Source organism: Balearica regulorum, chromosome 3 (assembly GCF_011004875.1).
Source record: "Balearica regulorum gibbericeps isolate bBalReg1 chromosome 3, bBalReg1.pri, whole genome shotgun sequence".
Classification (NCBI taxonomy): Eukaryota; Metazoa; Chordata; class Aves; order Gruiformes; family Gruidae; genus Balearica; species Balearica regulorum.
Genome location: NC_046186.1, coordinates 123,538,332 through 123,682,510, shown reverse-complemented (window position 1 = coordinate 123,682,510; position 144,179 = coordinate 123,538,332). Strand labels below are relative to the sequence as shown.

Genomic DNA, 144,179 nt, shown 5'->3' with positions numbered 1-144,179 from the left:
ACATGCCATTGATTTATATGGGAGCATTAAAATATTTTCTTCTTTATGATTTATCCTCTTTGACCACCCTCACATTCTATTGTATTTCTTTCTGACCAACAACTAGCACTGTTCTACAGAGCAGCCATCTTAATCAAACTGACTTCATTGACTCTTACGTTAGCACTAATTCAAAACGTAAAAACATGCCCGAGAACCTGAATTTTATTGTATAACCTTTTGTTATATTTGCCAAGTAGACAGTCTGATTAGCCCTGGAATTCCTCAAAATGTTATGCAACACTGATTAACCAAAATCATTTAGTATGGTCAGCATATCACTTCAGCTCCCGCAGAAAGTAGAAGGTGGTGTGGGGTGTAGGGGAGGAGAGAAAGGAGAAGGATGCAAGGAAGGCCAATTGGTTTCCTCTTTTTTAGCAGGTGTTAAACTCAAACCTGAAGTTATTAAGATTCCTTATGAGGTCCTTACACAGCACTGTAAAAAACCTTGAAAGGCTAAATATACTGAATCCACTAATACTCTTTTCTGCCCTACTTTGCTAGCCCTTTAAAATAAATCTCACTGTCACACTGGCTGTTAGCAGAGTTCCTTCTGATCCTGGAAATACCATTATGCTCCACATCACCGAAACTGTGCTTATTTACGCCTGTGACACACATACATGTGCCAGGTGTCCCAATTCTTTTCTGACTGCAGTTAGGCTGAACTCATCTAAGCATTTAAACTCCATGCTTAGCTTTAAGTCAATGTAACACGCAAATTTACTTAAGAATTTCTCCTAGGCTTAAGGCTACGATTCAGGGAAACACTTAAGTGTGCACATTTACTTAATTAAGCACATGTGGTAAGCATGACTTCATGTGCTTAACCACCTCACAGGGCTAAGTGAAGAATGTCTCCAATGAAGACAATGGATTTACAGTGGGATGCAAAAGGGGAGGTTTAAAATTCTATTTTTAATGAAAATTTTCGAATCAGTCCTTAAGCATTAGCATCTAGATCAGCAATTCTTCACACTCAGAAGATCAAAAATATCACAACATCACTGTCTTGCTTTTTGTTCCTTGTTGTTCCTCACAAGTAGCAACTAGGATAGAGGTTAACTTTTCTGTAGCTTTTTTTTCCTCTTTTAAAAATCTGTTGATAAATGCATCACTGAAAGACACTGAATCAGAGCCCAGAAACTGTGAAATTTAAGGATATGTGAAGCATGCACAGAAAGAACATATGCTTCCCCAATGTCCTCAAATCTGCTTCAGTCCTAATCTTGGAAGGACCACCTCTAAGGGCGAGAGAGTAAATGAAACCTCAATCTCTGTCAAACCCAGGAGCACAAGTGCGTATAGCAGCAGGAGTTTTAGTGCTACAAAAATTGGGAACTGAACCAAAAACACCAACACATTTCACAAAGGCCACTGGAAAGCCATTAGTCTTTTGCTCACTGAAGTACAACTAAGGATAGGCAAATTCACCTGAATAAAAGAAATACCAAACCAAACATTTATCCAAAACCTTATCAGATATAAACTAGACCTTTTTGAAGCTTTGAAAGTGGTCATGTATTTTTGTTATTTTTTTTTCCTGCTTTGTATATTCTTGAGCTTTCTGGTTTTGGATAAAAGTACCTGATATGTCCAGGTACCAAATGCTTTTGCAGTATTTTCAATCTGTTTTATAGATTCAAGAGGTTTCGATATTTAAAGTGCAGTTAAGTTTGCTTGATGTGTAAAACCAGTAACTGACTTTAAAAAAAGAAGAGTTAAAAAAGTTATTCCACCCTGACACTACACCAGAGTCAGGGGGACAGCCACATGGAAAGCTGAATTAATAGAGAATGAACAGAGAGAGTAGAAAATTTAGGATCTTCAACAGTAGCTAGTAAACTAAACTTTAGCATAAGATGGAAATAAGCATTTAACTTAGGGGCACTACGGTAGTTCCAGTGACAATAGATATTTTTCATTTTTTCTTTTGAATTTAGTGTTAACCAGTATACTGAAAATGTAAGTATTGCATTATTTCCTTGACCTGTCAAGAAGAATGAAGAGGAAGAGATGTGGATTCTTAATTGTAGGACAGAAAGAAGGAAAAAACCAACCAGTGCCCCAAAAAGTGAAAGGATCTGAATGTGAATGAAATAGGTATCCACTTCAGGCTTTACTAGAGTACAGAGATCCTGACCAAGAGTGGCTGTTTCAATCCAGGTGTCTTTATTAAGCAAAGATTGACATGTATGCCCAACATGAAGGAGCTTTGTGTTTGGTAACAAATGTCTGCCAAGGCTATGATGACAACAAAGCAGTAGACATATGTAGCTTTCAGCAAATGTGATTTGAACATAGGTCTTTAGAGATGAATGGCTAGCAAGCTGACTTGCTTGCCAGCTTCACCTCACTGTCACCTAACTTAGAACAATTCCTTAGAGGAAAACACATTATGTAGCACAACGTCTATTGTCAAAAGAATTATATTTACTGAAACTTCCATGCACTGTATGGTCCCTGTCTCATTCACTTACACCAAACTAGTCTGAAGCGCTATGGACTGAACTGCTTCTGTTGATTTTATTTAGGCAAAATCTTTTCAAAAAGCCAGCACAAAATGATTACTACAGAGTTATCAGGGTGTATAGTAATAACATGCAAAAGATGAGGCTCTTATTTTCAATTCTGGTGGCTAAGGCCTTAGCTGAAAAGTCATATAATACAGATACATTAATCTTTGGGAATTCCAATATCAAGGAAGATAATGTCTAGAACAAACTATTTACACCACTTTTTTTTCAATTCTCTTGCACAGCCTTAGTTTATACTAAGAGGAGACAGATGAACAAAATTGTCCTGACACAAGTCCCAGTGAAGTGTGCAACTAGTACCAGATCCAAGGAAGCTAAACAACAGAAGACTGAGTCTATACTATCTACCCATGTGTTGTGTCATCCCAACAAGTCACCCATGCTGCGCTTCTCTGCGCTGCTGCCAAGTAGTAAACGAGGTATAAATGCCAGCAGTGAAAGAGAGCTCTAACAGGTCCCCTAGCCTGAATAGCCAAGGGAGCTGGCCTCCATACCTTGGGGAGGTGGGCATTGACCCAACAGCTGAGACACACACAACAGATCTTTTCACTGTATTTCATGTTTGGTACATACTTAAATGCCTGTTGAATGGGAGGCTGCCTGTGAGGTGGCTCAAAAATGATTTAACACAATTGTTTCAAAATTAGTATTAGGAAAAAAAAGCCCAGCAGCAATTATCACAACCTAAACCAATTAGCCATGTTGTTTCTTTGTGTAGCTGGTGATGGCTCCTCATCCGAAGAATGATGCATTCCCATCACTCTTCTTCAAACATTACCTTACAAAGTGTCCAGCCCCCAAGCTCATCAGAACCACTGTGACCTGACATCCTGCAGGTAAAGCCTTGACTTTCTGCTGATTTATTAAAAAAAAAAAATCTTACATTCTACTGCTCACATGTACTCTCTAGAGCGTGGTCACATGACCAGTATAATGACAATCTGTCTCTCTGCTAACATTTCTCCACTTTCGTTATTTGTTTGATAAAGTGAGGAGCTTCCCTTTTGTTGCCCTTCATCAGAGCTTAATGTCTTTACTTTGGGATCAATATACTTTATGAATAATTTTATTTCCTTCTATTTTTATGGTCTTTTCTCCTCATTATCATACTGAGTTTATTAGCTGGTGCTGTCAGTATCTTTACCCTGTCATATGTTCCTGAGGTACAGTAAATATCACTTGTGTTGTAATTAATATGCACACCCTCTGCAGTAATTAAAGCACAGACCCCTTCAACCAGCTGAGCTTCCTACACTAATTCCACCTTATCTTCATAATGAACTTATTGTAATCTGAAACTACCACTGAATATTGTTCAGTAAGGATAGAAGAATGAAATCTAACGAGATGCAATAATATTTGTGAACATGTTAATATGAAAAAATGAATTTAATTAGCCTTAAATCTAATTAAATTTCCTGTACAATCAAAATCCCCCCCATTTATCCCACAAAAACAATGATGGTGCAACACTAGTGCCCCTTCAGAGATTTACACAAAGATGGAGACCATATACCTCATCCTCTCCCCACAAAATTCTTACAGTTAGCTATCTAGAGGCATCCCTGCCCACGGATGATTACAGAAAGGACTTAGAATCTCTGTTCAGGGATGGGATTTGGAAGTAAGATGGGAAGGTGAAGAGGTAATTCAAGCCCCCTGAAAAGGGACCCAGCAATGAAACAGTTTGGCAAATGTTTCTGACAAGGGAGGGGAAAGGGATATTGAATATATAAGCACGATAGTACAACACAGAATGATTAGAGGGAGACTAGATACAAGAAATTCAGTTCTTATTTTCTGAAAACATTTCCATATGGGAGACTAGCGCCTAAGGTGCAGACTCACACAATAGGAAGAAAACTGGCAGGCTACATAGACTGAAAATTGGCTGAAGGGCAAGAAACAAACAGTGGAAGTAAATGGGATTATTTCAAGGTGGAAAGAGGTTACCAGTAGGGTACAGCCCAGCTTTCTAATTATTCACAGTAATGACTTGGATGATAGTATGGAAAGGATCATTTCCAAGATTCTAGTAACTGGGAAGCACAGCGGTAATAAATACCAATGTTATCCAATAGCCACTTCATTAATAGTTAATTTGAGAACCAGAGAAGTTGCATAGGAAAGCGTTTGCGTGTATCATGAGGCAGGATCGAGACGTAAAATGGCACAAAAACTGAACGACCTTCCCTTGTAAATGGTCATTCTAGAAGAGGCTCAAGCAACAGCCGTTGAGCAGCTCCTTGTGCTTTATTGATTGATGTCAATCTGTCCAGTTCCAGAGCGTTAACTTCACTTTAAAATGTGCCCTTTTCTGTCATTCTTTTCCTGTAACCCCCTAAACATGCCTCATTTCCTACATCAAAAAATTACGTGGTCAGATATTGATTTGTGACTCTCTGGCTGACATCTGAATAGTGAGAAAATGAATTGACTTAAAGATATATGTGGATAAATAAGTAAAGGAAGCCAAAAAACCCCACCCCTAAATTTCTGCTAAACTGGACTGACAATCTAGTGACTAGGAGAGCAGTATGATTATTCTCTTCCCTCAAACTACAGAGAACTGTCCTAAAATGAGAAGATTGGTCCCAAATTCTTCAGAAAAGGAGGAAGAGTCATATTTCATAAGCCATTGCAGAGAAACCCTTGGTCCCCCCAAAAAATGACATAATCATTTTTTTCCTGACTCATGAAAAAATTCATATATAGATGATTTCACTCACCCTCCAGACCCTCAAAGTAACACACAGCCAAAGGCAGCAAAAAAACCCACAGAATTTCATCTGTTCAAAATTCACTAGGTAACCCTCACGACTTAAATGCACCACTGCACCGCACAAAAACTACCTTGTTTGCCAACACTGAGATCACAAAAAGGCAATTTATGCCCAATATAGAAATTTCACACAAGTCTCACTGCCTTGTAAATTGAGGGTTACACGCAGGCACTTAAAACCCCCCTCACAAGACTGACTCTGCATGTTTGCTGAAGTTGACGGACTAAGTAAGCAAATTGGAGCGTTTTTAATTTTCTCTCAAACTGTACTTGGGAACTGGTGACCTAGATTTAACCTTTCACTAATATGAAATATTTCAGCTATTACCACTCAAAGCCTTCAGAATTTTAAGCTCGGCTGTTCAGAAGAGTGCCAAGATTTTAAGCTACAGTGTATCACATCATGCCAGGGAAGGAGCAAGAGAAGGATATAGAAGGGGCAAGAAAAAAGAATGTGCAAAACGAGAGCAGAAATAAAGATAGAAGGGCAGAAAATACAATAGTTTTTTCTCCTGTATCCCTTTCATGAACCCTGCAGTCCTTATCTTACTTCTGCTTTCTACATTTTTACATGCTTTCTTTTTTTCTCTGGCTGCTGCTTTATTTCTAGGTATGATCACAGTATTCTTCACTTTAGAAGAGCAGACTCTTATCCTCAAACTGTATACCTGAGGACGCCTTCTAGGAGTCTGTGTCCCATAGACTTGAATGGAAGCTGGTTCATGCTTTTCAGTTTGTAGCTGAAGTACTGGTACCTCCTGCTCTCACTGCTGCAGATGCAGGGTATAGATGGGCCACCGTTTTGACTCAGTAAGGCATTTCTTAGGAAATTATTAGTAATTACATAGCTCTGTCCCTGCAGCAGGTCACAGTAAGAGTGCTGTTACCACAGCTAAGGATTCCTAGCACCAAAGGATCCGAGTCAGGGAGCAGCAAGAGTCGTTTGCTCCTCAAAGGAGATGAGACAGGAGCTGAAGGTGACAGCAAAGCGGGCAGGGCACTGTCCTTACCATGAAAGGGCACAGTCTCACAGGACCCAAAAAAGGTACCATGACAGTTACTGGCATCAGCCAAGAGCCCACTGATTGTCAGACAAGCTTATGGCAAAAGAGGCAGGTGAAGCCACAAGTCACGTCAGCAGGTCAGGGGTCCAGATCAGGACCAGCGAGGTACCCAGCCAAGCACAGGCTCACCTCCAGATGAGCTCAAGTAAAGAGCCAGAGAAGTGCTCGAGTTTAAAAGCAGCTCCTGAGCAAACTGGAGGAAGCCCCCCACACCACTTTTCACATAGCTCTTTTCACAGCAGTCTTGTCCAAGGTTACGCAGTTGTGTCATAGCAGAGCCAGTGCTGAGCACAGGCAGCTAAGTTTTGACAAGGTTCCTGACACTAGGAGGGAAAATGTTAGCTTAATCAAAAGGATAGCTACAAATCTCACTTTAATGTCATCCTTAAATAGTCTAATAGAATTTTTTGTCTTCCATTCAAGTATCTCCTATAATCCAGAGTCACAGACCAGTCCTGGCAGTAGCAAACGGCAAAATGCCCGGCCCTGTGGTCCTTCCGCCCTCCAATTCCTTCACCTTCTTTTTCTTTGTAATTCAGTAAGTGCTATTTTTTTTTCCCTGAGTTATCTTTCAAATTGCTATCAACTGTTTTGAGCTAAGAATACTATGCTCACATATATATATATTTGATTATGTAAGTACCTAGCTCCTCCCAGCTTTCAAGAAATTCTTTATCATAAACTTATGTTCTGCAAGCAAATTTGCAGACCATACCCCAAAGCATCAGAGTGGATAAAAAAGCAAATTACGAGAAGAGATCTCTCTCAAATGTCTTGTGATATTTTAAATAGCAAGGAGAAGAGGGACAAAAGATGGCCTCTTTTGTCAGATCTCGCTTTTAGAGAGTTTGAGAGCTATCTAGGCCAATGTTACCTCCCTGGACCAGCAGAGAAGCTGGGCAGACATCAGCTAACGAGTATCTCCTGCCACAGCAGACAACCCACTGGGAAAACCATCATCATGAGCCACCCGAGAGCCGCTCCAGACATCTCCTTTTCTTGGGAATCTGGGTTGTGTAATGCAGGCCTCAACTTCCAGCCACACAGAGCTTTCTGTGTTCAGCTTGCAGAGTGGCATTGGTTGGCCACTCCCAGAATGAAGTTACCAGTTCGCTTCCAGGATACAATAAAACCCCTGCAGACCTGCTAGGGAACCTAGATATTTAAGACTCTCTGTGTGTTTTCTTTGCAAATACAGCTTTTCCCCCATAATTAACTGCAGACACAATTACCTGTTTCTGCACAGCCTAGTCACACAAAGACCAGAATTGAATGTCTTGACCTCACAGCTTAGAAAGGCCGAGTCCAAAACCTTAGCAGAACCAACTGCTTGCCTCTGGGCCAGATTCGCCAGTGTTTCAATTCAGAGCAACTCTGTAAAAGTTTAGTGAAGTTCTGTCAGTTGATCCTAATTTATCACTAATCAGTTATAGTCCTTTGAGTTGAAGCAGTCAGATTCTACTCCCACTAGCAGAAAAAAAAATCCAAAATGAAGACAGTTGGCATTTAGTACTCATGTCTGCTACACTAGCTTTTCTGCAGCCAAACACGGGAAAATTGTCTGTATGCTCTACCTCTCTGGGTCCAGGTCTCCCTCCCACTCCACTGCCAAACTCCTACCAACTGCTGCCTTCCTCCCTCTCTAACCAAAGATCACTTCCATCTTGTCCTCATGTGCCTCATCTCCCTCTTGCCAACATTACAAACCACTTTTGTTCCTCTACTTATAGACTGGCACTTGACCTACCTCACCCATACCAGCCCCTCTCTAAACGAAGTCTGCATCATACAGAGCCCAAGTTATTAAACCTGGAGACCAACACCATTCAGAGCCATAAATACATTCATTTTTATACCACCCATGGCACTCCCAATGCCAGCAATGTGGCTGCCAGCCCAGCTGGCCATTCCCAGGGCCAGAAGCCCCGCAGTGCTCAGCGGCACATGCTGTGCCCCATCTCACACACGCTGTGTACTTACAGTTCCCCACATGGGAGGAAGAGACCTGGGACACTAGTTCATCTGAGGCCGGGCTAAAGGCAGAACATATTTTACTAATGGCTAGAACAAATTCTGAACGAAGACCAGAGGTGGATCAGGTAACAAGATCAGGTCTTTGTGTGAAACTGTCTGGTTTAGCTAATGAGCAGTAGAAAAGTCCAGCAGATTTGCTCAAAATCTGTCCTAGTGTTATTCTAGGTCTGACAAGTTGGTCTTTTCTGACACTGAGATTTTTCATTGTTTTGCAGCTCATTTAGTCATCAGTAACAGTAGAAAAGGTGTGGAAAACAACTGTCAGTTTTCCTTCACATTTTACATCCACGTTGTGTAAGTGTGAATGATTATTTAAGGTGGACAGGAATGGATAAGCAAAATGCCAAAGGCCATAATGCAGACATTGGCAAAACAGAAGCTAGCCTCCTTAGCATCCTATGTGTGGTCTTACTCTATATTCAGGGGAAATTTGGCAGGGATCTCCATTGCACCAAGGATACGGAAGTTGTTGTTACAGCTCCAGGGCCCAAACATTGCATTCTGTCACTGAACAAACCCCTTTTGAAGTCGGTGGGAGTTTTGCTTCTTTAAAGACCTGCCAAAAGTTTTCCTAGGCAGATATTATTTAGAAGAAAATCCATTAAATATATAGAACTAAATAGTGTAAGTATTCTTAGCCAGAAAAGAGGCAGTCAGTCCTATGCACTACAGGGAAATGCTCTTTCTCTTCAGTCTGCATGTCCTCTGGGTTTGGAGGTTGGTTTGTCTGGTTTTCACCGACAAAGTGAACCCACTGAGAAATGGAAATAAATGGAGGTAGATGAAATCAAACTGAACTTAAAAAAATAAATTAAAAAATGTTTACTGTCACCTCACCACCTTACATCTCAGATTACACAATAGGACAGTTATGCCAATATAGTCAGGAAAACACAATACTGTAAAAAAAAAAAAGAGAATATGCTGAACTGCAGATAACTGAGTGCTCCATGATCAAAAGGGAAGGAAGTGCCCCACTTGCTTCTGTCTCTGTGACTTTGTGTAACTGCTACCACATTAGCTATTTCATTAGCTGAGAGATTTTTTTTTCTACTAGTCAACAGAAAGTAGCTTTAGATAATTAAGGTAGTTATCATTTACATTCGTATTTTATAAAATCCCTAAAGGACCTGTTTCCACAGTTACAGGTTACTAGGCTCTCATCGTAGCTTAAGTCTGAGAGGGGTCACAGCCCAGAAGACTACACGTAGTAAAGGCGCCCTGGTTACAATCTTTCCTCTTGCCACTAGTCTATGCTGTTGTATAAAGTTCAGAACAGGCCTGGGGAAGCTCAGTGCAAACGTTGGGATGATCACTTTTGTCTCAGAATCTTCTGAATTCAATTGCAGAACAGTATGCTCTATTGTTCTGTTCTGTAAAGTATATTTAGCTTGCTTAATTAACCTATATTTCAGACAAGTTATGCAGGCGTTCACCTAACTCTGTATATGCCTTTGTGATTAAACTTTAATGAAAGGGAATCTAAAGTAAATTCCTCCATGCTATGGTTCTGAAACAGACAAAAAAATCAAAACATTATTTCTGTCAGACAATTACTATTATTCTGAATTTTCTCTGCAAAAGGGAAAAGAATATGGATTGGGATGAACACAGGGTTGAGAGAAAAGGGTGTTTCTGATTGTGCTTAATAAAGGCTACTTCAACTGGAGACAGGTACAGAGATGTAAAACAGTTCAATGTGAAATCTGGTTGAGGCGCAGAGCACAAGAGGTAGTACATAGTTCTCAGAAGAAAGTTATATTTCTTTGTAATATATGTGAAAAACCATATAATTCTTTAGGTTTATATTTTCTCCTAAACAAATACGCAGTAGTGCTATTCCTAAATAAGAAAGGAAAAAAAAAAAAGAAAGAAAGAAAATCAATGCCAGGCAGGCTAGCACTCATAAGCAGCCTTACAATAGCAAACCAGTATGTGTCCATGAAGGAAGAAAAAGGGATTAGATAAGAAAACAGATTTCACTTTCAAGCCTCTAGTGGATTTTTAAAAACAACGAAGGGAAAAAATGATTTTATCCACTGCTGGGAGAAAAACACTTTGCCCAGTGTCCTTTAAACTTTTAATTAGAGCAACTTGAGAGTCACAAATACACACATTTGTTTGGTCCTGTGTTTTATGTTAAAAGACATTTTTAAAAGATATTTATTACTAGAATGAGATGAAGGCTAATCTGATGAAACTGGCATTATTATGATCTTAGTACATATTAATGAACTTCTAAAATGCAAATCATTGACCCACTAGGTGGTCTCATGGTCTCATAAATAGCAATCTTTTGCATTCCAGCATCCAAATACCTAGTTAGCAGCTTTTCAGAATGCACATTATAGGTGATACAGACCATAACAAGTACTTTGGCAAGGGAAAAAAAGCCATTCCAGCCTATTGTGTCAATTAAAATGAAGGGATTTTTATGTTATGAACCATATGTTCAAAGAACATTACATGTAAAATTACATACAATCATCCTGACTATGGCGAACACAACAATCCTGCTACATTAGTGTATGGCTTCTGGTAAAATTTGATACTGGTGTTTTTTCCACTTAGCTTGTGTGAAATAATTCCTTACTCTCTGCTGTGATCCCACCAAAAGTCAAGATTAAGAAGATTAGGGTGATTAGATGGGAAAGCAAAGCACCAGTGAGATCTTTCAGGACTGATGGTGGTGACAGTGTCACTATTCCCTTCTAGTGCCTGAAAAAACTACTACATTGGTGGTTCGGAGGGGATGTGGTTTAATGACAGGAAAGGGACACAGATACGCTGCTTGCACACACATCCCGAGCCTCTCCCCCCACCCCCAAATTTTACAATCTCAACAGACATACAACCAAAGTCTTTGGGTCCTAGAGTAATGGGATTCACACCTTAGCACAGAACACCTTTAAGTGGTACTGCATTAACAGCACATACCATCCCTTTATATGCCTTGAAGCCAGAAAAACCAGACAGACAAATCCTGAGCAACAGTTCGTAAGAAATGCAGTGGCATGCAAACTGAAATATGTAATGTCCCAGTTGCTGGTGACACACATACACCGTGGTGTTGCTGCCTCTCTGATCGCAAGGCTCAGGGGCCTTTGGGGATGCCACCCCATCACTAAGGGCTGAAGCAGGTGCCCGACTTTGCAACTAAGTGGGGGTGCTCAGGCAACTCACTGGTGTAGCTGCTACTGCAGGAGCAGCCCACAGTTTTAAGGAAACATTTAAACACAACTAATATTAAACTACAGAAAATGTTTACTAGTTTGTAAAATTATTAATTCTTTTTTACTGATCTATTTACCAAATTAAGCCAATATATCAAAACTAATGTTTTCCCTCTCTAATTATTATTAATAAAGACTGCTTATTTCCCCTTAACAAGAATTCATTTTCTCTCTTCAAATTAATAACAGTCTGAAGTAACTCAGGCACCACAGGGCCTGATTCCAGGCTCAGTTAGTCTGGAGTAGCTCCAGAGCCTTCATGTAGTGAGATTTACAACTGTGTATCTGGGAGCAGGATCTATCCCTCCACCTGTACACACTCTTGAAAGTTCTTCTGGTCAAAACTCCAAATCAAACTCTCCCACAGTACTAAGCAAATGAAAACCACAAGCAGCACTATCTTATACTTCTGAAGCCAGTGGAGCTACCTACGCCGATTTTCACGACATGAGCATCTGGTTTGGCCATAATAATTAGAAAAATAATTCCACGTGTTTAAGCAGATGAAGAAATATGCAGAAAGTGCAGAAGAAATGTTGCTGAAACTAAGCAAGTCCACCTTGGGAACCCTGGCTACATTTCTGTGTTTCCCAGGATGCTCATCCAGAAGGTCTGTGCTTGTGCATGTGTCCTAGACCATCCTTCCCTTGCCATAGGGCTGGCCAGGAAATACTGCAGCCCCGGCTGTTTTATAGATGCCCTTCTGACATGTATTTGTGCTTGAGGAGGTTAAAGAACTTTTGCCTATCAAAAATGATGTCCTCAGTTTATCCACCACCTCTGTACAGTTAAAGCAACTACAATCAAATATCCTCATGTTATCCAGTATTTAGCACAGCCCTGACCTGACAGTGCCATCCTCTCTAGGGAGGAGACGTAATTTAAACTCCCTGATAGCTTTCTTCTGTCCAACTCTATAGTACCGGATGTTGCTTAATTATATGTGGGCTGTGCTTCGCTTTGCGCCTTTTTCCAAATTAAACCTCTCTTCGTCATTGCAGCACAGCTTTTGTGCTCCTGCTTTAGCTTCCTAAAGCTGCATCTGTACAGCATCTTCACCCAAGCATCATAAAAAATGCTAAATGACTTATGTAGGTCTTCTCACTTAAGGTCATTTCAATTATGGCAACATCAACAGATGTATATGTTCATTAATAAAAGTGTGATATGTGTTTGTGTCCCTCTGAAAGTTCAGTCAGAAAATTATAGATTATACTGAGACACTGCAGGAATTGCTACTCTGTAAGTCAAATGCTCTATTATTAAAAATGTCATCCCATATGAATTTCATAAATAGCAAAGCCAAGAACAGAGTAACCATTTTAAAAAGTCTAGAGGGGATTCCATAACAACATTTAAATGCATTACTACTCAAACAATTTGATTGGATTATAAAATATTTAAAACTGCAGCTGTACTTGTGGTGTTTAATGTTGACTATTTTGATTTCTGGAACATCTTACCTAAGAAGTACAAGTTTACAAAACTAGTTACATAATTAGTATACAAATATATAAGAAAATCTACAACTCATGGAAATATATAGTTTCTAAGGTACTGTATATAGCTGGCTTATTCTACATACACAAATAAAATAAAACTGGAAAAAAAAGAACATTAGGCATTAGAGTTCGTTTAAAACTTGCCCCCAGAGTAAAGCAGAACCTTATTTTGCCAAAGGTAACCTAATAAGTAAAAATAAGTATCACAAGAGATGCAGGACAGCATGTGCTAAATAGATATTATTGGTCAGATTCTCAGGTGGTGTAAACTGGCATTGATCCATTGCAGTTAATGGTTACAATGACAAGTTTTGGCTTTATTTTCATCCTGTGCCCTCTAAAATTTTTTCCAGGATCTCTCTTACATATGTATTAGGTATGTTTGGGTTTATAATTAAATCTTCATTGACTTTTTAAGCAGAAAGGACAATTTCAAAACCTATTTTTCAGAATAGCTATGTATTAATCCACAAATATATACTGATGCCCATATGTTATAGATATCCTTTCATATGCTAACTGTACCTCTTCTGCCAAACTATCTGTCATCTCGGCTGCTTTACCTGGATGAGTGTCAAGACATAATTCATCCAAACTCATGTTATTGGTCACTGCATTTCCATGAAAAGCAACCTTGTTTCAGAAGCACGTTGACTATCACAAGTACCTTTTGTAATGGCTGACATTTTGGCTGAGACTTCATGGATTAGACTAGGGCTGAAAGCATAAAGCTTTGCAGAGCTTTAGCTCTGGGATCCGTTCTATAGGCAGGTGGTATAGCATATCCACATCCTTCATGCATACACAGAAAACAGCGTGGGTTACCTTATTTTTGTCACAACAGTCCCAGGAACGCTCTAAATTCAGAGTTGCCGCTGGGACCTTGGCGCTGGTGTCTGCTTGTCCCCTGCAGGCAGTCTGACCAGCTAATGAACTCAGGCAGCATAAAACTCCCGCCTGTCCTTGAGGTAGGGGACAGTGGATAAGGTCTTCTCAGCTTGACATTGCTCCTGCAAAGGCAGAGAGGATAGCTGGAGGTGCAAGCATGCCCACGATGCATTTAAGCATGTGCTACAGGGGATTTCAAAGCTGGGGGTGCGTGTGAAGGATTACCCAGCAGGGTCATCCCAAAACACACTTCCACCAGCATATAGTTTAAATAGTAGCCTATTTTTGGCCAGAAAAGGACAGCTATGATATTTCACTTCAACTTGAAGACACACAAGGACATCGTTCCGCACTTTCCATTCCTTCATATGACTCATTTCTCAAGACATTTTGTTTTAGGCTGATCTGCATATATGCAAATTCAAAATGCCCTTCTGAAACTTCCCTGATCCTGCCCACAATTTAGGCTTGGCATAAAAGCATCTTCCATGTGTCTCAGCAAGCCAAATGACCTTGCAGACCCTGTTTTCCTGAGGGAGAGTCACCTGTATTTATTTCTATTAAACAGAAATTAACTTGGAACCTCCATATACAACCTCATTTGGCATAGTTAATTCCATATTCCAGAGTTATCATTAAAACAAAAAGTGCATCTTACACATTGAAATCAGTGGGACTTAAGATTTCAGTAACACACACAAAGCTATAACAAAGATAATCAAACAGCATAAGGATAATCCACTAATTGTTGAAATGAGGCGGAACATCTCCATGGCTTGTCTCAACAGCTAGCCCTGGGCTGAGTTGTGTTTGGAGTTCAGGAAGTTTTTATCATTTTAATTATTTCAAGCCTGTGTACTTCAGGGCACAGCAGGAAGCAGAGGAAGGATTTTGCCTGCCCTGAGGTAGGCAGTTCTAGTCAAGGAAATGAAGATCACCCAGTTCCAGTTGAGCAAGTGAAAGCTCCTGGTTCCAGTTGAGGGCATGCATATCTACCAGGCCTTCAAAACCAGGCCAGTGCCTAACTGGTACACATTCTGCCTCCTCAGATGGTCTTTGAAAAATCACCCAGTCTTTAAAAGGAACACAAACCTGAAGTTTCTGTAATTTCTTGGGTTTCTATATGACAAAGAGGCCAAAGGCTGCTGAAGCAAATTAGGATCATGCTCTCAGTATATCTTTAGAATTATTTTGTTCTCAGCCTGAAAGCAGAATTTGACATTCAGTAACCTTTGTAAGTCCAAAGAAAAGCTATTGACTTCACTGCAACTACTATAAATTTACACTCAATATAAGTGAGAGTGGAGCTGTGCCACAGTTTGGTCATTACTCTATGAATTCATAGGATATAGAACAAGCCCTGCAATTATTTGTGGTGTTTTTATTTTAAATGTCTAGCTTCTTGGTGCATGGTAATTTTCATGAGTGGTCTCTGCCCTTGATCATTTCAAATGATGTTTGAAGCGTTTGGATCTTAATCTCACTAGCTTCTAGGAATAGCACCTTTCCTATGACTGATTCTGAAGTTAGAGCTATGCCATTCAAGAGAGAAGTTCAGAAAAAAGGTGCACTGGAAATTTGTGCATGAACCTATGTACATAGTGTAGAGGTGAAAACATCACAAAATTAAAGAAAATGTAATGCCAACAGAGCTCTTAAGTTTTGGCTGCCTTTACTCCTCTCATTCTACCTATGTGCGGTCTCCTTGAAAAAATAACTAGGCATACAGAAAATAGAATCATAGAATGCTTTGGGTTGGAAGGGACCTCAAAAGCTCATCTAGTTCCAACCCCCCTGCCACAGGCAGGGACACCCCCCACTAGACCACGTTGCCCAAAGCCCCATCCAACCCGGCCTTGAACACTTTCAGGGATGGGGCCTCCACAACCTCTCTGGGCAACCTGTTCCAGTGCCTCACCACTCTAACAGTAAAGAATTTCTTTCTGACATCTAATCTAAATCGACCCTCCTTCAGCTTAAACCCATTACCCCTTGTCCTGTCACTACACTCCCTGATAAACAGTCCCTCACCATCTTTCCTGTAGGCCCCTTCAGGTACTGGTAAGCTGCAATTAGATCTCCCTGGAGCTGCCATTTCTCCAGGCTGTGGCCTGACTTTTCTGCAGGCTTCAGTGTTTGAAATATATGATCAAATGTTTATATTCAGGTGTAGTATGAAGGAGCCTGCAATACCTTTCCCCTTTACTACAACTTGTTAGAATGATCATGCTGGCAAGAAATTTGCCAGCTTGTGGTTATAGGGCAAGCAGTTCACACCTTGAACAAGGTCAGTGCCCTACTGCATTCATACATCATCATGGATATAATGGACATACATGTCATATTTATGTACTTAAAAGTGTACTATACTTTTGCAGATGATCTTATAGGTCCAAAGACTATTTGAGAGGCAAAGTACCTCTGAAAGGCACCAAATGGGAACAGGCACCCAGCTTCATTCTTCACCATTAAAGCAGTGTTTAAGATTTGAGTTTTATAGTGGAGGGGCTCTATTTTACCTTGTGGAGTTAGGCTGGATTTACACCAGATTAGAATATAGTCCTCACAACAAGAGAGATCTATTCTACCAGGATGGTGATGGAGGCATTGATCCTAAACAAATAAAATGACCTTCTCCTTCAATTACTTTGGGCTTCACTAATTAAAATAATTTTGCTAATGAAAGCTGCAAAAATATTCACACAATTCTCATGCAGTCAGTCTGACCTTCTGCTGATGTTTCTGATGATGGCAAATACTTTACTCACCAGAAAAATGTACAAGCTGTAGAGCCTTTTCTACAATGTAAGAAACTAGAAAACCTGAAAATAATAGTTCATTAGATACTTCAGTATCAGTGGCAGGCACTGGGTTCTGTGCATACATGCATGGTGACTTAAAGGTGCTAACACATCTTTTGATCTCATGGCTTCATTATTTCTTACTGACCTATTGACCAAATCCATTGGTATGATTTACAAACCACACCTGCAGAGCCTCCGCAAATAGAGGTTATTTTTGTTGAAATAGTGTTCCTAGGGACAAAGCCACTGACTCAAACAGGCGGTCAAAACTTAGGCAGAATTTCTTTTGAAATCAGAGTATTGAATGAAGACTCCGAGAGCTGGGCCAAATAATTTTTGAGATACACAGTAATATAAGCATCTGTAAAGTATGGCTAAATGCCAGGAAAAGATGCCAGTCACATGCTTATTAGCTTGTACAAAGTGTTGGCGTTTTCACACATTGTTAAGAATTATAATTGTTAAGATTTTTTTATCAACACTAACACAGATTGCAATGATATTCTAAACAAAAAAAAATGTTTTGTTTGGGTGGACTTGATATATAGGTACCCTTCTAGTGAGCAAGAGAAGCATATTGATCATTACTAAATTCTCATATTGTTAATTTAAGCATCCTTTTCTACAGGTATTTCATTCCAAGTCCTAAAAAAATACTGTCATACTAAAGCAATTGTGTTAATTAATTAGCTGCTTCTGATACACAGTTCCCATCTTGACTTTTTCAGTGTTTTGACATGCTGACATATCAGTTTTAATTGTGGTATAGTCTGAAGTCCACAGCTTATCCTTAGAGGTCTCCCAAGACAAATCCAACCAAACGCTAGTTTAGCCACGCACATGGTAGTTGTTCCCAGAAGTAATAATAAGGAAGCAGACGATGGAGAGGAGTAAGGATGAGGAAGTTTTTGCTAACACAGAAAAAATGCTAATCCCCAAAATATTTTATATGTTGGAAGCAACATTTTATGCACTGGAAAAATACAGATCGAGTTAAGGAAAGGGTCATAGCATGGATCAGAAACTGACTCCAAAATAGGCTATCATCTCCCTACAGTTTTGGTTACATTTCACATTAATCTATACTTTCCAAATCTTTATGGAGACTTAGCTATATGTTTATCAAGAATAAAGACTGTGTGCTAAATACCCTCTTCCATTTTGCAAATTTCAACCTCTTATTTTGTGCAAATTCAGCAATCACAACATCGTATTTCAAGAAACTTCTTCCCAGAAAAGTCCAGACTCCCTTCAAAACACAGCACCACTTACCTTGCAGTCATGAGTAAGGATCATGGCCCTAAAAAGTCCTGAGATTTATTAAAGAATGCATATAATTTTTCCTTTTCATTTCATAAAAGTTAAAAAACAATTAAAAATATTTATGGATGACTGGACAGACCACAGGACTGGTATCTGGCATATGCTTTGAAGCAGGATGTTTTATTTTCCTACAAAAATTCTTTCTCCTGTCTTTAAATATTTGCCATTAGAAATCTGGATAGTCTTGTATTTATATAAATGTCACTCCTTAGGCTTCACTGATGTCTTCTGGCAATTAATTATTTATTCTAAGAGTGCACTGTATAGTCATTTTTAATGTACAACCTTTCAATTTCATTCTAAGTTCCTTTTGCTCGTATTATAAACACCACATGGTTGAAAATCAGAAGGGAGTAATCCCAGAAACCCAAGTGCTAATAGATGCAGTATTAAGACATCCCTGAACAAGTGTGCAGTTCTACACAATGGTGTGTGTATTTTATCCTTATTTACTATTTATATGGCTGCAGTTTGCAAAGAACAACGCAATTGTCAATCAAGGCTACATCATTCTAGGTACTCTGCAAAGACTGTCACACCCCTAAAGGCCTTATGCAAAGGACAACATAAAATACAGAAGGTTTGCAGAGTGCCTGCATCTACTATCACTTACAGTTCCCAATTTCCAATGGCCTTAATGCTCCCATTGCTGCGCAGATTTATATTTTGAGTCTCACATCTCTCGCTGCAGATGCAGAACTGGCTTGACCCAGCGGAACAAGAGGGCAGCGGTCATTTCACTAATTTCCCTGTAAAGTGGTGTACAGGGAAGCCTGATACAGAGCAATGCAGGATGAGCTACCACCAAGGCTCCCTCCAGTCCTTTGCCATTTCACAGGAACACACTGAAAGCACAAAGGTTGCTCCACCCGCCAGGCTGAAATCGCCATGGCAAAATAGCTCTATTGCTTTTTGCAGTGCAGAGGGCTGCATCCCCCATTTTCCACAGGCAGGACTTTTGCCCACTCCGTTAGGTGTGGGTGCTGAGGAAAAGAAAGGGGGTTGCGTTTGTGATACCTTTTCATGTTTCATATAGCAAAGCACAGAAATTGCTACCTACCTCAAACCAGCTCTGCATAACTTTGCAGTTTTGTGGCTTTCTGGCATTTACAAAGAATTGTGCAAGGCTACATCCTCCCTAAGCAAAGCCTTAATCTGTTTTCAGTCAGTTACTTTTTTTCTGGCAGCAGATATAAGGCCACACAGTCAAATAATGAACTTGTCTTTCATTTGGATATAGTTTATTAATGACAAAAACACTAATCCATTAATCAATTTAAAACAAGTTGGTAAATGAAAAAAATTCTCAGTCTCCTTTAGTAACAGGATCACATGCATCTTAAAAGGGGGCCATTATCTCCATGGGTTTCTCAGCTGAAGTTAAAAATCTAAAAATGATTTTCATTCATTTCTCATTAATATGCAAAATTATTCAAATTAGATAGTAATTAACCATCTACTCAGTAGAAAACCTTTTCATGATAATTTATGATAAACTCAGTAGCAGCTTTGATTGAGATTGATTTTTGGTGTTGAGAAGCTATCATGAATACAAAAAAGCACCTGAAAAAATATTTTTAAACACCTAACTTACTGCTCAGCTAATTATATGGTAACCATGTTCACAGATTATTTCAAAGGGAGGCCTATAGGCAAGATACTGATGCTGAATGAAACAGGCAAAACATCCTTTTGAGTTTGTCCTACATTTCATCTTAAAGCTCAGCTTTCTTCACATCTCCCAGCCTAATTCATTTAGAATGTTAAATGTTTAGCGCTGTTTAATTCAGCAAACGGATACATTGGAACTAGGGCTTTGCTTGATAAGGCTTACAGGATTGCTTTCAAGATAAAACTGTTTTGAAAAATCAAAATACATTCAAGACAAACTGTTGTTTTACAATGCAATGTTCCTGGGAATATCCCTATGATTTGTAAACAGACTCCAGATCTATTTTTGCAGATGGCGACAGGAGCTCAGCAGGTTACAGGGTTAATATCATGGGCACATTGCACTATGGAGAATACAGTTTTGTTTTTAGTAGCAAAGATGAGCTTCAGGATTGGGGGACATCCTAGCTCTAAACACCAGGGATTACTGTTCAAAAGTGTTACTCTCTTGAGGTGGGAAAACCAGAGGGAAAGAAGCATTGACCTTGTGCTCCTGAAGTAGCATTAAGGGGAGAAAAAACCCTATTCAATACCTATTGTTACTAGTGGGAATTGCTGTGAGCACCCATGCCAAAGAGGCAGGACTATGGAGGAAAGAAAAAACCTGATATTCTTAAAGGCTTTTCCTCTGAACTTGATCACAGAACTAATGCAACCAACAACTGACGATCTCGTAATAAGGTATATACTGCACATTCTAGGGACTGCGTTATATTTAAATAATTACCAACAGTAACAGGAGAAATACGAACCTTGAAGCCAAACCTCTTGAACTATGTCATCTGGGATGAAGGGAGATTTAATTTATAAGCTCTGTGACTATCCCTACTGTTTAGCTCTAGTTCAGATCCAGAGCTGCAAGGCCTGTCCTCCAGGGTGAAATCCAGGCTATGCATGAGCCGCACCTCACCACAGCTAAATCTTTTTCAGTCTTTAAACCAAGACTCAGAATTGAGTAAACACGTATATGTCTAATAAACACGTAACTAGCAGCAAAAGGATAGAGTATGATAACTTTGAACAAATCTCCGTTCCTATAAGTACAATAGCATCAGCATTCACATACATTAGGTCTTGGCTGAATTTTATTTACTGCCCCATTGCAACCCACAAAATCCTTTTCCTCAGCGTGCTATATAAATGTCCTGGTTAGTAAATAATGCCCAACTGTACTTCTTAGCCCTGTGTTATTTTTTTTTTTACATTGAAGTGTATTTACCCTCTATTGACCTAGTACCTACACAAGCCAGAGACTATTGAATCTGACTGCATTGTTCCTCATTATTTGCCCTGCCTCCAATTGCTTCCAGATGGTACCAGTTACAATGACTCTATTCATTCCTCCCTAGAAGGCCCAAAGGGTGGCAATGGACAACCTTCCCCAAAAGCCCTTCTGCAGGCACAGAAGTGATCACATTCATCCTGACTGCATTCATCCACAGTCATGATATGAGAACATTTTCAGAGAGTAATAAAACTGTCAGGAAGCTACTGATGATACCCAAGTCAGTATTTCTTCTTCCAGGGATACAGCAAGAATCATCTCAGATGTGCTACAATACTTGCAGGATATCAAAACTGAAATTCCTGCTCAGGTGACGTCATGCATGAGCCTTAAAAAAAAAGGCTATTTTGGGGAGGAAAGCATCATCTCTCAGCTGACACATTTAACTACTGGATCAGAGAGTGGGGAGTCACACAGGGAAAGATAATGGAAATGAATTTCAGAGGGACTGATGCAATTAACAGTGTTTTCTAAGACAGCAGAGACTAAAAGGAATGGGAAATTTGTTCTGAACTTCCACATCCATTGCTTTTCAATTATCTATTTTTCCTACTTTTTGAGATTCAAATAAATTGAAGGTAGCCATGTCTTTTACAAAAGCAGAAATAATAACAATCCTCTAAGTACTTATCAACCTTTTATTTTATTCCTTCCATTGGAATATCTCAGGGGAGTTCACACGAACTTCTTAAGCAGTGAAGTACAATTCTACTTATTTTACTGATGGGGAAATTGCACTAAAGGACAGGTTTGGTTATGTGTCCAATAGGTCACTTAGGAAGTTTTTGTCAGAAGTAGAAGTAGTTATTTAACATTAACCTGCAGCCCTAAGCATTAGTCACTAGATTTTCTTTGTGGTTTGGAGAGAATAGATACCAGTGAGAAGTTTGGGTGAGCAAGTCCAGAATTAAACAAGCTCTGATAAGCATGTGCTGTTCAGGCAGCTGGTAGGTTATGGTGAACTGCAAGAGCAAATAACATCACACTTTAATGTAGTGCACTTTTTAATCTGACAGACAAAAGCTTAACAATATCCAATGGCTGGCAGTCGACTCCTGAAGAAGTCCAACTGGAAATCAAGTGGCATCTCTACCACTTCGCACCACTTGAATGAGAACAAAGCAGCTGGAAAGCTACCTAAGCCAGCAAGTTAAAGCCATCACAGCTCTTTTGTTGCAAAAAGAATCCAGCTTAGAAAGGTTTTGCCTCCTCAGGAGTGCTGGAGCAACCCTTTTCAACAAAATGCTGCACAGGTTCTGGTGCTAAGTTTGCAACTTCAAAGAGGATTCAAAACGAGGTGGGATAACACATGGCCCAGCTGTAAAATTGGACAGCAGGGAGATGACTATAGCTACACTGGGCAAGATTCCCCTGGTGTCAACTTATTTACTCATCTTCAGTGGGGGGAAACTGTAGCTTTGCCCTTGTGTTTTTTTTAGTTTAATTTCTTTTTGCTGCTTGTGGAAATGTGAAACAGTTAACAACCTTGTTTCAATAATATGTAATTCTGAGGGAGGAAAAATTGGGGACCTAAGGAACTTGGCTTCTTTTCCCTCCCTTATTATAAAGTCATTTTTCAAATCACCTTTCTGACACATTTGTCCATATTGATTAGCTGCTTTTAGAATGACATTGTCTGACCTGTCTAAATCCATCAATTGCTCTCCTGCTGATGCCTAATTCCCAGGCTACTTTAGCTTCTAATGGTATGGTATGAATATTATTCATAAAGCCTTTTTGCTGAAAAGATCAATAATCATGTACATCTTAAGTCTGCATTCTGGGTGTTGTTCAAGTAGCCCTTTAACTGGCCACAGACTCTTCTATTTTCCTTTTATCACTGTAGACTGTAAATGTTTCATTAGTAGCATTTAGAGAGTACATACTTGATACTATATCCCCAGGAGTTTCAAGTGAGTTATTAGGAACTTGTTCAGCATTAGGATTAATGCATATTCCCAGTAGTTTTCATTGCATTTCCATTCTGTGTGCCACAAACTCTACTGTTAAATATGTTTTGTCCACTTAGAAACTGTTTGGTAGGGAAGGCATGCCTTAATTGTTCCCAAGACATCGGGTAATGCTCTGCTGATGGGCTTAAGGTTGAACTAATAGGCAAGTAAGATGCAGTTTAGCTTCAGCAGGTTTTAAAGTACTAATGAGGCACAATATACTGAAGTTAAGAACTTGTCAAGATGGGCAGTTCATATAAAAAGTTGAAACAACCTTTACTTTTTTCTTTAAATACAAGCAATGCTGAGAGGATCTGTTGAAGCTAAATATTTTCTAGACTAATTGATAGAGATTTGCCTTACAAAACCTGAAGAATTCAAACATCACCTGCATTTTTACTAAAAGTATGTCGTTAAAAGAATTTTTAGGAAAGACTTTTCAAAACTAGACCCCCAAGTTGAGCAAGGCACAAAATGTTTCTGCCTGAAAATTAGTAGGCAAGTATGCTTGTAAAATACAGAGTTTTCAGTTTGCAAAATGGGTAAGTCAGCCTGTATTCCAAGCTGCTGTTTACACAACTGTTTGTCTATATTTAGCAACCTTTGCAAGCTGGGAAAATTTGAGAACCCTAAAAGTACAAATACTGACTAGTCACCATTTTAACTTTATGACATTTTCCTGGAAATCCTCTCAGAACAAAAATGCAAGATTCTAGGTTTTTTAGTAACTACAGGATTGATTGGAACTTCATTGGATTTTAACTACTGCATGCCAGGCTGTTGTGATCAGTAACATATTTCATTTTATGACATAAAAGTCTAAGTGTCCTGCTGCTGAGATGTATCAATGAAATCAGAGGTTCAAATAAGATATTATATCTTGATGCTGGTTTGAGAATGAAAAATCATGCTTTAGTTCACAGTCAATCAGTACCGAACGTCTTCGCAGTCAATAACAGACTTCTGCATATGCTTTATGAACCCTGAAGTAATGGCTCCACAAAAGTGGAACATGGCACTTCCGACAATGCTGTAGGATTTCTTTTTAATAACGAAAGTGTTGCTTACATTGAAAAGAAAACGATCATTCTAAAATGAGTTTGATTTTTCAAGACAGGCACTTCAAACAATTAAAACCCAAGTGTTTTGTGGACAGTGATATTTCACAGATGTTTGAAGATTTTTTTATAATCTGCCCAAATCCATTTTTTATGAAAAGCACTGGAGAGCTGCAACAGTGAGTAGGGACACTGTAGGATTTTTTTATTTACTTTTTTAAAAAATGTGACTGCCTCTCTGGCCATGGATCACATGATTATTGCGGATAAGTGGAATAAAATCTCTGCAGTTGAAAAGCTCAAACTGTTTTAATGCTGAGGAATGTTTAATTAGTAAGCATCTTGGCTTATCTTACACTTAACACCTTAAGCAGGCTTTTTCTTACACAGCTAACTTAGCTCACCACACATGCTTAGCATTTGGACTTTTAGTTGCATGCTTTATAAATTTAATGCAAGCCTGTACAGAGTGGACAGTATGTGTCCCAAGTTCCACTCAGTGGAATTGTGAAGCACAGGTATTTTTCTTCCATGAGAGCTGTTCAGCACCATGTTAAATTTCCTCAGACACTCTGAAATATTCAAATGAAAATTGCTGCTGTAATTATAGAAAAACAGAAGTTCAGATTTCTGTGTCTTTCTTGCAGTAAAAGATTAAAAAGATGACTGAACTACTTAAATGTTAGAAAAAGAAAGTATGACCTGCAGGTAGAAACCCAGTCTGGAAAAAAAAACCATCCAAAAGATGGAGTGCTAAGCCTCCAGACTAGACTGCATGGTGATTTCCAATGACTTGGCATGGGAATGGGCTCGTACCAAAAGGCCTGGATCAGTCAACCAACCAAAATTTGACTTTTTCACCTCAGTACCAGAATCCCTCAATTCCATGCTATAGCCCAAGTAAATGCTTGATTTCGTAGGAATGCAGGATCTGGTTGAGTCCACAACTCTCCCAATACAGGAGGAAAGAACTCAGCCTCAGCAGTCTCAATTCCTGCATAAAACCAGCATGCTTTACTCACTGTACCAGAGAACAATGGGGGACAGGTAGCCTTTTGTGCTTGGAAGCCACAGAAAGCATTTCTGCACATGCTTTTGATGCTTCTCCTGGCACGCTGCCACTCTTCTCTCTCCCTCCATCCAGCTAGGTCATGTAAGAGTGGCTAAGTCTTTGTGAACCAGGCATCTGAGACCGCTCTGCAGAAAGTTATCAGAGGATAAAACCTAGTAAGTGCAAATTTGCAAAATTTTGGTGGTATGAATTGCTGCTTCTTTTACCCTTAAGAAGTTGCCATCCTCTAAGAGGAACGTGAATCAGAAACGTAAAGAGACACAAAAGAACTTTGAGGATTGGACGCTGTATGTTACTCTTAAAGATTTCACTTGGTCTCTTCCATGCACCACCAACACATCAAACATTTCCCTCTTACACACAGATATACCTTGTTACTTTGCTTTTGCTGACCCTTCAGAAGATGATCTCCTTTGCAGCTTCTCATACTCATACAGTAGTTTCAAAGCACTGCTGTACTGTGCTTAACCCTGACCCAAAGGACAAAAATCACTATGCTGCAAGGAGTACTGCAGCATTTGTGGGGGTTAACACTTATTCCTCACTGCTAACCCTGTGTTTTCTGCCCACCACATCATGGAGTTTTTCTGGACTTAGTATGAAGTAGCAGGGAAGAAAGGGAGAAATCCAAACAAGGGATTTGTTCTGAAGGCTTGCTGCAATATAATTTATGATGCTTCCTTAGCAAATGACTAAGTAAGGCTTCATTTAATATTATTGTAGAGATTTTCACAGTAATATCCTTTTTCTTCTAAACAAGGTAGATCATATTGACAATGCTGCCAAGTAATTACACCAGCAAAGCAAATGTACAGCAATGTGCCCCTACAAATACTCTTCTGGCTGCCCAGCATGCAGCTCAGCAAGCAAGGATACAGGCCACTGACAGTAGAAGAAATGGTGTTATTTATTCATTGCAAAGCTCCAGGTTACAGAAATGCCACTCAGACTTACTATGCTTCCCATATAAATAATTGATCGTTTTATAGCTCAGCACCAGTTACTACAAGAGCATGTAATGCACAAAGGATCAGGCATTTGTTGATACTTAGCGCAGTATATAGGTAATCCAGTGGAAATCAGACAAAATTTGTTCACATGGTTCCTTCCTTAAGCCAACATTTGACAAGACCATAGGCTGAATGTAGTTGTGGGAACTGCTAGCTCAAACAAAAAACCACCTATAGAGCATACCACCTTACCCATCGCAGGATCACCTTGCTCTGTCATTGCCAGTAGATTTCTTTGAAATCTCTGAAAGTTGGTGAGTGTCCCTTCAAACGGTAAGCACCTTGTCTCACCGTCCTGAAGGTTAATCTGGCACATTTATAAATCTCAGTCTTCCAGACTCTATGCAATGTCACTTGGTCAATCCAACCCACGAATTTCCAACACAGTCCATGCTTTTCATCCGCACTAAGGCACCTAGGAGTCAGAGAACCTGGCAGAAGCACAACTAGGAGACACTGCAATAATCCTTCCCACTATGAATGGCTCTGCTACCACAAATATGCCTGACAGAGCCTTAGCCTAATTAAGTTTAATGTAAGAATGATGTTCCTCAGCATGAGACATTCCTGGATCTCTTTTTCAAGATGTTCCATCTCAACCAGGAAGAGGGCTGTCAAATGCAACACTTCTCCTTGCATACCTATGAAGTACGGATGCATGCGCCCACACGCAATGAAAAAGACTGACTCGCACATGCTAAAGAGACCTTCAGAAGCTACAAGCATCATCAGTGAAATAACTGTCTTGCCCGGTAACAGCAAATTTTACTGTAGCAGCTCCTGCAGTGGATTTCTCTCCTAACATCTCTTTCATGTCCTATTGTATCATAACACATCCAGTCCAAGAGGTAAGACAAGTTCCCAAAGCTGATGAAAAGGAGTTGACAAAAGCATTTTAGCCAAACTTACATTTTCTCCTAAATTGATGCCTGTGATTTAGTGACACTTAGAGTAACAATAAAAGCGAACTCTGAAAGTGAGTAAACAAAAGCTATTTCCTGCATATGCTCATGCTTTAGGGAAAAGCCTGGAAATCAACTTTTACAAAGTCCTTACCAGTACATGAGCATGAAAGCCTTTTTTCTTATGTATGAGGATTGACTCAGGATTTTTTTTTTCACATGTGAATCTAAAGTCCTTGCAATTTTCTAACAAATTACATCGTAATTTACTTTAGTTAAGAAATGGTAAGATTTTTTTAACATTTAGTCTGGTAAAAAAGTTACAGTTATCTTCCCAGTGGATCAACTTGTATTTTTTCTTTCTACATGCGAGAATTGCCAACTAGGTAGCATGGAAGTCTGTATCCCCTACAAGGCACACCTGTATACTAAATGAAACAGCAAGTTATGTCTCCCTGCTGCTACACTGCAGTGTTTCAAACCTCCTTTGGAAGGACAACCGCAAAGAATTAGAATATAAATCCTTTCTAATGTCCGTTCAATCCTTGGTCTATCTGCTATCACTGCTAAGCAGAGTGCCAATTAGTGTCAGTTGTAATGGTGGTTTCTGTACTACGAACATTCTTCAACTGGGAATTGGACTAAAAGACCGTCATCTCATTTCACACTGGAAACCAAAACAGTCATCATGCAGTAATAACTTTTGGTCACTGCTAACCCAGACCTCATCAAACCAGTGACCTTGAAATGAAAAGGTCTATGTCCCACTCCCCTTCCTTCCATTTCTCAAGCAGCACAGCAACACCAAGAGTTCTCAGGATTGGAAAGAATCCAAATGTAATGGATATGTCATTGAACCCTGAGCCCTAAACTGGAAGCCAATGAGATCTATTCTCTACCACTCTACTAAGGGAAGATTAAAAAACCCAAACACACACCTTCACCTCCCACCCCTCCAAAATAAAAAAAACCCAAGGATTCCATTTTCAGCAACAGGCTATGAGCTGTGCAATACCTATAAAATTCTATAAAATTCAATCGCTGATCCCAGGACATCTCTCACCACCAGCTGATAGACATCCAACATTTTCTTATCGCAACCACCTTTGCCATAGTCTGATTTATATGCAGAACACTGCGTATTTTGGATTCAGTCCACTGTAACTGACCACTTAAATTATTGGGTTCTTATTTATTTGAATTATTAGTTCAGATTAATTGAAGAGGTTTGTTACCAAGCCAATGCTGCTCCGTTACCCCTGTACAACTTGAGCCAAATAGCAAGGTTGGAATAAGAGATTAAATTTTGGTTCACTGTCTTCTATTTCTACTTTAAAAAGTTATAAATACTGCATTAACTGGGTTATAATATACATGGTGATCTCTTCAATTTCCACTCTTTTTATGGTTTTTTTTTGTACAACAGTTGCTGTCTTTTCACTTTCAGAAAATCAAGACCCAGAATTTAAAGTGAAATCTGTGTATAACTATATATACACATATATGTATATATGTGCTATAAAAATTACAGCACAAATATCTACATATGCTGTCAGTTTTAAACACATTAATCTAAGGCTCTGAAAATATTCAATATGTAAGCATTCTACTTTTAGGTCCATGATATTTAAAATTACTAAGGCTGGCTTTTGCATCACACATGAAGCTTTTTTCTGTTAAAAAAATAACTAAGTCTGTTTTCTTACGCCCAAGTAGTCCTTTATGAGACACGGATGGAAATGCAGTGTGGATTGTCATGAACAGAGTAATAATCATAAAATTAGAAACAAAAGAATCAGACAGAACAAAGCTTTTTTTTTTTCTTTTTAAAGATTCTAAATCACACACAAAACATTTGTTCTGCTCCAGCTCTTTGTGAACTAATTGGCTCTCCTGGAGGGACAGGTAATTGTACTTGACTACACAAGCTGTCCTGAAGCTCCCTTGGAAAGCTCCAGTAAGCTTCTAGTGTTAGCAGCCATCAAGGATTTCACAGGTCAGGCATCGGATCGATACAGCTAAAAGCAGCAGGGACTGTAATGTCGACAGCAGGTTTCAGAAAACGCTGCAAGTGCCAGTTTGTTCCCCTTCATGCAGAAGCTCAAGACAGCTTAATTAACCCTTGGAAAATACAATTTATCCAGAGGCTCTGCAGGTCTATACTAGGCCTTATTGGTGAACTGATAGCAGAGATACTGTAGCTGGCAGCTCTGAATTCCCATTTCCCCCTTTAATGCTGTTTCAGTTAGAATGCAAACAAAACATGATTTTAGGTGGATGCATTCGCCTTGTCCTGAAGAGCATGCTACGGGAGGCCACGAAGGCAGCTGTTTTGTTAGAACTCGCTTGTGATTTCAGCAGGAGCCTGGCCCAGCAGATGCATTGATCACTCAGGTCTTGGGTTATATATGTGTGTGTGTGTATGTGGGTGAGAGAGAGAAAAAGAGAGAGAGGGAAAGAGTCATCTCCCACAGGTCTAAATGCTTCTTTGCCCTCTTGTAAAGATGTTCCCTTGTTAGTTGTCTATTTTTACTGTCTTTTAATATCACATGGCCACGAAAAGTACAGACAAGGTAATTTTCCACATCCCAAAACACCTACATTTTAGAAGACAAAGAACTTGCCAGGGGTGACAGACCAGTAAGAAGTTAGCTTGTCTGATGTGATATTCAAATTTGTGTCTCCAATGTCAGGCCAACAGGCCAAAGCATTTTTCCTTCCACAGCTCTTTTCAAGCTAAGGAAATCTTCTAAGACAACATGCATAGAGCAACTAAGAAAGAAAAAATATCCAAGTTACTGAGGCTTAACAATTTTAACATATAAATCTGCCTGTGAATTTGGTTAAAAGTTCTTTAAAATATTAACTACTTACACTTCCATTAGTTATGTTTTTAATTTGTATAACTTCAATTAAGTCATGTAAATATAGCTTGTTCAGTTTATATTTACTTGCTTTAGTGAATGAAAATATGCCGCTTTTGTTGTGGAACAGCAGACTCTCACTGGATTAAGCAAGGTAGATACCTCTTTCTTTTCACTGGTTTATTACTGTTTCTTATGGAAAAATACTATGTGAATGAGTAGGATGAAGTAGATAAAAACAAATTAGAATGTTTTTTTTGTGTGTGTCATATCATCATATACACTCAAACATATAAGTGAAAACTTGTGACATTAACTATACAAATTTGAATCCACACTTTTATCTTCAATAGCCATTGAAAGCATAGGAATTTATGACAAAATTCAAAAATGCTAAACAATAAGCAACCAGGATTCTAAAAAAAGGAAAAGCAGACCAGACTATATCTGTGATTCTTGTATTAACACACTCACAAAAACAACACACAAAAAGCACTTGATAGAATTATTTAATACATCTATGTCATAGTCCCCCTATCCAAGCAACTAGATATTAATTTTTCAGGACAGCTTGTAGGAAAGTCTGCCAGAGGTAGTGAAAGATGCTGCTTGAAGGTCTGCAAGCAAAGGGTAATGATAGATACTTGACACATTTCAACCTGGTATATTGCTACCTACTGGGGAGCCAGAAGGTTCTGTGATAGGCCCATGCTCGTTTGACATTTGTATTAATGACAGGCAAGAAAAAAATAAAACAGCACTTGAATGACAAATGCAGAAGTGAGAAAGGGATGGACTGTGCTCATAGGTGTGCAAATACAGAAGATGCATTGCGGATCAAGACCTTGGACTTACTCATGTAAAGGCTAATTTTGCATGACCAAACCATCTTAAGTACACTGCACTGTCCATGAGGAAAGGGTTTTGCAGATGAATTGGCAACAAAAAACCAGACATAAGTAGGTGATAGAAAAAAATTTTATGGCTGCTTACACCAACTGTAAGTGTCTCCAGAATTTGAGAAAAACATCCTACTGTTTTAAAGTCTTTACTTACAGTTTGGACTACAACCAGAACATGCTTGAAAAAAGCACAGAATCCAGTTGGTTATTTAAGATTTCTGAGATCAAGAAGGATAAAATAAGTATTGCTAAACATGTCCCAGTTAGAAAGTTTGCAGCTAGACTGAAGAAGATATTAGATTGTGCTAAAGGCAAGATTTATGATTATTGCCAGAATATCAAATGAGTGAACATTTTTGACTCCACAGTACACATGCATGTCCATGGAAAGACAATGAGGCATGCAGGTATGAAGAGTGAATTCTCTTTCTACCTCTGTCACCAATCCCCTTGCTGTTTCTGTTTTTCCTGTCACTATATCTTTTTATCTTCATCCACACCTTTTAGTTTTGCTAAGTTACTGTTTGGGGGTGTATGTGGTTTGCAATATTTACCTCTGCAAGGACCTGGCCTCTACTGGGACCGCTTGGTGCTGCCATAACACACAGCACCCTCTGACCACAGCTAGTGTGTGTGCAAGGACAATCACAAAGTTTGTAGTTAGTACCACAATATGCTCTTGTGCTTAGCAAATTAAGTGTTGCAACATGTCACGTTCCAGATCTGTTGAGAGGCATGCTGGTTAGACTGCTTGCTTTCATCTGCCACTGCTTGCAATAGACTTTAGTAAAAAAAACAACCACCCAAACACGTTGCAAGCATTTTCTTGAGAAAATACAAATGGTTTCTGAGGACACACATTGAAGTGCATTTTAGCATTTTATGACAGTTCCAGATTATAGCAGGTAAAGATCCTTAAGGAGAGCTCTGTTCTGACATGTTCTAAGCAGTGTTATTCATTAGAATCTGTAAGAGCAAAATCTAAACCTGTCGTAGTTCAAAAATTTCATTTTAATAATATCAAAGATCTTTTACATTCCCACAATACAGTTTAAAAACTAAATCCTCTTGTTAATTATCAGGGAGCGCAGGCTCTCCAAGGTTGAGTACCTATTTCTGTTTAAAGGTTGACACTAAGTGCTTTAAAATCCACATACTTGCTCAAATTGCCTTGAAATTTGGTGTGCCTCATGGGGATTCAAGGTAAGGTTAGAATCATAAGCTTAGGGTCACATTTGCCTGTGCTTTTGACAATATGGCCTGTAAAAAACAGCTTTTCCTAAGTGATACAGTTCTGATAAACTGTTTTTTCTATTCTTGCATATCCTTAGTGGATCAAACCACAGTGTCCTGGTTGACCTCAGCCAGGGTCAACCCACCACACACAGCTTTCCACAGTGCTCCAAATGTTCTTAACATTCAACATTTGGCACCCTGAATAGGTAAATGTCTAAATTCCTGATCCTAAGAGACTATAAGGACATATTAGGATGCTGAAATCAAGAATGGCTTCCACCTTACTGACCAACTTTAAAATGAGCTGGGTGGTAGAAGAGGATGCATAATATTAACTTACTTTATTTTATACCTATTGGCAGTTCACATTTGAACCTCAAAAGGAATTCTGAAAACCAACTGAGTATATATTATTAGTAATGCAGATATCTTTGACAAAGATATTTTATAATATACAGTAAATCAAAAATATTTTTGAAAAAGAAAGAAAGTTACACATATGAATTCTTGCTTGGAGGAGAGAGGAACTAATGAACAGTGAGGAGATCAAGGGACGAAGACCATTTTAAGGAAGTCAGACAGGTAGATCACAAGACTGTGAGAAGAACTTGAGGACACCAAGGAAGAAGGGAGCGAGCAATACTCATGCTCTTTCTCCCCCTTTATGTGTGTTTGAGGAGTTTCAGAGGCTGAGACATTGTGTCAGGTCCTGGGGAAACCCTGTTCCTCTGGTAAGAGAGGATAGGTGTCCAAAAGCACATCCTGTCCACGTGCAAGGAATACAATTTCAAATCTGTAAAAACCAGGACATTCAAAATAAGATACCTGCCACCTATTTGTAAGGGTGGGATGATGGAATGGGCCAGCCCTCACAACCAACTTGGACAAAGGCAGAGGGAACAAGGCCATAGAAGTGGGCTAATAAAAGGTCATTAGGATACAAAAAAGGAATCTTATGACCTTACTTCTAAAGGGATATTGGCTTAATGAGACAGGAAAAAGGGACTGGAAATGGTGACTAGGGAGGCTCTATGTTTGTAGGAAAATTACAGAAGACAGACTCACTAGTTTTATACTACATATTTAAAATTCCTGTAGCCATCCCATAATAAAAAAAAGCCCAAATGTTGGGCAATGTGTCATATTTGTGATTTCTCTGTTAGCAAGCAGGAATTTCTGATTACATAAAGCATCTGCTTGCTGATGGTGTTGTGATGAAAATATGGCATGAGTTGATGACCATACGCTTAGTTATTTCCCTGCAAGAATTTGTTGAGGGGTCTGTCTCAGCTCAGGGCATGTGGTGTCAGCTTTATCAGGAGAAAGCAAAGCTAAGCTTTAATGCTGTTTAAGCTCAAAAAGTTTTAAACTCATACATGTCCCTACACATATAAAGATACATGCTTCATTCATACTCCATGTAACCTGATCCATTTGGTTTTACTAAGCACTTTGATATTGAGAATTATGAAAGAGTCATACACAGTCCAGTACCACTGGCATCTTTTCCACTTTAACATGCCTGTAAATTTTTTGGGGGGTAATGCTACCACAAAAAAAACCCAAACGCAGAGTTTATACAATCTTATATATGTGGAACGGGACATCTACGTATGTGCTACTGTTGTGTATTAATGAGTAAAATGTTCTGAATAGCAATTATCTCAATTATAAATGTGGTTTAAAACATCCCCAAACTGTTATTGTAGTCAGGCTGAATTACCTTAGCAGTTCCAGCTGAAGACAGTACTTAAAGAGAAAACACCCCAATAGGAAACTTCCAAGAGGAAATTTGGCTAGCACCAAAAATGGGTCATTTGAGATTCTGTTTGTACAAAATTTAGTCTAAGAAACTCTTGACAGTGGTATCACTTATCATAAGTAGGACTTTTTCTGTCATTGTTTTAGAGACCAGATAGATTTTGAAAATCAGTATATAACCTTTTGCATTTGATCTAATTAGATTTTTAATATTTCATTCATATATTTCCCCTGATGTATCACATAAAAAAATCATGCAAAATACAAGCTTATCAAGCCATAATTTCATTCCTTTTAAGTTTTGTCTTTAAGTTTAGTGACAACTCTAAGCTTTCATCACTGTCATTGATATAAGGCCAAATGCTTTTGGAAAGCCAAAAGGCATCAGGTAAATCTTATAAAAACTGCTTCATGAAGGATGAAGCTGCATCAACAAGAGACAGGAAGAGCCTTTTGTAAGGCTGCAATTCAAAAAACCTCTTTGTTAAATCTCCTGTAAGAATGCCACAGCAGAGCTGCTTCCCCATCTGTTGCTGAAACACATATACCTCCTGGCACCATATCTACATGTCAGACTCACAAAGGTGCTGGACTGAGGTTCCCTAGGGCTGCCCAGACAGGACATAGAACCTTTTCAGCCCAGATCTAAGCCTTGAGAAGCGAAAGAGGAAATGCAGTTATAGCATATTACAGTCACCTAAAAAAACCCCCAGGCTCTTGCCTCCCTTCAGAATGTGCTCAATCTACGCTGAAACATGTATTGTCCTCTTCTGATCACATTACAAGTTGGTCGCTGCTTTTTTTTTTTTTAAAGAGTTCTCATTGTAGTTTGACACACATATGCCTGCTACAGCATCCAGGCATTTGAGTCTGCAGGTACGTACAATTCATTATACATGAAAAGAATGTTTATAGAAGCCAGGGAAACAGTATTGCAGAAGGCTGTCTTGCAAACATGAGCACAAATCCCACCCCTTTAACAGCAGACTGCTGAAACTGCAGATGCCCAGAGCATATTGCTGAGAACATGCTGGAGGTCAGAACTGTTGCTCCAGGTTGGTGCAAAGGGAGTGAGAAGGGAAAGCATCAAGACAGCCAATTCAAACCCAAGTGACAGACATAAGTGTACCTGACAGTCCTGGGTGAGCAGCATGCTGCCCTTCACAAAGAAAGTCTTAGCTTCTCCTAATTTCATACACTTAATGCAGATTTGAATTCACCATGTGAACCAATAGTTGTATTTTCTCTAAGCCCAACCAGATCATGAAGGAATCAGGTTGAACAAGATGGCACAACAACCAGGGCAAAAATTGGAACATTAGGTGTAATCAGAAAAGATTACCAGAGCCATGAAAACTGACAGCCGCTGCGCTCCAAAGATAAGCTCACAGCCCAGAATGGGGAGACACAGAAGACTGGTACAGAATTAGGACATAATCAGGATCAGGTCAGGAATAAAGGTAAAGGGATAATTGATGGTCAACCCCTAACATGATGGCTAGAAAAGTCACAGAAACCAACATATTATATATAGACACAACAGCTCACAAAGCCAGAAGTCTTTGCTAACCATAGAAATCCATTGCTCTAGGTAACTACCTAAAGGTGACATTAGTCCCAGTTTTCTCTTTAGACATGTTGTGGCTTCATTCTCTGAGATTTTTAAGGGCCACCCCTCTGAAAGCAATCCTGGGAAACAAGCATATATAAGAGGTTTTTTGCCTTGCTAGAAAGAACATAAGGACCATATGGTTAGATAGGGACAAGCTTCAGTTTCTTTGTCAGCATGAGGACTGTGCACACTACAGTACAGAATAAAGCTTCTGAAGACTGTGGGAGAAAATGGTTAGTGTAAGCTATTAACTCTAATTTTCTACATGTGCTGGGGAAGTATCCTGTGAAATAGCAAGACTCTCTCTGTGGTTACAGGGACCATAAAGCAACCCTCAACAACTGTTTAGATAGGAACCTGTTTTAAATCCTGAAAGCCTGGAATCACTTTATTTAGTCAGCAGTGGAGCAAAAGATGATTTAGAAATAGCTTCCTGGTGCGCCTGGAAATACATCTGTATTTCATCATATAATGGAACAAACATGGCATAGTTCAAATGCAGGAATTGGTTATATAGATGATGTGTTCATTATAGGTACAAATTAGGAAGCTGCTTTGGGAAGATCAGCCTATTCTGAAGGTCACTATCAGGTCAGATTTATTCCAAAGTAGCTTCTTTTTATAGAAGCTGGAACTAACACACTTCTTTCACATGCTCAGCTTTTGTTCAGCTGAGGTTTTATTTGTGTTTGGCTTTTTAATTTCAGAGAATCCTCAAACTTAGGCATACTCATTGCTGTCTTTACAACATTCAAAACTTTCATGCTGCAGTGCCATACCTGCCAAGAACTGACACTTTCCACAGCTGTCACTCTGTTTGTGCTGCTGAGGCGAGGCTCTTAAGCCTGAGCTGCATGCTCTGAGCCCCATTTCCCCTGCAGCTCTACTCCAGCAACAGGAGACTATACTCAGCATTTCTGAGCAGAGAAGCAGCATAGCTGCCCCTTATCCTCCTCACCCCAGTTGGATCTCATACCACAATAAAGCAGCATTATGACTGTACAGAGGAACTAATTCTCACCATAAGAAGGATCTGAAATGTTTTTCTGTGAAGAGAAAGGAATGTGGAGTGGTCCAGAAAGGAAGAACTGAGGGGTAAGGTGGGGCTTTTCCAAGAAGGGAGTGCAAGGGAAGGGAAGAACAAGGGAAAAAGCAAAGAGATTAATAGGAAGAACAGGGTGAAAATGCTAACAGAAAGACAGAAAAGGAAGAAAAGGTCTTACAGCTATACATTTATGTATATACATAATAATCTATTTCTGGTTTTGATACTGATTTCCTGTGGGGACCTTAGAAGAGGCATGACTTTCATGAGCATATGTAAAGCGAAGAGAGACACAATTCCAGCCTACAAGAAAGTGGCAGCAGTTTAACTACTTGGAAGGAAATACTGGTGCTTACATAGGCCACATCCACACCAGAACAACTACTAATTTTTATGTGTTAAAAGTGGGTAGTGAAAGTAATCAATGCAAAAGCTTAAATAGTTTATTGTGGCAAGCCAGACTAAGGAAAAAATACACAAAATCCTATCTTTTCTTCTCTGAGCAGTTAGCCAAAAATTCAAGAGTCTTAGATTATATTCTAGTCAGAAGGCAGAACTGGCAATAGAGCTGTGTATCCCCTCCAAGCAATTCTGTTTGTAAAGAGCATATGAAGCTCTATTTCCCTGAAGACAGCAGGACCCAACAAGCAGCACTTTTTTTGCTCAAATTCCAAGATCCCTTCCTAGTCAGTGCTTAAGCCTGTAGCCCTCCTCTCTGGGATTTTCCTGTGTCCCAAACACTTGACCTTGTTTTTCTTCTCTTTCCTATACTCAGAAATGCAGACACACACATTCAGTTAATTCCACTGGCTAATGTAGTAAATGTATCAGTCCCTGGAAATACATTTTAGTGCTACTTGTCCTCAATTCTGTTTACTTTTGACAGACTGAGATACAGTGTGCCGGATTTGGATTAAAACTAAGAAGATGTTTGCCCTTTCTGAAGCCTAGATGGTAGGACAATTCCTAGACTCACCACCTGTAGCTGTTTGTTCACAGTACTAGCCTCTCTTAAAAATGAAGAAATTTATATAATATTAAGTAGTATCCGATTCTTATTGCACCAAGGATCTTTTTTATTCTTACTGTTGTGCTCAGATACTTGAAGTATCTGATAAAGGCCTAGCTTTCTTAGAATAAGAGATGAAATTTTTATTGACTCTCAATACCCTAGAAGACTGGAAACCTTACCATTAAAAAGAGAAGTTGGAAAGCATGAAATCATAGAAATCCAGGAGATATAAAAAAACCTGACAAACATTTACTTAATCACTTCAAGTCAATGCTAAAACTTTGCAGAGGTGGATATATAATTTTGAACCCTTGAGAATGACAATTCTGCCGGTATAAAAACTGAATTTTCAAGTTACATAGAATTTACATGACAGATGAGAGACTTACAGCTACTTCCTAGCAAAAGCAAATCCATGTATGTAGGAGCTGTGTCCATGACTGTCAGAAAGCATGAATAATTTTTAACTCTACCTAGCTGAAATGGAAATTTCACCACTTTACCATAAGTCCATAATATAGGTAATAATTCTTATGACAGGGTCCTTACAGAAGATTTTCTTTAGACTAGAAAATATAATAAAATACTTGAATATAGCAAGAAGCTGCAGATACCCTTCAGCCTATACTTCTGTCAGAATAAGAATTTGAAAACTCTAATTTTTAAACCTGCAGTTGTAGGTAACTCCCTATCATGCAAAATATTAAGAAGTACTAAAGGGTAAACTGCTTTCAGAAATCTAGCTTTTCTTTAAAGCAAAAAACCTCAAACCAGCAACATCAAAACCCCCCAAAATACAATAATTAAAAGTAAAGAGGATGCTCTAAGTACTCGCAGGAATTTGGAAATTCTGTAGATTTCTGAATAGGAAGATATATACATTTTTATTGGATCACAAATATCTTGTTAACTTTTATAGGTCAAAAAGTTAAATGATTAAAAAAGACTCATGATAAATGAAAGATTCTGCCAAGTACTTTCAGTGAAGTCAGTGAAATCAATGGATCACCCTGCAGATGCATGACTCTGCAGGTTTGGGGTTTACGACACTTACATAGGGATGGGTAGCAGAAAACTGCCCTGTAATCACCTCCTAAAGCCAGCTGAAAAATACAGAAATTTGAATGCAATCTTTAGCTGCTTTTAGACACAATAGATCTACCATTACCAAAGTAGTTTCCAAGAATGAAAATTCCGCAGTCTTTCAGAGCCTTAAAGAAAAACTGAACGAGATTGAAAATATACCTATCCCAGGGAAGATAATCCTGTTCTGAATTCAGAAGGAACCTTGTCTGAGTCTTGGACACAGTTTTTTCATCTGAAGAGTCAAATGCTACAAGGAGAAGCAGTATAGACTATATTTTGTGATGTTTATGTATCATGACAAAGGTCTTGTTCACAGAATTGCTTGGAAGAATCTCCTGAAAGACTGGGATAAAAGTTAAATAATCAAAACGTAATTTGGGGGGCCATATTTACAAGAGATGACTAGAGAAAAGAGCAGAGACTGGTACATACAAAGCAGTCCATTGAGCCTGGCAATGCAATCTATTAGGAAAACATGCCAGAGCACAAGGAGAAACATTCCCTGTAACGTGCTATAACGCTAAAGATGGCCAAACATACTTTAAGCAATGTGGCTCCCAAGAAGACTTCTGAAGTTCTATTTATTATGGGTTTTGCATAAAAGCCTACCAAAACTTTTCAAACATTCACCTTTATATCTGAAGAATTCTAAACATTTGCAGAAAAAAAAAGATACAAAACACACTGACTGGTTTCTTATCACCTTGACTCAAATAGGTTTGCAAATATTTTGGTCCAAATACCAGCATGATGGGAATGGTATTTTTGGGATAGGTATCCTATTCACTCTATTGATGAGTCACCACATAACTAATTTAATTTTTTCTTCCTGTGCTGACCTCCAAATAATACCACATTGAAGTCCAGCTGACCTATTTAAAAATATTATCTTTGAAACTGATTTCCATTTTCACACAACAAGAGAATCATGTGATAAACAGGAAAAAATTGAGAAAGCAGAAGTGAAAAAAGGAAGAACCAAGTATTCTGTTCTAAGCCTTGTTTCCACAGAATACAATGAGTTTTCCATTGACTTGACTGAGCTGGGACTTTTACTTCAAGTGGGGAGAAGGAAAAGGGAAAGAAAATAAAACATTACTTAGGCTTATAATATAACTTGTGGTTACACAATGTAAAAAGATCAAAAGGAACCGAGGTAAGTAATTTATCTAGTAGATATAAGACTTTTCACATCTTTGAAAACTTTCTGCAGGTAGAAGTTTGCAGAAGACCCAGAAGACCGTTACCTTTCCTTTATTTAATAAACTAAATTTTCATGCCACTAGACCAAACAGGACTTTTTGATGTTATACAAACCTTGACTAAATTCGAATTATTCTTGATATTCTGTTCTATGTTGAATTTACTTAGCGGATTTGTTCAGAATTATAGAAAAATGACAAATCATTAATAATGATATTTTTTAAATGACAATTTTAACAAGGGGTAAAAGCCAGAGGAGAAAGCAAAATACTTGAAAGAATTTTCACTTAAAAAAAATAATTTAAATTAAACTGTATCTAACTATGAAAAGTCATTTTTGCAGTGGGATGGTATATTACATATCTGTCACACAAGATATACTTTTATGAATTGAAATATAAAAATATAATATACAAATGTTTTAAACACATTCTTTGTAATCTTGAAATCGTCTCATATGACACTACCTTCCTGGGCTACCAACAGCACAATAGTCTACTTCAAAATCACTAAGCAAAGGCACTTTAATACAAGCTTGCTAGTTTGCTGCTTTCCTCAGAAGTCAATGGTTTCATTAAAACTAAACACAACCAACCACAACAAACAAAACAACCCCCCCACACACACAGAGATACAGATGTTTTGTGGAAAAAAAAAATCTAAATTCTTATGAATGCTTGCTATACGCCCTGGACAGACATCAGCATATTTATAAAAGTTTTATGAAAAGATGCAAGTTTCATGAAAATCTAAATACTGATGAAGGTGAGCTTGTTTAGTACCCTTTGGTACCTCGCACTTCTGCCAAATATCCATTAATTATGTCATCAGACTAATAGTCTGTTCTGTTTCACTGAAGTAGAGACCCAATATGTGTTTGGATTCCATTTAAACCCTAGGAGCAACTTAAATGCTGTGATCACACCCGTAAAAGCATGTGCTTGTACGCTACTTTCAACTGCTTCCCCTTTCAAAGCAGTAAAAGTTCTTCAACAGTTGTTTGGGGTTCCCCCCCCCCCCCTTTTATGAGAGTCCATAGTCTCAAGCTTGGTACAGACAGAGGACTTGCACTTGTAAGTTAGTAGTTTGATGCATAAACTACAAAGCTTTTGCTGTCTTCGCAAAACTGCAAAATCCTCAAGTGACCTCATATATAAGCATCATACGTCACTTGGGACAGTTCATCACATACTATCTCACAGCACATTATGAGGGGTTTTTTTAAAAAAAAAACCTTGAAAGCATTTGCATGCCTTAACAGTAACTAGTAAAACAGAAGAATAATGGACTGAACTCTTGGACTTTTAAACACTTTGTCTACATTTGTTTCATCTGCTTATGTTTCATGGCTCATTCAAATGTCAGCATGAAAATCACACTTATAAACACAGCCCTCTAAGCATTTATGGGTTTTACCGTGCATTTTGAACAAGCTTTTCGATATTTTCGTTTTATAACCAATTAATGAAAAACCACTCTGAGCTATAAACAGGAAATAATGTCAGGTTCTTGACAGATGTTTTGCATGCATGCTGCATTTATTACAATGTTTTCACTGTAAAACTGGATAGAGAAGCTACAAATAATATTTTATTTATGCACTGCACCTTAAAAATCCATCTTAGGGACCCCTCAGGAAAATAAATGAAAAATCATTTCAGACATTGAAAACAAAGTCCCTTGAAGTTACAGAAGTCTCCAACATTCTTGTCCAAAAGAATAAAAAGCTAGGTTCTGTCCTTATTGTCTTTTACTTTTCTTTTTAAAATCTCTTTAAATCCGGGATGCAAAGTATTTATCACCCTTTATCCACTTACTACACTTGGACATCCTTTGCCTTCTTTTTTCTGGATTTCACTGCACAAATCAGAAGATGAATGACTATCACTGGAACCATTCTGCAGAGGCTGAGCCTGTGTCTTTATCAGAGTGATTATTGTTTGCAATAGTCTTATGAAACTGTTTTGTCCCCAACTACAGAGTTCAATAGGGAGATGTTTTTTATGCTTTCTCTGTTTAGAAATTACCTCTTTGTCTAATGCACACACCTCCTTCTTCCCTTAAATATTCTTTTTTTAGAAAAGCTATATTACACCAGCAATTTTTCTTTTTCCATCAGGAAAAACAGTCTCCTTGCTATAACAACAAAAATTTCAAAATCAAGTTACCCTTGAACTTTAGCAAATGGCCTTGTACAAAAAATCTCAGACTAGCTGATGAAAAGAACATAAATCTTAACACTCGGATGCTTGCTTAAGTTCTGCCTTTTCTAACTGAAAATACTAATGACTTTTTCATCAGCCTGCCTCACACAGTTGCATTACAGCAACATTCAGCATCAGCAACACAGTGTCATCCAGGGCAGCGTGGCTCTGAGAAGGATAGAGCTCAACAGAAGCAGCAAATTCCTCCGAGGGCTGCGCTGTAGTCTCTCATGAAGCTCATCAGGAATCACAAGCACAGCTGCATTAAGGCTCTCTGCACTAAACAGCAGGTTGCTCATGACAGCAACTGCTCACTAAAGGAGATGAGCAAAACCAAGGGAGCAGGAAGGCTTCCACAGGGCAAGGTAACTTTTCTGCCATGGACTGACACCAAGTTTTTGCTTAGTGTTACTAAGACCCTCTAGAGAGGCCATTCTCAAAACAGATCAAAGGTGATCTGGGCAGTTACCCAGCATACACTCGTATTTAATCAGGAAGGCTGCATGAGAACACAGATGAAATTAAAGCCTTGCATTAGACAAATACAAAAGCATCACAGTATTGAGGAGTCAAGAAATACAGAGTAGTGTTCAGATGGTGCATTTGGAATTATCTTGCTCTTCCTTTTGCCAAAAAATAAGCCTGTAATAGTACAGAAGAACCGGGGACAAGAAATACCTTCCAAGAACTAGAAATGAACCTCACTCCCTTGTGCATTTAGCTATTAAAAAAAGAAATTTAAAAGTCACAGTGAAACTCCACAATAGAGTCAAGGAACAAAGCACGTAAGCGCTAGAGAATGACAAGATCACTGATAGCTTGAGGGAAACTGAGAACTTAGAAACAGAAAGAAAGTATTGTGGAAAATGAAGCAATTCCAATTCATCTCATAGCGAACAAGCACCTTCTGCATACCAGGCAGTAAAACAGACTGAACCAATTTCTATTTGGAGTACAAAATTATGTTAAACTACTGAGCACAATTGCTATGAAACCAGAAACAATGCATATATCTGATTAATAATATGCTATGGCTAAAATGATCAGGTCACTGGATGATGGCATCTGTTTTCAAGTTAGGAGCAACTATACAGAGGTGGGGAACAGAACTTCCGTTTAATGAAACGGGAGTGGCAACCGGGTTACAAATATCCAGTGGGTACACCTTTGCCTGACAGTTGAAGGGTCTGGAAATTTCAGAGATACAAAGGCTGTGACAGCCACTGTGATCATCCGTTCAAATAATCACAAGCTATAAAACTTCAGCCTGTAATTTCCACACCCAACCTAGTTAACAGGGCCAAAAATGTGGTCTGTCATAACTTTGTAGGATGGAAGAGCTGATAGAGATTTACTCTGAAAGATTACTTATATAGCTTGTAGGCAAGAAATATATCTCACAAGACATCTGTAAACTTCTTCTCTCTTCCATACTTCATATTTCACAGAGTTAGTACTCAAGGCAAACCAAAATGGTTTCTAGACATTTGAAAGTAACCCCAGTTTTGAAGAGCTGCGGTGTGGATTTGCTTCCTCTCTCCCAATCCTGTGGCTTGACCATTAACTTCCTAACTGTTGGCTGGGAGCTTTTGGCTTTAGGTCATCAAGCCTCCTCAAAATAATCTGGCTATTTTCCATGGAGAAAAAGAATCTGTCAGTATACATTGTGTGTAGCCATATGTCTGAGAACATCTGTACTTGGTGAATGGCCATATTTCCCTCCTGCAGGGGGAAGGGGAGCCTGTGGCCGGGTATGCGTTATATGGTTGATGCATGGGAAGCCATTCCCTGCACAGTATCCTTTAAAACCTATGGTTCCAGAGTTTGAGAAGGAGGCTTAGCAGCACTGCAGAAGTTTTGAGGCTCAGATTGGTGTTGGATTAAAGCTGATAGCAAGGATACCCTGGAGACCATCACCTTTAGGTTGCGGTGCTCCTTATACATATATTCTTACTGTACTACACAGTACATATAGGCCTTCTATAATGTTAGTACACAGTAGGCTCATCTTCAGTATGGGTAACATTGGCTGCATTATTGCATTTTTACATGCCTTGTGAACAAATTTACAAAGAGCTTCTTTATAGATTTTCTGCCACCTATTAGAATAGGGAATGTAACTCCATTTTCTTTATGCATATTGTCTCTCATTTGGATTCAGGTGCCCTTCACTCCTTAAGAGCAGGGTCAGCTCTTTAACAGAGAAAAAGTACAAGATTGTATTTATCAATCTGAACAGAATGCTATCTATATGGTGATACCACTGCTGGTTTACACGTGGCTCTTGTAGTGTTTATAATAGTTTCATAATAATGTAAATACAATTCAATATAACTTTATAAAGCTGTGTTGCATACAATTGCTGTAAAGCTAAAGCTTTCTCCTTATAACGTTTCATGCCAACTTCTTCCAGAAATTTAGCCATGTGCCTACCAAAACCTCTCACCAAAATCCCAAGGATGTCAGCTAGTTTCTAGCACCCATTCCCCATGCATTAACTCCACCAGGCACTGAACTGACTCACACTGATGGAGAGGATACATCAGAGAAGATTTACTGACTTACTGCGGGTGTACACAGGCAGTAATGTAATAGGGAAGAATAGGAACTGCCTTTTTTTCCTGCTCTTGTCTGTGTGGGGCTGGAAGAGAGCTATGTGTGTGTGGGCCTTTTCCCAGGTGGACGAGGATGAGAGGAAACAGCCTCAAGTTGTGCCAGGGGAGGTTTAGATTGGATATTAGGAAGAATTTATTCACCAAAAGGTTTGTCAAGCATTGGAACAGGCTGCTCAGGGAAGTGGTTGAGTCACTGTCCTTGGAGCTATTTAAAAGACATGTAGATGTGGTGCTCAGGGACATGGTTTAACGGTGGACTTGGCAGCGCTAGGTTTACAGTTGGACTTGATCTTAAGGATCTGTTCAACCCTAAATGAGTCTATGATTCTAGTCTATGTGAACAAGGGGATGGACTGTGGTAGATTATTAGAGCTTAATGACCCCTTGATTAATTTGTTGTTGACATTTAGTCAGACAAGGCAGCAGAAGAGAGCCATAAGCAATGGGAAGGATGTCTCTGGAGACTGTCTAGGGTTTGGTGTGTATGTAAACAAAGTTAGTACATGTCTTCAATGGTTATGCTAAACAGCTCTTTCATTATTTATGTAAAAAGTAGCAGCATATGAAGACTAGGATTCTTGGAAGGAAATCTTTTTTCTTTTCCTAAAGACATGCCTCTGGATTCCTGCAAGTGATGTTTATCATCCTTAAGGGATTTCATCAAATGCCTTCCCATGACAATCTACTTTCCATAAAGCCTCAATCTGATGAGCCACTCAACTACAGTAGGTCACTGTAGTGATATAATGACAATGTCAGGGACAGACACTTATACAAGGCAGTAAGGCAGTTTTATACAAGCAGAAAAATTGGAGTCATCAGAGCTGAATTTCTAGTTATTTCAGTTACTGTGCTTTATTTTGATGTTGTTTTTATCCTCTTGGTGCAAATTTCCAAGTGAGGCTTGACACAGCTTGCACACAGTACACTTAGCACAACCAAGTCTGTACACCATTGGTAGAGCCACTGGAAAGTTCCCTGTGTAATTAAAGAATTCAAAAATGATCTAAACAACAACTGCTTACTGACCTTGCCTGCCCCAAATTTCAGTAGCAATCTCGTTCCTACCCAAGCCACTCCACCCACAGGCCACTCCAGAACATGAGCTGCAAGGTAGACAACACAAAGCCTTGAACATCTGCTTTCTTATCTCACATCCCCACCAAAGGGAGATTCTTGTAATCTACATACTAGTGATGATACCATGCGAGTCTCTTGTTTTTACAGTATTATGCATAAATCAAAGAGCTCTCCTTTGCTCCCTTTCTGGCAGCTTTTTCTCCATTCTCATCTAATCTTTGGGAATGTTTCTGCCACTTGGACTAAGTGAGCAAAATCCTCTCTGAATACCCAATTGCTCAAGTCCCCTTGGACCTCTGTAGCCTCACACATGCAACAACGCTGCTCTATTTCAGCATTGCAGAAGATACGGGAGACCTCAAAGAATTGTCCTGAGTTTCCAGAATTGTGGTCAGAGAGCACAAGAATGGCCACTGCACAACTCCTTACTGTAAATGAAAGTCACCCTGCAAACATGTGACAGCATCTAAGCAAACATTCAGCTCAGCTTTCTACTACTTGGCAACTCCATGACAAGGTGGTTTCAGAGTTAACAACTATTTTGCCTTTCTATGTTAGCAAAATTTATAAGCACCAAAAAAAGACTTTCAGATGAAGAGGCCCTCTGGCATAAAATTCTGTAATCCATTAACTACCTCCAGGTCATTGTTTCTCCAACAAATTTATAACTTTTATTATCTTGAGCCCATCTTCCCCATTGATGCTAAAACACAGACATTATAGAAGTAGGTTAAATGGTATTTTTAGAGGCTATGGGTATCTCAATATAAAGAGCTATGGGTCTCTACTGAAATGTAAGCAACATTCACACTAATTAAATCATAAAATACACCAAACTGATGTATACAAGATGCGTAACAACACATGCACTGCTAGGTTACTATGTATAGTCTTGAATGAGTACTTTCACATATTTTTCTTAAAGGTAGCCAGTAAAAGCCTGTTGGTTTTGGTTGGATGAAATGCTGAATGTGTTCCACTGTGATAGATTTGTTTGGAAACAGGAAAATTGACTTCATGTGTTCTCACTGTTCACATGGCACACACAAATGAGCCTAAGTCATGAATCCAGACATTGTCTATAAGGTGCTGTACAAACAAAGCAACAGAAAGATGGCTTCTACTACCACAAAACATATTTACCTTGTGACCATAAGCTACATTTCAGACAGTAGCCACTTCTACCTCTCTATTTCTACCATGTTTGCTATGGGAAAGATCCAGTCCTAACAAAGACCTGTGGATGCCACTGTAATATACATTTGTTATTACCACAGATGAAAGCAATCAGAAAAAATGTAAATGGTAACAAAACTACTAGACATTCAATAACAAACTATTACAGCTTTCAAATGACAGGGAAATTCTAGCCCTGAACAATTTGATTTAACTTTGAAGACTGATATAACTTCAGAATTGGTCCTGCTTTGTGTACTGGTGATGGACCAGATGACCTCAAGAGATCCTTTTTGGCCTAAATTCCATGATTTTGTGAAATTACAGTTACCAAAGTGAAATATAGTTTTGAACATTTATACACTAATAATTTACACCTTCAAATTCTAACTTGTATGATACAATTAATTCCATGAGCAACCTGAAAGCCTTCATTAGATGTGATGCATCACAAGAACTTATGTATCATCTAAGGAATCAAATCCCCAATAAAGAAATTAATACAGTGCATTACACCATAATGAAGAGAAGTCAGATATTTTGTACAAAAGCTTTCAATAACCAAAGTCCTTTTATCACATGCAATGATATGCAGAGTCTCCTGTGTAAAGATGGCAGTTTGATAGTAATGCTTGAGACCAGGACTTGTTCTTGCTTCACCTTTTCTTCTAAACTATGGATGCATCTCCATCAGTGTTTTAGTTCAGATCAGGGTTATACTTTCTAAGCAAAGCTCCTAATTGTCTCCCCTTGTCATGCCTTGGTTTGTGTTACAGAACAGTTGTGGAATATGAGAACTGACTCCTTTTGTAGTGACCAAAGCTATGTGAATGTGAATTTTGGAGTTAATGCAAATATATCTAGAAAGGTATTTCCTGGTGAGTTCTAGGACATTGATGCTGTTAAGCTGAGTTGCCTTTTTCAACTCTGCATATCAAGCATTATTAAAAACTAACCCTGTGATATACCTAAAGGGTGAGTAAATATGATCCACATATTACTGATCATGGGAAGAGAAACTGGATGTAATGGGCTAACAGTTAACAACACAGCATTGGCAGAGCAACTGATAGAAAGCCAGTAGCATCCTGACTTCCTGCTCCCTTCTCATCTTAGGTGTCAAGATGAAATTGAAATGTCAGTAAATGAGAACTATTGCAAGCTACCGCTCAGCAGGCCAGAAGTCCTTTTAATGCCCCAGCATGGAAGGAACAGTTTATTGCTTTCATACAACCTTTGACGCCCTATTTGCAACTTTGAGAGACGACTGTTGTAATTTGTCCTAATGCCCATCCCCTGGCTTGCTCACAAATTCACAGTTTCACTACTGTGTCTATATAATACCTTAAATATTGGCAATATAATCTCAATTCAGCAGTTAAAGCAAGTATGGAGTGTACTGTAGTAAAACAAACAGCTGTACCCTACACAGAATAGTTCAAACCTCCGAGTGAAATACTGAAATGAATCTCTACAGTGCATCTAGCTTTATTGCACAGAGAGATGAGTCCATGAAGACTATATACACAGAAGCATTATTTTTTGATGGAAGTATAGTACTTAGCTTTTAGAAAAGCGGTGCTGACTGGTTTTCCTGTGCTCCACTTGTAAGTACCATGTACCCAGCTGTCCCTTTTACACAGCTTTATGTATCATCCTATGTATTATTTATACTTGGAAAAGGCAGAGCTACACAGGAGTCAGAACTCGTTTACATATGAGTTACATAGTAAGCTATCAATGTTTTGTGTCAAAGGTATCTTCGTTTATTCAGCAGTCTTATGATCCACAAACAAAAATAAATTAAAAAAAGAAGTTTCAGTTAAGAGACAGTTGTGATACTTCCCCAAAATATATTATAATTCTGTATTGATTTAATGGCCTGTTACTTTTAAAGTGACTGCTTTTAGAACAGTTGCACATAGTTGCTTTTATTATTACAAAAGCACTGTCAAGTGTAGAAGTATGGAATTAGTGTACTTACATTAAAGAAAATTAAGGCAGAATCCCATCATCTTAACTTTATGTTCCTTTAATAGACACTCATTCTTCATCTTTTTCCTTTCAATGTGAGAAAGCTTGAAAGACTTAAACCAGGTTTAGTTTAATAAGAGAAAATAAGAGGACTGCCACACAGAAAATGACTAAATTATGCTCAGTTTAGGGTTCCACTTTTCTCTTTTGCCTCAGGCTTTCGGGACATTAAGGCCATGTTATAAATCCTGGTCAGTGCTTTTTTCTAAAGAGCAGAAATGAGACTTTATTAGCATCACAGTGGTTGCCTCAATAATGACAAAACAGTTGCTCATTACTGCTCATTAGACTCATATTAGATTCATTTGCAATAGCAATACATCTTCTATTCATACTCGATTGCAAAACAACAGATATGATTTGACACCTGCTGTAGTACAGAATTCATTAGAAAGTAATAATACAAATAAGAATTCAATGGATGGACTTAGTCTTCTGTCTCTGATGAGTCTAAAATTTGTCATTTAATGTAGAATTTATATAGGATAAATACCACAGCAGGCAATCAGCTTCTTCAAATCATATGTGCTCCAATAAAATATCACACACAGAAACGGGTACACAAAGAGCAGACAGACATACAAACAAGCAAATCAACAGTACCATAAGCAGTGTATTATGTACACAGTAATATACATGACCTGTTTCTGTTGATATCCCTAATATATAAGCATAGTTACTAATTTTTAAAAATCACAAAAAATGCGAAAAGTTACATTTTCATCCAAATACTACGTCAACAAGTAAACAGGCCCAATTTTTCCTTGAAAACTTCTGGGACAAACTGAGCCCAGGATGCTGCTGAAATACTACTAAAATACCATTGTCTTAATTTACTTGAATAGTGCATAAACATTATTGTATCACTATAATTTGGAAGAATCAAAATAATAATGGTGCTTAAATGGGCTGAAATCTCTCCTTTTTGTAGACAAATCCATGAGAAAAAAAACAAAATTATCTCAAAACTCAGCAGTTCTTCCTTTTTTCCTGTGCAAGGGATAAAAGTATACCCAAGTAATAGGTCTTCACATCATGAACTAGAGAAAGAGAAGGATGGGTTGATTCCAAAAATCTAGCTCTGCATATCCTAAAATAATTCACATTATATTACTTTCAACCTATTACCTTTCATGGTATTTCTGATGATATTTCTCAAGGTACAAAACAAATACCCCCTTTTTGTCCTCTGTCCAGCTCCTAACTAATTTATCAAGTTAACTAATTCCCTACCACTTACTGTTTATGCAAAGGAGTTTGTGTGTTCCTTCTCCTCAACACACCTAACATCTGAAAAAAAATTTCACTACTTCTTTTCAAATCTGTTTCTTACAAGACGACCTCTTTCTAGCAGAAGAGGTCCTCATCCAACTCAATTCACAGTCATGATCTAACGCTGCTTTCCACAGCAGAACTGAATATGATCATTGCTCTCTGTCTGCATTGTTTTAGAGATAACATTCATCAGCAAATTGCATAAGGACATTTCTATTTTGTTGTTGCTATTCACGGAATTAGTAATACTGAATTGACCAGGTCCTGAAGTAGATCCTTAGGAAACTAGTAAGCTCTTTGCCATTTCACCTTTCGTTACTTGCCCATTTCTCCACTGTTTTACACTTTTTGCACTTAGTCTCACAGCCTCCAGCCTAATTAATTCTGTATTAAATGCCTTGCTGAAGTCCAAATGAATTTGTTGTATCACACTTCTCTTGTCCAGCAAGTCAGTTATCTTCGCAAAGATAGGTACCAACGTAGTTCGGCCTGATGCAAAACAATACTGCATTTTATTGCATTTTCCATTTATCATCATGGACTCTTATTATTCTTTCTTTCACAATTAGTTCTAAAGCTGCAAGCTGCTGAAGTCAGGCTACCAGTTTTTAGTTGCTCAAATCCCTTTCCTTTCTTAATTGTAAGTATTTTCTGTATGACAATGTGTCATACTAGACACATTTATTTTCCTTGCTGTCTGTAAACTACGGAATGAAAGTTGTCATCTTCCCTCTTGACTTATGTCACCTGACACAAAAGACTCAAAACATGTATTAAACAGAAAGACTGTTCATAAAACAGTGTTTACAAAAGCCATACAAGTATTCCTCCTCTAAGTGAGCACTGTTTTCTCAGGACTTCTAGAAACTGTACGGTATTATTTAAAGGTTATTTCAATGCATGATCTCTTATCCCTGCTCTTTATAGAGCAGACTTTATAGAAATATCCTCTATGAGGAATATTTAAAACCAACAGATCTGTCTTGGTTCAGCCAACCATTAGAGAAGCAGTTCTAAGCCTGGATTTTCAAGAGTCACTAAAAATGCAAAAAAAAGCAGCAAAAAAGTCACACAAGGAAGGCAAAGCCTCACTTGAATAAGCTAACTGCTTTTAAAAATAATCTGTTAAGGAAATTACTAGCATGAGTATTGGAGAAATCAGAGCCCCAGATGTTGAATCCAAAAACCATCAAATTATCCCAGTCTCATTTCACAACTATGGTTCTGCTCATGGAATTGACTGTGTGGCAATAGATAGTGGAGCGCTATCAGGTGAGGAGAGCACCTTGCTTTCTTGGGCATGCTGAAAAAGCAACACATTGCTATCTTAATAGATTATACAATCTATTTGACCCTTCACCACTGTTTTTAATGAAAAAACCAAAAAAACAAAGCACAACAACAAACTGAAAGCAGTCTTGAGTCAACAGTCACTAAAATCAACTGTTTCCTGATTTCTCCTGGGAAAGAAGGCATTGGCACCCTCCCTCTTTCCTTCTAGATGGGAACTGAGAAGTAACAATGCAAATATATTAATATTGCATGGTCAGGGCTACTTTCTATTAATATGCCATTAATATAATGACCTTTGCACTACATTTAAAGACCATGAAGATCAATATTTATTCTGAGGTCAGGAAAAAATCAATCTTGTAGTAAAATGAGTCATATTTAATATATCCTATCATCATAATTAAGTTTATATATAAAAAGTAGCATTGATATGTGAATAATGAATGCTATGACAGATGAGTTTCCCTTCTCAAACAACTTTATGTGAATAATTTCAAAAGTGGATTTAAATGAGTACACGTACCTTCTCCCTGAGCACTTTGCCAAATTCCTCCTTGTTTCTCTAAACCTTTCCGCGTACACTGCTATACAGAAAAAAAGTCACCGCTTCCCGTAGACCAAGAACATTGGTGTGCTGCTGCTAATATTCCTACATTTTCTTCATTTCCATTCCTATATATACTTTGATAAGACCTAGTGTCTAAGAAATAACCACCCTGGAAACTTAGCAACCTTCCTCCTGCTTTCTGGTGCAGTGTATCTTTACTTACATGCTTAGGACAACATGCACAAGAATACCAGTGGAGGCAAACATACTTATTTTCTTTGCAAGGCTGTGACAACTTTAACTTTGTGCAAATTTTATGTGCTCTATATGCGTTTTGTTTTGGAGCAGAGAATCTCCAATAAAAAAGCACTTGAAAATGACAGAAAGAGCAACATACATTCAAGCTGCCTATACAGGAAACCAGTCCTAATGCATCACACATCCCATGATAAGGTAGGGCTAATGTTCACCATCAGATAATAGCCATGGCAATAATACATACACTAACTCTCACCTGAGAATTTCAGTGCCTTAAAACAAGCCACCTGGACTGCTTCAGATGGATGAAATGAAACAGATCTGAAATTATTCGTATAAGGTCAGTCAGTAGCAGAGTCAGGATTAGGATTCCTGGAATTACTCCCATAAGGAAAATCATTCCTGATCCCTTTCTTTGCTCTAACCACTAGACATTCTGCTCTCCCTGCAAATACAATCCATTCCCACAACACCAATAAATTTACACTCTCTCTTACATTTCTGAAAGTAAATAAATATGGCTAAGAAAACACTTTTTCTTCAATGCTCATAAATAATTGCTTTCTAAAGGTATGAGCAGTAAAAGCTCTGACATGCAAGAAAAGATAAGGAACACACCCAGGGGCTGACTGTCTTTTCAGTTATAGCAACAGGAACCAGGAGTAACATCTCATCCCAACAGTCATTAAAATAACACGACAGCAGAAACAGACTTGGGGAGAGGAATCCTGACCCCGACTGGACAGAGAGATTCTGTAGCTCATTCAAAAACCAGACATCACTTCTTCCCTGTTTCAGCACTTTTGGTGTTTTTGTTGCCAGAAGGTTTGACCTGTTTGTATTAATCCTCTATTCTGGTTAGTTCAGGATGTAGAACTAGTTACACATTTCTCTTGTATGAGTAGCAAGGCAAGTGTTAAAGGGAGACTGAGTAGGCAAGTTACAGAGGCTAAGGCACTGCCTATAGAAGGAATTTCTTTTCTGGTCAAAGGACAGTGCAGAAGTCATTCATTCAGGCTGCTTGGCATTAAAGTAAATGTCACCTATTGCCATTGTCATCTCCAGTACTTCAATAGAGCTTTTCAAATAATTTGCTTCACAGCATTGAAGACGAAAGTTCTGGGAGCTTAATTTTTTTTATTTTCTTTAAAGAGAAGCCTAATTTCTTGCCTATCTTAAAACTCTCAGCTATTTTCTTCTGGTCTGTTTAACACATGAAAGCCTTTAATACTTTGAACTTATTGTGAGATGCAAAATACAAGAACTGTCTACATGGGAAACCTTAATCAGTCAGGAAGTTGGTAAATTATGTCTTCATGCCATCCATATTGAGTGTCCATTACTCCTGGACATAGCACATTAACTGACTCATTAGCTATTTCAAACCATATGGACTTAGGTTTGGGTGGGTTGCTCTGATAATATCCTGAGGTGAGCTTCCTAATTATTGTAATTATGTGATCTCAATCATGGGGCCAGTCACACAAAATAGAGTCAAGAGTCTTTAAAATGGGTGTCAATGCACCTAGACAATGACTAAGTTGAGCAACATGCCCCCTGGATGTTGGAGATCCCTTGATACTGCAAAAAGTAATTACTTTAAAAGTTCTGAGAAACTGGCAGTGAGCACAGCACAGCAAGTGCATAGGACTCTCACAGATGCACAAACATGAATAGATTTCTCAGCAGAAACTGGGAAGCGGTTTGAAACTTGATGCCTTGTCAATGGTCTTAATACAGAGATGTTACATCTCTAGTGTAAATTTAGCTGTGATATTTTAAGCAACAGGGAGATTGGGGGGGGGGGGGGGGGGGGGGGGGGGGGGGGGGGGGGGAATTAAACCCATAAGTGCTAAAGTGTCAGTGTTAAATACCACAAAAGCATCACAATGCAACAGTGAGAGAAGCTACAAGTTGCTCGCCTACTGTAGCAAATTTAAGGGGCTTTGTGTACGTGATACTGCAAGATAACATATAATTGACTGAAATCTTTTATATTCAAGCTTAGGTTTGAGCAAGGAGAAGAAAAAAAGGATTGAAATAAACAGAAAACAGACCAAACATTTAACGTACAGTGTTTTAAAACAAAGACAGAAACCAACACAGCCTCAGCACAGAGATAAAAATAGCTTGCTGTATTATTAAATTCTTAACAAAAAGCGCTCACTCCCTGTGAATTTCACCACACTTTTTAAATGCCACCCATGATAACACAGCATAGCTTTTTGTCATCCTCTAGAACTTATTCTGGGAAAAGATATTAGAAGTAGGATACTGCTTCTGAGCCACAGATCAGGCTAAAACTTCCAAGGTTTGTACCTTACAGGCTTACTTCCAACTTTCCAATTGCTTCTTGGACACCCACAAATCCAAAAGGCTGGATACTAAATAGTACCAGACACCTGAATAGATAGCTAAATAGTAGAACCATACATTCAGAAGTTACTTGAGTATATAACTTTGTTCCACTATGCAAAATAACCTATACTCATATCCTCATCCCAAAAGTAGATCACTACATTTACCTTACAGAAGGTCCAGGCCAGGGTATTAGCAATAATCACAGAATAACTTAAAATGCATAGCATCTCTATTTTCTTTTTTAGTAATACAATAACAACCATACCTGTACTAACTCTGCAGAAAAGCTCCCATTGCCTTGTGTATCAGTAAGTATATAGCAAGCAAAACAAATTAATAAACCCCTAAAGATATCAAGAGCACTAAAACAAACATCTAACCAGAGGCTCAACCACAACTTCCAATATATCATTGAGTAACAAGAAAATGCCCACCTGAGCTGCATGAGGGATAGATTCTTCATGAGAAGGACCTGTGGCCCTCAGCTGTTTGCAGCTATTTGCCATTAGGAAGTGAAATAACAGTAAATGGGTAGTATTTTCAGTTGTATGCTGACAGGATTTGTATATTTTTACTCTTATTAGCATACACACCTTTCTCCTATAAGGATTCTTGAATTTGGCAGTAATGCTGGCTATATCATCTTGAAGGGAAATTGCTTCCGTCATAATTAGGCTTTCCTGAAAAAAAAATTATCAAACAAAACCCCCACCCTCGCATCCATAATTATTTTGGCCATTCATTCCCTTTACATCACATCCCCAAACTGCTAATTTGAAGCACCTGTGAAGAGGCGATGGAGGCTTTAACCTGACTAAATGAAGCTCATGTTTCTTGGGAGGGTTGCTAATTGGCTGGTGATAAGCAGGGAAAGAAAAAAAAAAAAGCTCTGTCTCCAGTTCAGCCCAACAGGAAAAGAGGGATTCTTAGTCCCACCCACAAAACACAGGGATGTGCTATTTATAGGGTGAAAAGGCCCCACTAGCAAGTTTTAATCTGATTAGAGCTTTTCTCAGGTAAAGTCTTTGATCTTTGCTGGTTTTTAAAAAGATATATGTGTAAATTTTTCTTGGTTGCCTTGTATAGGCCAAGATTGTATGAAAAATTTGCTAGTGATATTTGCCTACTTTTTTTTTTTTTGGTGGGCCTATTAGTTATGGTTGTTTTTTTAATAAAGTTCTAGATTTAAGTGACAAAAAACTTATTATACAATAGTAGCCTGGTACATGCAGGGAACTTCTCTTTTTAGTTTTTTTTGTTTGAGTGATATTATTCATCTCTATTACATTCCTGTGCACTTGTCTTTGAGGGTTTTTAAGCTCTTATACTCAATGGTAAAAGCTTTAAAATTTTTAATCTTATATCTATTCTTTTCTCAAATAAATCCCAAACTAACTCATAACTCTTTTCTGTGACTTATAGGGTATATATCTTAAATCTTTTTATACCATGTAATGATGTTTTATATTACATGATGATATTAAAGATTGCTGAGGCTTCAGATAATCTTGTGTTTGGATAGAGTTGAAGCTGCAAACTTGCAGTTTCTTTTCTTTTAGTAATACAAGGAAACCTTCTTTTAAAAACTAAAGACCTTAAACTTTAGCTTCCTATATAGGTATCTCTGTATGTGTCAAAGGGATATTATGTAGCTGGACTTAAGCTTTCAAAAACAGTAACAGATTGCATGATGCTACTGTAGTCATTAACAATGAAATAGACTCCTTGTGTATCTGTTTCCACTCAGTTTTGCTATTAGCTTATAATGACTATTTTAAAAATAGCCTTTTCTGATGACTTCATTATTCCTCAGAACTTGTTTTCTTTTTGTGACCTTATCCTTGCTCATGAATAAAAGCTACTAAATAAGCTCAAAACAACTTATATTTCTGAATGGTAAAGTTTTGGATGGAACCCCACCCTTTCATTGAGTCACTCTATTCCACTAGCTTCTTGATGTTAAAGTATTTTCAATGGTTTTGTGGGAACAAAAGGGAAAACAACTCTAGTTCTTGTGTACCTTAAAATAAAAATAGGAATATCTAATCAGTTTTGTTTCCTTAGAATAACGTATCTTTCTATTTGTTAATTAGTCTGTTTTTTCTTCACTTAACTTCTACAAATTTTGAGTGTTTTAATTTGTTATGGGATGTTCTCCTGTTTCTACTAAAACAAATCCTTAAACTATATTAAAAATGTAGATATCTGTCAGCAACCTAATACTATCACTGATATCTGCTAAATGTCTAAAAGACAGATGCAAATATCATCTGATTTGTTTCACTTTCTTATCCTGATATTCTTCTGGGGGTGGGGAAAGATAGCTCAGAAGCAGCAAGCTCTCTTAATACCTACTTTCATTTCAGTTTAATCATGTGAATACCTCTTTGCTACAGTTGTGCAAAACAGCTTTCTCTTTCAATAGAGGCTGGTTCTCTGATTCCTAGGCAACTACTTGAAGACAATTTTTTTCTGAGAAAACCCTTCACCCAGGACAGAATGGTGGATCTCATCCCAAGTGACAGATATCATGAGAACATTGTGCAAATTGTCTCTGTGAATAAAGGTGTTACAACTCTCTCCAGTAAGTGGTAATGGTTTCTTTGATGCAGCACTGTGGTTTTGTTTGGGATTTTCTGAAAAAACAAACCAACTAACCCAAACACCACCCTCCTACAGCCTGTTGTGATAGCTGTTGCAAAGGGGAGAAACCTAGGAAATGCTTTATAGCAATCTTGAATTTGTTTGCTTTATGGCTGAGCTTTCTACTGGCAATTCTTTAGCTGGTTCTTTCAGTATTGGTAAAATCACAAAGCCTGCAAGACTGATGAAGCAGAAAGGGCTGTTATTTTAAGGCTGACTCTACTGATGGCAATATACACTTTGCAGTCATAATCAGTGTTACTACTTTTAAGTTCACTTGCAAATAATGTGGTTGCTGAAGATGTTCTGGATTTTTATTTTTCTTGAATTTTTTTGGTAAAAGGACTTGTTCTTCCTTGGAAGATGTGGTCATCTCCAGCGAGCTCTAAGTAAGTGTAGTGTGTTGGCTGGGCGGAACCTATTCATAAAGCAAAGCTAGCACAAAATGGTGGCTTGTGATCAGATGTATGCCCTGTGATCTTGGGGAGTTAAAAAAACCACCACCACAACTCATTGTGCCCTTTATTACCAACTCACAAGCTGATGGTGGTGATGAGGCTGATCCACTCCCAGGTCAGCTGCATCTGTCCTCTGTACCTGCCTGGAGCAATGGCTGACCAGCCTGTGAGGTGTCCATTGCCTCTTCCCACTGCGCTTCGGGGCTGCTGATGGCTTTCAGTGCTCTGGGCAGCAGAACCTCTGTTGTATCACCCAGGGTGAATGCAGGAGGTATTGCATGCTGGTTTTGGGTAAGCTTCTGTGTGTAGAAGTGATCCTTGACTGATGTCAGGAAGATCCTGAGATAAAAAATGAAGTGGCCTGACTGCGAAGTGACACCACGGTAGCTCTGTGACTTCGTTACTGCTCCTGAAGTCCTTCCTGCACACTGGAATCCCTGTGAGCTGATTTTTTAAATATTTTTTTTTTAACCTTGGGCATGGAATAGTCTGATAAATTACTTCTGTATGCACCAAAGCACTTTAAGAGGAAAACCAAAAAGTAAATTCCTCACTTGCAAAGCATAGCTTAAAAAGAGGGAGAGCCGAAGCCCCATCCGACTCCTCCCGTTTCCCCCTGAAGCGAAGTGCCGGCGCCTCAGGGGGGAGCGCTGCGCGAGCGGCCGGCGGGCTGAGGGAAGGCGGGAAACCCCGCGCGCCTGAGGGAGGCGCGCGACACCGTCTCCGCCCCGCCTCACGAAGGGAAGCGGGGCGGGCAGGGAGGCGTCCCGGCCGGGGCTGGCACCGCTCTTCCCCCCCCCCCCTTCCCCGCCCCGGGGATTCCCGCGGGAAGACGGCGGCCCGCTTCCTCCTCTTCCTGCTGCGGGAGGGCGCTCGCCGCTTCGGCCCGGCCTGCGGGAAGTTGCCGGCTGCGAAGTTTGTAGCCGTCGGCGGGGGGAGGCCGCGGGGGCCCTGCAGAGGTTGGGCGTGTGGGAGCAGGCGGTGGGGCCGAGGGCGGGCCTCTAGTTGCCGCCGTTGGAGGGGAGGCTGCTGCGGGTGAGGCGGCCCGGCCTACTGCTCAGCTGAAGGGCCCTTTGGCCCTGGGGTGGGGGACGGCTGTCCGGCCGCCGCCCTGAGGGGGATCGCCGGGGGAGGCCGCGGAGAGCTGGGCCCCTGCTGGGTGCCTGTTGGGCAAAGGACATCGAGGGATATTGTTTCTTCTGACAAAAGTCAACTTTTTCTTTCATTCCCCCCCCCACCCCCCCCCCCCCCCCCCCCCAAAGGTGCGATGCCCCCTAAGGATCGTGGCAGAGGCAAACTGCCAGTTCCTCTCCCAAGAGACATGATCCTGAAAGACACCGAAGGAAAAGTCTGGAGGCTGGGCAGCCAGATCGGCCAGGGAGGATTTGGCTTAATTTATTTAGGTAAAATACCGGTGGTGATTAGAAGGGTGACTTGTAAATTTCTTTGTAACTTTCTGACACAAGATAGAATGGGTTAAAAAAGTTACTGTTGTTTATGTGCTGGTGGTCATCTGTGTTGAAGTGTGGTTTTGTGACGTTTGTGGTGTCCTTGTTGTTCAGAAACGTTGCTGATGGTGTAGCTTGTTCTCCATGGGCTGTCCGGCCCAATTTGCTGGCTCCTAGTGTGCTTTTCTGTGGAGCTTGGGTGGGGTTGGCAAGGTGTTGCTCCTGTTAAAGACTATCGAAGAGCACTGCCAGGCGATGCTCTTCAAATTAAAGTCAATACTTTCGTTAGCCGCTGCTTTGGACTTATGCCAGCCTTATGCTCTGTAGCGCTCTTTGGGTTTCCAGTTGTTGGAAATATTATCTTCTGGCCAAGGCTAAATCAGTTTTCATCCAGGAAACATAGTGGTAATGATAGTTAGCTGGGTGTTGCTTCTGAATTAAAACCTTCCACCAGAGGTGGAAATGCTGTTCTTTATTTCTCCAGCCTAGATATGTTTCTGTATTTTCTTTAGAAGAAGCTGCTGCATTTTACTCAGTCTGTGTTTTATAAGGAATGAATGGCTCTGAAAAAGTAGTTTGTAAAGCATTCTGGATTACTGGAGAGGATATAATGTATGTTACTATTGCTGGTGTCTGTGAAAGAGCAAATCCTTTTTTTCAAGGCAATATTATGAGTTTGGTTTGTTTGTTTTTTATGGCAAAGAGTTTGGTTTGTTTTCATGGCAAACATATACAGGCAAACTATTCCACAGTGACTGTTAGGGACTAAATTGAGCTTGTATTAAGACAGCAGTAAAGACTTATCTAGAAGCAGTTGAGTACATCGTCTGTGAAGCCAGACATGATCTTTTGAAGTTAGAGGTATGTTAACTTTCTATTTGGAGTATGAATGTTTAAAACTTGCTAAGCAAGTCACTCCTATACCTGCATTGACCTCCTTTTATGCATAAGTCAGCTATACCTTCTTTTTTTAAGCTTTTCCTTTTTGTGTGTTCCTGTCATGGGAAATACAGTTTTGATTGTTTCCCACTCTTGGTTTTTTCAATTGATCTCTTAATGATGTTTCCTTCATATTGAGTGATTTGTCGGAAAAGAATCTGTTAATACACTGTTACGCAGCATGAGCTTTCCACTTAGCGTGATTTCCACATTTTTATAATGAGACGAGTTTTCACTAGAACAGGCATCATATGTCTTGTGCCTTTTCAATTCTTTTGTCTTTAGTAGCTCCTTTCAAATATGCAGGGCTGTGCTAGATTCAGTGTGGTTTCATGGAGGTGAAGGAGTTGTCCATCAGTGTCAAATTGCAGCATTAGGCATCTACTGTAGAGAGGAAAAGTGTACATTTTCTATAGAAAGGTTAGCATGTTTGCTCTTCTCGTATTTGCAGATGTAAATGTAGCACTCGTGTGCCACTGGTCTCTTGGTGACAGATTTACAGTGATCTTTGTTACATCTGTCTGGCTATCTCATGGTGCTTGTCTGCTTTCAGCTGTTCAGGAACATTTTATGTTATACTGAAGTGTTCTTCTTCTCCCTCTTTTTTTTTTCCTCCTCATGTCCATTATGGTTAATCACAAAGAACTGAATGGCAACTGAAGACTCATATTTTATTTCATGGTGTGATAGTCCCGTATGTGGTCAGATGTTGCTTCTCTAGTGGTTGCCCAGTTGTACTGTTCTTCCAGCTATTAATGTGTGGTTATAAACTGCAGGAGGGTGGACAATTTTACTTGTGCATCTGGACTGAAGTTGCGTCTAGACTTCAGGTTTGAGTGGAGGAACTTTCCAGGGGGGAAAAAAAGGCGTAAGCTGGCGCTTTGTTCCACTGAATGCCTGTGTAAATGAAGCAAAAGATTTCAGTAACAACCTAAATGCCATTGCTTCTGCTTTTCTGCAAAGTAAACGCAGGCACTGAAAAATCTGGAGAAAACTAAGGCTGTCTATATTTGCAAGTAGTTTGGTGTAACAGAAGTGAATGAGTAAATGGCAACTGTTGGTGTGTATGGCCCTACATATACCCTTTATTTAAGTTGAGGATTTGTTTTACTGTGGCTAGATTTGGTGTCGGCCACTGCACTGAATTTCCTCACCAAGTGTGTAGTTTGAGGCTGTCTGAAGGAACTATTTGGGATTCTTATGATGCTGTTAGTAGTTGGAGTGCATCTGGTGAGTTCCTGTAGTGTAATTTCTGGTTTGGTTTCCTCTGGAATTCATATAGTTCACACATAGCTAATGGCTGTGCAGATTGAACCAGTGAGAGCGATAGGGGCTTTAACTGCAGTTACAGAGGAGTCAAAGGCTCGTGCGCTTTTAGAATGTTTATATTCTTTTTCCTTTTGATATATCTGATAGCTTCTGACCTTCTTTGAAACATCACTTGGTTACATTTGAAAGATGCTGTGCATAGAGCGTATACGAGATGTTACCATAAGAAAATAGACCTTAGCATGAGCTAAGAAGTTAAGGTGTCTCTGGATATTTCCATTTGAGGATAAAGGAAGACAGAAACTTGCAGAGAGCTCCCACAGAGAGAAGGGACTAAAGGAACTGGGGATGCAGTACAGAAAGCAAGGTTGTAGTGGGTGTAGCTCTCCATATGTAAGACAAAAGAACGTTGTGTTTCTGAATCACTGGGAATATAGCTCTGTCATTTTCTGTTGCAGTCAAATCACACTGGACCTTGTGGGTGGTATAGCACATGGGATTCAGTCCATTTCATGCAGATTTGATTAGTTTTCTGCCTGATCACACAGACCACTGAGGTGATTTCATATATTGTGGTGTTTGTTGCAGTTTGGCTCCCACTGAACCGAGGTGGAAAGCAGTCAGTGGATTAGTTGAGAATGAGAATACAATCTGGGACCCTTGGTATTACTATTCTGTGTTTTTTTCGTCAGTGACAGCATGACTGAAGAAATACAGCTGCTACTTTTATAATGGTATTTGTGTTCATTTAATCCCTTCTTTCAGAAGGGGTAGTGAATGTTGCATGTAGCACTGAACTGAAGGCTTAATTCCCCTTGTAGCTTACCCTACAATTAAAGGAGGAAATGGGCAAGATTTATTCCCAAGTACTGACACTGTCTGAAGCTTTCTTGTTTAGTCCACCTCTTTATCTCTGATATGTGTTTATATGTAAAGTATACCATTCACTAGCTTTTTTGGGCTTGATCCTATAAAAGAGTTTAGCTGTCTTTGAGAGTCAAGGGGAGTGAAATAGAAGATGAACCTTTGAGTAAGATACGGATGCTTGGTGCTGAGAGGCACCTTTCTCTGTGCTGTTCAGACTAGTTTTTGGTGCATATACAGCAATATGTGAGAGGACCACTAAACTTTCAGTGAGGAGATAACCTGGAAAGAGCTGTAGAGAGGTGGGCAAGACAGGAGAGTAGAGACAGATTCGACTGCCTGCCAGATAGGAACAGCACAGACCTTTTATAAAAGTAAAGGTTAACTTTGCCGGCTATATCTTTTAATAAGTATTTTTACAGTAGCGGTGTAAAGATTTTGATGTGCATTGTTATAGCTTAATTTCCCATTAAGGGTACTCCATACTCCATTAATCTGTAACAATGTTCTTGAGAAATTTTACAGTATCTCTGCAAAATGTATTTACAAGGGATGCATTCTGTGGAAGGTTCTGTTCACTAAATCAAAGCTGCTGAAAGCCATTTACTGACCCTGAGCCCTAGGATGCAAATAGTCTCTTCAGGTGCAGGGATTCTAAACTTCTAATTGTGTACATGAAAGTTACCACTATCTACAAGTTTTGCTCTGTCTCACAAATGTTTTCCCTGATTTTCTGATTATTCTTTCTCTTTCCCGTCTGTGCCATCTTGTCTATTTCTTTGTTGGCTCGTTCCTTCCCTTGAATACCCTTTGCATTTTTACTCCACCAGAGCAAATCCAGCAGCAATAGGCTTACAAATACTGATTCTCCCAATGCTTCTGAAGAGGAGAGCTTCCTCTGCTGCCAGAAGCAATAGAATCCATCTAGAGATGTTCTTTCAAGCACTGCTTTTGTTATAGCAAGAGAAATATGGATCATAAGCAGGAATTAACTATGCCATTGTATGTTAGAAGTTTTATTTTATTTTTGTTACTGGTGCTGATTTGCTGTCAGGCACCTCAGACAGAACTGTTATCCCTTTGATAAGGGGGAGCAGAATGGAGAGCAACTGGGGAAGAATATAATGTGTTGGTGGTCTCACAGCTAGTTTGTAGCCCTGTGGAGAACAGTGGCAGTACATTGGAAAATTAAGCAAGAGTTGAGGAGGGTACTACTGAGAGCCTTACATTCTCTCATTTATCTTCCTGATCACAGTCAGTAATTAACACCAGTCTTAATATAAATCATTCTCTAGTCCTGCTGCAAGCACTCTATTAATACACAATTTGGACTGAAAATTTAAATGCAGAAAGGTCACACAATGTTTTGTTAAGATTCCACTGTCACAGTGAAATCTGCTGTACATAGCACTATCTGCTTGCAGGCTTCTTTCTCATGGTAACTGATGGTTCTACAAAATACTATTTTTATTTTTAGCTACATACATGTTTGTTAGATGGTGTCTTTTATAATAGTACTTATTACATTGTAAATGTATTTTAATTGTATTATGTGTGTCTATTGTAATGAAACTCTGTAAGTGATGGGTGAAAATTAAGAGTTTTGAAACCATTTTTTGTAGCTGGCTTTGCAGCAGGTGTTTATATGTTGCTGTTTGAATGCTATTTTTTCATATGTTGTTACAATATGGGAAGCTCAGCAAAGTATGTATCGATAAAGTCATAATCAAATTCAGCCCTGCCTGGAGATCCATCACCAGTATAGCCAGCACACTATCCTTTTCTTTTTTTTCCTCCCCATTTTGCAAGAAGAGACAATATCTACTTGAGCAGTAAACAGTGATTAAATGGGTGGTTATTGTCTTTTAATACTAGCAGCACAGGGAGCTCTGCTGCTGGCGGAGGTAGGGAAGAAGTGTGGTTGTGGCCTTTTAAGCTTGGACCGTAGTACATTCTGCTGTTGTTATTCTGAGGCCTGGTGCTCTGGGAATCAGGCTGAGGTGTGAAAGAAAGTTTGTTTCTATTTCAGAAAGAGTAATTTCCATGGATAGCTGTGAGCTATACATGAGGTGTACATGTGTTGAGGAAGAGAAGCGTTGATGGAAGCACATTCTGTCATTGTCATACTGTTCATTCCTTGGTTTGCGTTAGGAAGCTGGTTTTAGGAATTGGTTCTAGAGAAACAAATACTTCAACAGTTGCTTAAATTAACTTCACTGAAAATATTTACTGTAGCGCAGCAAACGAATAAAAAATGCAGTAAAAATTATACAAAAAGATATACGTTCAGCATGATTTCTGTAAACTCAATGAAAGAAGAATATTAATAGCAAAACCCTGTAATTAAAAGCACTAGCAGGTAACCGACTGGTTAGGGATGGATTTTTCTTAACCTTCAGATGTTAAAAGGCATTTCAGCAAAGGTCTCATTGTACCTGCAGGTGTGAACCTTAGTGTGAAAATAAATTTGTTAGCAGAGAAACACCACTTTGGGAAAGAGTCTTTTTATCTAGTCACTAATATTAAACTGTATAAATGTAGATATAGCAAGCAGATTACCTAATTTTTCACCCTGTCTGTAGGCAAAATGAATCATAAATTTAGCCTGATTTTGCTACTCAGTGGTTAGTTAAGGCTGACCACATGGTACAGGATCAGCTTGCACCATCTGTTAAAGAGGAAATACTCCGTACCTCAACTGGTTCTTGCTGATGTCTGCTTCCTCTTGAATCTTCCCACTTTCTTCTTTTTTTGGTCCTCTGTAGGCTAGAAGACTTAACTTTGAAAGCATAACTCATAGCAAAGTCTACAGAGATCATTACTATTACACGTTAGTGTTCTACCACGTAATATGTTTTGTTTGTTTTTTCTCCATGTGTGTGGACCTGGATTTGGGAGCTCTTGTCATGCTCTTCATTAGTCCACCCTGTGAGACTTCTGGTCAGGGACTGAGACCCTAGCATGCTAAGTAAGACTAGAAGGTCAAGAGATCAGGTTTGATTTTTTTTTATTATTGTGTTTTTTAGTGGGGTATGTATTTCTGAGCAGTGTTATGTTGTAACAGGAAGAGCTTTGGATGAATGATAAGGCACCTGTTGCCTTATGGAGGGCACTCCCTTCAGCCGTCTTTGGCACCTGTACCCCGCTGAAACTGGCATAGTATCTTCTGAGTGGGCACTGTGTCAGACTAGCAGATGGGCTGGAGCAGAATCTTGCCAGAAAACAGTTTGTGCATCAAGTTTTAAATATTAGAGGCCTGGACTCCCATCTGAGAGTGCTGTAAGAGCAGACCATGCATAGCTTTTCTGCCTGGGGTTAAAGGATGTGTCATACGTATTCCAGCTTGGAGTAATTAACTTTGAAAGTCAAACAGTGGCTTCCATTGCTGTGGAATACAAAACTTTGGCTCTAGTGAATCAAGATTAAGGTTTCATAGAAAGATGAGTAAGAAATATAGTGAAATTTCCTACCACAACTGAATGTTCTTAACTTGGGGGCATTTGCAGTTATCTGCAAAACAGTTTAGCAGTTGAGCACTGTTTTCTACCAAAACCTGTTTAGTTAGGTCTTGTGGAAGATGGTTTCACAAGCACGGTACAGAGGGCTATGTACATGTAATTTGTATAATAAAACTCCTCATTCCTAAAGCTACCTAGAAGAAGAATCTAGGAAAAATCTTATTCATTAACACTGCTCAGAAAAGAGTCTGTCCAGGAAATGCTGATGCATCTTTGAAGTAGCAATATGAGCAGAGAAGCAGGTGTTCCTTAGGCTACGTTAAAAATGGACTGTAAACACCCTTCGGGCATTGAATATTTCAGTTCTTGAAAAATATTGGATATTGCAAAGGGTGGGAGGGGGAAGCAGGTGCTTTGTTCACCTTTAAATATTTGCCTTACTACCCTCTGTATGTAGGAAATATTTGAAATTGTGTGTTAAATAGCAACTGCTACTTTTTGTTTATTTGCATACACTTGGTTTTAGTAACTATATTCCTGTGACTTAGCTTGTTTTTTGGTTTTGGTTTTTTTTTATTGTTAGATGCTCTGAGCAACACTTCCCTCCTGTTTGTCAGCCATTGAATTTAACAGCTCTTGGTTTGACTTAAATGGGGTCAGAATTTTTCCGGCTTTTTATAGATAGCCTGTAACTTCGAAGTTTTTTGCAGAAATAAAAAGTAACCTCAAAAATACCATACTAAGCTGACAATATCACTCTTCAGGATGAGTTAACCAATGAAACAAAGCAAAAATAAAATACCAGCAACCCAAGAACTTATGAAAATGATTTTATTAATGTTTCAGTAGCAAAGACACCAGCTGTGGACAGGAGCAGGGATGTTTTTTCAAACCGCCAAATCAATGCTGTTTTCTTTTCCACTGCATAAACTTTGTCAACAAAACTGGTTCTGTGAGAGCCATTGAAAATATTTCACCATATTCCAAATGTGACTGCCACAAATTAACTGCTAAAACTACAACAAGCACGTTTGAACTGGCAAATAGAATTGGCACGTTTCTTTGTCAGACTGCGTGCAATTGCACTGTGTGGTTGTAGGAAATCGCAGTTCATCCAGAAACACTCTTTTGTTACCGTGTCATATTAACATTTAGAAAGCTACATTAATTAAGATTGTGGCACTCAGCAACAAAACTGATGAAATTCACGATTAAAGTGGATGATAAGACCATAACTGCTGTGCCTGGGTGAAACTGGGGAATTCTGGACATGGGGTAATTTGAGGTAAGTTATTTGCTGTGTTGTGTAGGCACAACAGTTGGAAAATATGGCAAAGAATGTGAATCTTACTGATCTGCTTTATTTCAGAGTGCATTTCAAATGTGTATGCTGTTTGCTGGTATGGTAGCTGCGTTTGTGGGATAAAGGGAAGGAAGGGAAAATAGAGCTGTGCCCTTTGCCCTTTGCAAATGTTTTGTGAGACTCATCTTGGCATGAGACGGAAACAGCCCCAGCCCCCTACACAGCTTCATCTTGTGCCAGTGTTCCCAGTTAACAATTATGCAGACAATGGTTTTGATTGTGTGCATACATCAACACCCCTCCCCCCAAATGTAAGGAGAGTCTGCATCTCTAGTTGAGAAAAGCAACATAAACTGTAAACTCTCACACTTGTTATGCTATTTTAAGCTATCCTTTGCAAACATAATCTCGCCATATAGTGCTCCTGGTACTCTATGTGTGTACTTATATGCCATCAGAGACCTCCTGCCTATCAGCATTGCTCTCCTGCAGGGTCTCTGCTTACTGTCCTGCAGTCTAGCATTTAACTGATTGTAATATTATAAATAGCCATGTGCTACCACACAGAACGAGGCTAGCACATGGCTAATTACGAGTATACAGTAATTAACTATGAGCTAAACTCGCAGGAGAGTATGTGGTGGTGGTCTATGAGGTATGTAATCAGACTGTTTGTTAAACCTTGGGAGCCTTTCCAGTCTGTTAAGTAACTATACATAGTAATGAGACAATTTTTTAAAAACCATTTATGTTTATTTATGGACAAAAAATAGTGTGCCTTATTTCTGAGCTGCGGCTAAAGGTACGCGTGCAACTTCTGCTTATGTGTATGTATGAGATTAATTGTCTAAGCATTATGTGCGTAAGAAGTATAGAGTGTTATTCATCGTGAATGTTATGCCTTGTTTCATGTATGTGCAGTGAAAACAATAATACCATTCCTCCTTTTGTAGATTTGAATGTCATGTTACTAAAGGATTTGTTCCTTTATCTTGTTGAGCTTTGTCTGACTCTTCTTTCTTCTCACATTGTAACAATTTACAGTTAGATTTGGGTTTATTTTTCTTCAGGATGTTCTTTCAGTGTGACTCCAAAAAGCATCCATGCCGGCATGGTGTAAGAACCATGGGGGTTAGGCCCTTTTGCTGGGCTAGTTCCTGTTAATTGCTCTTCTTCATTACCCTGACAGCTGTTACTGTCTGTTCCAGATTACCATGAATGAGGCCTCTCTTTAGAAAATGTCACGATGTCTACAGGGAAGTTAGATCAGACTCTTTCAAATACATTTAAATTTGATACTTCTCTATACCTATCAAACTTCTGTTTAGTAACTTCATATTAAAATACATTTTCTTACACACAAGTCCTTTTCTGATCTGTGTCAGTAAGGGAGCACATCTAATTCTGTTTGGGTAATGTGATGTTGGTGAATACAATGAAAACACATGGGATGTGTTCCTTTTAAACTAGCGTCTTCAGCTATTAACACATAGTCTACATGTGGCGGAGAAAAATAAAGACTTAGGCACCTGTGCCTTAATTCCCCAGTTCAGTACAGGAATACGGTAAGAACGAAGTTTAACAAAATTTCCTTCCTAGTTGTATGATAGTTTTAAATTGCATTCTGAGTGTGACTGCTACTTGTCTGAGTCTATGGATAGTTCACACCTTCTAGAGCTGCTGTTTTAGGATATGGTCATTTTATCTTAATGTGTTATTAGCACAGAAGCATTCACATGGGGAAGTGCCAAGCAGAAGGCAGTTGGGACACTGCTGGTGTTTGGGGTGTGTATGCTGCCAGGTTCAACCCAGATGCTGAATAAAGTTGAAGGAAGATGGCAGCTGAAGGAGTCTGTTCATTGTAAAAATATTTTTATGCTCTTGACCATCAAAAAATGTGAGCTTGAATGGTTTGATTAGATCCAAGTTTACTTGATTTTTATTATGTGGATAAAAGTATTCTATTTTTGTGTGTGCTGATAGTTGAAGTGTTTCACACCTGGACTGTTGTTGGTATTTGATCATTGTAAGAAGTTTAAAAGGGACACTTATTTCCTAGGAACTGTATTCTTTTTAGTTTTTTTTCAGTGATGATTCTAAAAGATGATTTAGTCTCATTAAATTTTAATCCCAGTGTAGCTCCATGTAGCTTCAGTAGTATCAGAGAAAGCTGATAGTTCTCTCAGGGTCAGAAGAAAATAGGATTGCATTGTCTGTGCAGAGAGGTTCTGTCTCCTGGGCTGTAATTGGCACCTGTGGTCAATTATTGTTTTGAAATCTCTACTTGCACTAAGAGGCACAATCCCTCATCTCCCCTTTTGGCAGGTGTGGCTGTGCTATCCCTAACTTAGGCCAATGTCTAAATAATGTCAGAATAGAAATCAAGGTTCTAGGGCCAAATTAATTTGTAATAGAGGAAAGCAGACAATCCTGTCTAGAGGCATAATGTAGGTCATAACTTTTAAGTGGTGTCTTTGTCACGACAGTGGATTGACAGCAACCAAATACAGAGGTTATCCAATTGACTGGAATGGCTTAAATGTAGTCTGTTATAATGGAATACCTCATTGTGGTGCAAACGTGCAATGGGGACATCCTGCTTACTCCTTAATTAGGGATAGAGTTCTGAAAATGTGGGTTAAAATTGCTTCTGTACTTGTTGATTAAAACTTCAGTGTGTGTGTGTTGTTTTCATTGTGCTATTCTTTGAACTTGGCAAAACTCTGACCTTTAAAAGCAGGAATTCAGAAAAAATGTTAAGCGTCTTTTTTTTGGGTCACCTTATGCAATGTTAGCTTGGTCTTTGTTTGCAATTACATTTTGTTGCATATGGCTTGATCCTCATCTTTCTCTCATTTTGCAGCTTCCCCTCAAATTCATGTTCCTGTAGAAGATGATGCAGTGCATGTAATTAAAGTGGTAATGTGTAGATCTCATTTCTAAATTGTTAACTTGTATGCAGTTCTTTCTCTTAATTATCTATCCTTATTTTTGACATTGGGTCTGTATTGCATGCTTGTGTTTTTTTCCCCCTGTTTTTTATATCTTGATAGACTTTCCCTGCTTGGGGATATATTTGGCATTTTCATGACACACAGTATCTCCTTGACTTGATTCTTTCCTTTCCTCGATTACTGCCCTCAACAGTTTAGTAAGGAAAATCAGACTATGAACTTAAACATACCTGATCTGCAATGTTTCTGAAAATAGTGTCTTAAATAATTTCTGGAAGAATCTGTGGTGTTTATGACACTGTGTTGCCAAACAACTTTTCTTTTTAGCTACTTACTAAAATTACATTTCAGATGGCATGGTATATGGGACGTGGGGAAGAAAAAAAAGGATTCCATCCTCTTTGAACTTTTCATACACTTTTCTTTAGAAACTGTTGTGTTTGCAATGCATTGTATGATACTAAGTTTGTTTATTTCTCAAAAGGAATATCTTGAAAACGGCCCCTTATTTTCTGAACTGAAGTTTTACCAGAGGGCTGCAAAGCAAGAGCATAGTAAGTAATAGATCAGTTCTGATCAGATAGATTTAAGGACAAGTTTGGGTTTAACTACTTCTGATAACAACTGTTGCTTCAGGGCCTGGTAGCAGATTTATTTCATATACACTGAACTAATCTTAGTTGGTGCTATAATAATTTTAGGTTGCTATAGGTTTCTTTACTTGGATATCATCCTTGTCCTTTCTGATCAGAAGGGAGAACAGAAGCATGCCAAATTGATTATGTGCACACTTCAGAGTGCACGACAATGAATGGACTCCAGAGAGAGGCCAGCCTTGGAACAGAGGTACTACGTGGATTAATTGGTGACCATATTTCTGCTAGTAACTATTTCCATGGGCAGAGCTAAGAGTGTGTGTAATCGTCAGAGGATTTAGTAGTAATCAAGGCACTTGATTTTGCAGACACTTAGGCATTGATGTGATTTATTCATGGGAACTGTCCTGAAGACTTTAGATGACTTAGATTGCTGGTAGACATAAGCACTTTTGATAGCTTGAAGCATTCTGTTTTGAATAGAGTAGGGAATTATTTCTTCAGCTATTGATAATTGCTTATCTGCCTTCTAAGGGAACAAACTACCACGTTTCTAGAACAAAAAAACTGCTTCTTATTTTGGAAAATGTAGAGAACTTCACAGTAAAGTTATGGTCTGAATTGTTTGCTACACAAACTGCCAAATAAGTCCTATTTGTTTCATTGTTTTGTTCAAAGTCTTGGCTTGATAGCTAAAACAAAAAACAACAACAAAACCCTACACCAAACCTGAAATTCTCTAGCTACCTTTAACCCAATGTTATCTTTTTATTGTTATTACAGTAAGAAGATGGATGAATCTCAAAAAAATAAGATGTTTAGGAATTCCAGTGTTTTGGGGATCGGGCTTGGCTGAGTACAAGGGAAAAAGGTAATAAGAGGAATTGTAATTAAGCCTCAAATTGACTGAAGATCTATTTTCAGCAAAATGGAGATATATCCTTTCATCTGACACAAACTTGCAGTTTTGTCTTAAAGGATTCCTCCCTTTTATATATTTCCTGGTAGCTATAGATTCATGGTCATGGAGCGACTGGGGGAAGACCTTCAAAGAATCTTTGAAGACTGTGGAAGCAGATTTAAGAAGGAGACTGTTCTGCAACTTGGGGCACGAATGGTATGTACATGGAGAGGAAATTGCTATGTTTCAAACTTGTTGAATTCAACTAGAAAATTATCTTTCTAATATAGTTCCTAAGGGAACTATAGTTCCTAAAGGTAGCTGTTGAGTTCAGAATTAAATGTGTAAATGCTATGTATTTTCTTATTTTTCATCTTTTTTTTTTTTTTTTTTTTAAATGAGAATTAAGTTGAAAATCAAGACCCCCTGCAGACTGGAAGTTGGTGGGCTCAAACCAAAATTTTTTCTAATAGGTTAAAGCATAGACCATGCACTTCAAAATGTATGTCTAGGCTGAGATGTGTACGCCTATTCTCATACGCTTTAACATGTATTGATTTTTTTTTTCCAGTGTCTGAAGGGTATTGTATTAGACATCCATATTTGTCAAAGTTCACAATTGCATGCCTGAATGCAAAATTTTCAGTGTGTTTGAACGCACTGACTGTACAGGCCAAGATTAGGCTAGTCTGCAAATGCCAGTTTTGTTTTCAAATGTGTGTAGACTGGCACATACTAACTGAAGATTTTATGTGTGTTCCTTTGTAATATCATCTGTGTTGTGAAAAACTGCTGTTGGTGAACAGAGGCACACAGCAAATGGAGTAGAGGCAATGGTCATAAGTTGCAAAAAGAGGAACTCTGGCTGAATATAAAGGAAAGGTTTTCACAGAAAGAATGTCTTAGCACTGGATCATGCTTCCCAGAGGTTGTGGAACGTTCATCCTTGGGGACTTTTAGAATTTGACTATTCATTCTCTTGTACAACCTGATCTAACTTACGTTAGTGCTGCTTGAAGCACGGGGTTTAAACTGGACATCTCCGAAGTATCCTTTTAATCTAAATAATAATAAAAAAAAAGTGAAGGGCTTTTGTAGTTGCATGATTGACAAACTTGTAACGCTGTACTCTCCAAAAGCCAGGATTAGATTGCGTAATTGCCCTTTGTATGAGTTGCCAAGTGCAAACGTGGTTTTTGTAACAATTAGAGCTATCATACCTCAGTGAGGTGCTGGAGAAGGATGATGATGGGGGGGGTTGTGACATGAAATGCAGGTCATGTCATAATTGGCAAGATCAAATATATTATAAACCTTCAGGGCTGATTGAATATGTTCATTTTAAGAGCTGGGTGTTCTCAACAGTTCCTCCAGTGTTTATAAAGTACTAGTTTCATTCTTGTGTTGTGAGCTTAGAAGCTGGTACTCATAGGTAGTTGCACAGGGATACTCGTGGCAAAGTATGGCTTATTTATGATTTGCCATCAGCTATGTGCCTGGTGGGAACAGACCCCATGGACAGAGTAGGCAGTCCTTGGGCTCTACCTCAAAACTAATTTGTCAGCTCAGTCTGTGTAGCCCTTGATTTCACTGTATAAGTGAGAAATATTTGGTGATAAGGTTAGGGACAGATGATGATGTTTTCTTTTTTGTTCTAAATCCTTTCCTAGTTGGATACTTTGGAATACATACATGAAAATGAGTATGTTCATGGTGACATTAAAGCAGCAAATCTACTTTTGGGCTATGCCAATCCACATGAGGTAAGCATGCTTACTTATCTACGCTGTTACTCTAGTGTGTTTGTAACTGTTTAATAGTTTTATATATAGTCTGTGTTTACAATTCACATATTAAAAGAAGTTTATGCATCAACATTCACATCCTCTCATGACAAATCTGAGAGTGGCTCTGTGGAGCTTAAGGTCTGAGAAAGGAGGAGGACAAAATTCTGCTTTGTTCCCTTTGTGCTCTGCTGATTGGGATAGTGGTATGGACAGGTAAGCTAATCAAGAGATTAGTTAGAGAACCTAATTGCTGTTCGAGGTTATGCCAGTTTATTAGTAGAGTTGAAGGATGTGGCCCATTGTATTTTCATTCTTGGAAAGTTCTAGCTTTCTAATATTGTCATGAATTGTGTTTCCATGGCACTAACTCTTATGTCCTGCACATTGTAGTGGATATAGCAGGTGAGTAGGATTAAGATTGCTGCTCTCTAACACTTCAGAGCCTAAAGCTAGCCTTGAAACAGAAGTGTTTTGGTGGAATGTTTTGAAACAAATCTTTTGATCCTTTCACACTCTACGTGCTCTTACGATGTCTTTTTTTTCTTCAGTTAATAAAATCTAAGCAGGCTTTTTTCTTGGAAAAAATGTCATTTAGGGGAAAAGGACATCTCTAACTTCACCTAAATATAATTAGCTGTAAGCAAAACTTCTCCTTTTCTTTCAATTTTTGTTTTTCTACTGCAGTGATGAAGAAACAGATCTTGCAAGACAGCTTGTTGCCATTGGAGGTTGAACCATTTAACTATATCTGCTTTTTTACAATTTTCAAGTTAAATGGTTGATTCAAATTTAACTTTTGAGCTTTCTAAAACACGTAGTTTGAAAACTATCATGAATGTTTAAAAGAGCCATGTTTTTAGAGAGTGGTAGCAGCTAGTACATAATCTCAGTTTATGGTGTTTACCAGCCTGCTGAATCCAAAGGAGGAGGCTATTTAGAGGCAAAATGATCTGCTACCCAATCCCATTAACATAACTCAAATGACTTTTTTTTTTGTCTTGGCTGTTGTGTATTTTTATGACAGCAAGATATGCTGCTGTTTTTCACATTGAAATAATTTTGGAAGTGTCCATTTACAGTAATCATAAAATTTTAGGACATGTAGCTGACTTTGATCAGCTGCTTTTGAATTAGCCAGATTGTGATGTTCTGTCTTGTTTCTCATGTTGCCTGCATGAAGATTGTGCTACTAGTATTTTGTTTTCACGAGTAGTATATTCATTGACAAATTAAAAGTAAGGTATTTGTGAGTTACTGGACAGAGGTTAACAAGTTATGTTTATTAAATAAAAGAAATCAATAGATATTCCAATTTAAGTAGCTTCTGGCTCAACACATACAAAGTGTATGTTACTGCTGAGGTTTTGTGCAGAATTTTTTTTCAGTAAAATTTCTTTTCCACTGAAATAATTCTAGAAAACCTTTTAAAAAGTTCAAATTTTAATTCAGAAGAGCTAACAGGAAAGAATTTCTATATCTGCTTGCATTTATAAGGTATGAATTAAACTTTCGTTTCTGTATGCTTAAGAAAACTTAGAGCTCTTCAGATATTAGTCGGGTAAGCTTCCCAGAAGCTCAGAAATTCTGCAAGCGTCCACAGGTCTGCTGGTTTCACCCAGGTAACTATGTCATACCAGTCTAGAGCCATGTAGACAGTGATGATTATTTCTAAATTTATTTTAAGGTAATGTGTACTATATTTAGCTTACAGCAGGGCAGATGTCTTAATTGGACTGTTTCTGGTCACATAAAAAAATTATATTCCAGACACAACTTGCACTGTATCTTGAAACACATATGCTCTGTGGTTTGCAGGGCATGAAAAGAAGGAATAATCTCACCAACACCACAGCTAAAACTTTCAAATTGGCAGATCTACATAGGCCATGTAATTGAATGTCCTTCCCCTGGAATTGTTGCCTCTGATGTGCTGTCTGCCCCTGTGTTTCAATAAATGTACTTTACCTGAGTTAGGAACAGTACTAGACAATACCCTCACACAGATTCAGGTATTCAGAACTCTGCATGTGTACTTGCACAGATGATTTTGCATTTGTCATGTCCTGGCTATTTGCATGTGCTATTGATTTGCATGTAATTTTGCCATGAAAGTTGCTTCTTCCTATTCTAAATGTGTCCAGTTCCTATGTAAGATTTCATGATGTTGTGACAGCCTTTTCTACAAATCAAGCTGTCTTTGTAACATGCTAGTGAACTGAATGTATTATGTATTTACCAGAACAGTGTTTCGGGAAGCTCTGTGGAACATTACCACTGACTATATATGACAACAATGTGGAATGTCCTGTCCGGTATCCTCTAAACTGTTGTTGGAGATGCTGTATTTTAATTTGGCAATCTTGTACTAACCTTGAGACACTTCAGATAAAACCTCAGACACTGTTATTGCTACCAAATGCCTGTGAAGTGTTTTGTCCAACCTTCTCTCTCTGTTAAAATGGGAGATAGCTAGATTGCCTTGGTCTTGTTTTTTAAAACAACGGAACTGGGAGCTGAAGTGATCAAACTAATCTCATAAATAGGGAGTGAGAGCATCTAGCCAGCAGCAAACTCAAGCTCAGGAATACAAGCTGAGAGACCTGTAGCTCCATTGGGAGTTGGCATAATAAAGCTGTCTGGCCTAACCATTTCTGTTGTGAGTTTTTTTTCTTCAGAATTTTATGCTAGTGGGTTCTTGCTCTTTAGGGCCTAGGATTTTAAGAGAAAATAAATTGCAGGTGTTCTTTAATTCTAGAAATTTGGTTTTGAAAGAAGCTCGTATCTAATACCATAAAATAATATATATACACACTAAAAGTGTATTTCCATATGCTGTTTTGGTGAAGAGGTAGAAATTTCTGTTCAAAAAAAGCCTGTGTACCTTTATACTCAACTTTGTCATTTAGTGGCTGTTCATGTGTACCGTTATGTGTGAATTTGCTGCTGACTTCCTGCTGTTCCAAAAAAGAACGTTTTTCTATGTTAGACTTTCTGCTGCCATGCTCTCTTCTGTAAATTAACCTGGTAAATTTACACCACAGCCAATAAATATCATAGTCCCCTTTTTGAAAGAACATGTGAAATCCATACTGCTATCCCCTACCTTCTGTGGCAAGGCAGAGAAACAAATAAAGTAAAGGTCCTGTCACTCTGTGACCTCCAAATGATGTTTAGAAATGGTTAGAAGATCAGAATCAACTGACCTCAAAGAGCAGCTTGCTGCAGATCTATTCAATAGAAGGGAGCGAGGCCATTCAGTGAGTTACAGGTCAAAAGATCAATTCTCTAGTCAATATGTTTCTGAACATGGACCCAGCACAATGACTGACAGAATAGGAGTGATGTACTGAGGGAAGTACACAGCCCATGAATCTTGGAGAGGCCTGAAAGAAAACTTGATCAGACCTATAAATTACAGAACAAGTGAAGCACTGTCTCAGTATTGCGGTCACTTAAAGATAATTCGGTGCAGAGTAGTAACTGTATGTATGACGAAGCAGAATAAGCATTATTGATATAGACTCTAAAAGAGAAATTCAAATCCATTAAACTCATTTAAATAGTGATACTATTAAAAGGGACAAGCAGTCACTAGACAAGAGCTTAAAATCAGAGTTTTTAAGAAATTAAATAAGGTTTGGAAGAGTGCCCCTTCAAAACAATTACCTTGTACCATTTTCTTTTTTTCTCCCCCGTGGAATATATGGGCAGACATGCTGCAATGTTGCAAACTCAAGGCTGTACCTAAAGTTGCCTATTTGGATTTTTAAGCTGTAAGTTTTAATTGCATTTGCACCTCAGTTCTGATTTTGATTTTAAACATTTCTTAGACAAGATGGTTACAGAATAAAATGCTCAGACTTGATTATTGTAGATGGCCTTAACCGAAAAGGAAAAAAGAATACAAAGTGTTTCACAATGTTAACTTTTAAGACCGGCTTTCAGTGGACTAGCATAGAAGATACAGAGCTCTTGCATTGATCAAATGGGAAAAACATGCATGAAAACTATTAAACTTTAAGCCATTTTTCATTGTGAGATGAATGATTGTGATTCTTGCTCGTTAGTCCAGTATGACAGATTTGCTAAAGAGCAGATGAATTGAGAAAAATGAAAATCTTTTCTGTCCTCCCTCACGTGTTTTTAGGAAGGATACAGTATGCAAAGATACCATACAGAAACAGTTGAATTTTAACTCGTGGATGCTGGCTACACCCCTAATCTAAGATATAACTTCACAATCAGATGGCCTTAATTTTCCTTCATCAGTCCCGCTACATTTGGATAGAACTGTTTATTTTCTTTAGTTTCTTTTTGTAGTAATGTCCCAAATATCTTGGACTTCAATTGATTCCAGCATTGGCACTTGCTACTGCTAAGTCACAGAAGATTTCTCCCCCTCTCTCCTTTGTTTAACCTGCTTTCCTCCTTCCTTGGCTTCTGTTTTGTGAAAGATGCTATTTCTGTCCCAAACACTATACTTCAGCCTTCCTGTTCCAAGATGGACTTTGGTCCACTTTTAACCTTTTTGTAGTGTAGTGTCCAACTGAAGTTGACAGCACTATGGCCGTTGGCAACAAATCTGCCTCTTATTAGGTAGGTATCTACTTAATTATTTACAGCACGTTACATAAGCCTAGTAATGGGACCACTGGAAAAAAAAAATACAAAGAAAGTCACTGTGGTGTTATCCTTTCAGCGATAAATCTCCTGCTGTGTGTACTTCAAGATAAAGAGAGTACCATGAGAATCCAAAGTGCCAGACTTCCCAGATCAGTGCAGTTATATATCATAGTGTATACAAGTTGTAAGAATTTTATATGTTTAGCAGATATTTAGCACTTTAAATATAAAGCACTGAGAGGGAGTCATGCACAGAAAGGACAAGACGACTGCCGAATCTACGGCTGGTTGCTTGTGCACAGAAATAATTATTTGTGCCTGTGTGGCTGTTCGCTTGAAATAAGATGGGCACATTCATGTTTGCATGAAATTAAGTGCGAAGACTTTAGAAATCTGGCTCCTAATCTATAACAAAATCTATTAATAACAGACCGTGCTAAACACTGCTGAGTCTAGTGCAGTCTGGGATGTGTAAAAAAAAAAAAAAAAAAAAAAAAAAAAGAGAGAGAGAGGGAGAGAAACTTGAACAAAAAAACAAAAACAAGAGTTAAAATAAGTGAATGTGAGGGAAGGAGTGTACAATGTAACACAGCTAAAGCCAGCTGTTCTAGGCTTATGTCACTGTTGCACCTTCAGCATTCATGTTACCATTTCTTGTTTCAAGTGTCTTGTTTATCTTACTCTGCATATGTTTTGTTCTGTTTTTGTTCGTATTTGTTTTGTTGTTCCTAAAAAAAAGCATGCAGATGAAAAATATTTATGCTATTGAAACACATACTAACACAATTTTTCTCAATATTCTTTAATGCTCATCTTCTTTTCCCCCTCCCTATACCCTTAAAAAAAACCCCAACAACTTACATACTCCTTAACTACCCCTACCCACCATGTTCTGAGCAAATTTGAAAGGGCACGTTGTGTTACATTATCAAAAAATGACAACTAGCTATAAAGAACTATATATCTTTTTAATGATGAAAGAGTTATAATGAGAATTGATGAAATGAAATTAATGGTAATTTAAAATAATGTAGTTGTTCTGATAATGGTTGTGGCAAGGTTGTAACAGTGCATTGCTGGTTTTGTGCAAGCTGAAGGGGATTGATTTTTGTTGGTGGCCAAGAGGCTTTGCCTTGAGAGGCTACCATTGGTTGCATGTTTGTGGAAAAAAAAAATTGGTGTGAAAGTTTTGGAAGTGATAAATGGCTCAGCTAGAAGTAAGCTGAACAGTGGCACTCATGACCAACTTCTGGAGCAAACTGTGGTGCAATCATAGATGCTGTTGCAATTGCATGTGAGCGGCTTTAAGAAGTGATTGCTTCTTGGTTTTCCAGGTCTTGCCACCATCAGTCAAGGCAGGGTAACCTAAAGCTACTTCTCACTTTTAGAGGAGTTTTTCAGTATAAATTTCAAACTGCTCTGCTGATACTACTGAAGGTATTTTAAGCAAATCTGTTGTTTAAAAATGGATTAAGAGCACATAGTTACTGTGATTTATCTGTAGGATAACTGGTGACTTTTTTCTATAGTTCCAGTTTGACTAGCAAATATTTGTGGCTACTTTCTAGCTGCCCTGTTGTTCAGATAGTTTGAAAGACCATCAAGGCTGTGCTGCCATATGGGAGTGTCTATCACATAAGCTAGCGTTCCCAGCCCAGACAGAACCAGAGTGCTGGCAGAGATGCTTTTCTTGTATTGTTTTTTCTAACAGTTAAAATCTCATTTTACTATAAGGCATAGCCTGAATTTTTAAAGGTTGAAATCTGCTCTGTATTTCATCTTCTTGTTTCTGGTCAACTGTATGTGTCAGAAATCTATAGTCAAGTAAAATCCAAATTGTACCACTTTGCCTGGGAAGAATACACCTCCTAGCCTACTCCCTCTCCTTCCCAGCCCACAAAGGATGCACAAGAGTTGCTAAACTTGATATTAGGGTAGTTTAAATTATTTCTCTCACACCGACTGTGGGCTCAATTAGGACAGGTACCAGAGCATCAGGAATACGCTGGAGAACGGATGAGGAGAAAATCAAATCGGTCAACCCAACAAAGTTTATGCCTTGTCCCAGATTTTCTAAATGTGCCTACGGTCTTTAATCTTGTATCACAGTTTGTATAGTCTGTCAGGTGAAAAACATCATCAGTAATCTTAAAAGCCATCACCCCGCAGGAAGTGAGTGCTGCATCCCAGCTTACACGCTCCAAATAAGCACAGATCCTGCAGCAGAAACAATAAAACCAGGAGACCAGCCATCCCAGGATTTGAAGCTGCCTGGAGCACAAACAGGAATCAGTGGTTCAACGGAACGTGCTACGAAATAATGCGTTAAGTTTTCTTGAGGGTTTTTTGTTTGTTTGTTTTTCCTCCACCAGGAGTGACATAATTAGAAGTGAGTGCCAGAAGAGTTTATTTTAGACGTTTAAGGCATATACTGTTTTTTAGCTAAAGAGGAAACAAACCTAAGGTTCGAGTAAGAAAAAGTTTTTCTTTATAATATAGTATGATTTAGTAGAAAAGATCTCTCTATGCCTTCAGATGGTTTAGCTTTTGCCCCAGAGATCAGTTCCATTGGCAATATAATAGCAGTCTGTAGCATTTTTTTTTTTAAGTACTATACTTGGGTATTTATAAAAAAAAAAAAAAAAAAAAAGCAATTACCTAATGTGAGAACTGGTCAATGTAAGGAGCAAAGGCCAGGTGGGAGTGTGAAAATGACAGAGTGAGAAAATAACCTATGGGATATTGTGGGGTGGACAGATTGTGATTAAATTCCAGCTGCTTTCAACAAGTTACTGCTTGTCAGCTGCGCTGCAGTAATTGACCATGTGCATGTATTAAGTCCACCCCTGTTGGAGCACAGAACATGTTAATCTGAACTTCAGAGAGTGGTCTTGTGCCCTTAATCTAAATTATGTGAGTGGCAGAATCGACACGGATGCAGTACTGTCTATGCTATGCCTATAGAGAAATAGAGGCGCAGGACCCAGATGGCATGTTCGTGTTTGTCTTGACAGGCAGCAGGAGAACACAAAGTAAAATTCGGCTTTCCTGAGCTGTTCTGTTTTCAGCTTCACATACCATAAAAGTAAGCAAGACTAAGTTTAAAGTCAGTCAATACTTGCACAGTTCAGTCCTAAGAACGTGCAAGTGCATCTCCCAGATATGTCATTGAGAACTGTGCAGCTTCCTCCCTCTGGTTATTTAGGTAGCTATAGTGAAGCATCTTGGGGGAAAAAAAAAAATCACCTGTGCCAGGACGGAAAGGTAAATGTTGCAGAATGCATGAGCTTGCTACAATATACATGGTGAGGGCCCAAATGTCTTTTTCCTTTTAAACTGATTTAGCTCCATGGATTTGCTTCAGAGTAACTGAGAGTGAAGTCTGCCTCTGTGCCTTTCTAAAATTTATATTAAATTCAGGGGCGATTTATTAAGATTGCTTTCTGGATTGGGGAGCGGGCTAGTTTGTTTTGCTTTGTTTTGTCTTACACTTTATATTTAAATAGTTGTTGCCAGTAAGAAGTTATTGACAGTGACATTGAAAAAGAGGAGACTACAGTTAGGCTAATGCCCAGCAGCCCTGTGGTCACAGTCCCTGTTAGTGCTGGAGCCCTGTGTCCAGTCCAGCTGGAGGAAGCTGCTGTCTCTTGCTTCCTCTGCGGCTTCTAAATTGCACTGCTGTTATGAAATAGTACGGTCTCAGCTACTGGAAAATTTGAACAGGGATGCGTATGTGCCTGTTTAAGTAAAGAGAGGAAGGGGTCCCATAAGCAATGTGAGGATACGTAAAAGGCATATTGCAGTTTACGGTGTCTGGATGCCCACCTGGAGAGGAGAGAGCTTAGGAACAAAATAAAAAGACTGAAATTCTGCTCGACTCTGAAATAAGATAAGAGTATAGTAGTGGAAGGATTTAAATGGGGAGGGCAGCTGTTATAGCCCCCAGTTGTACATATTTTATCCTGAGGCACCATTTGGTTTAATAAAATTTAGATCTAAGGCTGTCCTTAACCTATCAGTTTCTTAAGACTTAATTATAAAGGTTATACTTTCAAAGGACAAAAGCATTATTCATTTGTCTGTTCATGTCTTCCAGGTTTATCTTGCAGATTATGGACTTTCCTACAGATATTGTCCCAATGGGAACCACAAACAGTATCAGGAAAATCCTAGGAAGGGCCATAATGGGACAATAGAGTTTACCAGCGTAGATGCTCACAAGGGAGTAGGTAGGTTTCTTTTTTTTTTTATTTCAGAGGAGTGATTACAGAATGACTAATCAGGCTGTGTGAGCTGATGTATACAATAGAAGTAGTCTTGGGCATTACTCTGGGTTGATCAGACCCTTGTGCGGTGACCTCTTCTTGTACCTGGGAATGCTTCTCCAGGGCTGGTGGGGAAAGGGGGGGCAGTGCGATTAAAATGGAAAGGCTGCTGCACCTATGGTACTGGAAGGTGGACCAAGACACCCTAAGAAGAGCTTGCCATTAAACTTGATTAGTTCATGTTGGGAGTACTGGTTTGTGTTTGCTGTACTAGGCAGAGGCAGTATTTGCTAATGTTGCATTACCAAGGAAAAATGTTTCGAGACTGCACTGTCCTTTAGGGAGAGCTGTGTCTGAGTGTCACCATCTGTGTTATGAGAGGATATTTCAAGATGACATTCCTTCTGCAAGGAGAAAAACCTTTTTTTTTTGAAGCCATAAAGTGTTAACTTTTTGAAATCTTTTTCCAGTAGCCTTTCATATATCTTACTTATTTAAACTCACTTTGATGGTATTGGAAACACATTTGCAGGTAAATTACATACATAGTCCTTTTATTGGATATTGATTGTACTGCCTTGCATTCCAAGGCAGACTTAATTCAACAATTCCCTAATTAGTTAAAGTCATAACCTATGTCTTGTATTCATTTACCATTAATTAAACCTTAGCTGTTTATTACACTGCAGTCCAAATCCAATAGCAGACCCATAGAGCCATGGAAAAGGGAATGGGAGGTCAATATCGAAAATATATGGTGCACAGTCCCACTGATGGCTGCATTGTTCACAATCAATATGGTCAATGCAACACAACTTTCTTAGTTGCTATGTCAGCAAGACAAAAAGTCAATTCTAATGTTATGCTAGTGAAAAAAATGGTGATTATTGAAAAACTTTGACTCTTGCTACGAAACAGTGTTTTTGTTAACTTTCCTTTCCCCTATTCCCCCCCACCCCCCCCCCACCCCCAAGATCTTCTGAAACAAAAGGAATGGTTTTCTGCTGCCAGCTTTGCTGGGATCATAGTGTCACGAGCGATAACTGTAGAAATTTGTGCTTGTTAATAGCTGCTGAACTGTTACCTTAAACTAATACTTTCTAACGAGTTTTAGTTGGCACAAACAACTGTATATTATTGCTTTTTCTATTAAAAGGACCATTGACCATGTAATGTAGAGGGTCTTGATAATTTGCCGGCGCTGTTAAAACCTGCAATCGTTTAACTCTGGTCATTAGGAAAAATGAAATAAGACTGTCAAGTATTTGCTGCTAAGACTATTGCACAATTTCACCTGCTAGAAAATATTTTGTGGTGAAGAGGGTATCTGCTTCAGACTCTTCTAGCCCTCCCAAGAGTACAGTGCATTTTCTGGAGATCTGACTCTGGCTGTTTTTCCTGGTAGTGTGAGGGATGTGGTCGTGTACTAGTATCTGATGTGGATGCTGTTTGAAGAACAGGTGGAAGCTGGAGTATTTCGGATTTGGCAGTTGGATAGTTAGAGCAGCTAGTTTGTCTAGTGGAAGGGTGTCTGTGGATGTGTATGTGATTACAGGACAGATAGTTCCCCTTATTTTAGAGAGTAGGGGTATTTACAGACTTGGGTGGCAAAGGGTGTGCACTTGCAAGTGTGAGTTAAGTTGTTGTCTTTTGTAATCTGTGGGTTAGATTACCCCCTCAAATAGCTAAAGCCATGATGGAATTGGTGAAAAGCAGAGGACTCCAGAAAACAAAATATTCGGGAAGATAGCTTGAGGGAGCTTACCCCCATCTCACGCTTGAAAATTTTTTTGCTTACTGATAGCTGCAAACAGAAAAGCTGCAGATTTTTCTGATGCTTCTCCCAGAAAAGCTTGCAGAACACGATGTGATACCTGGTATGTTGCAGAGAATCTAAGCTATTTGCATCAAATGGCTCAGCTCTGACCTTGTAACAGCCTGAATCCATTAAGGTCAAATTACCAGAGTTTCCCATTTGCAGCAGGTCTCTCAACATCCCAGGGAAAATACGCATCTGCAGCGACTTCTGTTGGAGATTGCACAGGTCTGGATGGCAGAACACAGCGGCTGGTTTCCCTTGTCTCATCTCTTGTTGTGAGCTTTGGAGTTGTGGAGATGTTTCCAACAGTTGTGGCAAAGGGCTGCTTTGCTTAAGTCTTCTGTACTCCCGACTCATGATTGAGTCTTGGCACAGTCTCATGCACCGAGTGAGGTGGGGTGCTCTTCTGAAAAGTGTTTAAAGACTGTTTTGCTGTTGGCAAATTAAAGCTGCATAGACCGCCTTCATTGTGGTGTTCTCAGGGTGGAATATTTATTTCAATGCTTTTGGAATATAGTTCCCATCTTTAAACGTTATTTTATATAAATGAGATGCTTTCCAGAGGGCATTTCCTGAGTGTACATAGCAACATAAATATATCTCAAACCTCAAAACCCCTGAATAGTACCAGTTGCTGTATTGAGCTAAACAAATGAGAACATTCTGACTTATTCATAAAGTACCTACCTAAAGATATACAGCGATTTGAGGGACATGCTGAAACTTAAAATTATGAATCTGTTGCTTTAAAAAGTGCCTCTTGGCAATCAAATGCAACCACTTCCCACTAATTCAGATCAACGCTGATGTTTCCCCAGTTGAATGGAGAGATTAACCCAGCTGCATGCCTATGTATTCCCTGAGCTGTCCCTGGAGTTCATCAGGTGTACAGGTTATGCAGTCTGCTGAGATCCAGAAAGTTTCCAACCAGCAGCAGCTGCATGGTAATGCTTTTGGGTGCTAGAATTAGTACCTGTTCTTCTGACAACCTCTGGTAAGAGCTGAGTTGGACCTGCCGTTCTTGTGGCAGCTGATGGTGAATCACTGCCTTCAAGCAAGTTACTTTAGCGCGTGCTGTTGTACGCTGATGGTGCTGGTGGCTTTGACTTTGTGCTGGAACTGAAGAGGAATTCCCCCTGAGCTGGGAAAGGCTGCCCTGCTTCGTGTGTCAGCTCTTCACGCTGGTTTTGTCTTTGGTTTTGCACAGCTCACCTCTGCTCTGCCCAGTGTGTGTGGGTCCCACAGGCTGACTTTTCTGTGCTGCAGTGCTGCTTGGGGGCTTCCAGATTTGTCTGGTATTTGCAGGTATCCATCACAACCTCAGTTACATCTACTATCTGTGTCAAGTTCACTTGGAACCAAGTCAGGGCCCAAGGTGGGCTTTGCTACAGGGTCTGACCCACACCATCAGCCCTCCTGTATTTGCTGGCTGGATCTCATTGCAACCAGCATGTGGGGCTTTTAAATTAAAACTTCTTTATTTTGATGCAAATTTCATATGGCACAACTGCACTGTTAGCTTTAGCATAGTATTTGAGTGTGTTCATTGTATTCATTTTTAAAGACTACACTGTATAAACAGTATTACATTTTTGTTTGTTGATTGATAATTAAAGAGAATTATATCTGCACCCAGTATACATTTAAAAAATTGTTACATAGTTTAGTGTTAAAAAGTAATATTCGGATCAATGCCTCCTATGGATTTTTGTAGATTTTCTACTCACTGAGGCATGCAGTCAATACCTAATTTCTCTGGAGATATACTGCGCTTAACATATTGAGTTTTTTTTAAATACTCCAGTCCTGTGCATTGAGTGCGTAAGACCAGTTTTAATTTGCTATCATTGATGAACGTAAGAGTATGAACTGTCTATGTTGAATTCCCTCCAGCATATATTTGTGTTTGCCATAGATTTCAAGATAACTCTCCTCTTCCTTTTAACAACGTTTCACAGTATGCAATAGCAGTTTTGCCATCTCTCGCATTGGGTAGCACCAGCTGAAATCCTTGCAGAACTTGTATCTACATCTAGAATAGTAAAAGTTGCTTAAGACAGTAGTGGTGACTTTTGGCAAGCTTATGGATATGTAGAGCGTCTGATGACGTTTGCCTCAATTAGGGCCACTGGTGGTCACTTTTTTGTAGCTGGTGAATAAGTTTTCTCTGAGCTGATTTCATCAAACAAAAATGTTTCTGTTTATTTTCATGTCCTGTATTAGGGAAGGCAGTTGGAGCTATGTTTGATGACATATTTTAGCCAGTTCTTTGTGCCCCTCACGTTGGGTTATTGCAGTCTGCACTCCTTGAGGTCTGTCCGAATGCTTGTACACTGTTTGTACAGGGCAATGCAGGCATCGGGCTGATTGTAGGGAAAGCTGCAGTTCTTGTTTTCCCCACCAGTCTGACAGAACTGTTGCTGTTTGATATTAAAAACATAGCTCAGCGCTTGTCCGTTTTTTCTTTTACATGCAGGGGTTGACTAGAATATATGCAGGCTTCATTTTGCAAGGAAGGATGTGCAAGAATATAAACACGTGTACCTGGAAACATATTATTTCTGAGCCTACATGGCTTCCAGATACCAGAGCTCTAAATGGCTCTGGATCAAGAGGTTTATTTGACGTTTGTCCATGTATAGTTAGGAGTCAGAGGGAGCCTGTTATGTTTTTTTGTCAGTCAGATGAATTCCTGATTTGCTGCAGTTTGGTATGTGTTTCCCAAAGACTGTGTGCAGGACGAACTGTAAATCCTAAAAATAAAAGGAAAATATAACTGATCTCGTGAAAAATGGGTGGAACTTTGCAGTGTGAAATAAATAAAAAGATGTTTTAGTTTCCGAGTATTGGATTAGAAATGTGCGCCCAGCAGAAGAGGGAGCACGAGGTCATTGCAAGTGAAAGAAGAGTTGGGTTTTAGCAAGGAGAAGATTGAATAGGTTCCTATAACCACCTCTGTAAGCTTATTCTGTCCTGCCAAGAATATCCAGAAGCAGCAGAAATAAGATGATGAGCACCACAATTTTCCAGCACAGCTGATGAGCATGGCTGGGAATTGGTTGCTTAATTTTGGCTTCTCATTCTCTACACTAGGAAATCAAAAAGTTAGTAGACCTCACAGCTGCTTGTCAGCTCCTTACCTTTGTGATTTTTTTTTTTTTTTTCTGCCACACAGATGTGAAAGAAGAGTAAAACTTCCTGTCCCCTTTCTCCTGCCACATGTTCTCCTTACTGCAAGCTTGGGACCTTTTTCTTCCGACGAGGTACCTGCTCCTCCTGCCACCATCATTTAATCTCCCACCCAGGTCTTGTGGTGAAGTTCCCTTGCATCTTCATACTTTTCCACTACCTAAACTTCTCCCCACCAAATCAGGACCCCAGCCCTCTTCCTTTCAGCACATCTCATTCTGCCAGTCCTGATGATTATTCACTCCCTGTCTGTGTTTAGAGGACAATCCTGCTGCTGGTTGCACTCTTGTATCACAGATGCAATTAGATCCTGCCAGTCGGTGGACATGTGTAACTGCTGGTTGTTTGGAGGTGGTTGTACATGTCTGCGCATTTGGCTGTTGTGATTGTCCAGGGCAGCTGTGCTATTTTGAAGAGGTTTGAGGACCACAGTTTGGGAACTTCTGGCCTGCAGGACCTGCTGGCTTATAGTGCGCTCGTGAGCTTGGCTGCGGGAGGACAGCAGCAGTAGTGTTGCTACTTTTGTAGGATCTTGAAGCGAGTTATCTGACTACTGTGCAGGAACTGCATGCCGTGACTGACAGGGCAGTGCTGATGTGCGGGCTGGGACGTGAGCCCTCAGGACTGTGAGGCCGATGTTGTCAGCATGGCACCTCTGTGACTGCCCAAGGTGAGGTCGGTGCTGGGCAGTCACGGTTGTATCCTCCCTGTGAACAACTGTGGGAATTCCTGACAGCTCTGCAGTGGGTTTCGTGCTGATCAGCTGTATTTATCGAACTTCTTAAATTTAACCGTATTTACCTAACCTTTTCCCTGTAGCCACCTACTCTACTCAGTTAGTCGCTGTCCTGCTGCAGTGAACTCCTCAGACTGACCAGTACCTTGAGGAAGCAATATTTCATTATCAGCTTTTATTGGTCTTTTCCTTTCTTCTGCCCCTAATATAGGCTCTGATTTTTGACGTCTTGTATTTGTCTGGTTTTTATCATATCAACCCTCAGTTAAGAAGTTCTATCACTTTTAGTTCATTTATTAAAACATTGTGATGATACATTTTTAACATAATTATATTTCTCCATGGTCATGTTACCACTCCTTTCCTTTATGGGCTTTTGGCTTAATGGCTATGGTATGAGTTTTATTTGTTTGTGAATTAACACAAATTTTTATGCTGTAATGCCAGTGAGAATTGGAGGTTCCACTGCACATAGATGCTGTATGAGCAACTAAAATGATCCTTTTTAGGAAAAGCTTCCTATCTAAAGAAACACTAATAGTGAAATTATAATGTAACAGTGCTAATTAAAAATAATAGAAGAACATTTCATCTGTCACTTGTTAGCCTCCTAGATCTTTAGGCTTGAGAAAGTTAGCCTAGTAAGGGCCATAGAGGAAAACTCCCATTTTTATGTGGATTTCAGATGACTTCTTGGGAGCAGTATAGTTTTGAGAGTGTATTGTGGCTGGTGTGATATCGTTTATGATCTACTTAGAAATAGTAATCTGAATATAAATTAGGGCTCAGATAGCTGCCAAATCCAGTATACAGAGATAAATAATATATTTTCTTCTCAGGGTGAATTGCTTCACTTATATTATTCTGAGTTATCGTTGAACCCTGTGCCTTCATGTTGAGTATATGTTTGTGGTGTATATAAAACTTCTTATGGTCTGACTCTGATTTCATTGACATGGTTGTTAGTTCATTAACTTCAGTGGAGTTGTTCCTGATTTATCTTGGCAGGAGTGAGGACAGAATGAGGCCTTTAAGCTTAAAATTAAAAAAAACCAAAACTATAAAAATATTGTGAAATAAAATATCACCAACATATTCCCATTAAATAGTATTTCATATGAGACTAAAATAATAACAACAAAAAACCCCTGGTTAATAGAAAAGCAGAAATTGAGTATCTATTAAAAAAAGAAAGAAAAAACTCAAGTTTTTAATCTACAGAGAAGAGAATTTGATTTAAATAAGTATTATTTTGAATGTATACTCTTGTAACAGTGACAAGTTATCAAGCAGAATTGTTTTATTTTTGCATGGTTATCACATTTAAAATGAAGCCAGATTGACTTCTCTCAGTTGATGTTTGTCAAGAATTCTTGTAATCTCCAATTGTATTAGCAGATTTATAGTTTTCCAGTAAACATAGTTGAAATTTATGTATTAGTGTTTTATTTGAGTTTAAAAATCTAATTATTCCATTGTTCATAGATAATATGAATTCATTAAAGATTTAGTTAGTTGAATACTTTTTTTTATAAGGATCTAAATGATTTAAAAAGTTGAGGAAGTTAGCATCTCTAATACTGAGCTGACAAAGGAGCAGAGAGAAAGAATAAGCTAGTACGGTCAAATAATCAAACGTTGACATTTTCATGTGGTTCTATGAAAAACACATGTAAATGTCTTTATGTAGTAACATTTGTGGTGACCTGGGAAATAAAGTGAGATGGGAATTTACCATCTCTCTGTAAAACATTTCGCCTTTTATTTTTTAGTGATGTATGACTTAGTTACATGTATCTTCTTTTTTTTTTTTTTTTTTTTTATTTATCCCCCCTAGCTGACTACTGTGGCTTTTAGGAAGGTATTAGTAAAGTCCTTACTTGCACACATCTCCTATTTGTGATGGCTTTGCCCTAGTGTTAGTCAGGAAATGGCTGGAAGAGCAGCATGTGAGTGAGAAGGTAATTAGTCACGGCCAAACTGTTAACTGTGAAGTAAACTTTATCCTCTGGGGACTGTTTTGTCAGAAAATGAGTTATCTTAGGTTAGCTTCTGAAATCTAATTGACTTAGCATTATTTACAGATTCATATCAATTAGTCCCTGAGTGGAAAAAAGTGGTCCATTGTAATTTTGACAATTTTTCTCAAAAGGCCGCTTCCTGTAGCCCATCTTACACAAACAGGTGCCAGAAAAGCCTTGTGTGAAAATTGGAGGATCTGCAATCAAAAATTCTGGCTTATATGGTTATAATCTGGAATTGCCATAATGGAAAAAGGAGTTGTGAACACATGTGTGTGAATGGAATTGTTCCACAGTTAACAGGAGATTTATGGCTGAAGAAATCACTACAGAACAGCAAGTGGTAGAGATTGTGTTTTTATTTTAATATGAGAGCCAAGTCTTGCATTAGGATGTTGCTGAATCTAGTGCAGAAAATAAACGACTCCCAAGGGATAGTGTAGCGTTCTGTTAGATTGAAGGCCCTTTAATAATCCCATAGTCTAATAGCAGTTAAGATAGAGAATGTGTAAGAACTAATCTTCTGCTTTTACAATAATGTGTGTACAGTAACAAGAAACAGTTATGATGTGTTGGCACTGTAGCTTTTAGCAGATGACTTTTTAAATTAAAAGATAAGTTTGCCGAGTGACTTTCTGGAATCTATTTAATGAAGGCCCATAAAATATGATATCTGTTTACAGCTGGATTAACAGCACTGTGCTCAACTACTAGTCTTTACACTAGAAAGAAAGTACCAAACAAATCTGAAATCTTCTTTTGTTCCTGGAAACTGCAAATTCATTTTGGAAAAGCATAAATTTAACTTCTACTTCTGTCTGTCTTTAATTACAATGAACAGTTTCTGGGTTTGCAGATTCCGTGTGATGTTGACTTGCAAACTATAGGCTGCATATCAAATGTGTACAAAGAAATATTGCAGCAATCCTGCTTGTTCAGTTTTTTCAAGTTTGGTTTCCTCTGAATAGCAGCAAGCAGTAGCAATTCTATTACACTTTTTTTTTTCTGTTTCTCTTGGAAAAGTCAATCTATAGATTAACTTTGGTTACCTGTTTTTCTGCATAGATGGGGTTAAGTTCAGTTGAATTGTATCTGCTGTATTTGTATTCTGTAGTTAGTATATCTGTCTGGAGTGTGCAGGGTGAGAGTAAGTTGTTCCTGAAATAACTTCCTTTTTGGAAGCAGTTTTGGTAGCTTTTACACAGGACTTACTAAACAGCAAGTGTATTTTAGCCTGTGCTATGATTCTTCAAAACAGTTCATGGTACTTGTAAGCAGACAACTTTGGTGTGTAAATGTACACTAGATGGCAGTTTTGTCATATCTTCCAAGTTGAAATAGCTCTGTAGGAGAACAGGAAAGGCCATCAGTGTTTAGTCTGCACTCACAGGGTCCCTGCATGACCAATGTGGACCCCATGGACTTCCTGGAACATGTGTTAGCAATTTAGCAGCAGACATTTATTTCTTTGTTTTACTGCTTGGCTCTTTGAGAAAGTGTTGGTACTCAGTTATGGGCTGTCTGGATCATGTCAGAGGCCATGGGGATCAAGTCCATGTGACAGGCCAGACTGAGGAAGGATGAAGTTGGAGGAGGTGAGGAAACTGACCCTTACTTCAACGGTAACAAGTCACTGCCTGTCTGTGGACCGTGGCCAAAAGCCGGCGCGGTTTGGGTCTAATACAGCTGAATAAACAAAACACTTTGCCCATTTGGCTTTTTCATATTTCATCAACACTAGTTCAATCAAAGTTGTTTCTATTTCCTAAGAAGAGGTTCTTATTCTTCATCTTTTTTTTTTTTTTTTTTTTTTTCCTTTTTCCTTCTCTTCCCCCCCCCCCCTTTTTAGCCCCATCCAGACGAGGTGACCTTGAAATCCTTGGCTACTGCATGCTGCAATGGTTATGTGGGAAGCTGCCCTGGGAACAGAACCTGAAGGACCCTGTAGCTGTCCAGACTGCGAAAACAAAGTAAAAATAAAACACCACACACGTATACATGCGCACACGCGTGCCACCCTAGGACCCTGCAGTGTCCTTGTCACTTAACAAAACAGGTCTGAGACAGACAGCTTTACAGGTAGAATAGCACCTTACAAGAAAGCTAAAAGAATTCTCCTTAATTAAGAGAGAAGTTAGAAGCAGTTAAAAATGTGAACTTTATGTCCATATATACCCTCTTGCACATGTTTATATATGTACTGCTGTGGAGAGGTGATACATTCAAATGCACAGTACACAGTCATTTTGTCTGCTGTGTATTTTTTTTAATACTCTTTTAAAGAAAAGATTTGTGAATTAGTGCAGGCCTTGTTGCATGTACTGAAGGTGGTTGTGTGTTTCCATTAAACTGCATGGGTGCTTTGTAGAGACTGTAGTACAAACATCTCCTGGAAGTTTTTCCACATGTGCATTCAATTTATTTAACTTTCTATATGATGCTGTTTTTCAGATGTTTTTATGTAGGTTTTTAATGTTATATAAGCCCACTGCTGTTACAAACAATTGAATACCAAAATACTGAAGAACTTGATTAAAATCTTCCCTTTTTTCCCAGCATGACTCATTTAGAGCTTACTAAAGCAACAGAGTGTATTTGTGTTTTCTTTCTCTGCTTTCACGGTTGGGACTTGAGAGAGTTAATTGCATGTGGTACAGTGTAGCCTGTAGAAGGCTATACAGAAGAGTAGTTACCCATAAATGTAACATCACAATTGGAGAAGGCAGCAAACTTTTAAGTAGGGCAAGTCACAACAGAGGTACACAATAGGGATAGCTGATCCACAGAAATCAATCTGCAAATTCAGTGTGGCATCGGCTCTCAACAGAGAAAAAGGTTAGCCTGCAGACTGTGGATAATACAGATTGCATCTGTAAATGTTGACATCGTATGTTATGTTTAATATTTCTCCTTTAGAAGTTCTGATCATTACACAGCCCCCTGCAAGGTAACACTTATACAATTCAATGTTAAATCAATGTAATCAATCAAGCTGCTTTGCTAATTCTTCCCTTGCGGTTAACCCTTAAATTGCTAGCATTTTCAGGATGCCATGTGAACAGATGCTTAGAGGAAATGCACAGAAAATAGTACAGATTCCATTTATCAGAAATATCCTTAGTCTAATGAATGACGTTTGTGGTATTAGGTCCAGGTCATCCCTTTTTATTTATCTTAATTTTCAGTGCCTATACTGTTTTCAAAGGCCAGAAATAGACATACAGATATATGTGCGTATCCAGTTGCTTTAAAGTTAATCAGTACATTAAGCAGCACAGGCAAATCACTTCTGAGCGTGCCTGTCCTTTGCTGCAGAGTCTCTGTGTGATGGTGAGGATGAAGGGGCTGGGCCTGGAAGGTGGTGTGCAGTTGAAAGGCAGGAGCCTGAGCAGGACCTCAAACTGTTGTTCACCTGTTGTCTCATCCTCTCATCCCTTCGCTGCAAGTTCTTAGTATTTCCTCCTGGTAACGCCGGGGTGATGAGGCAACAGTGCCAAAAGCTCTGGGCGTTGGTAAGGGGATATTTAAGGACTGCTGTTATATCTGAATTTATAAATGTCTGTGCCGTGCCATAATTGGAGGAGAGGCTCCATTTGAATTGGAAGTTAAGCTGGATTACAGAAAATGTTTAAATGCTTCTTTTCCCCAACATTGAACCCCCTATTTCTGATACTAAACAGATTACTGAATTGAAGGTTATTTGCCTGTATGCCCCAAATTTATGTATTTGAGAACACATCCTGTTACTTATTGGTGGAGCTTTATGGCTCCTTTAAACAAGCAAACAAACAAAAGGGATCCCGTGACAGAATTAACAGCGGGACTGAACTAAGAGGTTTCACTTAGGGCAAGGGGGCTTGTGCAGCTGCAGGTTCCTACAGGTGCTCGGAGATCACGCTGGTTCATGCCTGCGCAAAGATGAGAGCTGGTGTTACTTCATCTGTTTTTAGGGTACGATTGATTCTGAGCTCCAGTGTCCTTTGCTGTTTCTGGGTAGATAGAAAGTACCTCTGTGGTACTGCCCTTCAGTTTACGAAGTGCCTGGGACTTAAGGTCCTTTAATCTCCTTCTCCCATTTTGTCCCTGCCATGCCTGCTTGTAATTTTGACAGCCATCACCCAGCTGCCCGTGAGCTATGTGGCAGAAAGAACCTGATGCTAAATGACTAGTAGGCAGACCAGAACTGCTTCTTCAATTCCAAAATACAAATATTAATCATTAAGCTGAAATCAGAACAAGCCATTTCAGCTCAAAAGGATTTTTCTTTTTCTTTCTGGAAAGCTTAAAATATCTGCAAAGAAAAACTTAATGTTGAAGTGCAGTCTTAGCTGTAAGCCTGGTCTTGCTGAAATCAGCAGTCTCCAAAGAGTTAAAAATATAGCTGGTAAGAGGAGATTTTGTTTTAAAAGCAGTACTGTGAACCATTAGCTATCCCGGAGGTCCACTCCCTTTGGAATTGAGACTTGCTGTCTTCCTAAATCCCAAATGAAGAATCACCTGCTCCAAAACCACATAAAATTGTTGCACTCGTGTTGTTTCAGACTTATGGACGAGCTCCCAGATTCAGTGATGGAATGGGATTCTTCTGGAAGCAGCTGTAGTAAGTGTGCTTGTACTATGTACCATATTTAGTCTGTTACAAAAAATACTTCACTGGCTTAGTCTGTTTGGGGGAAGCAGTACAAAAGTAAAAGTAACACAAATTTAACAAAGTTTTCAGTTTAAACTCTTAAATGTAATTGCTGAGGTTTGCACCTTAAGGTAGATGCCTTCACCTGAGCGCATGCAGTATTACAGTATTACTGGGCTCTGGTCTTAGGGCAAACCGGAGTGTGCAAGCAGGAGTCATCCTTGAATCAACCCCTTGGAATCAAGCCTGCATGAACCACTCTTACACAAACTCATCCAACAGAAGAATTCAGCCTGCAACATCTGGATTTAGCTGATAACACAGTAGTTATGTGATACTCATTGTTAGATTATATGTCACACTCATTAATTCAGGGTGCCATTTAATTGAAGTAATATTTCTGACTTCAGGGCAACTGGATCAGGCCCTTCATGTACAAGCTTATTATATTTCAAGCATTTTTACCTCAAAGGCTTGTTTACTGCAAGGGCAGAAGGTAAATTTCTGGATGCTGTGGAATGCTGGTCACTCTGCAATAAATGATACTTGATGCTTACTGGTACAGGATACTTAATGTTTTTATTGCTCTTTTCTTTCTGTTGCTTTCCTGCATTATCCCATGAACAAGTACGAAGTAGAGGAGATAGACACTGAGGGCTAAATTTGAACCCCGGTGTGTGGCAGTGTCAAAATCTTGATCAGCCTCATGTGTGATGTACACCATAGAGTGGCATAAGGGATCTTGGCCCTGTGTAGTCCAAGGTGTTAGGAAATAGTGACTATCTTAGAAACAGAATTAGCTGTTAGTATGGACATAGTAAGCAACTGTCTACGAAAGGCTTATTGCTTAGCAGTCAGAGTTTGAAAAAGCAAACGAATGGACGGTTTGTCTTATTGTATGTTTCTTCCTTCACTGAAATACAAAAGTAACCCAGGGAAAACACCAAACTTCCTTCAAAGGTCAGTATCTATTTTTGATTTATTCACTTATTCACTTTATGCACTTATTCACTTATTAATACATTTCTGTATTTGCATTATTGGAATGCATCATATATTGCATAAAGTATATTCATGGTGTGTATGCATATTTAGTATAAATCTTTTCTGGGATTTTACCCGATGTAATATCTGGTGTAGTTCTCCAGTTTTAGGATATGCTTGGGTCTTCAATTGAAAGAAAAGCTTGACACACACACTCCCGCCCCGCCCCCAAAATGTTTTTCCTAATAGCTTCATTTCTGCCCATTCAGTGGTTTCTCTGTTTCTAGAACCACTCGATAATGATAGCAAAATAATGCTGCTGTGAGACTGGTTTAGGGATGTAATCTCAAAACCAATATTTGTCCAAGTATTAGAAGTTAAAAAAAAAAAAAGGTTGCTTTTTTCCCCAAAGCATTCAAAGTATAATATCTATGCAGATTAAAATAGTGTTGTTGAGAGTAGTTAATATTTAAAGGGGTATTATGGTCTTTCAAATATAAAATACTTCTATTTTATACAGAACTATCACTATTTGTCTATAAAGTATTTTGATTAATTTTTATACTTCGATAGCTTTCAGTATTATAAGAATTAGTGTATGTGTATAAGACATGGCACTTGAGGGTGTTACCTTGTTTGTCCAAGTCTACCTTTTCCTTTTCGCATCTCGAAAAGGCGAGATATTGTCAGTTCTGTGTTTTGAGCGTATCTTCAGCTGAAATTGTGTCATCTTGTTTGGCAGTGCAGGATTCCATTTTGGAATTCAATTCTTTCTGAAGTTCTAGGTCTACACCATGTGAAATTTACATTAAAATATGCTCTACAGGTGAAATATCCAAGTTTTTGGCATGTGTTTATGGCTTAGCTTATGATGAGAAGCCAAAGTATCAAGCGCTCAAGAAAATCCTGCTGGATGGACTGGAGTCAAGTGGAACTCGCTACGATGGCCCTCTGGAATTTTCCGCTACAGCAGGCACACAAAATCACTGTGCTGCTAAAGTGTCAAAAGTAAGTCAGACAGTGCTGGGATTATGTCTGACATCTGCTTGATCGTTGCCTTTTCTTTTGTAGAGGAGGAAATAGTTTAAGATCTCAAAATGAGACTGACACAGCAGTTCTTTTGCCTTAAATACACTGTGTTTGTTAATTCCTGTTTCCCCTGGCTTTGCTAAAAAGTGGGATGTCAACCCTTAAGGAGGAAGAACTGTCATGAGTCCTTTTGACCTGCAGCCTCTCACTTCAAAGCGGTAGGTCTGTGGAGAATGATTTACTTTCAGGATAATGGGGAAGTCAAGGACTTTGTTCACTAACATCTTGAAGACGAGCCTGAATGCCAGGTTTTTCCTTCGTTCCAGATTAAAAGCAAAGTTACCTTTATTAGTGCAAGCATTTAATTCATTTTCTCGCTTTCAGACTGTTCTTTGTCATTTGCCTTTATACTCCTGCAGCCGCTAATGTGGAGGAGGTATTATTCTGGGATTTAACTGTGTTATTGGTATGCAGTGCTATGTGATGCACTAACACAGAATTTTAAAACTGACAGCTATCGTGTTATATTTTCCTTTTGTACTTTTAAGTCTGAAACTATACAGTTAATAAACCTGTGTTTTAATAAGGGGAGATTGAGGTAATTAGCAGTCTTGCTGGACTTGCTGTGAAATGTCAGTCCCATCATACCTCTGCCTGGAAACTCCCCGTATGCAAAAGCCCCGTTTCTGTCTCGGATGCGTGTGCAATAAGGCAGGGTCAGGGTACCATTCATTTTTAATATTTCTGGTGAACTTTGGACCATCACAAGTGTACGTGAGCCAAGAATGCAGGATGCAAACTAATGTGACTGATAGGCTGCTAGATGAATGGTGATTCAAGTATCAGTGCACAGATGGTTCTGATTTGCTGAGTTTTGTAGCTGCTGCAACTGAAGACATAAAATATCCTTCTAGTCATAAATTAGCTCTTTGGAAGCAAAACCTTGGCACCAGAGCTTTACAACCTTCAATTAGTAGGGAAAGAAGTATTTGAATGACTGTGGTATTGACATCTGTAGGCCTGCATAGTAATCATTCCTAATAGAAGAGAATATCTGTTTGAGGGGGTTTTGCATGGCTAATTAACCACCAGTGAGAATATGTAATTTTTTCATGATCTCCTGATTGTCACCTTTCTCTCATGATACAATTACATTTTATTGTAGCAAGTGCCTCACGAACCAATTGTCAGCACTATTTACGTATTATGGAAGGCAGAACAAAAGTTCATGTTTAATAAAAAGGCATTGGGTTTTGATCTTGGTAATTACAGATACTTATTTTAGCAATTTTATTGACTTTTCTGGTTTTATCGCTACTTTTTTTTTTTAATAAAACCAAAAGCTATTTCAGTGACGGTGTTTCTCTTGCTATGATGGAGACCACTTTGTCCTTGCTAATTTGAGAAGCTTTTTTTTTTTTTTTTTTTTTTTACATTTGTACTGTTTTCTGAACCAAACTGAAATCTCAGGTAGCTGTTAACTGATTTCCAGCTGATCCTGTTGGATCTCTGGTTCCCAAGAGTCTTTGATTTCTTAGTCAGATACTGAATAGTAAATCTATTTTCTTATTGCCTGGCCGAAGACTTGACAGTACGCTGGTATAAAAGATGATCCTGACCTTCCAGGCTGTAAAAGCTGCCGTAGCACTTGCTATTTGCAAGTGTGCAACCTCACTGAAAAATCCGTGAATGAGGAGTGTCAGTTATCACCACTCTTGTGCTGGAGGACTAAGCAGAATTGGTTTTGATGGCCAAGAACAAGATCAGAGAAGGGAGTATGTCTGCATATTGCTAAATCTTGGCACCTGTCATCACTTTTCCAGAGAAATTTTTAATGTTGTCTTGCTTCGTGGAGTAGTAAGAATGGTTTCTTCAATGATCACCAGGTTTTTACTTGAGTGTGTTTCTTCAGCCAGTTCTGCTGCTTACATGCACAAGTTTTCTGTAACGTTTGCTGCAGAACAGCTGCAGAAAGGAAATTTTTAGGATTATTCAACGGACCTAAGGAGTACTGAAATACAAGTCGAGAGAGCAGATAACTGAACTTTCTCTAAATGTATTGCTGTTTTCAGAAAATGCGATTTTTCAATCTGTGGCTGTGAAGGATATTCAAGGCCTGGTGCACTTTGGTGCTACAGTCCTGACAAAGTGTTCGATGACAGGCAGGCACTTCCCACTGCATCTCTTCACGGCACTGTCTGTCGTTATCCTAGGTCTGACTCTTTTCATCTCGGCCCTCTGCATTCCCTTTCCACCTCTCCTTTTATTCACCAAACACTTCTCCCATTAAAGAGGCAACCTAAGAATAGTGGGAGCCACTACAAACAATCCACTGTCTCCTCACTTCTTGCTTATGAGCAGAATCTGACTCCAGATGACCTGTCTGATTCCACCTCTACCAGTTTGGTACACAAGAAAGAGGTGATTTTGGGTCAATTCCCTTCTGAAGACCAGTAAACACCCGTAAGTACCAATAAGGGGATCCTGTAACGCTAGCTCCTTGAAGATGATGTGAAGAGGAATTGCTACAGAACATGAATTTTAAGATGCAGCTCCCTGTATAGTACGTGAATCTAATCTTGAAATAACATAAAAAGTGTAACAGCGCCTATGTCCCGGTTCTTTGTTTCAATTGCACACCAAACAGAGGTGATAAAATATTAATTAATTGCGTTCATTCTCAAATGTGTTTACTGCAGATTTTGGCACTGGATCAATATTTTCGGCTTTTTCACCTAGAGAAAGTGCTAGCATTAGGGCCAAATGGCCTATGGTCAGGCTGGCTGATTACCTGCTAGATTTTGTGGATTTCATATTAAAAAATGTTAAATCGATACCAACCTGTCATTTATCTTAGTATGGAATATGGTGATTTTTAAAAAAAAAAAAAAAAAAAAAAATTATAAGTATTTTCACAAGTGCTGCGAGCCCTGTTTTGAAAGCGATGTGGTCCTTTAAGGTATGTATACATTGTGAAGATACCGGAGTTAGCCGTCAACAGGATTTAGCAGTTCTTGCATGGTGCAGTATGGTGCTGTGATGCAGAGAAAAGAGCATTTAGGTAACGGTCAGCGTGGCATTTGGAGCCTCACCTGTGCAACTCCATTTCTCAGGGCTGTCGCCAGTGTTACGTGCTGAGGTGTAGACTGTTTGGAACTAGCTTGAGTTGTTACTCAGAACAGATACACCTTTATGTTTCTAAACATTAATAATTGTATATTCTTAAAAGGCGTTTTGGATTAATATGTGAAGTGCTTACTGGCACTTCCAGGGGTATTTAGGTTGTGCAATTTCTATTTCCTGTATGTATTTAATTTGCAGTATAAAAAGCAGCTCATTCTTTCTTTTTTAGCTGCTTTATTGAGATCCAGCTGCTGCGTAGAGGACCGTATGCAAACGTTACAGTTACAGAGTTATTAGTGTGCCAGAAGTACCAAAGGCATGTGGCATACAGCCTGTGTTTTGGCTACGGTTGTCTTCCAAGTTCCAAAAGCCAAAACCAGACATCGTTTGATACTGAGTGCTTAGAGCAGCACTGGAAAAAAACTTGCATTAACTAACTAACTCATGCAACTGTTCACCGCATATTCCCCGTTTACATTTTAGAAGACTCCAAAAAAAATGGGCTTTAACTCTTAAATGAGATAATCATGACATCTTCTGACTCGGGTAATCTGAGAGTTTTGCATGTGACTCAATCCAGTGACATGAAATGCATTCAGCTCTACGTGTTATGAAACGAACTGCAACTTACTGTCACCGTTCCCAATAAAGGGTGTTAGTGAATGGTTTGAAATGTAGAACTGAAGTTTAGTTTATAGCGTACTTCCCAAGTACAGCATGGCTCTAACTTTGTATTCTTTGAAGAAGACTTTTATTGATAATTAAAATGCTGGAAACAATTCTTTTGAGAAAGAAAAAACTTTCTCTGATTCTGCGTTCTTGGTACTGAAGATAGAACAGTTTTCCTTTTGAAATACTGACGTTTTTTCAGTATACAAAATTGTTCACTGCACATCAACAGGGTCGCTTACCGAAGCCTACGCCAAAACCAGTTCAGCAGAAGCAAAAAATGATGGAAGGTGAAGAATACGTCTGTCAAAACAAAGCCTGTACTGGGGTAACTGGGAAACAACTCCAAGATGAAGAAAAGCCAAGTAAATTAAACAGGATGCGTCACCAAACACAGCCTCAGCAGGTGAGTAACGCGTGGTATCTCCTGGGAGTCTTGGCTGCTCTGTTAGCTCAATGGTCACCTTTTGGGGTGGAAAAGGAAAAAGAGGGCTTGAAAAAAGCCCAGTGCTGTGTCACAAACTCCAGAAGTTGGCCTATTCTTACTGGCTGGTATTACTCCAAACATAAACCTCTGAGTTTCTTGTAAGCCCACCGAGTAAGCACGAACTGGGCCCTACCCTTGCCTGTCTCAAACCTGACAGGTCCAAGTGTTGGAATGGTACCTGTGATAATTTTGAACTTTCCCAAACTCTTTTCAGCCATACAGAATTACTGTCTGTACATCAACAGGTTCACTTCCTGAAGCCGTCACCCAAACCAGCTCAGCAGACGCAAAACACGGGGAAAGAGGACGAATCTTACGGCCTAAGCAGGCCCCACGCTCGGGTAACACGCCGGCAATTCCAGGCTGAAGAGAAGCCCGTTAAATCCTACACTACGGTTCAGGAGCCTGGCCGCCCGCAACAGGTGAGGCTTTTGGTGTTACCTTAGAGCTGTCATGGCACCCTGTGAAAGATAGATCAGCTTTTCTAAAACTAACAGTTTAAATGTATGCAAACTAGATGTTTGCCACAAACACTACAGATTGTGTATAGTTGCTTGCCTCCTACTATTCCTGAGCTAACGCTCTGTGTGCAGATAAAAGTGCTGGGAAATGACAGTCTCCCTTTGTGGACCCTGTTGTTTTCTTGGTAGGAACTTACTTCAGTTGTTTCCTTTTCTACGTAGTGGAAAACTTCACAGCACACTAATTAAAGTTCTTTCTTAAATTCTGACTTTTTAATCTGAGGATTGTAGTAGTTAACTAACTCACCTCGAATATTATTAGTAATTGACTGCATAAAAGGGTTGAATGAATATATTCAGTCTTAGTCTTCAACCATATATAAAAAAAGGATGAAAAAATTAATCAAGGTTTTAGTAAAAATAATGCAGAATAAAGTACATCTTAGTAATCACGCTGTACTCCTTTTCTGTGGAGTTTAAGTGTATTTTAACAAAGAGATTCTACCCCATTTTTCTTTCTTACAGAAAAATAACTTGTTAAATGAGAACAATTTCTAATAAGCACAAAAATACAACTTGAAAGCTAGCTTTATTATTAATCCAAAATTCTTTGCTTCAAGCAGTCTGCTGATCACTGCCTGGAGACTCCGGTACAAGCTAGGAGAGTGAAGCAGAAAAAGCAGAGCTGTACCCGAGAGCATCAGGCAGTAAAGTGGTGAGCAGAACAATTTTTTGGAGATGATTTGGGTGAGAGCAAGGGAGACAGATTTGGGAAAGTCTCTGGAGTCCTGACACAACAGCGACCTGAAGTAATAAATACAACTTTGTAATAGGAAGATATTCCAGTGCTGCTTCCTAGTCCTCAAATTTAAACTTAAAAAATATTAGCAAAAAAACCAAAAAACAAATCTCCTCCCTCCTGTATATTTGGTATAAAAGCTAGTGTTAGTCCTAAGAAAGACGTAGATAAGGAAAGAGAACCCTGTTTAGGTTTCCAACATGACATTGGAAAAAAAAAAATAGTTTGTGTAACTTCCTGTTTACTTGAACAGCAAGCACATGGTATGGAGTGTAGATCTTGACACCGGAGAGTAACTTGGGGATTTGTTTGTCTGTCCTTCTTGTGGGAGGAAGGAAAAGTACATTTCTACAGAAATGGGACCAATCACTGGTCCAGTATTTAATTATATTTGTGTTTTGATTTAGTCTTTATAAAGGAAAAGCTGCTAGTCCAATATGATTAATAAAACTGCATCTATGTAGAGTAGTTCTGCAGTACTACTGAATATTGTGCATAATAGGGGAGAGTGAAAATAGATGTCAGATAACATTTAAGATATTCAGAGGAGAAACCGGAGGGGGAAAAAAAAAGGCAGGATTGTATTAGTTTCATTTTACAGCCTTCCTCTCAATTCCTTTCACATAATTTAGGAGATTAGATAAAGGAAAAGCTGTATGGGAAACTTTAGAGCACTGAGATTATGAAAATTCAGGATTCTTCAGGCACAAAGGGGGAGAAGAACCAATGGTTCACGCAGGAACTGCCTGACAGCCCGTCGCCACACTATTCTCCAGAGAGCAATTCCAAGCGCTGTGGTTAGGCAGCTGCCTGGAGTAGTTACCTGCAGGCACCTCGCTGTAGCGTAGACGCTTAGACGGGATGGCCACCCTGGTGCCAGTAACAGATGACGCAGTTACAGGTCTGAATACAGAACCTGGAGGGAAAGTTGTCTTCCTCTCTGGTTTATCTTTTGGGGAAGTACAATCAGGAAAACATCAGAGCTGGGAAAATGAAAGAACGATTGGTCTGCTTTGTAGGATGCTGCTGGAAAGCAGGTATGGTTTAGGTATAAATTAAACCAAGAAACATTTCTATGCTGAGATGGAGATCAAAAAGGTAAGCTAAGGATGACAGTGCTTCTGTAGACCCCAAAAAACCCCCAAAATGCCACTGTATCGAACTAGAACAAATCCCACCCTACCAGCATATTTATGCTTTCTATGGTAAATCAGGAGGACTTCAGCTTCACTAGGAAATGCAAAAACTTACACAAAATAAAACAGCAAATCAAACGTCAGAGTAATGTCTGGGGTTTCCAGGCTAGAACTTTATTAGCAGAAATGCTGTAAAGACTTTACCGCTTTTCAAAAACAATATATTAAAGATACAGAAGAATTTCAGCTGTTGACTTCAGTAATAAACATCGACTATGTCTCTTTAGAAGATGTTTAATCATACCTAACATTATACACTTAATAATACACAATATACTTATACCCTGCAAATTCCAGAGTTAAGACTTTGTATGAACTGTATTGTTTACTCTAGAAATTCAGTATTTAGTGTAATTTTTTTTTCCCCTGCAGAAAGACACTGCAAGAGAATTCCCACCATTTGACCTCCAAGCAATGCTCTCAGAATCCAAACAGAAACACGATCGACTCCTTACTACAGATCATCCTGTATCATCGCCAGAAACTGGTTCTGACATCACGCGTCCTTCTTTATCTGTTATATTCAAACTTGCATTTACTGAGGAAACGTACCACTACAGCATAGCCATACTTGTACTTCTGCTACTAATATTACTTTCCTTGTATTTTCTTTGACATCGTGGTTTTCGTATCTCCAGTGTAAGGGTGTGCAGTGGTGTTCCCATCACGTGGTTTCTTCTCAAAGTTTCTTGGTTGAAGATTTCAGTGTTAGTGGCTTGAAAAAAGATGTTTTAAAATAATACTGTCAGTACAGCTCTTTTAAAGGCAAGTTCTCAATTTCCAAATCCGCACTCAATAGTTATGTATGCACTGAACTGTTTGTACGAGACTGTTTGGTGTTATGAATGTTGGGATTCTTCTTTTTTTCCCTGAAACTGGACCTTTGCTACAGCAACATTAAAAAAGTCTCATGAAATACAACGGGGTGTGATATTTAATTACTCTGACACTAGTATGGTGATAAGTGTAGCCCTCTTTATACTGTTTCAGAAAACACTGATGCATTACATGCATGGGAATTTAAAGATTTCCTCTCTTTATTCCAGTGGGTAAAGGGAAGAGTAGCCACAAATTGTATTTTACAACTGACTTTGTTACAGTTTTTGCCACACTATTTAGTTCAATCACTCATTTTCACGAGATTTCCTTACCTTATTACAATAAGGACATTCACCAAAGATGACATTAAAACTCTGTCTGCTAGAAGGAAGACCTTGTAGCCACTGCAACACAAGTAAGTGGATTAAAATTCACATTTGTTTCACATCAAATTTACGAAGGCTCTATTACCAGGGGTTTTTCCAAACAGAGTTCATTTGATCAACATCTGACATAGCGTGTGTCAAGTCAGGGGCTGTATAACCACAAAGCGAGGCAGGTTCCCTTCCGCAGGGAGCTTATTTCTGAATTGTGGCTTAAAAGACAAGAGGAAACACAGTGAGTGACTGGCATAGCACTCCTTAAAGGCTTTTGCTTCATCTGAAATGTAAGTGGGCAGAGCCTGTTTTCTAGAATCTGTGAGTTAGTGAGCAAGTTTGTCCCATTAATTACTTTACCTCATACAGGCAAGCCTGGTGATAAGGTTGTCCGCATCGGGGATCGTCACACACTTGATCTGGAGTAGTGCCGTGCAGTCGATAGGCGTAGCAGATTCCACAGTCCTTGGCAAAATCCTGAAAAACACAACATGGTTTAGCTTACACTACAACTGCAAGGAAGAAACGGGGCTGGTACATGTTCATCTATTTGTCCTTGCTTTTGCATTTTTTATTCCTTAGAACTACTAAATATTTTTGCCCTCAATATACGTGTTTACGCCATTAGGGTATAAAGAGTGAGATTAGTTGCCAGATGTCCAAGACTTTGTTAGGCTGTATTTTATCCTCTCACTGAATTACATCTAGTTTGACAAGCATTTTCATACTCTTGGGGGCCCCACTGGTTCTTTTTTATTAAACACAATGATTTGTCATTACATTTGGACATTAGACCCAAGACCTTGCAGTCAGATATTAATTTAAAAATTTCACAAGTGAAAGCAAAGCTAGTAATCCAGTGTTACAACATTGTCAAAAATTAATTCTGAGTTTGTTTGAAATGCACCAGTATTTGGATGGCCTCTCGTCCCCTCTAAGCAGCTCTACCTAATTAGAACTTAAGTCATCAACATCCATAACAATGTTTGGATTTTCCACCCCTCATTAGCTACTCTGGAACTTCCTCTCTCCCTTTTAATAGTGAAGCCTGTTATTAATCGCCTTACTGCTATGAAGGCCACAGGAAAGTGTGCACCTCTAATCAAAGGTTAACAAGCTCTGACAATTGTTGCTTGAAGTTCAGAAGTCCTTATGACAATATATTAATCCAATTACCTCTCTTCTAAGTCTCCTATTTTTTGCTGGCAGTTATAAAGTGACCATTTAAATTTTACTTATTGAGAAGTAACAACTAACTGATCATTAACAAAAAGCAACTTACGCTTTTTTCTAACACAGCACGAGATGGAAAATCAATTTCTAAGAGGTCTTTCAAGTTTTGTAATAAACTGATTTCTGGATCCCTGCAGGTGCAAGAGAGAGAGGAAAAAAGTCAACACTAGGAACAGCAAATACCATTTCAGTTTCAAACCTATATTTATTATTAAAGATGCTTACCATAAGTGCATATTGTTGTTCAGCTTAATTCTCAAAGGGTTAACCACTGCAAACAATGTACATAAATAATTACATCATCTTTAGGGTCCCCTTTGCTCCCCCTCCCAATTTGACCTCTTATAATTCAGCCCTGACAAGGGAAGGCATGGGTTGGTGGGCTTGAATTATTTAAGGTACCTAAGTCATGACTGCTTTTAGTTCTTCATTATGCTAATATTTAAAATATCATCTTATATATCTTAAGCAGCTGGTAAAAAGCTGCAGGACACAGAATAGAAGACTTGAGTATTCCCAAACACTATGTAGTAAATTTTTAATATTTTTTTTAAAAGACAATTTTATTAAGTTACAAACGTGATTGGGTAATGCAGGATACAGGGTTCCCTCTAAACTGTGCTAGGAAGGCACTGGAAAATAGTGTCCCTCACAGAGCAAACCAGCATGCTATGGATTTAGGCTGTTAAAAACCCCAGCATCTACTGTGTAAAACTCTCCTACACGCGTATTCAGCTTAAATCCCGGCTCTGCTTAAGTAAAGTTTACCCCAGGAGTCTGACATCGCTTACACTAGTATCTGCTCGCTACAGATGAGATTCTAGAAGAGAAACAAACGGTGTACGTCTGCTGCCTTACCGTGATCTGCTCCAAGAAAATAACACTCGGGGAGCATGTTTGGATGCCGAGGATCTACCTCTACGTTCACCGAAACGTTGTTCCCTACAACAAGAAAGCAAGTCATGGGGGAAGCTTTTCTTCACTGTCAAGTATTTGAAAAACAGAAACATTAACCTTTTTTAAAAAGCAGTTTTAAATTGGTTAATTCGGGCTGGTTTTCATTACTACAAATAATAAAAAAGTAGGTTGATAGGTATCCAAATTAATTGTACAAAATATCAGTATATATTAAATATTTAAATTCAAATGAGCTGTAATTAAGAATAGCAACTGATTAAAATAACTGCCAGTCTTGCAATTCCTATAGACCTGTCTTAACACTTAAGACTTATTTCTGAATACTCAGACTCAAGGTAGATGACATAATCCATTTGAAATCTTAGTGAAATTTTAAAGGTAGTAGAGATGTAATTGTTATTAATTCCTCATCATTTTGGCAGTCAAAAAGAGAAGTGCAAAGACAATATTAAGCAGTAAAATCAAGTCAGTTCCCCCCTGCCAGCACACTCCTGGTGTGACTGAGCGAGCAATGGCACGTTTCTGAAAACAGCAAATGTTTTCCAAGATACCCCATCCTCCTCACAAGGTCCACTATTTGTAAGGGGTAAGCAGCTCAAAAATGTTCTGCATCGAGGTTAAAAACCTCACAGCAAATTCTCTTCTAAATAAAAACATTTTTTGTAATTAAGAGGTAAGTTAGGCTTGCCCTCCTTGAAGAAATTGGAATGAATGAAATCCAAGTTTAGTCATAACTGAAGATTGTCTGTGACCGACAACAAAGGGCTCAAAGCCTCGTATCGCCCTCCATTGATCTAACGTGAGGCGCTTTTTGAGCCTTTTCTTTCCTTTTCATTGGTCTGTGTCAAAGCAGAGCAGAACCAAGATAAAGCCACCCTGACTGCACACACACACACACACACACACACACAAAAGCAGCGCTGTCCGACCCATGTCATTTTAGCCGGTTGCTGAACTTTTCCTGTCCCTTCCAGTCCCTCCCTCCACCCCCAGCGAAGGAGCAGGCTCAGCACCCCACTAGCTCCTTTCCTTCTTCACTCTGCGGGCAATCAGGCTTTCCGCGGCTTTCGGGGACAACTTAGGTCTACTTTGGTCCATTGTGTGTTCTCCGATTTCCACAATGTGCTATTGACATTTTGGATTTCAGCTAAAAATCAGAACTCTTCTTTCAAAGATAACATTTCCCCCTGTATCTCTAACCTCTGACAGTGGCAAGTTTCTCCTTTGCAATTACAGGACTCCTTACCCCATAGATATATGTGTGTGTGTGTGAGGTTATACATATATATATAAAAAGACCTTAAAATGCCAAACATCAGCATATGAATTAAGGTACTTTTTCAGATGGTTAACACTGTAAGCCTCTAATTTCCTCTCCTATTTCTTCGTCCTTTCCACCTGCCCATTTTAACCCCCTTTTCTCTGCGCTCCAATATTCCTTTCGCTCTTCCAGGACAGGATCAATCTAAAGTAACGGTCTGTTAAAAAAGTATGGAATTTGTGACTGAGATAAGGGCTTCATCTAAGCCGGGTTTTTTTACAAATACTGATTTTTCTAGAGTTATCATGCAAGTCCTCAATGTTTGACAGTTACACGTTCATAATTTACAAATACACAGTTTCTGCATTTTCCTGCAGAAACTTTCATTTTATCTAACACCATAAAGTTGTCGTTAATTTCCTAAACAGGTTCAGTATTCTGCGGAAGGTTATTTATTTTTTTTAATACACAAGAGAGTGTGTCTTGCTGGTTTTAAGTGTGACCTTTCATTTTCCTAACTCGAACAAGCACCATCTGATTTAGACAAGCAAAGCAAAGCAGCACCCCGAGGTTTACTTCTCAAATCCACTGTATTCCTTCAAATCTTTTCATACCTATTGCAATTCTTCTGCCGGTAGCACTCCGTGTGGGATTTTCTGGCTCAAGCACCCATGTCTTCCCATCAATTTCATCCATGGCATCCCAGAATTCTTTCAGTGATTCCAGTGCCGCCAGGAACTGATTATAGATGTCTATTAAGGAGTTCTAAGAAAAGAAGAAATTTAAATAAATTGCATACAGTTTCTACCTACAGCCATACACAATATTTAGAAAACAAACTGTAGGTAATTTAGTAAGTGTTAAAATCTAGTATGTATCCAACTGTATCGCAGTAGCATAAACCACTGAACCTCAGGTTTAATTGAAACAACACGAGTAAAGAACAGCTGTATCCCGAGTACAGGCGGTACCCTAATCCTGGTAGTCCTAACAGGTGATATACATACATCATACCTGGATTCGATTTGGATTTTTTCAGAAAACTTTTCTGAGAACTGGTAACAGCTATTAATTTGCATTGTGACTTGTAACACACTACTGTAAAATTGAAGGAAAAATCATCATTACCTACTATTAATCTTCCAATGTTCTGACATTTTGGCTCTACTTCAGCTGAGCAACAAGGCAGCGGTACCAAATATAAATACGCAGAAATATCTTCAGAACTAAACCAGCTTATTTATTTTTAAAGGCTCTAAGAAATATAACCTAACGTCATAATTATCTCAAAATTAAGCAGTATAAAAACAGGTACTTAACATTAGATTTCAAACCATGTAAATACAGTAAGAGAAGGAGAAACCATCTAATAATCAGAGGATTACACTCAAGGGATTTCAATATTTGAGAGCGGATTAGATAGAATCAGAAAAATCTTTCATTATGCGGGACAATATACAGAACAGCAATGCAGAAGTCTCTCAAAAATTAGCAGCGAGCACAAAAGTAGTAACTATTTCTACAGGGAAAGGCTTCTTCAAGTAGAGAAAATGCTCAGCAGTCAGGTTAACACCTTTGCAAATGCAGATGCCCAGAGGGTGCAAAACATGAATCATTTGGGAGCACGGAATCGTTTACACAAGTGTAACAATTAAATGCAGGTGTACAAAGCAGAAAGGATTGGAGAGAACTGACAAGATTTCTTCAGTTAGGATAAAGAGATGGTAAAGTACAGGGTTTTTTTTTTAAAAAAAAAAAAAAAAGAAAAAGAAAAGATAGCAAAAAGATTTCAGATTGCTCTTGGCCTGGGAACAAGTTCCTGGGGTCAACAAGAAAAAGCAAAGCAAATGATCAGTTCTTAAAGAGGTATTTTTCTATAAATAACACAAAATATAAGTGGAATGGTTTCCTTTAATCTTTAGTAATTATGTTCTTCCTTTCTCACCTGGACAAAAAGCAGCAAATTATATGAACATTCTCAGATGAAGAAATATTATTTTTATATATAATAAGTTTTTGTATTTTACACATACATATTTTAGAAAGAAACAGTGAGGCTTAGAAATAAAATGCTACATTTTTCCTGCTGTTATTAAATTATATTAAAGTAGGAAAGCACTTAAGCAGAAAAGTGTGAATACTGCCAATCTCAAAATGTAACGCTTATTATCTTTAAAAGCATTTTGTTACTTTTATAATACCTGAAGTGATATAATAGTGTCAGTCACTTAACCACATCTTAGAGTATAATATCTTCATCTTAAGTACTATTATTTCCAGTATTTTAATAATTTTCACACCGTCCTGAAATGTGATCTTTTGTGCTCTGATGACACTTAAATTAATAGCATAATTTTCTGGTACTTGCAACAGTTGCTTTCCATTTTGATTTTTTACATTTTTCTATATCACATACAGATAAATCCTCTAATAATCATTTTTATCTTTATCTTCCGGGAATTCAAAGGGTTTCACTAGAAAAAAGAAACATCAAGGGATTATAACCCACAGATAAGTTTTAAAATCCAATTAATTTTAATACTAATTGTAATTTTTCAATGATGTTCCTTAAAAAGGTAGTTAAATCTTTTTTTTTTTTTAATGCTCTGTTCATTTGATCTTATTTGCATGCTTCATTGATGTTGCCAGCTGTCTCCTGCTATATACATAAATGCATCTATAGCTATTTAAATACATCACATGCTTGTCATGCAAACCATGAAAACTATAACATTCCTTTTTATTCGATTAACCAACTAATTTTTGGTTGTTGCCCGCTTTTGGACAAGACTGCTATCATGTTTGGATTTTTTTGTTTATGCTACACCAAGAGAGTCATTAATAACGTCAAACAGCAAAACCTCTTTGTTCCTTGGTAACCTCCGTACAAATGCATTATAATTTTTATGAAATATGTCACATATTCTTTGGAAGAATAAGACCTTCCTAATTCGGCATAGCATCACTGGCTACCCACCTGACTCTAAAAACCACTAGCAAAACCAAACTGGTTACTCCATCCTCTGTATCCGTTAGGTTTTCCATCCTCGTCAGGCAAAACATCCATTATAAAAACAAAGAACACTGCAGCAGCTTAATCTTTCCCAACTTAAAACAAAATGAAATTATTTTTAATGTATAATGTAAACCTTGCACTTTATTTCTAACTACTGAGGATACTGACATCAGCTGCCCATGAGTAGGAATGAGCAGCTAGCAGAGGTGAGGAAATACCAGTGCTAGGACAGTCACAAAACCTTAATGCAGTACTACTACAAGGACCCGTCAAATGTGAATTCATACAAAATGAGCAGCTGGAGCCGGCTTCCTCTCCACTCCAGCACTGAGGTCGTGAGACAGCCTTACAGTCCCAGGACACCCCACTGCTTTCCAGTGGGAGCTTGCTAAGTTTTTGACAGAGATATGCTGCATCATTTAACCATCCTGTTCCCTTTAGCTCTCTATAACGACCGCAACAGCAACAGAGAAGCCCAAAACCAGTATTTGTTTTATCATGAAAACACATTTTCAGATTAGATGGACTCATATGGAAAAATAAGAGACTGAGAAAATGTTAGTTTGGAATACTCAGCTCAAGATCCCTTCATCTGGCTTGAAGAGGACTGGTTTTATTAGAGCATCGCCTCCCGTGACCATAGCCAGAGCTTTAAATGCTCAATGCTTCTCCAGATTTTTCAAATGTCAAGTTGTGAGCATAGAAAACAAAGAATACAATTAGTGATGACTTGTGAAAAGGCACTGTCAGTGACTCTCGGCAAAGCTTTCTCTCTCAACAAAGCATATATTCAGCCTCAAATCCTAGTTATTCAAGGCTCTATGAGGCAAAAATCTGATATATCCTGATACAAGCTATACCAACACAGTCCTTGGGACTGAACAGCAATTTAATGTTAAGCTGGAGGGCCGTGAAGCTGTGATCTTAACTTCTGAAAACAGGTGGTTGTAGAGACTGGGTTAAATTGATTATTTTACAGGAAACCAGACATGTAAACATATCAACTTTGATGATTCCCCAGCAGTTTTAGAAACCTTTGACCCAAACGTTACCTTTGTGCTACCAGACTCTATGCATCTTCCTTTCATTTCAATGACTGGTAGGAGACGAAGCATGCACTTAGGTCAGTGCACATCAGATATTCCGGACTTATGTGTTCCTGAGGGGAACAGGCCTTCTCTTCTTCCAGGAAAGAGTCTCCTGTAGTTTTCCAACATTTTTGTTTCCATTTCTATCTTCTGCACTCTCATCTCCATCTCCTCACTGGCAGCTCCTCATGCTGATTCTTTCCTCCTCTTTTTTTTTTTTTTTAAAACTTTCAATTCAAATACTTTCCCATGTTTGCCCCTATTGCCCATACACCGTTTCCTTCAATTAAAGGAATAGGAAGGAATGGAAAAAAAGTCACTCTACTCTTGGTTCTTATTTCTAGAGCCACAGAAGCTGGGAAGAATAAAGAGAAAGTCTTGAGTCTGCACCTTCCATAAAATCCATGAAGCCTTTCAGTCACTTTTAAGAGCAGCTATACGCCTATATGGCTATTCTGCCAAATTTCAAACATCTGCTCCAAACCCCAGATGAACTAAATATTAATCAAATGGTAATAACACTGTTCTAATTAAGATAAATATAGCACAATTTATTAAAATTTATTTTTTTAAAAAGAGAAAAATATGATCTTTATTCTGAGATTTTTCTGCTACAGTTCTTCCCAACACAAAATTTGCTTATCTAAAATTAAAACACCTGCAAAGCCTCCTAAAGGAAAAGGTAAAGTAGCCTAAACTGTAGGTGCTGTTACCTGCTTGCCCTTTATGAATTGATAGCTAGAATACCATTTCATAAAGTGAACAGTTGTTGGATGCAAAAGGGATCGCCTGAATCACCTAAATAATTTATGATTCTCTAGATTTGTTTGGAGACTGTTTATTTCTCACAAGCAGTAGTTTACCAATTTCCCCCTCCTTAGCACAAACCAAACTGAGACCCAACACTCTGCAACCTTTATAAAGTGTCTTGTCAACCATCCCAATTTTTTGTATTTATAGACACATATAAAGCTGGTGTCTGTGAAGCTACTTTGCTAAGAAAAAGCACAATTATGTTGCATTTTACTGCGTTTTTATCAGAATAACTGAAGAATAATCTCATTCGTACCACTATACCTTCTGAATCTTGTACTGCTGTTTCATTGTTGGCTGGCTGCATGACCTCATTAGTCATTAATTTCCACTCTCATGACCTTCATGTAGCCAGCCAGGTGGGCAGTGGTCAGTATAGAAACAATACCCTGATGTGAGGGCAGAATATAGATGCACTGAAACTGCAGAACCACGCTTATAGTGTATGCTGAAATGTGGAGACAGCACATTTATCTGGTTATTTAGAAAAAGAATATAACTGAAATAAGTGGATGTTCTTGCACTTGTCATTGAGAAGCACTCTGCATTTATTTGGCACTTACAACAGTAGCAGCAGCAGCAGCATTGCCCTTGGTGCTGATTTCTTACTACTCTAAAATGTCTCCTCTGAGCCAGAATACACTGGCTGTTGCTGATCATGCTGTGAGACACCTGCACTGGCTACTAGGCTTGTCATGACGCACAAAACCCTACCATCTTCAGCTTGACATTGTGCAAGTTATAATTATTCATCCAAATGAATATGTCAGAGCAGCAGCAGCAGACCTCTCATCAGAGCAAAAGAAAAATACATCAAAACATTATCAACCCAGCAGGAAGACAGGGACCATAAGGAAAATTACCCATTTTTAATATGGATGCCATAAAGCCATGTCTATTATTATACGGGGGGGGGGGGGGGGGGGGGGGGGGGGGGGGGGGAGAAAAAACAACCACCCAACAACCCCTCAAGTTTAAAGTCCATAAGCACTGAAAAGAACCTGAAATAGGCACAGCACACACAGGGGGGGTTGGAAAGAAAAAAAAAATCAATTACCTGAAATCTATTTATATTTTCTTTCATAGGAGTTTATACTCTAATAGTGCAATTGCAGAATTTTAGTTAAGCCTTGTCAGTTTTTACATTAAAGGTGACCAACAAATATTAAAATTTAAGACCTATCAGTTTCAAAACTTCATGTTATTTTATGAGAAAATAGGTATAGCATGTTCTTTTTCCCTTTTAGGAACCACAGTTTTCAACTACTTGAGGACCTGCTAAATTCTGCTGCCAGTGGTGTTTCAGCATTATCTAACCTTAACCCTTTTTTACCATGGCACAAGGACTGCTCGCTGCAATGATTTCCACGTGTTTTGAAAATAAACACAATTTACACAATTACTACGCACATTTTTTTCCAGAAGCGTTAGGTTCATGTCACCCACACATATAAGGTCAATTTTCAAAAAAGACCGCACAACAAAAGCATTTCTATCAGCATAATGCACAGGTTGCTGGTATTTGGTTCAGTATTACAGCAGGCTATCTACAGCTAGAATTAGTATCCCGTGATTTCAAAACACAGTCTTCAGTTACATACAAATGTGTTCATGTTTTCGAATAGCCCACAGGTAATTCTAACTGTAAAAAGATTTTAAGATCTCAAGCGTTAGAATGTCATTTTTTTAACATTAAATTTTTACTTACTTGTAGTGTCAATATTAATATATTCCCTCCCATCTTTAACTTGTCAAAGAAGGCTGCTTCATATCATGTTTTTTCAAGAACATTTTATTAAAACATAAGTCCAGCTAGTAGCTTTAAAATTACTAATAGTAAACACAGAGAAGCAATGACTGTCAAGGATATTTGAAATGTTGTTAATTTGAAGCAACATATATTGCAAGGCTGTAAAATTAAGAAAATACTATTAAAAGTACGTATAAAGTTTGAGGTTAGAAACACGACTTGAAATCCTGCCTGTAGTATATGGAATCCAGTATAATTTAAGAAAAAAACCAGTATCTGTTTGAATTGTTCCAAACTGTACCAGAGAATCAAAACCTAGAATTACACTTGAAACTGAATATATTTTTCATCTGCAATGGTCCATTCTTGCAGTTATTTCCTCAAGCTCTCATATTGGAGGATCTAAGTTAACACACAAAACCTTGAGCTTTGCACTCAAAAGTATATGCCCGTCTTAAAATCATTCTGATGCAACCTTTCAGCCATGTTCCCTATGTAAATTTAGCACCATAAAGACAGGCTTTATTGATGGGTAGAAATCCTCGCGAGAATTAGGATTATGAAATGCCATCATTTATGTTAAATCTATTTTCCTGAATTCAATGAAATTAAACATCAACTATTTTCTAGAGATAATTCAAATTAACTTACATCTAAGTGGTCACATTTAAATCCATTTAATCAAGTACACATGGTCTATTAAGGAAAAAAGATACATGAAATAATGCAAGAGAGACTAAAAAAAGACAATGGCTCTTGGTTCTTTATATTAACAATATCGGTTAAACTGTGAAATCAGAATTCTATCAAGTACTTTCCTGTTGTTCTTTTGATGGCAACTGACAAAGTTTTATTATGTTATGAAAACTATATAGGATAACAAACTGGGGGACCATCTTTGGTTTTTATGTCTCTCAACTTTAGAGGGTGCTTCTTTTCTGTAAGACAATCATTTCCCGAGCATATATTTTCCCAATATCTTTCCTAAAGATATTTCAGTTGTATGAACAGCTTAAGAAAAAACCAGCCAGTATGAATGCAAAGCATACAACATGCAAGGTATATCTATATGGCAAGGAAAACATTTAAAACACTGTCACGAGGAATATGGCGTTCTGTATTATTACATTTACATAAGCATGTATAAAAGAAAAATGCACACAGGGAAAAAAGCTGGAGTAAAAAAATAAAGTCCAACCCCTCACTAACCACCTACATACTGCATATGTATCTCGGTTATTAAAAAAAGATGCATAGTACAGCAGTTTACCTGTGGCATCCAGGAAATAGCAAACTGAACAGGAAAATCCACAAGGCAATCCGGTGGTTCTGTTGGATACTGAGGGAGGGAAAGAAAACACAGTTGTGGTTTGTTTTGGTTTTTTTAAAGTGATTTAAAGTCAGCCTGATATTCAGCTGTCAAATTTGATAACGGAATATGAGCACTTCAAGCATCTTGAGAACTTGGCTCTTACAGGAAACAGTATGTAATGCATTTTCAGAAATAATTATGAATGTTAATGATCATTTAAAGAAGAAATCTACATGTAAACAGTTTTTTCTATATCAATTTTTAATAATGGTGGGAGAATCAGAGTTTCCTCTGTTCAGTGTCCACATTACACATTAAAAAAGAACTTAAGACAAAAAAGATCAAATATTTTTTTAAAAATTCTCTTTAATTACCTGGATAGAAAATATAAAAAAACAAAAAACAATAACCAATCATTTAATGAGTCAAGAACTAATTTTCATTTAAACTAGAATATTTGCTCTGATTCATAACATTTTTTGTTTTGAAACTGAAAGTAATCAGAGTAAGTACATAACTATTTAGAAAGAGATGAATGAACATATACCCAAAATTAAAACAAGTCCCTGCCCCAAGTTAAAAGATATCACTGAGGAAAAGAAAAAATTGCTGTATTAAGAAAACCGAAGCTATAGAAATTTGAGAACTCCAAAAATAATCACTGACTATTCATTACACTAGTAAATCTATTGCTGTTTAGCATCCAATATTAAATCTGTGGAAAAAAACCTGTTTTTTTTTCTGAAAAATAAAGTAGCAAAGGAAAGAAACATCTAATTACAAATAAACTGTGTCCTTTCTAAGAGCACCTATCCAAAATTTTATTCACATGAGAAGTTGCCTCCTTTTAGTCCTGTGCAACCTTTCAAAATCTTCCAATGCTGTACACAGCAGTTTTATAGAAACTGTATTAGTATTGCATCAACTGCCAACACAAGAAAATGTTATAGAGAATCTTATTTGGGGACACACAGAAAAAAAGTCCCGATTTCCTCACAGAATTAGAGAGTTAAGACAACTTATGCTTCCCATAACCATTCTCCATCCAAAGTAAATCTCTAGATGTAGACAATGTCCTTACCAGGCATCTGGCAATCAATTTATCAGAATTTTTAGAACGTATCTTTATTCTATGTAAAATGTAATTCTATGGTAATCAACTTCAAATTGTTTTCAATGGCAAAGAGCAAAAGAGAGGCATAGCTCCCCTAAAGCATCCATTCTTCATTGCTTTGATTTTAATAATACTCTAGTGGATTTATGGATTTCACAGAAATTTGTTTAAACTTGCTTTTTAATGTGCCTTCATTTGTGGTTTCTGTTAGGTATCCACTTTCTGAAGACAGCTCCTACAACTTGTATAACTTGTGCTTTACCATTTTATCAAACTGGTGTCAGACAAGTTAAACAGCAGTGACACAGCAAGAGAAGCGAAACAACTAATTTGGACAGGAGGCAGTTACAACATAGAAATGTATAGCCACAAAGGCTGTTACAGTTTCTTTTATTGTAGTGTTACTGTTCTTGTATTGTAGGCATTGTAGTGTTAGTGGTTTTGTATTGTAGGTATTATTTTTCATGAAATACTTCAAAGTTTGCATAGAAATAAACTTGTTTTTAAACATATAAAAGGATGCCTAGAACAAACGTTAAGCCAGAACAATTTTTCCGTAGGATTGGTTTAGGACTACTTCATTTAAATCCCAGCAGCACTAGGCAATTATGGGTTTGCTTTCTTGGTAAGTAAATTCATTTTATGCTGTCTTTTGTAGGGTGCCTTTAAACAACTGCCTGCAAACAGATTCTACCAACTTTACATTGCTTAAAAAAAAAAACCCAAAATCGAAAACACCCAAAAAACAACCTACAGCACTTTTCCCTCCATTTTAAGTCAAATTTTCTTTAAGAGCACAATATTGTACTGTGCACCAAATAATTGCCAAAAACTATGCAACAATGATTCTGTACATATGTACATAAAGGTTTTAGAACATGCAGAGCTCAATCTTAAATAAACTAAGGTGAGTGATTCCCCAGGAGATAGTATTTTAAAATACTAACCCAGAGCATATCAATGACATCATATGTTATTACAGTTATATTCAAATGTATATGTCAGAAATAATCCTATTATTATTCTTTATAACAATTTAAGCTGCTATTAAACAAAATATTTATATTCTATTTTTGAGCATGCAGCTAACTTCATCTAGAAGAAGTATTTTCATAACCCTTGCCAAATCATTCAGATAATTACCAAGCATCTTGATTACTACATGGCATGCAAATTCTTGCAGTGGCCTATTTGAATTCTTGGGATCTGAAATGGCAAGCACCCAACCCACTTCTCACCCAATACAAAATGAAATCTGATAAATAAAACTCAATGTATTTGGTTTTATACTTGCAAAGATACATGCTTTGTTTTCAGAAAACTCCTCTGGCCATTTATTTAAATTGTAAATGGATAAAGATTTCTGGACCAGGCATTTTCAGCCACATAAATCGGAAAACTATTTCACAAAATGTAGTCTGAACATTAAACAATATATTCTCTTATGAAGTTTAAGCCTAATAGTTTACAAAAGTAAAAATTGTGTAGCATGTGATTTGACCAACATCCCTAACTATGATATGACCATTCTCAATTCTTCCAGGTTTAAACTGATCACTCCAAGTTTCCTAGACACTTGACAAATGCAGTTTATAGAGAAGTCTTTTGAAAGGACAGTTCCTAACACGAAGCACATCAAGACAAGGATAACAGGTGGAAGCATTTGACAATGCATTAAGGAAAAGTCTTGCAGCAAGTTTAAATGCCAGACGTGGTTTAAAAAGGACAAGCAATTGATCATCACAACAATCACTTGGAAAACAAAAATAAAAACTGATGATTACTCGTTACAACAGATAAATTGAATAATCTAGTCTATTACACTATATCCTTAGTTAGACCGTGCTTTCTTCTGCTAACAAGAGTCTCAACTTCAGATATTTTATTACTATAAAGAAAATATACAAGTTTTTAGAAGAACAAAAAATGGTAATCTCAATTCCCCTTACAGTAGAGCGGTAAGTTAAGGCTAAACAGAACCAGTCAATGCATAAGTGTAATAGTGTTTGACCATGGCAGCTGCTTGATAAAAATGGGTATTACACTGTATTTTTTTTCCCTGCACTTTTATATTTCCAAATAGTTAAAATACTTCACTTCAGCTGCCATAAAATCAAGAAGAAACTTAGGGGCAACAGGCTGCACTTAATTTCTAGTGTCATACCAAGTATGGGATAGCAGCTCCCTTATAAACAGTGATAACACAGTCTGGTTAGTCTCCTTGCATGTTAAATAGACCATAATTGTACTTCCTGGATACATTTTTCCATCAATGTATTTAATAACGGACTGAGTAGCAAATTAATTATGCATTCATTACTCTGTGTATGAGTTCAGTTCTAAGTACCAGGAAGAATTAAAATTTTTCTGCTTCCGCACACGCCTTGGATTTGCTTTGCAAGCACTGTCAAAATCAGCCAATTATTTAGACTAAAAAAATATTTTTTTTAAAATAAGGAACTCACTTCTGTAGTCAGTTTTTCATACATCTTTATATCTACAGCTTTAACAGTAAGACGTGCTAAAGAAGCAACCCAGCATCCTCTAATTCTTGTTATATGCATAGTCTCTGGATGGAGTGATAATGAATGAAAGTCTCCCAGATGGCTTTGTCTGTAATCCAGTAAAATAATTGCAATATCATAAAGTGTTTTTCATGTGATGCACAGTTTCATATGAAAAGATTCCTACAGATAACCATAAGGCAATATTAATTTTAAATATATTTGAAAGTCTGAAAACTCTTTATAAAAAAATTTCTCAAAAAACCCCCCACCATTATCTTGCAGAACAGACATACTAACAAACAAACCAACTCTCTAAAATCCTTATGAATTAAGAAAAATCCATTTATTTCGAGGAAGCCTTAAAACATTTTCTCCCACATAAATTCACCTTTGCATTTAACTTCAGAGTGACGAGATGCTGTCTACCACAAGAGTCTTCAGCTTTTAGCTTGACTGCGGTAAGGCCAGTATCCACGTACACGACTCTGAAAGAGAAAAGAACACTCTTAACAGCGCCGTTAAGAAGTATGGTTTGAAATGTCTGCAATACTCTTATTAGTCCGTTACAAATATTAATCAGAGGAAGTCCTATATGCCAACCATTTCTGCTGTTCTAGATTTACTGCTGTTAATACACCAGTCTACTGCTTAATGCAGTCATATATCTTTGGGTTATTTACAATGTGTGTCAAGGCTCATGCTGTGGTCAGTGAGCACTGTGTTTCAGTTTTCCATCACTGGAACCTTTGACACACACAGCATGTTCCTGTCAGCCTCTACTTATGTACACATTAAACTTCCTGTCAAATCTTTGATCCATTTCTGCAGTTCCTTACTGTATGAGACTTTTATGCTCCTGATTTGCTTTTCTCTTCAATGAAGTTCTCTTTTATTATCAATACTATTATTGTGGAAAATTCAGTGGATATTCGTTCATATTCTGAAATTGATTTTCTGCAGAAAACAGTACCCAAACAGGTACCAAATGAGTTATTTATGATGATTTGCCTTCATTTCATGACAGTTTTACACAGTATACATGCGCTCAAGCAAGTAGCAAGTACATACTAAATGTAGGTAAGTCTTAAAACTTCTGACATAATCACTGCCTATTTGCTTAAGATGTCACCGATTTGTGCTTCCTACAACAATGAAGATGAATACAATTGCAAAATACATTGTTCTCTAGAAGTATGTTCTGCTGACTAGCTTCAACTGCCAAAAAGGTTCAAACTTCTCCATATATTTACCAATGAACTGGGCACATGGATATTTTGGCATTTTGACTATGTCATTCTTATGTAAAGATAAAAAGCAGTCCAAGATTATTGTAAAACTTATCACCTAGACTGATGGAGAGGCCTATCAGAGTTCAAAGAAAGCATCTGCTTGCTGACCTAAGTAATTTTTTTTTTTTTTAAGCCATTACATACTAGCCAGTCATTAGAGCCAACAAGCTGGGAAAAATGGTTCTCTTTCAAGTGAAACGGGCAAGAGTTGCAGAAGCCTGTACAAGAAAAAAGTAGGCATACACCAAAGGGTGCACACATTCCTCGGAAGGAAGTGAAAAGTAGAAAAAATTATCTACATAAATGACATAGCCTCAATGAGGGAACTGAAAAATACAGATGGAAAAAGCAGCGGTGGTAGTAAGGAGGCAAAGAGATACATTATTTCATGTTTAATGCTGATTAATGCAATTAAATAGTTCTACAGATTCCTGGGAGTATTTTGACACTCCTTTTCTCTACAACAGTTGAAAGAAATACAAGTCTTGATAAAAGTGTAATTCAACTGTAGTCAATTAAATGTGATTATTTAGAAAGAATTAGAGCATTCTTCCTCTAACTGGAAAAAAAAAAAAATCATTACTCCTGCTTTGTTCCAACTTTACCTCAAAATTATATCATAGAGTTTTATAATGATAAGAAAGTACCTATACCTCATCCCTCCATCTACAGTTGCCTGGGGTGGGGAAATGCTAAACCAGCAGCTAAGGCACAGAATGGTTACTGCAATAAAATATATAGCAGTGTCCAAAACAAAGCATGACTGGTGCTTGCATCAATGCACTGCGAGGTTAGATAGCAAAAGAGAATGGAAAAATTAAAGGGATGCTGTCAAGGTGTCTAGGATTTAAAATTCTCTGTTCTGACCGTCATCTTGTTTGGACCATTTCACTCTTGAGGTGCCAGAATTTTAGTTTAAAGTCAAACATTTTTGCAGTTCCTCACTCTATATTGGGTGGGAGGGAACAAGATTAAAAAAAATCTTTTTATTTCTTAAATAGCAACAGGCAATGGACATACATATCTTAAAATTTATTTCTTAAATGTTTAAGGGTTTGGTACTTTTACAATTAGTTTAACCTGACAGACTCTAAAATATGTCTATTAATATATTTAAAATATAAATATATGCACATTATATTAAAAATATAGTGACAATATCATTATGTTCAATCATATTTGTAAAGAACCTTCACTTCAGTTTTACTGACAAAGTAAATTAGACACTTTAGAAAAAACATGTAAGCATTTGGAAAAGGTGCTAAGAGCACTAATAAAGGCTACCAGTTTAATTATGTAGAGCAATACGTTCTAAAATGATTTTCGAGTTCTGTCCGTTATTCAATTTTTAACATATTTTTAGTTTTAGAATTCATATTTAAAGTATCTTTTACAACCAGTTAAAAATGTGATTTCCACTGAGCTTGGAGGTAACAGAAAACAAACAACCAACAAAACAACCAACAAAAAAAAGTAGATCATTATTGCTATGAAACACCACTACAATCCAAACCAATCTGGAAATTTTTAAGACTTTTATTTCATTTTGACTTCAACAACTAGTCGCTAGTAGAAGACAACTATTCAAGCTAAATAAGACAACACCTTTTAAGTATTATTCATTATAAACCATGCATTTAGAGGTTTTCTAGTAAACTGTTCTCTTCCGTGTCAAACTTTTTCACAAACAGGAACACCAAGGAATTAAAAACTCCTCAGACAAGGGGCATACAGGCTTGAAGAACGCCCAGAATGAAAATTCATAGCTAGCCTTCCTTCTTCTCAACAGAATGTAAAAACAATAAACTGCCTCTGGGGCATGAGGGAGGATTCAATTTTCCATTTAGGATAGAAAAAAGGAACTCAGTAGCTTTGTGCCTACCTGTTCTCTAACATCAGTCTACCTAGCTTTGCGTAAAAAGAGATGAAAGGGCCAGTTCTGTAGGACTGGAGAAAGTTGCTCAGCACTGTAAAAGTTGTATGCACTTCTTCGTATGATTATATAATCAAATAAGGAATTGTTTACATAGGTGATATTACAGTAATACAAACCTTTTTTCCTCTGCAGGCTCCATCACTTTATCATATAGAAAAAAAATGGAATGACCATAAAGATGCAAAGCCTCACTCAAATCCCTAAAGCATGAATGTAATTCAGCATAACATACACATGATATCATTGAGAGCACATGACAAGGCACGATTCCCATGGAAATGGAGAAGGCAAAAGAAGATACTTTCTATGAAAAAACTTGGCAAATATCAAGCAGAAATGCATTCAGCCTTTAGACTATTGGGATCATGACTCACACCATGAACTTAAGAGACACTGGCAACCTTTATGAATCCACATGAGGGTGATAAGAGTCCTACGAATGTTTTATAGTCAATAATTTATCTTCCCAAGACATTGTCATTGAATCAACTAGTGAGATTATGAGATAGTATTAGAAGAGTGTTTCCTATAGCTTAATGCAACTACATGTGTACTCTCTCCCACCTCAGCTGATTAGGTTTGTTGCTGGCATTTTTGACGTGTTCTTAAAATGAAGTATCCTCCTTCAGCACTTAGCATTGGAAATTGGACACAATTTTATAACCTGTTGAACTGTGACTTTTGTGTACAAGTATTTGAATATGAAAGCATATTCACCCTCCCCCACACCTAAATTAGGTCAAAGAATCAAGTTTTCTGTATCACAAAGTGATTATATCTAATCACAGCAGCAAGCTCATTTGCACTCTTCATTACTGTTTGTACTTTCAGTGGTTTAGGAGGAAAGAGGTGGAAGATCATTGCAGATAATGTCCTCAATTTGTTTCTGAGAAACTTCACATATTCCTTAGATGAAAGCCATTAGAACACAATGAATTTGTGCCACACCTGAGAGCTTCTTAACTCACTTCAGAGGTAAAGGAACCATGGCCTATTGCTTTGATTCTCTTTCAAACAAAACATCCTTCAGTTTTTCAGTTGGATTCGGACACAGTCAGCTTCCAGCATGACCCAAAACTCACTAGGAAAAACTAAATCTAGGGTCCACAACAAGCCAATTCTTTTCTAAGAAAAATCCTGATAAATAAAGCTGGAGGCTTCTCAAGGTGCGAGCAGTGATTGATCCTTACTGCCAGTACTAAATGCAGACTTAGTTTTGTGCTGAAAGACCATACACCAGGGTGGTTTTTTACTAACATGCAAATACGCATCATCGGCAACTCAAAATCAGTCTAGGTTAAGAGGCCTTCTTAGTACTTCATTATACTGTTAAAAGCACACTAAAATTAAGGTGTAACTTACTAATGTACTTCAAACCACCTCTCTAGGTTATTCTCTTTCCAACTTATAGTAAATCAGATCCCCTATGTACAGCTTAGCCCTTTGATTAATGATGGACTTCACCAACCAAAAAACCCCAGAGACCTTACCTGTAACATAAATCAAGAGGCGTATGTTTACTGAATTACATTAATACACTGGACAAAAGAACAGCAAAGTTGTGTGCCTACATGAAGAAAATCTTTGCCTAGAAACCAGGTGAAATTCTGTCCTAGAAGCACGTTCTCTTATAAACGCTGATGTGCTTTTTAATAATAAACCACTGGATGTTTTGTATGTACAGCAAGTCAAAAGAAATACCAGTTTTGAAATAAGTTACTAAATTGTATTTTGAAAGTGTCTTTTTAGTACATTTAGCTATATACTATATATATCCAATTATAAATATAGTATATTTCATATATTTATATCTTTAAAATATATTCATTGTATGTCGGTGTCTGTTTTGCTGGCATGGGCTTTTTTAAGATTTTGTTTGGGTTTTTTTGTTGGGGTTGTGGGGTTTTTTGGGGGGTGGGGGAAGACCAAGCATGATTAAAAATTTATTTCTGATGTGTTTAGGGAATTTTAACTAATATTTTCAGACCTGAGTCTGAGAAATTTGAATGGAGTATGTCATCAGGTGGCACAACTACATACTTAATAATGGTAATAACTGAAAAAAAACTTCAGCTGTTTTAACAAGGATGTTTTAAATCTTGAAAGAAAAGTGGGCTTTCAAAGCAAATGTCTACTTAGCATTAATCACATGCTATTTATTTATATGCAAGTCAGGTGAGAAAACTCAAAACTGTTCTTAAACCAAAGGCTTCTTTATTACATTTAGCAAAATAAACACTTTGTTAAAGTTAACTTACCATCCAAGACTAAGGAAAATGTAGATTTGTCTTGTTGACAACCACAAATGTAGACTTTTTTTTAAACTTTCATTTTACTGAAAGTAAAAAGTGGCTTCTCATTCAAAACTCTTCAGCATCCTACACAACCTTTCATCTTAACCCCTTGAAAGAATGCACTGCGACATTAATTGCATATTATTAAAGACAGCCTTCAAATATATTCCATTTCAGGCTCTCTGCTGTAGGAGTAAAAGACTCAGTATCAGATAACTTGCCAATCGTGGCCCATGTGATGGCAGTTGAAGCCTTTCAAGTAAAAGTCTGCAAAACAGGAAGCTTTGCAGACTTCTAAAAAATTTCCACATGGACCTTGAGTACTTGATCACAACTGTGTGCTCCTTCAGGTTTCTATATGAGGAGAACAATCTTGTTTTCCTCTGTAGGAGGATAAAATTAAATTTGTTCTATGACCTCATCTGAGAGTATATGGGACTGTGAATAATATAATCTGTTTGAACTCATTCAAGACCCTAATGAGAGGGCACCCAGAGGCAGCCATGTGTACATTTCATTCCTCAACAAAGTCAAATATCCTTTGCAAATATCCTTTCTTTCCCATAGTGTTAAACCAACCATTTTAGTTGGAGTGAAAACATTCACTTCTAGCTCTTCCCTCAGAAGATGACCTCAAATATATACATGAAACCATGTTCTTGGGTGCACTGAGCTTCCATCCTCAGGTGACACAGTTTATACTCTTTGTGCAGTAACCAAAACTTTTCCCACTTGGAAATGCCCCCCTGCTCCCTGAAACATGGTCTGCTTGCACAGTTTTTGGAGAGTAAGGAATGCTTTTTCAATAGACCTCATCTTTGAGCCTATCCGGACAGCAAAAAATATTTAAGTTTCTCTCTGTGGGTGTTGTAAAGAGCTGGCTGTTTTGAAATTCTGGATTTACAGCTTTCCAAATTCTCCCTTCCACGCACTTTTCTTTGGGTATATTTACCTTTTTGCAGATTAACTATGTTATTCCTTTGTCTAAGGAGATCCTTGTGCTATGGAGAGCAAGACAGAACTGTTCTTTAAAAGTAATTATTCTAGTTCTAAAAAAACTCCACCAATGTATGAACTGTTTTTATGAGAACATAAAGGTAAATGATGATCAACCATAGCATATCGGAAAGGCTGTACAAAGTAGGGAAAAGAAGGAAGAAAAAGGAGAACTATAAAAGTTGTATTAAATACATTTACTATGGCAATAGTTTATAGGTCAAAGAAGCATTGATCTCTTAGTAGTAGCATCTCAACTTTCAGCTCAATTATTTGAGACTGAAAATATACCTTCAGTTGATACAGGTTGGTTGGTTTGTTAAATTAAAAAAAGCAGCAGTTTTTAAAGCAAAACCAGTTTCTAAAGAGGATAAATTAACAGGACAAGTACATTGATACGTTCAACTCACAAATATAAAACAAGAGATATTCTAAAGATAATGTCTGTTAAGAACTAAAACAAGCGTACTTATTCCAACCCAGTATTTCTAGATCTCTGACAAGACAGGAGTAGTATTCTGGCGGCCGTGGTATATGCAGGTCTTGTGTATTCTTTAAAGCAATTTCCTGTTTAAAAGAACATTAAAAACATCATTGAGAGAGATTTCAATATTTTTGCATCTATTTAGTCATGTGATTTTTGCAACTCATTCAAAAATATTAAGCTTATGTAAAATTAACTGTACACTGCATTTGTTTTGTTATAGCCTCCAGCTAAAGCAGACAAAGAAGCTGTTTGGTAAATTACTTCAGATACTGGTAATGAAAACATCTGCAATTTAAAAAAAACCACACCACAGATGTTGACAACATAGTCTTCAGATGCAAATATCAAATGTGCCTCTTTTTCAGCTAATAAATTTGAAGTCAAGCATCTTGACTGAAAGAACGTTTCAAAAGAAGGTTCTATTAAGCCCACAGCTGTCTCCTGGGCTCCACAGCCACAAAAGACAACACATATATGAAATACTCCATATTATTTTTAAGTAGATATATACAACTTTATATATATAAAAAAAAATCAATTTCTCAGTTTTAATATCATAGAATCCCAGAGAATAAGTTTTGGTACAGACATTTATCAAGTGTGTTGTAATGCCTCAGAAAGAAATTTGTATCAAAAAGGTAATGCCAGGTTAGAGAGAAAACCAAAATGAAACCATACGTTCCATATTTGTGTTGTGCAACTTGTTCTTTAAAATGGTACTTAAGTTAAAATTCCGCTTACAGGACAAATAAAGACATTTATAATAAAATTATTAATAATTTGAAATAAAATTAATTTAAAGAAATAATAAATAGAATTAATAATAAAACCAGTGTTACAATCATTTCTGGCCAGTTCTCCCACAGTGTCTTCTGCTGTTTTTTCTATCTGCACTGAGGATCACTACTTTACTATTTTGAACGAATTATACTTTCATTGCATTCTCATTTTCTGAGTGCTTGCGTATCCAGGAAAATAGATTGGAATAACTATTCTGAAATATTCAAAAATAGCCACATGGAGACATTCTTATATTCAGTGCTATTCCAAGTTCCTTTGCCCAGTTCAATGTAATCCACTTTGGCAGGGATTGAACCAATACTGAGGAACAGCATTGCTGGCATAGAGCAGTGGTGTAATACCAGGGAGGTATATTTGTTGTTCTTTTGTAGAATACTTCCTGTATTTTGTTTCTAAGTAGGTTGTACACAAGTATTCTTTGCCAAGAACACTCATAGAATGTTTTACTAACGGACAAGAAATTGTCAGTTTCATGTTGTTGACTAAAGACTTTGCTACTCTTCAATCCCAGATTAGAAAAAACTTTTAAAAAAAGAATAAACAGCAGTCTCTGAACTACAGAGAATACTTTCTTCATTTATTGGTCAGGTTGTCACACAGGTGAAAGCAGCTTCAGCAATTCACTGACTGTATAATCCTTTGTATGATTGCAAGCCTTCTTTACCATCTAGACAATACCAGAAATTCCAAGAAAATCATTGTAAAGAAGATGGCCCTATACTAAACTCTCTTGCTGGGATTTTATTTTTTCTGTAACATTCCAATTTCCAAAGAGTACAGTCACTTAAAATCCTAAAGGATATTTACACAAATATTACATGAACAGCATATGAAGTCACCTCTTCTTAAAATAAACCACATAAATCCATCTATCAAATAGTAAACAGTAAAAAGCTGAAAGTGAAAACCCAAGCTTTATGAACATCCCTTCTCCCATATATATTTTCTGTCACTTACCAAAACAGTTTTCAGCTCCACCATAAAACTGACAAGATCTGGACAGCTGTGCAGCCTCTGGAAGGAACATTGTATCAGATCATTTTTTTCAACTCATAACTTTTAGTGGTAAACAATTTCAGTCTGTCTATTTATTTTTCTAGTATTGTCAAACCAACTAAGATACCCCCCCAACCATATACGACATGTTTAAATACTTCAATTACAGAACAAACCTCCTAGAGTACAGGGAACTTTACTGAAAATTAACCACCACCACCACCACAACATGTCACATTACACATTTATATAGTTTATGAAGACATTGATGAAGACTTTAGTCTTCACCAATGAGAACAGAAGCTTTAGAATCACCCAGAAATCTTTCTTATTTGGTTACATTTAGAATAGGTGTGTGAGCATAAGCTTTTCAGAATTATTATAAGCATACATTTAACATAATATAAAGTTGTATACCTGCTTTAAAATATGCTGATATCCATGCAGTATCTTCTTTAGGTGCCAGCTACACTCTATTCTAGACAAACAGTATTTTTATAAATTTTAAATTCACAGTACATGATTTTTAGAAAAGATCAGAAAGCCTGCTACACAAAAACATACAAGTTTTTCTTCAAAAAAACACCAAAGGAAGTAAACAATGCTTCAAAATTTCTTTGAGTTTCATATTCAAAGTTATTTAAAACTTTTAAATGTCACTCTCCCAGAACCCATTAAAAATTAAGTATTTATCTACAAAAGTCTGTTCTTTGCTGAAAACAACATAATTCTTGCAAGCTAATATGACTTCATAAAATATACCAATATTTAAAAATGATATCCTGAAAATGTCAAAGTTACCTATAATGCAGTTTTAAGTATCCAACCTAGAGTGTAATAAAGCTATTGAATACCACATCTGTTCACAGTTCAGAGCAGGCTGGCCTAGGCAGAAGTATGGGATACAGTGTTAAAGACTAAGCTGCGTATCTGTGCATACACACAATATACACACATACCCACATATTGCTATGATGAACACTCGCAGGAATAAGAACAGAGCTTTTAAAGAAAAGCTGGGTAAGGCAAATTAATACATATTAATAGGAAAGAGAAAATGAAGTTAAAAAAAGCTATGCTAACCATCAAGTACATAATTGCTTAAATTTACAAATTTGCACTGAATTTTCTGTTTCCCAAATGGTGACATATAAATAATCTGATTTAAATGAACATTTTTTCCCAAGTACATTAACTTGTATATAAATAAAACTAATTAATTACAACAGGTTTCAAAATTAATAACAAAATATTTTGATATAGGCAATGTTTATTGTCAGCGTTTATTAACACTGATGCTGTACAATTTTGTTGCAAGGTTAAATTGAAACCAGTAAGAATTAATTACCAACACTGATATTGGAAAAAATAATTAATTCGTATGCATATCCATCATGGCTTTTATCAAAATAAACTTTTGTTACATACACTTATAAAATGGCTTTCATAAAACTATCTTACCTTGCATTTTTCAGTTGAAAATCCATTGGTAACAGTATCCTGATGTGGAAGTCCCTACCCTTGAAAATAAAATTTTAGTTAATAGGAAGGTCAGCAAGGAAAAATAGTTAGACGCTTGTGGGAAGTATTCCCCATAAAATCAGCTACTAAGAAAGAAAGTTTGTCTTAACTGACTTTCTGGAATATTATTCAGGATTTCTTTATTTAGGGAGAAAAGCAGCATAAGCGACTGCTGGTTTTGGCTGGGATAGAGTGGACCGGTCCTGAGCCGGTTTTGGTGCCCAGTAACTCCACACAGCACGCCACCTGAGCAACCTCCGTAACAGATGGAGCCCAAAGTCATGGGCTAAATGAACTCAATGGACATTTTGTGGACGTTTTACAAGGGCGATCCATAGACTAAGGGAATGATATATATCTGCATGTTATATCAAAGGATGAGAAGAGGGGTGGTAGTTAATGAGGATGTATTGGATAGCGTGGGACCTGAGCAAGACGTAAATGGTATAGAATAAGGGCTGGAGAATGTGCTGGTTTTTGCTGGGATGGAGTTAATTTTCTTCACAGTAGCTAGCATGAGGCTATGTTTTGGATTTGTGCTGAACGTGGTGTTGATAATATTGAGATATATTTGTTATTACTCACAGAGAGCCAAGGCTTTTCTGCTTCTCACCCCACCCCGCCAGCGAGTAGGCTGGGGATGCACAAGGAGTTGGGAGAGGACACAGCCAGGACAGCTGACCCCAACTGACCAAAGGGATATTCCAGACCATATGACATCATGTTCAGCATATAAGGGGCTGGGGAAAGAGAAAGGAAGGGGGGGACGTTCACAGTGATGGTGTTTGTCTTCCCAAGTAACTGCTACGCATGACGGAGCCCTGCTTTCCTGGAGATGGCTGAACACCTGCCTGCCCATGGGAAGTGGGGAATGAACTCCTTGTTTCTCTCTGCTTGCATGCATGGCTTTTGATTTACCTATTAAATTGTCTTTATCTCAACCCACGAGTTTCCTCACTTTCACTCTTACAATTCTCTCCCCCATCCCACTGCGGGGGAGAGAGCGAGCAGCTGTGTGGTGCTTCGCTGCTGGCTGGGGCAAAACCACAACAGTGACAGGTGGAAATAATGCTGATTTTAATTCTGAAGTTGAAATAATCTTGACCTCTAACTCACAGTATTTAGTAAAAACTCTTCAGTATATGACATTTCATAAAACAAAATAACATCTTTTAGAAGAAAAATAAACATTATCCATATCTGGACAAACCCAAGAAATGTAATTTAATCCAAGTCATGCTGAAGTACATGAAAGTCTCTCTTCAACTCAAGTCAAAACAGATTCTTATCATGAAAGTACTACACTAAAAAGGAACTTGGGCAATGATCCATAACACATTTCCGCAAAGTTTTAGAAACTGTAAACAAAAACAGTCCCAAGTACGTGAATGTAATCCTTTTTTCTCCTGCTAGTGCAATCCATACGGGGCTGTTCCTAAACGCCACCTACTTGTATTTTCAGTAATTGTCCCTATTTGTGATCCTCTTCCTACTTTCTTATGGGATGATCAAAATAAAACTGAAATAAAGAAGGGTTGCAAGTAAGTTTAACTCTTCCCTGAAAGGAAGAGGGCAGCTAACTCATCTCAAAACTTTTACTCCAGACTCTGTTGCAGCTCAGCATACCTTGAATTATGTGCACAAATTGTAAGATTTCTTCAGCAGGAAGTTAAGAACAAAACCAGATTTCCTCCTGTGATTAGATGACCGATACAGCGGATGCTTTATCTCAACATCAGAAAGCCTTTTAATACTGTTTCCCATAACATCCTCATAGACAAACTGAAGAATGAACTAGACAAGCTGACAGGGAGGTGGACTGAAAACTTGCAGAACTGCTGGGCTCAAAGGGTTGTGATCAGCAGGATGAAGGCCAGCTGGAGGTCCCTGACTAATGGTGCACACCAGGGGCCGACGCTACTTGCCCTTCAGTAGTGACCTGGATGATGGGACAGGATGCACCCTCACTCAGCGAGCTGGCAGAGGACACAAAACTGGGAGGAGTGGTTGACAGACTGTGTCATTGTGCTACCATTCAGGGGGACCTCAACAGGCCGAGGAAATGGCCTGACAGGAACCTCATGAACTTAAGAAAGGAAAGTGCAGAGTCCTGCACCAGGAGAGGATTCACCTCATGCGCCAGCACACGCTGGTGGCTGACCAGCTAGAGAGCAATGCTGTGGAAAAACATCTCATATGAGGAGAGACTGAGGAAGCTAGGACTGGTTAGTCTGGAGAAAAGAAGGCTCGGGGGGGGATCTTGCCAGCGTATACAAATACCTGATGGAGGAGGACTAAAGGTGTAGCAAGACTCTGAGTGACACACACTGACAGGATGAAATGCAATGGGTACAAGTTGAAATACAGGAAGTTTCACCTAAATGCAATGAAAAAAACCCTCAAAGAGTGAGGGTGGTCAAACACTAGAACAGGCTGCCCAAGAGGCTGTGCAGTCTCCATGCTTGAAGATATTCAAAACCCAATTGGACATGGTCCTGAGGAACCTGATCCAGCTGACCCTGCTAGAGGACCTCCATAAGTCCCAACCTCACTGTTTCCGTGATTCTCACGAGCAAAACCAAGATACGTGTTGCAGAGCTGAATACAGCCCATTGGCACATCAATTGCCTCCAAACTCCTCCAAAGCTAACGTTTAGTGTATGCTTAAACACATAACCTCACTTTGTGACATTATGGCCTTAGCCCTAATCAAGAAATCATCTGAGAACAGATGCTCACACTCATGTCTTAACCTTCATGTTAACTCCAGGATGCATTCTAACACATAGAGCATTTCAAAAGTTGCAGCTGTTAGAGTAATGCAAATACAAACATGTTTGCAAATGTCATATGAAAGAAAAATCTTCCTGAATTTTGACCGCAAAACTACATTTTTTGAAAATGCAAGTATGACATAGCCCATGCCTTTTGCCTTTTACTTACTTTTATACGAAGAAAATCCCATGCTACTTCTAAATGAAAATACACCTCTTAAGAACTGTTTCTGTGGTCTGCGTGCAGGCACATGTGTGGTATTTAATGAGCTGTGGCTGTAGCATCACTGCATAATGCCTCTGATGGCAAACTTGGCTTAAGAACATTCACTTTCAACTTGTCGTAGCTCTTCACTGGACTAATTCCAGCATGTCCACGCTGTTGTTCTCCCTGCACTGCAATTTACCAGCTCCTCAAAAAGATGATGCGGCTACTTAAGCTGAAACCTCACAAATACAGTAAGTGAAAGGAAAACATCCGCAATTAGTCATTTGCTTCAACCTTTACCCTAGGCCAAGTGAGGAACATTGAATCAGCTCCAAAATAAAACATTTGCCAGCACAACAAATCCAGCCCACAAGCCACCAGAAAGATCGCACCGCCAAAAAGAGCAATTCCGCGTGCGCTAACAGTGCAAACCCGCGGGATCGCGACGCGGGCGCCTCTCCACAGCACCCTTATGGCACACGGCAGGGAACCGGGCGCAGGACGGCACGGCAAGCAGAGGGACCCCGCTACACCCCCTCGGCTTTTCCTGCTTCACAAACCCGGCGGCTCAGCGGGAAACGCTCCCTCCTCACACAGACACGGTCACGGACCCGCCCGCGAGCGCAGGCCTTGGGGAGGCTGACACAGAGTAACGGCCGCCAGCCAAGCGGCGCACGGGCCCCGGTACCTGCGCGGTGACGAAGCCCTCGTAGGCCGTCCCCTCCCGGTTCTGAGGCAGCAGCAGCGGGCACTGGCGGAGCAAAGCCCCCGAGCCCGCCATGCCGCGTCGCTCCTTCCTTCCCGCCCGCCGCGGCCGTTCGAATCCGACGCGCCGCCGTGTGAGGCGCCGCCCCCGCCGGCAGACAGCGCACGCGCCTGAGGGGAAGGGAGGGGCGCGCGGCGCGGCCGTTAGGGCGGGCGCGTGCCGGCCGTTACCTGAGGGGAGGGCGCGTTACCTGAGGCGGGCAGTCGTGTGGAGACTCCCGCGGCGAGAAGCAGGTTCCAGAACTCTGAGGAGCACGGCTTCCCAGGAGCTGAACAGAGCCGAGCCGCGGACCAGCCGCGCGGCTTCCTCACACTTTAAGCGCGTTCTGAGGGGACAAGTGCGCTGGAGCGTCGAGCAAGGCTTTTAATATGCAGCCAGCTGCACCAAGCAGATTGCAGTGCCACCCAAGGCAAGGCAAGGCAAGGGGTCACTTGGGGCTCAATTCATGTGTTGCTTTTCTATAAATCATATACTGGTCCCTGGTGCAACACATTTAGGGTGATAAAAGCTCTTCTGCCCTCTCACACAGGTGTTGGGATAAAAACTTTCCTCACTTTTCTGGGTGGGCTGCCACTAGGACCTGACAGTCACTGTGTTTGGGAAAGCCTGAGGAAAGATACTTAGAACTTGGGGATTTATTATGTAAACTTAAGGAGGCTTAAAGACTTCACATATCACTAAGGCTGATTATTGCACAAAACACAGCAAGAGACAGTTTCAGCCTAAATAGACATGCTTGAGAAAAAAAAAAGTTCTACAAAGGGATAGGTGACTTAACCAAAGTCACCTAAGAGGTGTGTTGCAGAACTAGCAACTGAATCTTGAGAATCCCAGGAGGCTGCTTCCCTTGGGAACAAATGCCATCCAATTAGTATGCAATATATTACAGAAGTTTGTAGAAGGGCGTATGTTTATAGGCCAGCCGGTAAGACCTCCACTGTTGGACATGGTATGAATGAGTCACATGGCTAAATCTTGTCAACTTTTCCAGTTACTAATCTCTTGTAATAGCAGGGGTTATTTCTACCTACACATGTTGAGTTGTTCATATCTTTAAACCAGTGCTTGTTGCTTTGTAAATGAGTACAGAAGGCTCAGCAAAATGTAGAAGTGTTAGCAGGAGCTCAGGTGGTCCAGAAACTGAGTGGGAACTGGCTGAAAGTATTTGCTCAAGTTTTAATGGCAGTCAGCAAACCACTGTCTCTGATTGCTGGCAGCAGCTTAGTACCTGAGGGATAAGAGGAGAATTGAAAGAGAAGCAGAATAAAACAACAGAAGTGCTTATACCTGCAGCTAGGTCTTGTTCCCTTAGCTTGGGAGACCTGTCACGGGGATTGCATGGAAATAGAGGATGATGATGATCTATATGTTAAAGTTTCTTGTGTTCTTTTTGTACGCTGCCCAAGTTGCTCTGTCCTGTATCCAAGTTCTGCCAATGATTTGCCCAAGCGTCGGGCATACAATGCACTAAGAAGAGTCAATAGAGAGGTGAAAAATTCCCAAGATTTGCCATTTAAATTCATCATAGTAAGATTTTTCAGGAATATGTGTGAATAAAAATAGAAAATATGTACTGGTTAACATTATATATATTTTTTTTTTACACCTTGCAGATGTCACTGATGATTTCCAGACTTGCAGCAAATTATTAGCATACCTGAGAAAGAAGTGTTCTAGCAGTTCAGTTCTTTGCAAGAATGTTGCTTTAGTCACTCTTTGTCTGGAGTTCTCTGGACAACACAAGACTCAGTTACCAATTCAGGAAACATTTCCTGAATATATATGCCCAAATAGGGTTTAAATACCATTTTATTTAACCTGTATGCCTATAGTTTTCTCCCCTAAAGCTGTTCACATGCATTTCAATACCCGGCATGGCTCACCTTCAGCAGTTAATCCAATGCTTCATAGTAAATTGCATCCTTCATATTATCTGTTAATTTCATTTTAATCAAAACATTTCTTCTCTTGAGCTGTTTTCTCTCAATATGCATTACACTAGAAATTACTTTATTTAAATTGTGAAGTATCTCTGTACTTTACCTGGTACAGAGATTATTTCTTAATTGCATCAAATGCAAAACTGAAGACAGAGGGGTTTTTTTCTTCTTCTCTTGGCCATGTTTATCTTGGTGTCTGACATTAAAAGGAATGTCAAGTCACTTTAGCCAAGTGCAGTTATGGAGTAATGTATCTAAATAAAAATACTGTAATATCAGAACCATAAAATATTTTAGTACTGAGGCCCAGAGAACATTAATCATTATCTTATACTGTATACACTGCACACTTTTCAACTTCATATAAAAATGCAATTACTTGCAACATCATGTTACTTTGATCTGGCACACAGACTTCAGCTTTTTTAAAACAGAAAAAAAAAACCCCAAAATAAAAGCAAGAAAGAGGTTTGACAGCTGTATTTCTTAAGGCAAAGGAGTCCTGATCTGATCTTTCAGCCACAGGCCACCTTTACTAATTTAATTACAATCATTGTTTGCCAGAAGAATCATAATGGAGTTGTTATTATTAATTATTTGTCCATTCAAATATCACATTCAGCTAGTTAAATAATAATAAAAAAAAATCATTACTTGGGTGACAAAACAAACAGTATGCAGACCAAACACTTAAAAGCAACGATTTCTAGGCTACATTTTGTTAGTAAAATTATCCCACAAACAGACAGCAAGCACATTCACAGAAGACAGAATTCACATGAAACCACTCAGTAACCTAAAAAAAAATAAAATTAAGAAATCTACATTATTTCAATAAGAGCTTGATTTTTTTATTTAAGGATATTATGAAAGGCAAGAAAATAACAGTGCATTATTCTCCAACATAAAACAATCAATTTAAAACAATGCAAAATTGCTAATACTGTTATTGCTGTCCTTCTTCATAACTCAGTGTCATTTTATTCATCTCACCCCTAAGAAATGACCTTTTCTATGTGTATCCCCACCTTTTTCCACAAATCCCTGAGTGACAGAATCTCATCCTAATCCCATTTCCATTTTGATGTTATAGAAAAACACTGTAGACCTTAGAGGAAATAAGTAATCATAATGGAAAGATAATAATATGTTTATGAAATCTGGATTTTATAATAGCAAATTGAAAAATTACAATAGTATTTCAAGCCATTGAAGGTCAATGGTACTAAGAGTGCAAAGCCATCGATCAAGCATTTTTAAAATTTCCTAATTTAGATTATTTTTTTCATACAGAACATCTCTATTTCAGAGAGCACGTCTCTTCTGAGGTGATTCCTCATCTACCTCGTGATCATAGTTTTGTGTTAAAAGCAGTAGTTGTTTGTAAGGAAAAGCCACGCTAGAACAATATTTAGTATATTTTAGCTGCATTTTAAGCAGACCTAAAGACACAGAACAACTTCACAGCCCTCTACAAAATGCACCATAGACCACAGTTTTAGAAGTCCAGCCTTAATGAATTCTTAAAGGTAAAAGCATATCAAAGGACTCAAATACATAAAAAGAACACTTTGAATAGTATGCAGTTGTATGTTTTTTTACTAAAGGTAAATTTACTCACTTATGCCTAAAAGCTACAACAAAATTATACATACTAAAAACCAGTGAAACTTAACCGCAGTCCTAGACCAAAAAAAACCCCCAGCACTTAAACCTTGTCCTCAGCTAATTAAGGAGTTTCCTTCTCTCGAGCTTTAGTTTTCCACTGTTTCAAAGCACAGTTCAGACACACTAACAGCCATTGGGACCAGATGGAGTTTTCTGTGACTAAACCACCAGGCCATGGTTGCTGTCTGAAAGAGGTTTTGTTGTACTACTGCTCCTAGTGAAAGCTCACTGTTGTTGTGTAGGACAGTCATGGTCTTCCCTTCACCCTGTTCCTGGCCCTGCAGCCCCTTCTCACTTATGCCAGCTTTGGTTCCCCTTTGATCCCCTTGTAAACTGGGCCAGTTTGTTCACTGACCAAAGACTAATTGCCTTTTTTTTTTATTATTGATTAGTTTTGGGCTGGCTTGGCTTGCTGAAGCTGTGACACAAGCAGTAGAGCAGACATGAAAGCATCAGGAGCACACATCCACAAGCCTAACATCTCACTGTTTCTAAAAAGGATGGTTTGATCAGACACTGGAAGAGCACACAGGTGAGAACCACCAGGCTTCCCCTTCTACCACAATCCTCCTGGTCCACAGCCTGTTACTGGCACAGTTTTCATTTATGCCCCTTTGTTTTACCCAAGGAATTTTTGCTACAAAATATTTCTAGCAATTTGCATAGAGTTGTCTTGCACTGTACTCTTATGTCTGGCTATTTTAAAACCTTTTTGCATCATTAACAGTTCACAAACTCAGGTGGAGACTCTGAACATCTCTATTTTAATACCTCAGTACAAAGCAGTGCAGCTGTTAACAAAAGCATCTGAAGCAGCAAATGTGTCTGTTCTGATGATTTTAAATGCAATTATTCTGTATTTCAGAACTGTAATATTAGAAAACATATGCTGGTACCAAAACCAAGAACACTGATTGATCTATTAACAATATAAAATGATTAACTAAGCATTGGATATTTTAAAACATCTTAGGTCTAGAGGGCTCTCAAAGCTCATGTTCATCTTTGTACATATAGGCAAAATCTTGGCACTCTCTTTGGCAGATGACCCAGTGAAATGACTCATGTATGAACATTAATGCATTCACATAAATTAACTTCTGCACATAAAAAAAGCAAAGAGGCTTTAAGCCCAATTACATCTTCCTGATTTGTACAAATACTCCCTTTGCAGTCAGTGGCAACTCAAGAAGACGAGGCCAATCCATATGTTGTATCGATTCTAAAGGCACAAGAGTATGCAGTTAATCCCTTTCAAACCTTGCAGAACAGAAATTCTTGGAGCTCTTCCAAGCAGCCAGATGAAAGTTGCCTTTTAGAACCAGGGGATATATGTTGTTAGAGATTCCAAAAGATGCTAGGGGATATATGTTGTTAGAGATTCCAAAAGATGCTGGGCCAAAATCTGACCTTGCTTTTACCAGTGTTAAGATGAGAATATTTGAGTGGAGATATGTACACCAATATAAAACTGATCATTATCTTGCAAGACAGAGTATAATGCTAACATCCTCTTTCCTCTTAATTCCCAAGAAAACTAAACTGAAGATAACAAACAAATAAAAATATTGTCTTGTTCCAGTTAGTTTTATAAACCCCAAAACATGTCAGACACTTCACCATAGCTTTGAGGGTTTTTTGTCCTGCTAATAGGTTTTACGTGGAGATAATTCAGATACCAGAGTGATAATCAACAGTATGAATCTTCCCAGGTAGGTTTTAAAAGTTGCAAATGCACCCATGGTCTATGTTTGCATATGAATGAAATCTCCAGTACACACATGACTTGTAGCATTCATCACAGTCGTTACAGATGTGAAACTTGAGAATTGTCTTTCTGTAAAGTTCAAGGCTTTAGCACCTTCAGATGTGTTCACACTGAATTTTGTCCATCAGCCAGCCATTGAATCCGAGTATTTTGAACCTATGGTATTTCACTTGGGTGTTGGCACCCCTTTTTGTGGGATTTTCTAAACACTATAGGAATACAAAACAATCTCTCAAGCATAGTTCAGAATCCACAGGGTGACTCCCAGGATGCCATTCAGAATCCTCAGATTTCACACTGTAGCTGGATCATGCAAGTAGCACTGAGGCTGAAATTAACTAGGTTACTGAATAAATGTTGTATTTGTATGCTGTTAAAGTATATTGTTATGACTGGCGAAGTTCCAACCTTAGTGCTCATTGTAAGTAAATATTGTCTAGCAAAAATAAGATGCCTGTATTGTCCAAAATGAGGGAAGTCATTAAGACAGACCCATATCACTGAACAGCATTTGCCCTACATTTTCAAAGTTTCCTCACCCTCAGTTTAGAAAACTTAAGTAACAAAAATTTTGAAGCAAAACTATATGTGTTTTTAGGAATTTCACGATGACATAAACATGTAAAACAAAGGCTCTAAGTTTGTATGCTTTTTTAAATGATAAAATTACTCTGTATTCCCGTATTGTTGGGAAGTGCAAAGTATACTGACAGCAGACACTAAGGTCAGAAAGGTGAATCATTGCTGCCTGTTACACTAAGAATGCCTTTCATTACTTTTAATCCTTGAACCATTTAAGAGTTGCCTCAACTCAAAGAAAGAGCCATTAGTCATGGATAGCAGTCTATAAACTGGGGCAAATTTATTCTTTGTCTTAGAAGGAAAGAAGTTGAATACTTACTGTTCTAAATTTAACATTGTGTAGTCAGTGGCTTAAAAGTTCATTGTATCTGCATATGCACCTTATGAAGAAAGCTAGTATTTGTCTAGATTAGTTTTCAAGCCAGTAGATGCAACTCTAGTGATTTTATGCTAAGCAAAAAGTTTACATTACAGCACTTTATTACATTTAACTTTATAATAGTTTTCAGTAAATGCATAAGAGGCAGACTGTAAAAGTAGAGAATACTGTGCAGAAATTAGAAAGAAAAAAGAAAAATACATAATGTATGATGTAAAAAGAAACAGATAACGAAAATTAAAAGGATTTTACTAGAGAAAAACAATTTCATTTTATTGTAAAGCTCTAAATGAATAAAATAAAGTCTTTGAATGTGAAGATGATTAAAAAGACAAAATCATTAGCTAAAGATATTTACAAGTTTAGACTTTCATTTTGATTGTAATTTTAATTAGCTGGACACTGGGGGGGATGAAAATGAAAGCCTACATCATCTACTTACTCTTTAAATTGCATTCCACCTTAATTTTCTGCTCTTCAGTTCTTAATTTTCTCTATTTTTGTTCTAAGTAATCCGGTTATCAGAATAAAGTGATTTTCTCTCAGCCAGGTTTAACATTCAGTATTTGAGTCTGTGAACCAAAAGTTCACCCCACTGCTTCAATTTTTATTCTTTCAATAGCAGAAACTCTCCAGGAAACTTTTCCAGTCTTTTGTCTGTACAGCAGGGTGCTTTATGTACACATGACAGTTATATAGCTAATAACAAAGGATTCTATTTTAAAAATAATTATGTTCCATTTACACAGTTTCCCACAGAATTTACTCATAAAATGCAGGATGCACCAAAAGATTAAATGCGATTTTCCTGTTCATTAAAGCTATTTTTCTAAATGTAACTGAGTTATTTGCCTTTTTGTCTTGAAAGAACCACATGCCCAAGAAGTGGTTAGAGTCAGTTTATTCTTAAACAAAAGAACTAATTACATTTAGGCCGTGTCTGCAGCATACAGTTAACTTGCTGATTTGTACCCCAATGTCAGGCCATGGACAGATACTCCTTTCATGAATAGCTGTACTAGTTGAAGATGCTGAAGACACTGTTGACCTGACTGTCCCTTCTGTGCCCGAAAGTGCTCCTTCTAGCTGATCGGTCTGAGTGAGGGAACACAGTAGATCCTTCTGCTTCTAGCAAAGGCATCCAGGTTGACTCAAGTATTTGATGACAGTGATTGAAGCTGATTATGTTGCCTTTTCCAGAAAAGTCCTGGAAGCAGACATCCAGAGCTGAGTTGGCTGCTGCACGTGCATAAACAAGACAGTCTAGTCGCCATCTGAGCATTCTCGCTATCAAACCTTATCTGTATGAAAGATTCCTCACAGTTTCTGCCTTCCCCTGAACATGACCTGTTGTCAAGTAACAGGGGATTCTTCTGCAAGTTGACTTGTAAGACACCTTGTTGGCCCACGAGGGTGAGCTTGGAAAGGGTGTAAAGGGACTATCAACACATTTAGGGCTTTCATCTGCACTGAAAATGGAAGATGTTATATAAAAGGAAGCAAGCCTGTATTTCAGCCCTTAACCTAGCCACGTTAGCTGGTTTGGGCTAAAAGCATCTACACTGCAGTCGATGTTTTCTCTTAAAGGTCAGCAGAGGAGTTAATGTTATCTCAGTAAGTCCTTGTTCCTTTCCACATAGTTTCTCTTAGGAACAATTCAGTCTTAAGAGATGTGTTATATACCATTCTTATATTAGATGATTAGGTTTAGCTGGCTAAAGCACAGCAAGCATAGTTTGATCTTGACAAGATCATTTTGTCTCATTTAAAAAGCAATTCACTCACAGGCCTTCTTGCCCTGTCTTTCCACTTCAGGAAAGAATGCAGATAGGATTCACTCAGGGCCTTTTTGTAAGACAAAAGTGTATAAACAATCTTAGCAAAGCCTATAAAACCTTTCTGTACCTGGGAGTTCTTCTCTTTAGTGTCATTTTAGTTCAGATCAGCATTGTGCTTTTGAAGCAAATCTCCGATTGTCCTGATGTTCTATGCTTTGATTCACATCATGATGTATTGAAGCACATGAACTAAGTTCCTTTTGGATTAAGCTGTAGTAGAACATGCTGTAATGCATTTAATGCACTCCAGCTGAAAATGGGCATTCAGTCAATTGAACCCAACCCAAGGGTTTGTTTTTTTTTTTAAGTTTAAAAAGAAAAAGTGTGACATGGACCTCACACCCTTATCACCACCTATTTTGCTTGAAGTTAACACTCCTCCTGGTCTACAAACTCTGTAATGCAGATGGAAGTTTAAGGATAATCTACTTCAAATTCAGCATCTCCCTATTTCTAGTTTTACTTATCTCTCTCTCATAGAATTAGATGTTCATCATTTAGTCACCCTCTCCCAACTAATTCTAATAGATTCAGAGCTCTGTCAAGACACAGTTGTCTGTTCCCTGGGTAGAACAGCCAATTGCAAATGTTATATTTAAAAGTAAAGGTCCTATTACAGGACCAATTTATGATCTCAGTTAAGCCAATATAAATCTGATATAGTTCATTGACTTTAACCTGACTGCAGTAGCTTTATTCCAGGTTTGCTCATGTGTAATGATATTGAGTTCAGACAATGGCTCTGATTATTACTTTTTTAAGAATTAACTAGTAATGTAAGTTGCAATACAGAGTCCTTCCACCTTTGAAACAAGGCTTCAAAATTGTCACTTGTGAGTCAAAACATATATTCAGTCCAATGGTGCTCCAAGGACGAAAGTGCTTTGAGGATTTTGCTTAAGAAAGCAAGAGGTTGGCATATCGAGGCATGAAGACTTTAGCAACATTGCCTGAAAATAAGGACTGGTATCCTGGTATGTTTACATATATAGATACAAAAAATTATTTTCTTTATCCAATGTAACTGATAAGATTAACTTTCTTTCTGTGTGCATGCTGTAGAAGCTTTAAGAATTTTTATGGGTTTCAGTTTACAATGTTTGGTGGAATTCCCTAAAAGGTGGTAACACTATGCAGAATCTGTAAAGGCCACATTTCTGCAGATTAATTATTTTCAATATCCAGATTGATAATAGAGATATTGGCCTCAAGTTTCAGTGCTTCCATCCTATTCTTTAGGGGATGTGCACATATGCTGACTTTAGTGCTGTCAAACAATATCTATATAGCAAGAACCCAACCTTTCCAAAAACAATTCAAAGCACTTAAAATTAGGCTTTTGCTCTGTATTACTCCTCAGAGGAGCCTGTCTATCTGTAATGACTAATGCAGTTTAGTGAGGCAAATCTCTCTAGACAAAAATTTAGGATTTTTTCCCTGCTACATTCCTTTATTCCCATAGAAACATATTCTGAGTGTGTCATTAAATATGTAGTAGAAACTTGTATACAGGTGAGGGTTTTTTTAAACACATAGGAAGAAAATGCTGTCTCACTTTTGTGCACTCTGCAGAACGTGGTTTAAAAACCTAAGTAGGCACATATGACTTCCATAGTGCACACAGCTATTGAATAGGCTAGCATCAGTACTGCATAGTCACTTTTCAAGCCAGAACTTAAAGTGCATTTTCAAGTTCTAGGTGAAGACTCCCCATCAGATATTTAACATTTACATCGTCTTTCCTCTGTTTTTTGAGGTTATTTATCTTTCTGGAATTTCCTTAACAATGACAAACACCTTAAAGGTTTTTTTGTTTGGGTTTGGTTTTGTGGGTTTTTGTTTGTTTGGTGTTTTTTTTTAAACTCTATGCAGTTCAGTTATGTTAGATCTTACCACTAATTCAATACCAGTTCTATTTTGTCTTTTTTTTTTTCCCCCACCTCTTATTGGTATTTTCCAGAGAGTCCAGGAAGTAATGTGAATTTCCCTGTTTCCCAGTACTTTAAAGACTAGCAGAAATTTGTCAAAGAAAAAATGTGGTAGTGGAACTCTCTTGTGGGCTTTCACAGTCAGCCTAGTCCCCTGGTTTCCGTGATAGCTATTTGTGAATTGCTAGAGAAAAAAAGGAACAGATACTCTCAAAGGTAATTCACTTATCTTAAATAGTCCAGTTAAAATAAGTACAAATATTCACACACACACCCCCATATTCAAGAAAGAAGAATCATTCAGATTTAAGTAAACATTTAATATAAATATCTTTTTCAGAGCTGTCTGAATCAGGTATAGTTTTAAGTAGGTGCTATCCTCAGGAAAACTTTGATCCAGAATTCCCTGAAATTCATAAATATCCCATT

At 38.3% G+C, this 144,179-nt stretch overlaps 2 protein-coding genes across 5 annotated transcripts; one reads left to right on the top strand and one right to left on the bottom strand.

Annotated features, from left to right (window-relative positions):
• The first annotated feature begins 58,538 nt into the window (after window positions 1-58,538).
• Window positions 58,539-104,292, top strand: VRK2 (VRK serine/threonine kinase 2). 3 transcript variants are annotated; one of them, XM_075749871.1, is made up of 15 exons: window positions 58,539-58,736; window positions 59,084-59,224; window positions 69,966-70,021; window positions 70,541-70,610; window positions 71,436-71,523; window positions 71,661-71,769; window positions 73,224-73,316; window positions 82,060-82,192; window positions 91,843-91,963; window positions 94,535-94,593; window positions 96,434-96,615; window positions 100,661-100,834; window positions 101,161-101,337; window positions 102,000-102,091; window positions 103,744-104,292. In XM_075749871.1, coding segments are annotated over exons 2-15 (1,491 nt in total). In that variant the 5' UTR covers window positions 58,539-58,736; window positions 59,084-59,088; the 3' UTR covers window positions 103,745-104,292. The 3 variants fall into 3 exon arrangements, with proteins under 3 accessions (XP_075605986.1, XP_075605985.1, XP_075605987.1); XM_075749870.1 differs by lacking the exon at window positions 102,000-102,091 and having other exon boundaries at window positions 58,554-58,736; XM_075749872.1 differs by lacking the exon at window positions 102,000-102,091 and having other exon boundaries at window positions 58,580-58,780.
• On the bottom strand, window positions 103,465-133,725 carry FANCL (FA complementation group L). Of its 2 annotated transcripts, none has more exons than XM_075749873.1 (14): window positions 133,570-133,725; window positions 129,840-129,898; window positions 128,796-128,856; window positions 128,340-128,396; window positions 126,564-126,661; window positions 119,968-120,064; window positions 115,917-115,985; window positions 108,594-108,744; window positions 106,659-106,742; window positions 106,026-106,071; window positions 105,850-105,931; window positions 104,928-105,044; window positions 104,523-104,594; window positions 103,465-104,086 (listed from the first exon to the last, which is right to left on the bottom strand). In XM_075749873.1, exons 1-14 carry the CDS (start codon window positions 133,660-133,662, stop codon window positions 104,051-104,053), a joined length of 1,122 nt encoding a protein of 373 aa, XP_075605988.1. In that variant the 5' UTR covers window positions 133,663-133,725; the 3' UTR covers window positions 103,465-104,050. The 2 variants fall into 2 exon arrangements, with proteins under 2 accessions (XP_075605988.1, XP_075605989.1); XM_075749874.1 differs by having other exon boundaries at window positions 128,796-128,851; window positions 133,570-133,627.
• Between the last annotated feature and the right edge of the window lie 10,454 nt (window positions 133,726-144,179).

Excerpts from the sequence above, each read along its gene's own strand:
- VRK2 (XM_075749870.1), top strand. The coding sequence starts at position 59,089 with ATGCCCCCTAAGGATCGTGGCAGAGGCAAACTGCCAGTTCCTCTCCCA. Across the intron at positions 70,611-71,435 it reads GGCTGCAAAGCAAGAGCATA|TAAGAAGATGGATGAATCTC; the intron begins GTAAGTAATAGA and ends TTGTTATTACAG. Across the intron at positions 71,524-71,660 it reads GCTGAGTACAAGGGAAAAAG|CTATAGATTCATGGTCATGG; the intron begins GTAATAAGAGGA and ends ATTTCCTGGTAG.
- FANCL (XM_075749873.1), bottom strand. The coding sequence starts at position 133,662 with ATGGCGGGCTCGGGGGCTTTGCTCCGCCAGTGCCCGCTGCTGCTGCCT. Across the intron at positions 129,899-133,569 it reads AGGGCTTCGTCACCGCGCAG|GGTAGGGACTTCCACATCAG; the intron begins GTACCGGGGCCC and ends TTTATTTTCAAG. Across the intron at positions 105,932-106,025 it reads AACAACAATATGCACTTATG|GGATCCAGAAATCAGTTTAT; the intron begins GTAAGCATCTTT and ends TTGCACCTGCAG.